General features: G+C 51.5%; 7 protein-coding genes across 10 annotated transcripts; 4 read left to right on the plus strand and 3 right to left on the minus strand.

Annotated features, from left to right (window-relative positions):
• The first annotated feature begins 1,981 nt into the window (after window positions 1-1,981).
• Window positions 1,982-15,481, plus strand: XYLT2 (xylosyltransferase 2). The gene is made up of 11 exons (XM_025440059.3): window positions 1,982-2,179; window positions 8,605-9,097; window positions 9,368-9,543; window positions 9,826-10,028; window positions 10,450-10,530; window positions 10,701-10,917; window positions 10,998-11,174; window positions 11,412-11,674; window positions 11,961-12,156; window positions 12,775-13,108; window positions 14,246-15,481. Exons 1-11 carry the CDS (start codon window positions 2,045-2,047, stop codon window positions 14,566-14,568), a joined length of 2,598 nt encoding a protein of 865 aa, XP_025295844.3. The 5' UTR covers window positions 1,982-2,044; the 3' UTR covers window positions 14,569-15,481.
• Window positions 15,482-21,831: 6,350 nt separating this feature from the next.
• MRPL27 (mitochondrial ribosomal protein L27) lies at window positions 21,832-27,761 on the minus strand. The gene is made up of 4 exons (XM_025439648.3): window positions 27,636-27,761; window positions 25,426-25,551; window positions 24,966-25,033; window positions 21,832-22,234 (listed from the first exon to the last, which is right to left on the minus strand). The coding sequence occupies exons 1-4, from the start codon at window positions 27,706-27,708 to the stop codon at window positions 22,028-22,030; spliced, it is 474 nt and encodes a 157-aa protein (XP_025295433.1). The 5' UTR covers window positions 27,709-27,761; the 3' UTR covers window positions 21,832-22,027.
• EME1 (essential meiotic structure-specific endonuclease 1) lies at window positions 27,666-35,799 on the plus strand. 4 transcript variants are annotated; one of them, XM_025439643.3, is made up of 9 exons: window positions 27,666-27,801; window positions 29,653-30,464; window positions 30,553-30,683; window positions 32,910-32,999; window positions 33,088-33,209; window positions 33,388-33,517; window positions 33,760-33,875; window positions 34,642-34,831; window positions 35,059-35,799. In XM_025439643.3, exons 2-9 carry the CDS (start codon window positions 29,678-29,680, stop codon window positions 35,233-35,235), a joined length of 1,743 nt encoding a protein of 580 aa, XP_025295428.1. In that variant the 5' UTR covers window positions 27,666-27,801; window positions 29,653-29,677; the 3' UTR covers window positions 35,236-35,799. The 4 variants fall into 4 exon arrangements, with proteins under 4 accessions (XP_025295428.1, XP_025295430.1, XP_025295429.1 ...); XM_025439645.3 differs by lacking the exon at window positions 27,666-27,801 and adding an exon at window positions 27,859-28,181; XM_025439644.3 differs by lacking the exon at window positions 27,666-27,801 and adding an exon at window positions 27,859-28,098.
• Window positions 35,538-49,329, minus strand: LRRC59 (leucine rich repeat containing 59). Its single transcript, XM_025439647.3, has 7 exons — window positions 48,993-49,329; window positions 47,647-47,706; window positions 45,952-46,110; window positions 45,646-45,750; window positions 41,432-41,504; window positions 39,136-39,309; window positions 35,538-37,512 (listed from the first exon to the last, which is right to left on the minus strand). Exons 1-7 carry the CDS (start codon window positions 49,095-49,097, stop codon window positions 37,268-37,270), a joined length of 921 nt encoding a protein of 306 aa, XP_025295432.1. The 5' UTR covers window positions 49,098-49,329; the 3' UTR covers window positions 35,538-37,267.
• Window positions 49,330-62,982: 13,653 nt separating this feature from the next.
• Window positions 62,983-92,391, plus strand: ACSF2 (acyl-CoA synthetase family member 2). Its single transcript, XM_025440828.3, has 17 exons — window positions 62,983-63,045; window positions 63,260-63,483; window positions 79,302-79,497; window positions 79,850-79,978; window positions 80,248-80,301; window positions 80,627-80,745; window positions 80,870-81,035; window positions 81,605-81,700; window positions 81,816-81,973; window positions 82,243-82,334; window positions 82,617-82,693; window positions 89,014-89,121; window positions 90,387-90,538; window positions 91,392-91,533; window positions 91,630-91,740; window positions 91,886-91,954; window positions 92,243-92,391. Exons 1-17 carry the CDS (start codon window positions 62,983-62,985, stop codon window positions 92,291-92,293), a joined length of 2,007 nt encoding a protein of 668 aa, XP_025296613.1. The 3' UTR covers window positions 92,294-92,391.
• Window positions 82,914-87,024, minus strand: CHAD (chondroadherin). The gene is made up of 4 exons (XM_025440051.3): window positions 86,079-87,024; window positions 84,100-84,263; window positions 83,695-83,840; window positions 82,914-83,449 (listed from the first exon to the last, which is right to left on the minus strand). The coding sequence occupies exons 1-3, from the start codon at window positions 86,850-86,852 to the stop codon at window positions 83,699-83,701; spliced, it is 1,080 nt and encodes a 359-aa protein (XP_025295836.3). The 5' UTR covers window positions 86,853-87,024; the 3' UTR covers window positions 82,914-83,449; window positions 83,695-83,698.
• A 1,319-nt stretch (window positions 92,392-93,710) lies between the features above and the next one.
• Window positions 93,711-102,513, plus strand: RSAD1 (radical S-adenosyl methionine domain containing 1). The gene is made up of 12 exons (XM_049113785.1): window positions 93,711-93,757; window positions 94,008-94,125; window positions 94,372-94,713; window positions 95,095-95,228; window positions 95,344-95,548; window positions 98,315-98,680; window positions 98,869-98,932; window positions 99,359-99,506; window positions 99,729-99,783; window positions 100,111-100,214; window positions 100,396-100,545; window positions 101,850-102,513. The coding sequence occupies exons 1-11, from the start codon at window positions 93,711-93,713 to the stop codon at window positions 100,511-100,513; spliced, it is 1,701 nt and encodes a 566-aa protein (XP_048969742.1). The 3' UTR covers window positions 100,514-100,545; window positions 101,850-102,513.
• Window positions 102,514-103,778: the final 1,265 nt, after the last annotated feature.

Raw genomic sequence — 103,778 nt, forward strand, 5'->3', positions numbered from 1 at the left:
ATTAATGATGATTATCTTGAGGGATGGGATTATAGGTGACTTTTAGTTTATTCCTTATTTTTTCTGTTTTAAATGTTATATAATGAATATAATATAAATAATCAGTGGAAAATAGAGCTATGGTTTTCATTGTGTGTGTGATGGGGGGGGCAGTATTGGCAGGTAGAAGTCCCTAGGGAACCTGATTTAATGAGCACACAAGATCAATATTTAATTAACATATCAATTGCTGGCATGTCAACTGATGTTTTCCAAAATCCTTGAGGTATAGGGTCTCTTAAGTAGCCAAACTGTCATCTGAAACATTGTTTACAATTCTCCCATTTAACTAACGCTTAAGGATGGAATGATTACAAATACCAAAGGGGCTGGAGATGATTAAAAGAGGTTTTATTTAAGTGCCACCAAATAACTGGATCTCCTGTTCGCATCACAGCTTAGAATTCCCTCACCAAGTTTATGGCCTGGCAACTTCCAAACCCCTTTAACATTGCCTTCCAAAACAAAAAACAAAACAAAACAAAACAAAACAAAAAAAACAAAAAACTTTTTAAAACTATTTCTTCTTCCAGACCGCTCTGTAGTGGATCTTACAGTCTTTATTTTAAATCCTCAATCTTGGGTTTGCTCTTTTTATTGCTTCGTTCTCATGCTGCTTGGCTTCATCAGTTGGGCATGCACCTTGCTTTGATGGGCACTGCTTTCTGGCTTCTCTTCCCTCTCTCCGTGGGTATGCCAGGTTCAGGGGAGGGCTGCTGGCACCCAGACCTTGTCTACACGGTGCTTGAACATGCCAGACCCTCAAAAACTGTTAGGGTCAGCTGTTTAAACAGCAAGTTGGGCTTCACCTCCTCTTTCTTTTGCAACATTTACTGAGCACTGCTGGGTGTCCAATGTCAGCTCAAGGATTCAAAGGTGAATAACGCATGATCCCAGAGAAATCACACCTGTCTATATAGTTAGTGCTCCACCGCGCAGTGCTGGGGAAACACTTGGTGGGAGGGATGCCATGGACAGAGAAGAGGACGGAGGCAGGGAACAGCTGCTAGCACTTGGCACAGAAAACAGATATGCAAAGGTCTAATGGTTTTCCAAGTGTAGTCCCAGACTAGCAGCATCGGCATCACCTGGGAACTTGTTGAAAATTCTAATTCTCGGGGCTCCACTCCCGACCTACTAAAACAGAAACTTTGGGGATGGGGAGCAGCAATCTGTTTTATCGAGTCCTCCAGGTGCTTCCGATGCACCCTAGAATTTGGGAACCAGGGCTCTAGGAGAGGTCTTAAGACCCTTAGGATGAGGGCAGCCCCGGTGGCGGCGCAGCGGTTTAGCGCCGCCTGCAGCCTGGGGTGTGATCCAGGAGATCCGGATCGAGTCCCACGTCGGGCTTCCTGCATGGAGCCTGCTTCTCCCTCTGCCTGTGTCTCTGCCAATCTCTCTCTCTCTGAATAAATAAAAAATAAAATCTTAAAAAAAAAAAAAGTTGTTGTGGATAACTTAAAAAAAACAAAAGACCCTTAGGGTGAAAAGAGGCGAGACGAAACAAGGCTTTGTGCAAGGCCTCGCGTGCAATCAAGGCGGGGGTTAGACTTTGCCCAGCTAGCGAGGCCTCCAGGGCTTTCAGCAGGGCCCTGTCGCGCTTACACAACCCCTCCCATCTCGGTTCCTGGGAGCTCTAGTATCCTCTGCGCGCCCGGGGCGGAGCGCTAATCGGCACGGAGCCGAGTTGCCCCACCCCCACCCCCACCCTCAGCCCGCGACCCCAGGCGGCGAGGCAGGTCGGGCGGCCGGTTTTCTGCCCACCAGCAGGTGAGCGCGTGCAGGAGCCGCCGCGGGCGAAGACCGGAAGGCACCGCGGGGGAGGCGGCCCCGCGGCCCCAGGCCCCGCCCCCGGCCCGCCCCGGCCCCGCCCCCGGCCCGCCCCTCCCTGGCGCGCGCCCGGCCCGCCTCCTGGGGCGGGGGGAGCCGGCTCGGTCCGCGCCCAGGCGCGCGCCCGCGGCCGGGTTGCAGGGCTGGGCGCGCGCCCCGCGTCCCGGGCAGGAAGATGGTGGCGAGCGCGCGGGTGCAGAAGCTGGTGCGGCGCTACAAGCTGGCGATCGCCACGGCGCTGGCCATCCTGCTGCTGCAGGGCCTGGTGGTGTGGAGCTTCAGCGGCCTGGAGGAGGACGAGCCGGGCGAGGTGCTCCGACGGCCGGGCGGGCGGGCGGGCGGGCAGGCCGGCGCGGGGGCGCGCGGGGTCCTGGGGGGGCTGCGGGCGGCCCCGGCCGGGAAGTGGGGCACCGGCCGCGTGCGTGCCGGCGCGGGCGGCCGCCGGGAGCGGGCATCGGCCCCCTGGCGCCCCTTTCCCAGGAGGCCCCCGGGGACTGCGCGCGGGGGCGGTGCGTGACCCGGAGGCCCGGGCCGCGGCGGACGGGGGCCCGCGCGGGCGGAGCGGGGCTTGGTGCGGTGGTCTCCGGACCGGGGAGCTCTGAAGGTCAGGCGCCGGGAGCAGGACCGGGAGGCGGGGCCGGGCCCGAGCCTGCTCGGAGGTGGGGAGCCCCAGGCCAAACTTTCTGAAGTTGGGAGGGGGCGGGGGTGTGCGCGTCGTGGGCGGAGGAGCGGGGCCGGGGGACCCCGGGCGTCCGCGCCCAGCAGCGCCTGAGCGGCAGCCACTGCTGGAGAAGTGGAGCCCGGGGCTGGAAGTCAGTACGGCAACTGAGGGAGCAGGGAGTGACCCCAAGGGAGAGAACTGGAGTGTCCCCCGGGCATGGCTTTCTTAGCCTGGGGTCTGAAGAAAGGTGGGGGTCTTCAGGAGGAGATGACTGGGGGAAGTGAGCTGGTGAGTAGCCCCAGGACATTAGGGAAGGGAGGGTGGGTGGGCTCTAGCTCTTAGGGAATGGGGATAGCATCAGCTGGGTTAGCAGAGCCTCAGGCCCCAGAGAAGGGACAAACCTGTCCAGCTCAGTACCCAGGTCCCTGCTCTGAGAGTGTCACTCACTCTTGGCTGCTTTCAGCTGGAGGCCCAGACACGTCCCCTACCAGGGTGGTCCAGAAGGGTCCAGTGGGGTATGTGCCATCCTGGAAGGTCCAGGAGTTAGGCCAAACCCTGGCCCTAAGCTGTGGGCCAGAGGGCAGGGCTTCTGTGCCCATACCCCCACCCCCTTGTTTCTGGTGCCTCTAGGGCGGAGAGTCAGACGTTCTGCTTGCCATGTCCTCTTGGGCCTCTCCACCTGGCAGTGTGAAGGCCAGGGAGCCTCCATGTCCACTTACCCTTCCTACAGCTGGGCAGTCTGGAAGGCCTGTTGCGGAGACTGGGAGAAGGACTGCCCTTGTGTTTTGGGAGAGAACCAAGAGGCTGGGATGGTGCAGGAGCTGTAACAGAGTCATGTGAGACCATAACTCCAAAAGGAGCTGAATGGGGTCAGGAAAAGGCTGATTTTGTGACACCCGAGCGGAGTGAGCTTGTTCTGTGTGGACCAGTAAGGAGGAGGAGGACGAGAAGTGTTTTGGGGGTCAGTGTAAGAAGACTGTCTGAGCAGCTGAGACATTCTCCGAAGGCAGTTAGTGCTCGGACCCCAGAGTATGTGAGCAGAGGCCGGTGACCACTCTGGCGAGGGCCATGACACAACATCTGAGGCTTCACAGAAACCAATGGCCCTGAGTCTGTGAGTCTCTGAATGGGCCAAGAGATTGTCCAGGCCTGGAATCCCTGCTGCCCTGCCCACAGCCTGGGGTGGAGAACTGGGGCAGTAGAGTAGTTGGGATCCCACCTCCCCACCTCCTCGTCCAGGTTCCTGGCAGAAGCTGCTAGGGCTGGACTGGACTGGAACAGAAAAGATCCTCAGTGACCTAAAGGTTGTGCAGTCCAGGCAGCCATCAGTGCTTGGACCCATTCAGCAGCCACATCGTCCAAGCTCGGGGTAGCCAGGCATTGTGGAAGGGTGCCTAGGCAAGTGGGCGCCAGCATGCGACCGACCGCCCCGCCTCCCCATCCCAGGTCCTCTTCCCACACTGCTGCTAAGTGGCAGTAAGACCACAGGCATGTCTCCTAACCTCCTTCTGTGTCCTCGGCAGTGTCCCTCCTCAAGAGGGGAGACTGGTAGCACCTCTCTCACTGGGTGATCATGAAGATCAAGAGAAAATGATGCTCGTGAAGTATTTACAGGAGTTCCTGGTGCTCACTGAGCCACCAGTAAATAATATTATCTTGGCTGTGCACACTGGGAATAGGGATTCATCCATCTAGTTGGTCAGTCAGTCAACAAATGTTTGTTAACTCACACTTCCTAGCAGGCACTGGGCTAAGACTGGGGATACAGAAATATATATATATATTTTTTATGATAGTCACAGAGAGAGAGAGAGAGGCACAGACACAGGCAGAGGGAGAAGCAGGCTCCATGCACCGGGAGCCCGACATGGGACTCGATCCCGGGTTTCCAGGATCGCGCCCTGGGCCAAAGGCAAGCGCCAAACCGCTGCGCCACCCAGGGATCCCGATACAGAAATAAACAACGTAGACAAGGAGGCCCAGGCGCTGAGGGCAATTGGTACACAGGGAGAGCCTGAAAGTGGAAAGGAAACTCGGTATCAAGGGGGTTGGTGGAGCTGGGTGATGGGGGGAGGCTTTGCTGGGAAGCAGCACATGTGCTGAAGAAGCCAGTCATCCTGGGGACAAGGGGGACAGAGTCTGGGTAGAGGCCCTGCAGAGAATGGGCGTGGCTGGCTGGTGTCTTCAAGGAAGGGGAAGGAGGGTGTGGCATGTTCTCGGGAAGAAGGTTCAAGAGCTAGTCTGGGGCACATCCTAGAGACCCCGAGGGAGGGGTTGTAAGTGAAGCAGGAGGGTGGTGGGGCCAGATGTGCATTTCAGATGCACATTCTGCCCATCTGTGCAGGGGCTAGAGTGGAGACTAGGGCTGACCATTAACATCCAAAGAGCCACTTTAGGGTTTTAAAAGCTTTCACAAACATGGTCTCACCACTTACTTTAAACACAGGCTGAGAAGTCTGAAGGTGGTGGGATGTGGGGTAAGTGATTCTGTGTTCTCTGTCTCTGGGGCTCAGAGAAGGGTACCAAGGAGGACTGCAGAGCTGCAAAGTGGCCAGGACTTTGAATGCCTCCTCAGAGGGCAGAGGAATCCTCGAAGGCCTGAAGGCACCCAGGCCAGAGGTCAGAGGGCCAGTAATCAAAGGGCACCCTGACCTCAGGGCTACTGGGGAAAGTCCCTTTGGAAGCACAAGTATGGGGCTCTGCTAATGCCCATATGATCATTGGTGGGAGGAGGGGGAGGTGGGGGCTGGCCATCCAACAGGGACCACTGCCCCATTGTCACTGCTATCCTCAGGTCCCCCAGCTTTCTTTGGGATTGACCTTCTCAGGATCAGCCGGTGCCCTGCTGCAGTGCAGGACACCAAGCGGTCCATCTCCTCCCACATCCTGTCCCCCACCGCAGCCAGCCTGGCCGTGTGCCCCATGCCCTGCCCTCTTGACCAGCTTCCTGTCTTGCTGGTACCAGCTTCCACCCAAGAGCCCACAGCTTCTCTGCCATCTCTAGCCACCTAAGCTCGGGAATGTCTTTCTGTGCCCACCATGTAGCCAGGTCAGATGTCACCTGGTTGACATACACTCAGCCCCATGGAGCTGCAGTCACCCTTCCTGGCTGCCCTCCCCAGCGTGCGTGGGGAGATCTTCCTCCTCCCACCCTGCCTTCCCTCTTGTAGTGTCTCCTCAGATGGGGGTGGACGCCCCTAGCTCTCATCGGGCTCCTCTCGAGAGATCAGAGGGCTGGCTGGGTGCCGTACACAGAAAGCATAGGTGCTTGGGTGGAGTAGGGAGTCTGGCCCTAAGGTAGCTGTCAGCCTGACACTCGAGGTGCCTCCTGTGCTCTGACAGGAGCAGGGGGAGAAACAGGGAAAACTCAACCCAATGGAGTCCAAAATGTCTGAGGGCCTTGGCGCCTCTCCTGACCTCCCATTTGACTATGTCCTAATCCTTTTCCAGTGATGGTAATAGTAATAGTAATAGTAATAATAATAATAATAATAATAATAATGGTGTCAGCATCTATGGAATGCTGAGCCTGTACCAAGAGCTTTACTCTCATTCATTCATTCAGCCAATATTTATGGAGTGTCTCCCATTCCCAGACACTCTTCTGGGCTCTTGGAATGCATTAGTGAACAAAACAACACAAGCCCGGTCCTCATGGACATTACGTTCTCGTGAGTGGAGAGACACAGAATAACACAGAAGCAATAAATACCTTCTAGCATGAGAGAAGGAAGTAAGTGCTGTGGGAAAAATGAAGCAGAGGATGAAGGAGAGCTGGAGTTTGCACCCAGGGGATCAGGGTGGGCCTTGGTGGGAAGATGCCATCTGAGCAGAGAATTGAAGGGGGCAAGGCCTGGGTGGTGGGGACCTCTAGGGGAGGGCATTCCAGGCACAGGGGACAGTGCATGGCAGGTAGTGTGGAGGGACACTGAGAAGGCCGCTGTGGCTGGAGGAGAGTGAGTGTGAGGAGAGGTTAGTAGGAGATGAGATCAGAAAGGGAGGGGTGGCCAGACACAGCTCCCGGAGCCTCTGTAGGCTCTTGGAGGGCCTTTGGGGTTTGCCCTTGGAGGGAAGGCCATGGGTGGTTTGGTGCAGAGGGGCGGTGAGGTGGGGCTTGTTTTAACAGGAACACGGGCTGCTGTGATGGGAATAGACCATCAGGAAGCCAGAGGAGGAGCAGGGGGACCAGGGACGCTGGGCAGGGGTGGTGGTGATGGAGGTCGGGAGAGGTGGTGAGACTCTGGATGTATCATGAAGGTGGCCCCACCAGGGCTTACTGGTGAGGGATCGATGTGAGGTCTGAGGGAAACTAGAGTCAAGATGACTCCCCCCAATGAACTGAAAGAGAGGGTCGCCATTAACAGGTCGGGGAGGAAGTGGAGGAGCTCACTTTTGGACTCGTGGGTTCGAAAGGTCTATCAAGTTCCCAAGGGAGATATTGAAGGGGCAGGCAGGCATTTAAACACCTGAAGGTTCAAGGGAGAAGTCCAGGCCAGAGGGAGAAACCCGAGAGTGGCTGGACTCAGGTCCCCCCGGGAAGCGAGGGTCAGGAAGGGCCCCAGAGTGGCCTTGGGGAGACCAAGGAGAGTGGGCCAAGGCAGCCGGGGAGGCAGCAGAAGCCCCAGGAGGGCAGCTGGGGGTCTAGTGAGGAGGCTGCTATGGACCAGCAGGTCATGCTGTCTGTCCAGAGGCCAGGCCAGAGAAGGCGAGGCCTGTGGTGCGTGGGTGGGGAGGCCCACGGAGGGGTCCCAGGGGATGGTGAGGGCGCGGCAGATGGCCCTCACAGCTCCTTCCAGCACACTAGCTCACTCTCTGTCCCGTTCACGCTCCCACCTCCTTCCCTACCTGCTCAGAGAAGGTCGGCAGCCTGGGGGAGTCATCTCAGCCAGCAGACAGGAGCCACATGTCGTCTGGGTGCCAGCTACTCCGCTGGACAGGGGGAGATGGGGCTGGGGTGACGGTCCCTCACCTGGGAGCCCAGCCTGCTGGAGGAATGTTCCCCTCCCGGGCAAACGGGATGGTTCACACTGGGGACTTGGAGCTGGATCTTGGAGGATGGGTGGGATTTGGTCCAAAAAGAAGGGGTGCCGAGAAGGGGGACAGGGAGAGGGGGAGTCAGGTGTGCTGGGCCATCTAGGGGAGTACCTGGTTGGAGGAGAGACAGAGGAGCCAGGAGGCGGGTGTGGCAGCCGGGATTTCCCTTCTAGGACGAAGCACCTCGAGGAGGAGCAGTTAGGTAGCAGCCTCCGGCCGCGGGTGCCCTGCGGCCCTGCCTCAGCCTTCCGGCCAGTGCCTGCGTGCGGCAGTGGTTCCCGGCCGTCTGCACGGTTCCCACCAGCTGGCCAAGGCTGTCCCGGGCTGCGCTGTTGTCTGAAGCTCTCCCTTCTGTCCCTTCTAACACCAGGGGCAGGCTGGCTTGACATCTCAGGTTCGGCCTGCCGACTCCTGCCCCCCCCCCCCCCCCCACACACACACATCATCCGTAGGTGTGAACCCGGTGAGAGTCACGCACTCCAACTCCACCTTGGTCTCTGGCTCCCAGAGAAGCCAACCAACATCAGGGTCTCAGGCTTCCCCTCCGTGCTCCCCAGCAGGCGAGGCCCCTTGGCTCTCATGGCCTCCGCACTGCCACGTGGAAACGCTGCAGTTGGTAGAATGCTTTCCTCCTGTCTCCTCCTGTTTCCTCCCTGTCCCCACCCGGGGCCTGGCCGGGACTCCTGCGTCCTCTGCAGGGTCTCCATGCCTTTCTTTTGTGACATATGCAGACCTTCACTTTCATATTTGTTGAAAAAAAGAGCAGTGTCTGAATCAAAAGTACAAGGTGGACACAGTGCCCTGTGGCCTGAGCATGTGGGGATGTGGGGCAGTGGGGCCACGGGGCAGATGGCACCTCCTCCCTGGTGAGTCAGGAAGGCCTCCCAGGGGAGGCATTCCTTGTGCAGAGTCCTCCAATGAATGGCACCCCTCGGGGCAGAGGGTGAGGCTGGGTCTTGTAGGCCTGAGGCCAGCAGAGGAGCTACAGGGCAGGAGGACAGTGACTGTCCCTGTGACCTGGGTCTGCCTGTCTTCTACAGAAAGGAAGGCAGAGGAAGCCACGGCCCCTGGACCCCGGCGAGGGCTCCAAGGACACGGACAGCTCAGCCGGGCGGCGCGGCAGCGCAGGCAGAAGGCATGGGCGCTGGCGGGGCCGTGCTGAGAGCCCGGGCATGCCCGTGGCCAAGGTGGTCCGTGCTGTCACCAGCCGGCACAGGGCCAGCCGCCGGGTCCCACCGGCCCCGCCCCCGGAGGCCCCCGGCCGCCAGAACCTGAGCGGGGCGGCAGCCGGGGAGGCGCTGGTCGGGGCGGCTGGCTTTCCACCACATGGAGACACGGGGAGTGTGGAGGGCGCCCCTCAGCCCACGGACAATGGCTTCACCCCCAAGTGCGAGATCGTGGGCAAGGACGCGCTGTCCGCACTGGCCCGGGCCAGCTCCAAGCAGTGCCAGCAGGAGATCGCCAACGTGGTGTGCCTGCACCAGGCCGGGAACCTCATGCCCAAGGCTGTGCCCCGGCACTGCCAGCTGGCTGGTAAGAATAAGAGACAGGCATTGGGCGGAGGGGTGGTAACCCCCGGGGGGTGGCACAGCAGGGATCCTCACTTTCGTTCCTCAGAGGAGGGAAGCTCAGAGGGGCCCACCTCCCTAGCTGAGCTGGTGACAGGGGCAGAGCTAGGACCAGGGAGTGTCAGGCTCCAAGTCCAGGGTCCTTCCTTGGAAGGCAGGCAGTCCCTCTTCCCGCCTCCCTGCCACCCTGTGGCCTGGGGAGGGGCCTCACTGATGCCCTGTTCTCTCCTCTCAGGGAAGATGAACCCCGGCATCCAGTGGGACGAGGTCCGGGCCCAGCAGCCCGTGGACGGCCCCCCAGTACGAATCGCCTACATGCTGGTGGTTCATGGCCGTGCCATCCGCCAGCTAAAGCGTCTCCTCAAGGCTGTCTACCATGAGCAGCATTTCTTTTATATCCATGTAGACAAGGTACTGTTGGGGGGACAACACAGGAATCTGAGCGAGTAGCATCGAGACCCAGAAGGTCACAGATAGCCAGGCTCTCTGATCTGCTCAGATGACCCACAGATAGGAGAGGAGACCTAGAATGTGGAGAACAGCCAGCACAGGTGACATAGCCCCTTAGGAGCTGGAGCCCTGCCCTGCAGTCTCTCCATTACATGTCACTTGTCCTGGAGATGGGGTGGGGAGGTTGTCATGCTAGTGGGGGGGCCCCCTGCGACTGCTGAGTACCCCCACCTACCCCCGCAGCGCTCCAACTACCTGCACCGCGAGGTGGTGGAGCTGGCCCGGCAATATGATAATGTGCGGGTGACACCCTGGCGCATGGTCACCATCTGGGGCGGGGCCAGCCTGCTGCGGATGTATCTGCGGAGCATGCAGGACCTGCTGGAGGTGCCTGGCTGGGCCTGGGACTTCTTCATCAATCTTAGTGCCACCGACTACCCAACCAGGTAGGGGGCAGTGCCCTGAATCCTCCAGAGCAGAAGGTGGCCTGTGGGGGTCCTGGGCATGGGAGGGGCCTGATTGACTCCTTCCCTTCCCCCAGGCCTCATTCTGCTCCCCGGACCACAGCCTCGTTTTAAGGGGAGGGGCTGGTGAAGGTGATGTCAGGATTGAGAGTGACAAGAGACTAGGAAGTAAGCAGAGGCCTGGACAGACATGGGGCACATGGTCAAAGGGCAAGGGGCGGAGGAGCGCTGTAGGTGCCCACCACCGCAGAGCATCATCTGGGGGCAGGGCATGTGGTCAGGACAGCTGTCCGTGAGGCAGGGAGGGGCAGAGGGCGAAGACAGAGGGGTGCCAGTGGGGAGTGTGCCCTGGGCCTGAGCCAGTCCCCTTAGACACACTGCCCATGCCCCATCCTCTCCCCAGAACCAACGAGGAGCTGGTGGCTTTCCTGTCTAAGAACCGAGACAAGAACTTCCTCAAGTCACATGGCCGGGACAACTCCAGGTGAGGGGTCGGGGAGGCCCCCCCCTTGCCCTGCTTGCAGCCAGGTTGTAGAGCCTACAAACCAAGCCCACCCAGATTGAGGCCTGCTGGTTCCTAGGCACACAAGAGAGCCTCCCCCAACCCCCTCCCCCCCCCCATGACTCTCATCATGGCCTATCTGCCATCTGCAGGTTCATCAAGAAACAGGGTCTGGACCGGCTCTTCCATGAGTGTGACTCACACATGTGGCGCCTGGGTGAGCGGCAGATCCCAGCAGGCATCGTGGTGGACGGCGGCTCCGACTGGTTCGTGCTGACACGCAGCTTTGTGGAGTATGTGGTATACACAGACGACCCGCTCGTGGCTCAGCTGCGCCAGTTCTACACATACACGCTGCTCCCTGCCGAGGTGGGTAACCCACATCCCCAGCCGGGCCAGGGAGGCCGTGGGACGGGGTGCCCGTGGCTCACCCTCCACCCCGCCCGCAGTCCTTCTTCCACACGGTGCTGGAGAACAGCCCGGCCTGCGAGAGCCTGGTGGACAACAACCTGCGCGTCACCAACTGGAACCGCAGGCTAGGCTGCAAGTGCCAGTACAAGCACATTGTGGACTGGTGTGGCTGTTCGCCCAACGACTTCAAGCCGCAGGACTTCCTCCGGCTGCAGGTGCTTTCCTAGGACCCCCTGTCCCAGCCCCCGGCCCCATCCTGGCCCCAGCCTCTGTCTGTGAGAAAGGAATCAGGGTGAGCACCTCGGGGAACCTGGGGTGCTGGGGCTCCAGTGGCAGGAGGAAAGGTCCCGGGACCCTGATTGCTAGGTGCCAGGAGGGCCCCCCCCCCCAACCCTAGCTACACCGCCTGGGACCTCCAGACCCCTTCATCCCCATTGCCTCTCCTGCTCCAGCAAGTCTCCAGACCCACCTTCTTCGCCCGGAAGTTTGAGTCGACTGTGAACCAGGAGGTACTGGAAATCCTGGACTTCCACCTGTATGGCAGCTACCCGCCGGGCACGCCAGCCCTCAAGGCCTACTGGGAGAACACCTATGATGCAGCCGATGGCCCTGGTGGGCTCAGTGACGTCATGCTCACCGCTTACACCGCCTTCGCCCGCCTCAGCCTGCGCCATGCTGCCACCGCTATACCCCCACTGGCCACCCCACTCTGCAGGTGAGACCTCCCTTCGACATATCGCAGGCCCTCAGGGTGTGGCACTCCATGGGGAGGCCAGTCAGAAAGAGCCAGGGAGCCCCAGGGAGCCCCCAGTCGGAAGCAGGGGAAAATGCAAATAGAACAAAACAAGTGAGAGCCAGGCACATAGGTGCCGTGGGTGCGAGATCTGGGGCAAAAGAAGTGCCTAGGGATGGGGGACTCCCCAGAGCCCCCTCCCTGGGACTCCAGGCCAACTCGAGTGTGCTGATGGCATCTCCCTTTCTCCCTGCTGGAACCTTCTTAGGTTTGAGCCCAGGGGCTTGCCGTCCAGCGTGCACCTGTATTTCTATGACGACCATTTCCAGGGCTACCTGGTGACGCAGGCGGTGCAGCCCTCAGCCCAGGGGCCGGCAGAGACGCTTGAGATGTGGCTGATGCCCCAGGGGTCGCTGAAGCTGTTGGGGCGCAGTGACCAGGCCAGCCGGCTCCAGAGTTTGGAGGTGGGACAGGCCCTCCCCTTGCTTTCTCTTGACCCCCAGCAAGACCCAGGGTAGTGGGGAGAGGGGGACAGACACCAAGGGAGGGATAAGGACTGGGTGCACGGGCTCTTCTTTCCCAGCAATGGAGCCAGTGTCTCCCTGGCAGGTGCACGCTGAGGAGGGCCTCCCACCCCGGGGTGCACAGAGGGCATGCAGTGAGCAGGGTAGAGACTGTAGTTGCCCTACAGTGCAAGCCCAGTCTTCTAAAGCACAGTGGCTTTCTTCTAGAGGGACTTGGAGATTCCATTAGGCTTTGGAGTGTCCTTCCTCTGGCTCTTTCTCAGAGGCCGTGGCTTCATGTGGGGATGGTCTCTGGGCAAAGCCTCCAACCTCATCTCTGCCTTACTGCCCCTACCACTATGGAACAAGCCAGAATAGGAGTCCAGAACAAATTTCAGAGCGGAGAAAGATATTAGAAAAATCCTAGTCGAAGCTCTTCCTTTTGCAAATGGGGAAACTGAGGCCTAGAAAGATACAGTGACTGGCCCAAGTTCATGCAGAGTTAGAGGCAGCAGCAGAGTAGAGAGGACTTGCCCTCCCCTCCACCCGGCTCCTGCCCAGCTGCCTCCCTCCCTACAGGTTGGCACTGAGTGGGACCCCAAAGAGCGTCTCTTCCGGAACTTTGGGGGTTTGCTGGGGCCACTGGATGAGCCTGTAGCCATGCAGCGCTGGGCCCGGGGCCCCAACCTCACAGCTACTGTGGTGTGGATCGACCCCACCTACGTGGTAGCCACGTCTTACGACATTGCGGTAGACGCGGACACTGAGGTCACGCAGTACAAGCCCCCACTGAGCCGGCCCCTGCGGCCCGGGGCCTGGACTGTCCGACTGCTTCAATTCTGGGAACCCCTGGGTGAGACCCGCTTCCTCGTGCTGCCGTTGACCTTCAACCGCAAACTACCTCTCAGGAAAGGTAAGGATCTAGGCCCAGAAGCCAGACAGGATACAGTTTGTGCTGGTGACCCCAAGAGGCAGACCATCAGAGCTGACCCTCGAGTAGGGGAAGAGGCAAGGTTGGGGCCTGGATGGTCTGTCCCTTAGGATCCCCACACCGTGCTAGGGTAGCGAGGCAAGCTTGGTGGCCAGGTGGACTTGGTTTTGGAATATCGCTTTGACACTTTAATTGTGCCTTTATCCTCAGCAGATTACTTGGCCTTCTGATCCGATTGGCCACCCAGTCCATCATGTGGCTGGGTGGGCAGGGTCCCATGGCCCTCCCCACAGGCATAGGCTTCAGGTTCCCTCAAGGAGGGCCTAATACAACTGCCTCCTGGGAGATATTAGGGATGAGTATATGGGTAAAAGTGGCTTGTATACAGTAGGTGCTCAATAGGGAGGTAGATGTTTTCTTGCTCTGGCTATGTCCTATCACAGAGAAGGTGAGTCAGAGCAAGGGTAACCCAGACAAAGATGGGGTACTGGGGGTGCTGTGGCAGATCCAGAGCAGACGAGCCACACCCCTGTTCTCCCGGGACTCCCAGCCTGATGCAGGAGGTGGGGACAAATGGAGGCCAGCGTTCCACCAGGCCGGTATTGGAGCTGAGCCCTGATGAGCTGGAATTTTATAGACAGAAAAGGCTATTCTAAGCTGAGGAGACAAACCCCACAGGCATCTGGTGCATGAGGGAAACTGGGCCGAGGGGGTAGGAGATAAGGGCTGGTGGGAAGGAAGGCCAGCAAAGCTAGGAGGGCCTGAGTGTGGGGCCCCTGATGGCTCTGGGAACCACTGGAAGTAGCTGAGAAGGGGCATAGGGGACAGAGACCAGACCATTATGGGAAAGTTACCTTATCTTCCAAAGTGCCTTGAATCCACTCTTCCAAATCGTCAAGTTGGGAATTCAGAGATTATGGTCTTGATTTTATAAAACTAACAGTTTTACAGGTATAAAAAGTTCTGTGGATTAGCACAAGGTCACAAGTCACTCAGCAAGTTGTGACTCTGTGTTCGAGTTGGGACAGAAGCTGGGGTGCCCAGACCTGAATGCCAGGGTCTGGCCTTCATGGAATCAGTTAGGCGGGGCTCACTTACTGCCTCTTCTGCACCCCCCAGATGATGCCAGCTGGCTGCACGCCGGGCCACCCCACAACGAGTACATGGAGCAGAGTTTCCAGGGCCTTAGTGGCATCCTGAACCTGCCTCAGCCAGAGCCCGCAGAGGAGGCCGCCCGCCGGCACGCAGAGCTCACAGGCCCGGCACTTGAGGCCTGGACAGATGGGGAGCTGAGTGGCTTCTGGTCTGTGGCCGGACTGTGTGCCATGGGCCCCTCCGCCTGCCCCTCCCTGGAGCTCTGCAGACTGACCAGCTGGAGCTCTGTGTTCCCCGACCCCAAATCAGAGCTGGGGCCTGTCAAAGCAGACGGGCGACTCAGGTAGCAGGGCCCCAGCCAACACCTCCGGATGACCCGGGGAATTGCACCTTACAGACAATGGAGGGGTGTTCCCCTCGCAGCAGGCAAGAACCAGAGGCCCAGGCAGTACGTCCCTGCCAGCCATTAAGAACCCGAGCAGACGGCAGGGAAGGTGGGCGTGGTACTTATTGCTGATGGTTCTGCTGGGGACCAGAGGGTTGGCAGGAATGTGGGGAGAAGGGCTCCAGCCTTCATGCCCCGCTCCTCCTCACTTTCCTTCTAGGTTTCTTGGTTTTTTGGTTTTTTGGTTTTTGTTTTTTGGTTGTTGTTTTTAATGGGTGATAGGGGGAGGAACTGGAAATGAAAACTGTGCAATAGGACTCAGAGCAGCCCCAGGAAGTGGGCCATGGCTCTGGGGAGCAGGGGCCTGAGGAGCCCATCTGCTGTTGCTCTGGAGGAGGCTGAGCTGGCCTCAATCTCCAGGGCCTCGTCTCTCCCCCCCCACCCCCCGCCTGGGCCTGTGGTGCTCATGGCTGAAGCTCTCCAGGGGTACAAGTGCCATGCCAGGCTCTGAGGCCCGGAGAACAGGTGATTTGGGGGAGCGCTGCAGAGCTGGACTCTAGCGAGACAGCCTCTCCTCTTATAGCCAGGGGACTGTAAAAGAAGGGGTGGGGCTGGCTCAAGGGCTTTCCGGCATGTCCTGCCCCTTGGTAGGCAAGGCAGGGCATCAGGGCCTGCTGAGACCAACACAGAGTCTCCCAGGTACCCAGAACTGCAAGCAGGGCCTGGGCTCCCGCCCTGGAGGGGCGAGCCCTCATGAGCAGTGTGGGAAGAGGACTCTGTCGGGGCTCTCAGAAGAACCTAGAGCAGCATTGTGCCTGAAGCTCAGTGTGAAGTCTGAAATATGCAACAGAAGAAATATATCTCTATCTCTCTAAGTCAAGCCTCTGTGTCTTTTCCTCCTGAGTGTTGGGAAGCTGTCACTGTCTGGCCTTCTGAACGTCTTCACTGGTATGTGTTGGTAGCCATGAGAAGGTGGAGGTTTCACTCCCCTAGAGTGGGAACGGTTTAGAATCCAAGAACTAAGAGGGATGCAAGAACCCATCTAAAACAGCTCTCTCTTTTTTCTGAGGGCTAAACAGGCCCAGAGAGGCTTGGACACTCGCTCATTGCCACCCAGTAGACCAGTGCAAAAGCCAATTCAGTTCTCAAGGGTCTTGACCCAGCAGCTCCACAGGAGGTCAGCATGTTTGCCTTTGGCATCACCAGGGGCCCATCCCATGAGCCCTCCTCACTGTCCTGCCCAGCTCTGACTTATGGTGCATCCTCCAGGATGGAGACAGCCCCAGCCATGGGCTGATCGTTACTGTTGGAGCTTTAGGGACAAGAGTGGTCCCTGGCCACCATCCTAAGCCCTGGGAGGGCCATGCTGGAAAGGTTTGTCTAGCCTCCCTCCTCTGCCAAGCCCTTTCTCCCTCCAGGTCTCCTGCCATTGTCAGCAGGGGCTCTGCATCAGCCCTTCACACTACTGAATGTGGAAGTGAAGGTTTCTCGGATCTTTAAAATCCTCCCATCAGGAGTGCCAGTGGGTTAAGCAGCTGCTTAGGTCATGGCATCAGGTCATGATCTCAGGGTCCTGAGATTGAGCCCTGCATGGGGCTCCTGCTCAGCAGGGAGTCTCCTTCTCTCTCTCTCTCTCTCTCTCTCAAATAAATAAAATCTTTAAAAAAAAAAAAAATCCATCAGCGGGTCATGCCTCTTGCTCAGCTCTGTTTGGGGGAACAAAGAGTTTCATTCCGGCCTAGACTGCCACATGTCTCGTTTTCCTAGTGGCCAGGAGAGGGCGCCCCTGACCGCCAGGAAGGGCGGTGGGGTTGTCTGCTCAGCCAGTGCCGACCCTGCACGCAGGATCTCGTTGAATCCTCACAACCCTGTGAGGCTAGCACTTTTATTATCTGCATCTGGCACATCAGGAAACTGAAATGATGAGCCCGAAGTCACAGCTCTCAGGCGGTGGCAGCAGGCTCCCGACGGAGGCAGGAGGCCTGTGTACCACTCACATCACCCCTTGCCCTCCTTAGGGCAGGTCGCCAGGAAAGAGCTGACAGAAAGACCTCCTAGGAAACAGTGCTTGGTTAGGCACTAGGATGACATTTTTCTGGCTGCTATTTTTGTGAACTTCTGAAACTCCCTTCTGAGTCTCTAGAATTTTTTTTTTAACATCAACTCTTAGGTCGATAAAAAGATATTAACCAGGTAATGTTATGCCCAGGTAGTAATGGTCAGATCATTGGCTGGCTGAGGACTCCCCACCCAGTTGGCAGTGTTCACCTGGGCTGTTTGTTGGGTTAGCACAAGTTTCCAGAGGCTTTGTTTTTGACCTCGATGGGGCATGCGCTCTCTGTTTCAGCCCCTGCCACGTTCACCCCATCACAGCAGGCCCTGGTTACTTATTACTCATGACTGTCCTTTGCCGTGAATGTCCTGAGTTTGCACATTTAGCCCAGTGGTGGGGCATCCTGACTGAGGGTTCTGAGTTCATTGGTGTGGGGTGGGAACGCAGTGAAGGTATGGTTTCAAAGCTCCCCCAGGAGATTCTAATTTGCAGGGCAGCTTCACCTGCACGGCTCTAGCCTCCTGAGTTGGAACCCAGACCAGGCTCCAGGCTCTAGAACCCCTGGTTGGTTCAGAAGGCAGGTTTGGCTGTGGAGGCCCTCCTCTCTCAGCCTCTCCCTTGTGCAAGCCACTGAGGCAAGAGCAAGTGCAGCTTCTCTGTTGCTGTGTTCCCCACCCCCATCTTTCTAGAAGGTTAGCTCAGCCTGGAGGCTTGGGCTCTTTGAGCCTTCTCTGAAATCCTTCCCTGGCTGGGCCAATGGGGTCAAGATCAGGGTTCAGGGCAGGTGGGATTTGGGATGGGGGTGGGGGTGGCTGGGGCAGGCTGGACCCCCTGGGCTGCAGAATTCCTTTGTAGGAAGGAGGAGAGCCTGGGCAGACGCTTTTGTTATTTTGTGTCCCCCTTTCCCCCACTGCCCCTGTGCCTGAATTCCAGGGCAACCTTGGACCCCTCAGTTCCCTTAGAGAGGGGAGCCAAGAGCAGAAGAGAGCCAATTGGCATCCTGAGCCCAGTTATCTGGGCCACTGGGAAGTGTCGAGGCAGAGTCGCTGGGAGGTTATCTGGAACGGAGAAGTACAGAGGGTCGGTGTGAGTTGGAGCTCCCCTGGCTGGTATACCAGAAGCTGAGTCTATTCCTGCCAGCCTCTAATGAAAGTTGTAGAGGGATCTTCATGGCTGCCAGGCCCGCAGAGGGGAATGCCCTCTGTGGGACATGAGATCATGGCACCACATTGGCAGGATGAGCAGAGGCAGAGGCTGACAACCTGGAGACCTGCTCAAAGATGCTCTGGTCTGAATGCACTTGCTTCTCTGGGCCAGAGTTCCTGGTTGGGGAGTGGCCCTGCTGGCTGTCTTCAAGGTGGCTCCAGGCTGATGCCCCTTCTTGCCACCCCTTTGCCACTGCTGTTCTGCGTGCACAGATCACCATGCACAATAGCCTTCTAGCCATAGTTGTGGCCACCGAGGAGTACCTACTGCTGTCCTGAGTCCTAGGGTTGGATCAGAAGTACCCTTGACCTCTCACCATGGACCGGAAGCCCAGCCTCTTCATCTATAGGGCCACCTAGAGCAAGCTACTTGGGAAGAATGCTGTTTGGCTGGGCCCTTACCTGCCGAGTTCTGGGACACCGTGGTCCATGATAGTGGAGAAGGGGTTGGGAACCAGAGTCTGAGTTCAGGCCCTAGAGTCCTCCTTGGCCCCCTCAGACCCACTTCTAAGGCTGTCTAGCCCTGCCAGCAGTTCCTTCCCCGCCCCCCAAGTTTGTCCCTCTCTAAACTATTTTTTTCTTCCCTCTCTAAACTTCTTACACGTATCACTTCCCCAGCTAAAGAGACAGGATAAAGCTACACTGCTCTCCTAAATAAGCCTGCTGCAGGGGTTTGGTGCAGCAGCAGAAAGGGAGCTGCCTGCACCTCAGTTTCCCCTGCATGGCAAACTGATGCTAGACCAGCCAGGTCAATACTACCTAATTTCTGGAGTGGGATTCTGATGTAAGGAGGTGAGATGGGCCCATGCATGCCACGTGCAGACTGGACCCTTGACTGTGCCTCTGGGGGGAGGACAGTTTTGTCCTGGTGTTCATTGTGGCCATCCTGCTGCTGCTGCTGTACCTTCATGGGCCCCAGTGCTGCTAGGGTCTCTGCTCCTGCCACTTGCTCCAGAGCTCCAGCCAGTACGTAAGTAACCCTACCCATCCACCCTTCCCTTCGTGCCCTCCTACCCCAATCCCTGCTCTCTGGCCAGGGAAGAGGCCTTTCAAATCTACTCTATGGATTCTGTACCTTCCGGCCTGGGTTCCCTTGGGGCCAAGGCAGCAGTGTGGGAAGGGTTATTAAAGGTCCTTGCCAGGGCAGCCCGGGTGGTTCTGCGGCTTGGCATGCCTTTGGCTCAGGGTGTGAAGGGCTCCCTGCATGGAGCCTGCTTCCTCTCTGCCTGTGTCTCTGCCTCTCTCTCCCTCTCTGTGGGTCTCTCATGAATAAATAAGTAAAATCTAAAAAAATTGCAGATACAAAAAATAAAGTCCTTGCTAGCATCCTGGCTGGTTATTGTTATTGTTAAAGGGGACCTGGTGCTGGGAGCTGCTGGTGAGGACAAAGGTCTTAAGACATTCCAGCTCTCCAAGCAACTGGAAACACCCTCTCCTGAGCAACCAGGGGAAAGTCTAGAGCACTGACTTCATGAGAGAGGGAGGTGGTGGCTACAATACTGTCAGGCCTTTCCCCAGGGACGGGGCACCATATGGGAGTCTGGATATGGAAAGCAGGAATTGTCTGACCTGCAACCTCCACATGCTCTGATGTATCCCGCACCCCCACCCCCACAAGCGCAATTCTAGGGGCCAGAGAGGTTGGAGAGGTGGGCACAGGAGGAGGAGGCTTTCTCTGACTCTCCCTGAAGGGCATCAGAAGTGGCTGCCAGACCACAGGAAAATGAGCTGGTGGCCAGAAAGGAGTGGTATCTCTACACTGAGCGCATCTCAGAAATGCTGAGTGAGCTCTGTTCCTTGGTCTCACTGGAGAGAACTAAAGGGGATGGGGAGAGTGACATAGGGACAGAAGGGCTGGGCTCTGTTCTCTTACTTACTGACCCTGAATCTGGAGCTTCACTGAGTCCTCCCTCACGCTCCCCAGGACTTCCCCCTTCCCTGCTTCTACACCATGGGACTCCCCAGCAAGGTCCAGGCAGTGGAAAGCTGCTGAGCTTCCTGAGGGATGCTGGTGAGGGAGGATTCTTGGGGCTGCCACTCAGGAGTCAGCAGAGAGGTGTGTGCTAGGGGCCTGAAGCCAGGCCAGGGGCTTAGAGTGGCTAAGGGAAGGATGGGATGATGCCTAGATTTCTGGGAGAGGAGGGCATGTGGTACCCTAATCTGAGGCTCACCCTGGGGAAGGTCCAGATGGAAGCTGCATGCCTGCCTGGTTCCCTCAGCTTTTCTTGATTATAGGGCTATTCCCAGAGGGGCAGGGTATTCTGGGTGGTGCTGCCCCTGTGGCAGCTGGCTCACCTGCCCAGCTACAAAAGTATTTGAAAAAAGGACCAGCAGAAGCTGATTCACCAGTCGATTGCACAGCGCTTTCGGATCTGGGCCTGCAGAGGTGAATGTTCAACATTCCTAGCCACAGGTGCCTTGAAGAGAGCTTTTTTTTCATATTACTCTTACACATAATGCCCAATTAGAGCCCTTCAGACTAGGAGGAAAGTGCCACTGATGGAGAGCTCCAGGGTTTGAAAAGAGGCCCCATTTCACCTCTTTGGGAGGAGGGAAGGACAGCAGACCCCAGCCCAGGAGGGGCCTGCCCTGGGATTCAGAGCAGGCTCCTGTGGAAGGGTTTCCATGGTGGCAACAGCAACAGGGCTTGACTTGTTTCCAGGAAAGAACATCAGTGGGGGAGAGGAGACACAGAAGCCAAAGCCTGAAGAAAGTATGTGCATGTATGGGCAGGTGGAGAGAGGCTGGTGGGTCAGGAAATGGTTAATGCCTTTACTCCTCAGTTGCTACCAAGCCATGAGGAGGCCCTACCGTCACTGCCTGCACCACCACCCAACTGTGGCTCTGCTGGCCCACCCCATGAAGCAGCCACCTCCTCTTCTTGGGGCAACAACGCTTTGTAGGAGGGAACAGCCTCTTGCATCTGCCCCTTCCTGCTTCTCCAGGGGACCGGCCGGGACAGTGCTGAGCTGACAAACATGCCCCCAGCAATCTTCCCAGCTGGGCCTTGGTACATGAGACCCCACAAGAAGGGAGCCAAGGTGAACCCAAAAAAACTCTGGGTCACCCCTGCAAAAATCTGCAGGTGGAGAATATGGGGTCATACCCTGAGAGAACGAAGTGGCAAGTTCATGCAGACATCCTAAATTGTGGGGCTTGTGTCCCCAAACCCCGAAGCTCCTGCCTGCAGAGCTGAGGGTCCTTGGACGGGAGCCACAGGACTCTACAAGCCCCACTGCAGCTGCAGCCAAAACTGCCTACCTCCAAAGGCCAGGATGACCCTCTGCTCCAGGTGAGACTTTCTTCCGGACCCTTCCACTTGAAGCTAAGCCTCTATGGTCTTGGGTTGTACTGACAATGAAGGTTGGCCCCCACCCACTCTAGGCCCAGACTGAGTATTCCTAAAGCTAGATCCTTGGCTGCTGTTTATGGTTTGAGAGAAACCAAGAACCAGAAAAGGATGTGAGGAGGGTGTGCCTCTCTCCAGGTGCATGGAAAGAAGCCCATTTGTCACTCATTCTGCCTCACCATTAAAAGGACCTCAGTCCATCTGGCCTCTCCACGCTGGATCCAGAGAGTCAGGGAGCAGTCTGCCAAGTGGCCATTCTGGGGGCTGTAGCCCAGGCTTCCCCCAAAAATGGTTCCAGCAGAGGACATGACCATGTTGCTTCCCCTGAAGTTCCTCCTACCCACTCCTCCCAGGACCAGGCCTGGGATGGGATCAGGTGGGAAGTGGGCTGGTTTGCTGTGATACCCTCAGGCACAATCTCTCCTCTTCCTTCTCCCCAGGGAGGTGGTACTAAAGTAATCCCCTCCTCAAGCATACTCCCCCTTCTCATTTCCTCACTCTGATAGGCCTCTTTTCTGCTTTGAGGTTGTTCCTTGGTGAGCACAATAGACCATGGCTAAGGACCAACCAAAGAGTAAGCAGCTCCACCCAGGTTTATCCCCAAACAGCACAGGCACATGACTCCAGCAAACTTTATTTTTGGCCCCAGGTCAGGGCTCCCAAAAGGCTTCCTAGCCAGTCATTTCAGAGTCTTCTACAGTCATTACCAAGTGGGCTTCCTCAGGAGGCCTTGCCATCCCCAACTCTTGACTTCTCCTGGTGCCACCCTCTCCTGTCACCTGGGCTCCAGTCTCCATCCAATGGCCCCAGGAATTCAAAGCATAGCTACCAGTTTGAAGGTGCCCTCAGGCTTCACAGGAACCACGTGGACAAAGGTCTTATAGAGCACAGCACCCTTGGGCAGCCTGGTAACCAGCTCCACAGCCTCCGTGTTGCTGGGACTGGGCACATAGACCTCCTTAGTGTAGTGGACCACTCCCTCCTCCAGGGCATACAGGTGCTTCTTCTTCCCAAGGCCCACCTGCAACACAGAGACCTGGTCAGCTGAACTGATGGCCAGGTGGGCCATCCCAGGGCTTCAAGACAAATTTCTCATAAGGCTCTGGGACCAAATGGGAGATCAGAAAGCTCTATCTCGAGGCCCCTGGGTGGCTCAGTTCATTAAGTGTCTGCCTTTGGCTCAGGTCATGATCCCAGGGTACTGGGATCCAGCCTAGCATCAGGCTGTCTGCTCAGCAGGGAGTCTGCTTCTCCCTCTCCTTCTGCTCCTCCCCCTTCTTGTACTCTCTCTGTCAAATAAATAAATAAAATGTAAAAAAGGGAAGAAAGAAAGAAAAAGAAAGAAAGAAAGAAAGAAAGAGAGAGAGAGGGAGGGAGGGAGGGAGGGAGGGAGGGAGGGAGGGAGGGAGGGAGGGAGGAAGGAAGGAAGGAAGGAAGGAAGGAAGGAAGGAAGGAAGGAAGGAAGGAAGGAAGGAAGGAGAAAAGAAAAAAAAAGAAAAGGGATCCCTGGATGGCGCAGCGGTTTGGCGCCTGCCTTTGGCCCGGGGCGCGATCCTGGAGACCCGGGATCGGATCCCACGTCGGGCTCCCAGTGCATGGAGCCTGCTTCTCCCTCTGCCTGTGTCTCTGCCTCTCTCTCTCTCTGTGACTATCATAAATAAATAAATACCTTAAAAAATTAAAAAAAAAAAAAAAAAGAAAGAGAAAGCAAGCAAGCTCTATTTGGGTTCCTTTTCCCAATGCTTGGCATTTCCTTGCCTTCTACTTCTTTGCTGACTCTGTGACAGAAGAGAGAAAAGAAAACTCCAAAAAGGCAATCCTCATGGGTACTCAGTCCCTGAAAGCTGGTCTCTGGACCCACATCTGTGCAGGGGCCAGAAGCCACACTACACAAATCCCCAAACCAGGCCCAGGAAAACGCCTCTAATCATTACCCCTTGGGAGCTTGCTTCACTTAAAATTAAAAAACACTGGAGTTGTCACAGTAAACATGAGCTTGATATGCTTTCGTCCTATATAGCGATCTCTAAAGTTTTTGCTCTATAACCCATAACCCCTTTAGTCCTCACCTTATGAAGCAGCTACCTTTTCTATTCTCCAGACAAAAATTATGAGTGGAGAATAAACTCCATGTTGCATATACACTTTATACGCTGTATACATCTTAGCATTTTTCTTTTAGACCTTGAAATTAGACGTGTGGCAATTTTTATCTAGGCAACAAAGCATTATTCAATATTTCTCTGATTAAAGGAATGGGCTCAGGAGCCAGGATGCTTGGTTCAAATCCCAGCACCACTACCTACTGTTGTGTGGCTTGCACAAGTTGTGTTACTTCACTGTGTCTCAGTTTTCCCATTTGCAAAATGGGAATAATATTAACTACTTTTATGCGGTCCCCTCAAGGATTAAATGAGTTAATCATAAAGAGCTTAGAATACTGCTTAGTTTAAAACACGTTAGCGTTTATTATTGTTGGTTGTTTTTTTTTTTTTTGGTTGTTGTTATTTTAGTGAGTTCCAAGAGTTAACACAACCATACAGCCAGTGTCTCAAGTTTTAATAGACAAAGCTACTATAAATACAACCAATTCACATACATTTAGCATTTATGACATAATTATAAGCTACCATCAGTCTTTCTGTGCCTATTAAAATTGCCCCAAAAAGGGGCGGTGGGGGGATTGATTACAAAGGAAACTAACATTTAAGGGATGCCTGGGTGGCTCAGCAGTTGAGCATTTGCCTTTGGCTCAGGGCGTGATCCTGGAGTTCCAGGATTGAGTCCCACATCGGGCTCCCCGCATGGAGCCTGTTTCTCCCTCTATGTCTCTGCCTCTCTCTCTCCGTGTCTCTCATGAATAAATGAATGGAAGCTTTTAAAATAAATAGATAAATAAACTAACATTTAAGAAGATAATGTGAAGAGTATAGTACAGGGGTGCCTGGGTGGCTTAGTGGGTTAAGCGTCCAACTCTTGATTTTGGTTCAGGTCGTGGTCTCAGGGTTGTGAGACTGATTCCAGAAAGAGGCAGGCTCCAAGCTCAGCAGGGAGTCTGCTTCTCTTCCTCTCTCTCTGCTCCCCCCATCACCCCACGTGCGCACAAGCTCACTCTCTCTGTTAAATAAATAAATCTTAAAAAAAAAAAGTATAGTACATATCTGTGTTAACAAAGAACCTTCCTACCTCAGAAAGTAATCCCAATTTGCCAAAAAAACGGAAATCCCTGCCTATATGGACCTAATTTCTGGTACATACACTGAATCTATTTTATTAAACTCAAACTATCTTACAGCCATCTAATAACAACTTTATACAAAAGAGAATTAGCAAGAAGGAAAAAAGAATACACTGAAATTAGTTTCCCAAGATTCAAAAAGTATCTCAAATCACGAGGCATCTCCTTATCTAACAAGAAGGGGGTTAGAAAGGAGACCCAAGAGAACCAGACTGATGTTTCACAAGGCAAAGCACAGTGACTGGGAGTCAGGCAGCCCCAGCACGGACCCTAGCTCTGCTGTGTGGGCCTCTCCACTCCCTAAGTCTCTGGCATCTTACCTGGAAAATGGAAGTGATACCCAGGGATGGGCTAAGGATGAAACGAGACAATGCAGGCCCAGGAAGCAAAAAGATGCTTGGCATTTGATAAGTACCCAATAAACGCAACTGTTTTGTTATCACTACCATGCTTAGGAGCATAGAAAGGTGGTCCTGGGAAAGAAAAAAGGGGAAAGGGCTACAGAGCAACTCACATGGGCGCCTGGATGCCAACGGAAGTGGCGCTGAGTTGCAAGGATGTTGCCAGCATGAACGTAGTGACCTAGAAAAAAAGTCCACAAACACACTGTCTCTGGACCCCAGCAATAGGACAGCACAGCAAACTAAGAAAACATACTGGCCCTCGATTTCCTGGCCCAAAAGCTGCACACCAACCTCTAAGCCTGACCCTGGACAAAACCAATCCTACACGGTCGGATACAGGAGCCCCCTGTCTCCTTCTGCCAATCCCTCCCTACCCTCTACCTCTGGCAGTCTTCTCTCTCCAGTCACATGGCCCAGGTTCACACCTATCTGCTCTTCCTCAGGACCCTCACCCTGCCTCAGGTCTTCTCTGCATCTGTAATCTGGAGCCAAGTGCTCTGGCGAGCTAAGCGGAGAGTATAGGATCAGGAGGGTTGCAGCTGGGAAATGGAAACAAAGGCACGCCCTTACCCTCCATTTTCCTGAGGCCAAAGCGTTTGCCTGGTGACTTTCCACCCAGGTTTTTGGAGCTGCCACCTGTCTTCTTGGATGCATATCTGACGGCAAGAGACGCAGCCTGAGGGGGGCTCAGCAGGGCTGTAATTGCAGACAGAACAGAAATGTTGTTCAGAAAGGCTCCCCCAATTATTGCTTCTCCACCTCAATGGGCCATTTGCTAAACTGAAAGGTGGCAGGGGAGGTGAGGAAGATATGTGAGCAGAAGTGCCACTCGACTGTGTTGGTTTTCAGGGAGTGTCTGGAAGTCCTTGGCCTTCTCCCATGGCAGGGGACAAGTCATTCCTTGTATTGTCCTAGGTGTATGCACTGTATAAGAAGTGTGTGTGTGGCCGGGGGAGGCAGTGGGCAGTGAAATATTCACAGGAAAAAAAAATAAACACCATGTGCCTTGGGTTCTGACACATTCAATACTGTTGAGGAGAAACAAACACCACTGAAATATAAACCAGCAAGAGGACACCACAGAGCTGCTGGTTTCAGCCTCACCCACCACATGTCCTCAAGGCTCCAGACACTGTGGAGGGGCTGGACCACAGTGCCCAGCAACAGGACACCCAGAGAGAGGGTCCTGCTTTGGTCACCCACCACTTTCTCCACCATCCACCCATCCACTGCACACCAGATACTTGTAAACAAAAAGGGCAGCTTCTCTGAGGGTGGCTCCCACAGGCTCTTAGCCATTTCAGGAGGCTGGATTCTTTCATCAGCAAGCCCACCCAGTACAGGTCCTAACCAAAAAGACTGACACCCTGCCCTTGACAATCTGACCTCTCCATACTCATTCCAAAATGCTCAATGGCATTTATTTTTAAAAGGAAAGCGAACTGAAATTCATACTAACCAAGATGGAAGCCCCTTGCTATGTGACAAGCACAGGGCTGGCAGTCCTTGCTTTCAGGCCTGCAGGCACAGCCAGTTAATCAGGGATACGCCAGAGTCTTCAGAGAAGCCTTGTGAGACTCTGGAGTCTACAAGTTGAGTTCCTGAAATCAGGTTTCTCAAGTTTTAATGAGCAAAGGGAGTAGCTGGGGCAAAGGACCAGAAATAAATACTTGGAAAAACATGTTAAGTGCCCAGCACCAGTATCTACCTACCATTAAACCCATTCATTCATTCATCCTCTAACTTATGAAGATGAGGAATGGGACTTTTTACTATCTCTTTCACAAATATTTGCCCTTCAGCCTACTCCCCACCTCAAAGTAAATGATGCTGCCACCTATGCGGTTGCTCCCACAGAAATCTTCCGTGGCAGATTGCTTCCCTTTGCTCATCTCACATACCCAGTTCACCAGCAAACTCTGGGTTCTATCAAACCTCCAAAACAGATCTTAAAACCACTCATTTGCCCCCAAGTTTACTAACACTAGTATCTTTGCTAAATCACCGCTCATCAGGGCTACCATTAGAGATTTCCATCTGGTTTCCTCATTTCCACTCCTACTCTCTTTAAATTCACGAAAGAGCAATGGTTTGCTTCTCAACATGGAAAACTGGCTTAAGTCACTCTGTTGCCCCTCATTCTCTTACAGGGCTATGCCTCCTGTCTTTCTTTGGGTCTTAACTTTGAGGTTATCTCCCCAAAGGGCTTCCCTAACCACCAACCCCCCAAAAGACACCACACACACATACACACACACGTTTTTGCCTTCCTTAACAGCACTTGTCACAATTTACAACCATTTTGTTCATGTGCTTATTTACTGGCTTAACCACTAGAAAGAACCGGTCCGGGAGACTGTCTTCATCTCTCCTGAGATGCCCAACACCTAACCGCACTCTCCGGCACGGAGCCCTCACTCTGCTGAACGAGCGGGCTAACTTTCTGAGCTCCAGTGGGCCCGTATTTAGGGAGGAAGGGCCCCCAGGGGGTGGAAGCGGCGTGCCTACGTCACCAGCCGCTTAGGAAACCTATATCTACCCGCGGGGCAAAAGAAAGACACGTGTTCCTCGAACCGCCACCCCCAGCCGGACGCCCGGGACGGGTCACGTGATCAGAGACGGCCGCCCTTCAAAGCTCGTGCGCCCACCCTCCGCCCCGAGCCCCCTCCAGCTCAGCGCCCAGGAGCCTCCGCAGGGAACAGCTTCCATCCCCAGGCTCCCTGCAGGGCTCCCGCTCCGCCTAAACCCCTCCCCCAGCAACAGCCACGGCGTCCCGTTACCAGCCGCCCGCGTCCTCAGCGCCAGCGCCGCCGACGCCATGTTTGCCGTACACTCGCTTCCGGTCTCGAACATCTGCTTCCGCTACCAGGGGAACTGCTTCCGCTACCAGGCGATCTGCTTCCGGGGTCTGCGCGGCAGTTGAAAGAGTGGCGCGAGGAGTGGCAGGTGAGCCCTGGGCGCGGGCCTGTCGGGCGGCGGGCGGCGGGCGGCGGGTGGCAGATCAGGGCCGGCCTCCTGGGTGCCGCCCCGCAGGGCCTCGGCGACCGGGGCTTCCGGGGCTCCGCCGCGCGGTGCGGACATGCCGGCCGGCCTGGCAGGCAGCCTCGATTTGCCGGACTGCGGCGGGGCTCTGGGAGCGGACCGGGAGGAGGTCCCTCCAGAGACGTGGAGCGTTTACTGGCTGCCTCGTGCTGTGCTAAGGCTGGAGATGCACCATTTCAGTTATTCGCACAGTGTTATGGAGTAGGTGTTATCATCCCTGTCTTACAAAATCGGAAAGCGAGGCTCCGGGAGGTTACATGGCCCATCTGGGTCACACCTACAACGTTAGTGAATGTTTATTCGAGGACTGACTCTCGTACACACGACCCAGCAATTGCACTTCCAGGTGTACATACAGAATTGAAGACCTGTCCCCATAGGGCAGCCCCGGTGGCTTAGCAGTTTAGCGCCGCCTTCGGCCCAGGGTGTGATCCTGGAGTCCAGGATCGAGTCCCACGTCGGGCTCCCTGCATGGAGCCTGCTTCTCCCTCTGCCTGTGTCTCTGCCTCTCTCTGCCTCTGTGTGTCTCTCGTGAATAAATAAAATTTTAAAATCTTAAAAAAAACCTGTCCCCATAAAAACTTGGACATGGGGGCACCTGGGTGCCTCAGGGTTGAGCATCTATCTGCCTTTGGCTCAGGGCTGATCCCCAGGTCTGGGATCCAGTCCTGCATCGGGCTCCTATGGAGCCTGCTTCTCCCTTTGCCAATGTCTCTGCCCCTCTCTCTGCGTTTCTCATGAATATTTTTAAAAAACAACTGGGACATGAATGTTCATGGCAGCATTATTCATAATGGGCAAAGCCCAGAAGCCAAATATCCCGCCGTGCTGAACAGAGAAACAAATTGTGGCATATCTATGCAGTGGAATATTATTCAACTGTAAAAAGCTATGAAGTACTGACATTTGGCACAACATAATTGAACCTTGAGAAACATGCTGAGTGAAAGGAGGCCGTCTCCAAGGACCGCACGCTGTACAATTCTGTTTGTATTAAATATCCAGAATAGGCAAATTTGTATAAACAGTAGATTTGTTCTTGCTAGGAGCTGGGAGGAGGGGGAAGTGAACAGTGACTGTTTAATGGCTATGGGATTTCTTTTTGGGGTGGTGAGAATATTCTGGAATTAGTGATGCAGAGTTTAGTGAATATACTAAAAACTACTAAACTGTACACTTGAAAAAGAAGTCTATGGTATATGAATTGTATCTCAATTTTTAAAGAAAGAATGCCTTGAGGCTTCTGGGTGACTCAGTCTGCTAAGCCTCTGCCTTCGGCTCCGGTCATGATCCAGGAGTTGGGATGGAGCCCTGCATCAGGCTCCTTGCTCAGCAGGGAGTCTGCTTCTCTCTCTGTTCTTACCCCGCTCAGTGTTCTCTCTCTTGCTTTCTCGCTCTCTCAGACTCTTTCAAAGTCCTAAAAAAAAAAAAAAAGAAAGAAAGAATGATTTGACACCTCCATTTCAAATTCAGAGATCAACAAGGGGGTGGTGTTGAGTCTTATTCCTACTGCATTAAAACGTCCAGTAGTAATCTCCACTTTGTTTCTGGGTCACCTTGACCTAGAAGGGATCTGAGAAGTCAGTCCTGTCAGACTATAGACCACTGAGTTCCAGATTGAATGTGCTGGGACCATGTTCTGCTTTTCTGTTTCTCTGTATTTTGTATGTATTTCCCTAACGTTTGACCACCTAACATGTCTGATGGACTGAATTCAGAGCTACGATCTGTGTTTCATCTCTCTTTTTCTTTTAGGGAATTAATTTGATAGCACGTATTGATGGCTCTAAAGAGGTCCTCACTCTCACAGGATTCTAGTGAGAGTGACTCTGAAGAGTTGCCAACATTTGCCTTCCTGAGGAAGGAACCATCTTCAACAAAGAGGAGACAGCCACAGAGGGAGGAGAAGATTGTTGTGGTTGACACCTCAGATTCTGAGGCCTCCTGTCCTCCATCACCACGGTTGAAAGATGCACCACCCACTCCAGACACAGCTGAACCTGTCACACAGACAGAGCCTGTCAGGGTGCTAAGCAGTGGAAGTGAGGATGAAGAAGAAATCCTTCCCCTGGCTCAGAGGCTTATGTGTAAGTTTCTGGCCTGCAAGCAGCTGAGCCCTGAGGATTCTAGTTCTCCGGTTAAAAGGATATGGGATCATCAAAATAATGAAGGAGCATCGTGTGACTGGAAAAAACAACCCTTTCCAAAGGTCCCTGATGTTCCCCTCCATGACACCTCAGAGAGACATGCATCAAATAACAAGGACCCTGCAGGAGATAATCCATGCCATCAGCTTCCAGCCTTTAAAGCTTCCTGTCCTATCCAGAACAGCAGCTTGACTATAACTGAAACAAATGCTGAGGTCCTCCCACTTCAGAAGAGAACCAAGCGTAGCCAGAAGGTCCGGAGGAGAGGCTCGCAGGGATGCCAGCCACGGGGACCAGCGAGCCAGAAGGAAAACACTGTGAGACAACAGGAGAAGAAGAAGGCAGCAGCACGGGTTAACAGGGTGAAAGCTCAGAGGCCTGAGGAATGCTTAAAGCACATCGTCGTTGGCCTGGATCCAGGTCCTCCTGGCACCCATCTTTATCCTATACTGGGGTACCCACTTTCCAGGCTACCCCCTGACTGCCCTTCTCCCGTCATCTGTTGCAGTGCTTTTGCAGATGGAAGGTGGAGGCCAGCTGCTCGAGGCACTGCAGGCCATGGAGTGCCGCTGTGTGATCGAGGCGCAGGCCATGCCCCGGAGCATCACCTGGAGGAGAAGGGCCGAGCCAGCTGAGGTAGTGGTTTTCTGTTTGATGTTTTTCCTCCTACTTAGAGCTCCCGAGAAACATGCTTTCATTCTGAAGAATATTAGTCTGGGTCCCATTGGGAAAACAGATGGCACACTTAGGGTAATTTAAGGAAGATGTAAGAAGGAATGGTTTTCTTTTTTTTTTTTTAAGATTTTTATTTATTCATGAGAGAGACACAGAGAGAAGCAGAGACACAGGCAGAGGGAGAAGCAGGCTCCATGCAGAGAGCCCAATGTGGGACTCGATCCCGGGTTCCCAGGATCACGCCTTGGGCCAAAGGCGGCCGTGCCAAACCTCTGAGCCACCCGGGCTGCCCAAGGAATGGTTTTCTTAAGTGTGTTTAGGTACAGGGCAACTGCAAAGATAGGACAGCCCCACAGGGTCGTAATACCATTAACTCAAGGTTTCTTCACCTCAGGTACAATCAGCATTTCTGATTGAATAATTCTCTGTTGTGGGTGCTGTCCTGTGTGCTGGCCTCCGCCCACTCACTCCTGTAGCACCCTTTCAGTCGGGACCATCACAAATGTCTAGATGTTGCCAAACGTCCCTTGGGAAAAATCGGCCCTGGCTAAGAACCACTGGCATATCTGTTGGCATGCATAGGCCTGAATGGATGAGGGGAGGAAGTGGTTACCAGCATCTGGAAGGAGAGAGAAATCTAGAGAGGACTCATCTTGAGAGAACCTTCACCTCCCATAGAGGAACAGAGCAAACCCTAAGTGACTCATTTCCAGGGACCCAGGGAAATAGCTCACCTTCAATCCTCCCTCCCTCCCTGCCTCCAGCCTCTTGCTGGGTTTCTCACAGGCCATTCTCATTTGGCCATGTGCACCAGAGGGCCTGGTGATATGGCCTCCTGCAGAGAACGAGTAGGAAGGGGGAGAGTGGATCTGTGGGGGCAGAGGGAAGATAATCTGCATAGGATTCCTAATTCTAACTGGGCTTTGGGAATGGGTGGGCTTGTGCTTGAAACCCAGGCCCCAAGGCTTTATTGCTCTGACCCTGGGAAAATTATTTCATTGTTTTGTGGCCTTGTGTATAAAATGAGGACACTGTTGCATTCCTCTGGAGTCCCATGTCATGGGGACTAAGTCAGATAACCAAGCCCCAAGCATATAGTAGGCACATGGCAAATGTTCCTTCCTTTGGCCTGAGCTCCCGAGGTTACTAGCTCCTGTGCCTTCCACTCCTCATTTTTAAGAGTGTCCAGATGAAACACAGGTTTTTTTGCTCTCTCTCAAAGCACCTGGTGGGCTCAGTAGGTAGAGCATGAGACTCTTGATATCAGGGTCATTCAAGCCCCAGGTTGGGGCATAGAGCCTGCTTAAAAAAATTTTTTTTTGCCCCCTCATTTGGATCTCATCAGTAATGTAGGGCCATTGCACACTTTTTAATTTGGGGTATCAGCAAATCTTTATATTCACATCACAGGGTTACTTTTAAGGGTGCTCCCACCTTATCTCTCATGTGGCAGTGGCAGTTCTCCTACACGGAGGGAATCCTTTTCCCTGCATCATGTGACCATGATGGACACAAGTGGGAGAAGTTGAAAGCTTTGTGAAGGGTCATGGCTGATTGGTGGCCAAGTGGGAACTAGAACCCGGCACTCCTCCCACTGCACTATGCTATATTGTGGGTCTTGGCTTTTGTTTCTAGGGACCCAGTGACGAACCCCCTCCCCCCCAAGCCCTGCTCCCTTTGCTGGGCCACACTACTGCTGCAGGAGTGTGGCACATGAAGCCACCATGTGGCAATGGTGAAGAGCAGGGACTTTCATGGGCGGCAGTTCCCCTGGAGGTTCTTTTCTTTGTCACACACAAGCCTGTGTATTTGTCTGAGCCTCTTGGCTCCTAGTCAACATCTGCCCTCAAAGGCCAAGTACTCATTTGTATAAAACTCACTGGAAATTTGCTTCCCTCCATTCCCCTATCCAAAGTGCACAGAAACATTGCAGTTCTCAGCCCATTTCAACTCCTCTTTACCACCTCTGAGAGGCAGTACCCCAAGGTTGGAGAGTCAACTGGGGAGGGACAGGATCATGAGTTATTGTTTCTTGCCACCAGAGCTTCATTCCAGAAGAGAAAGAATAATGCAAAAATGGGCTCGGCTGATGCGGGTGCATTCATTCACCCAGAAGGCCTGGGTCTCTCTCACAGGTGCTGAGCACCTACTGACCCGTCTCCCTCTGCTGGGTTCCGGGTCCTTTGGCAGGATGGAGAGGAAGACTGGGTGGAGGAACCTGTGGTCCTGGCACTGCTCCCGGCAGAGGCATTCGTATCCATGGTCTACAACTTCAAGCAGGTGGGCAGAGAAGGGTGGGCGCTGAGGCTGGGGACAGAAGGCCGACTCTAGGGAACAGATATTAGCGCAGCGTCTGCCCTTCACGCAGGGAAGTCTGGGTGACGCTGAGAAGGGGAAGGAAACTCTGCGGAGCTTTGTCACTGACGCCACAGCAAGGACAGCTGGGAAAGCTCTGTCACTGGTGATTGTGGATCAGGAGAAGTGCTTCAGGTTTGAATTGGTCCTCGAGATGAAGCATGAAAAGGGGCAGCTCTCGGGGCTACCAGGAGTGAACTTACTCATCCCAGATCTGGGTCCCCCTAACAAGTCCTGGGCTCTGGTCGGGTCTTTTCACCCCTGCTCTGCCCGAGCCTGGCCTGGAGCAGCCGTGCTCTGATTTCCTCCCCAGTTCCAGTGTTCCAAATCCTCCCAGAAGAAGGAAGCAGGGAGCGGCAAATAGAGAACAGGCCAAGGAGAAGCAGCAGAGACAGCCAGAGGCCAATGCAGGGCGCACCGTGTCCAGAGTAGATGTGGAAGAGGTAAGAACTTCACATTACCTGAGTCAGGCTGGGCTCCCTACTCTCATCTAACCTGATTTGCTCTAGATGAGCAAGGTGCCAGCCAGTCATGCCTTTCTGCTTCAGCACCGGGTAGGAGAGAAAAGGCTAAGCAGGGAGCCAAGGGGCTGGGCTCTCTCTGGGTTTGGCTGGCAGGTGGGTGGGAGGAACCACAGACCAGTGTCCCTGCACCCCTCCAGCCCGTCCTGCTTTGGGGTCTCTAGGCATTGGTGGATCTACAGCTGTACACACAAGCCCAGGCCCGAATCGTGCAGAGCTGGAAAGAGCTGGCCAACTTCGCATGCGCGTTTACAAAGGCGGTGGCCGAAGCGCCTTTCAAGTGAGTGTGTCCCCAGCAAGTCTGGGCTCCGCTGCTGGGCCTTGGGCCATATAGCAGTTCTGGACCCACCTACGGTCTCTTTCCCCTGAACTTTGCCACCAGCCCGTTGTCTGCCAGGCTGGTGGCAGGAGTCAGCCCAGGCTGGGGATGCCTGTGAAGAGCCCTCAAGCCCAGTCCTTTTAAAATGTTCTGCGGTAGCTCATCTGTAAGTTCGTGTTCTGCAGGCTGGTGCTGGGTCACCAGTGAGCCAGGTTACTGGCTATCCCAGGTCAGGTAACGATGTAATAAGCCCTCATAAAACAAGCTTTTAGCCTACTCAGCTGTAGGAGTGTTTGTGGTCAAAATTTAAAATGAGTAGCGGACTTAAAGACAGTCCAGTCTGAGTCCATTTCATGCTTGGGGAATGGAGGCCTGAAGACTGCTTTGTCTGAGGTCCTAGCAAGTTAGAGGAACTGGAACCAGACTCTCAGATTGCCTGACACCTAGCCCCTAGTGGTTGTCCCTGTGCACACTGCCTCTCTAGTCAATACAGCGCAGTTTCAACATGTGAAACTACCTGGTTCTTTTCTGGCACATTGTGTCTTTATGAAAAGGACTTGATATCATTCTTAAGGGACACTGCTTGGGAACAAAATAAGCACTCACATAGACCAGATATGACACTGTGCCTGCCTCTCATGAGGTTGGTGGAGGGGTTTCTAAGTTCCCAGTGAAGGGGACAAGTGGAGTGACAAGTGACTCACAACTCTTCAACTGCTCTTTACAGGAAGTTCCGAGATCAAACTAGTTTTTCCTTCTGCCTGGAGAGTGACTGGGCTGGAGGGGCAAAGGTAGACCGTGCCGGCAGGGGGCTTGCACTGGTCTGGAGGAGGCAGATTCAGCAGCTGAACCGAGTCAGCCTGGAAATGGCCAGTGCCATTGTGGACACCTATCCATCCCCCCAGCTTCTAGTCCAGGTAGGCTGCTCCAGTGGTCACCTCCAACACCCTGTGGCATTAGTGGACTCCCAGGCAGTTTCCGTGGAGGGCACTCGTAGTCAGCACCACGGGCCTGCTGAGATCAGTGAACACAGACCCAGGGAGAGGACAGGTTCTCGTCCCCCCACCCAAGCTTACTGCCCCCTCGTTGATGGACAGGGTGACCCTGGATGATACAGTATTGAGAGGTCATTCACCACTTCCAGGCTTATAGACGGTGTCTTTTGGAGCAAGAACGCCAGAATCTGCTTGCAGACATACAGGTGCGCCGTGGGGAAGGTGTGACATCCACCTGCCGCCGCATTGGACCAGAGCTATCCAGGCGGATCTACCTTCAGATGACCACCCTGCAGCCAGATCTCTCTTTAGACACTGCAGACTGATGCCAGTCCTTGGGGACAGGGATGAAAAGCTGGAGATTTCTACCTCGCCCAGCTCAGAAGAGGACCACAGGAAGAGACTGGAAGCACTTCCTAAAGCACAAGCCTGGTCAGGCTCAAACATACTTCCTGGGTGTCCCATGTCTGCAGCAGTCCCCACCCCACCCCCAACACCTTGAGACAGACAGCTGAGATACTGGTGTTCCCCTTCCCAAGCCCCTAATGTCCCTCTCCCAGTGGAACTTGGCTGCCGTACACAAATCACCCTGCCCTAGCAGCCATCAAGACACAAATGAACAAAGACCGACCACTCAGACACGTATTTAATGATTGTAGAAATCCAGAAGAACCTCAGCTTCAAATCTTGAGATCACAAGTGAACTTCCCTCAGCAGGCTAGCTGGATGGGGCTGAGCATGCCCTGCCTTCCTCTCACCCACTGAGGCCACCTCAGCTGGCCCCTGTGCAGGGGTCTCCTCCCTATGCTAACTTCCCTGCCCTCTTTCATTTTACACACTATGTAGTTTCAATAAAGCATTTGTACCACTGGCTCTGGAGCTTGAAGGAAGACTGAGGAATGTGTAGTGATTCTGAGTAAGGTGTGGGCCATTGCAGCAGAGCTGCCAGGGGAGGGGGTTGGGGTGGGGGGGGAGAGAAATAAGTCACTCCCGGGATGGGGACAGTCACTAGGGGCTGTCCTCTCCAGATGAGCCACTAAGGCTCAGTCAAACCCCGCTCCCTGGCGATTTATGACAAGCTTTTGCTCTCCTGAGGGAGGGACAAGAAGCTTGCAGTTGGGAGTTTTCAGTGATTAAGCACCATGACGACCATTTCTCATTCCTTCATCTGGCTTTTGTGAAAAAAAGGCCAAGGAGGCCACAGAGCAAGAAAAGGCTTAGTCTGGCAGACAAGAGGATGGAGAGTCCTGCCCGTCTGTGCTAGTCGTTCGTAAACGCACCACTTTTAAGCTCCATGGTGCTATTTCCCTTCATTGTGGAGGTGGTTATAGGTCTAGACCTAAACAATTCTAAACCTCCAGCTCTGTGAAAGTTGAGTTTTCAGGTTGCCTCTGTCACACCAGCTACCCACAGCTGTCACAATATGGCTTTGACGGTCCACCTCCTTGTTTACTGGCAAGCGGGGAGTTAATGCTCTAAAAGTGAGGCAAGGAGCCCGGACCATTTTGTGAGAGCCACATGAGCCAAGGCAGGACTCTACAGGAGCTGCCCAAGACCCTCACAGCTGGGAGAATTCTATTTGTGGGACACAAAGCTGCCTACCATCAGAGTCTACACTCCAGCTGAGAGACACTCCATTCCGGTGTGAGTTCTGTTCTCTCCAGACATTAAGAAAGCAAAATGATGGGAAGAGAGGCTACTGGAGTGGGAGTTCCAGTTTTACTTCAAACTAGCTGAGAGATCGTAGGCAAGTCATGGGAGGCCTCCGTCTCCTTGTCTGCACATGTTCTATTGGACTGGATGGACCTGAAGTCCCTTTCACGGCCTGAGATTTTATATGGTCATTAAAATGTCTGAGGTCCTTAAGAAAATAGGTATACCCCCCAACCCCCCAATTTAGGCTAGATTTGCTGAGTATGGTGTTTGTTCCCTTAGTCCCCAATATCACACTGCCTCCTGATCTGCCCTGGCTATGCAGGGAGGAATGAAAGAAAGGGTTTGTGACATACAAAAGTATAAATGTAGTGACAGCTGACCTGACCGTTTAGTAGAAACAAGCCTTGCCTTTACACAGCTTTGTATAACTAGAAAAGGCTGTTTTTTTTCCTCTGCCTACCCCAAGCCTGTTCCTTTAGGCATGCAGGTGACTGTCCCCACCTCCCCCTTCTCCTTATTCCACCAGGGAACCCTGACTACGGAACAGAGAAGTCCTACAAAGAGGAGATCTCAAGTACCAATCGGCAGCCATTTGATGATGGCAGGTAGGTCTGACGCTAAAAAGAGGTTGTGTCCAGCAGAACCCAATTCCATAGGAATCCAAGCTCCAAGGCTGGGAGGCAGCAGGTGTGGAGGACGAGCTCACTGCTGGGAATCGGTCTGCAGTACCCACTGCAGGATGTCGTGGCCGCGCAGTGCCCGGACTGCATTGTCGTAGACGGCATTCACGCTGGTGCAGAGAGGCTGCCGCCGCAGCTCCGTCACCCGACAGGCCACCAGCCCGCCAGCCACACACAGCAGCAGCAACAGCAGCAGCTTCAGCACAGCCCAGGACCTGGTGTGTCTCCGGGGTGGTGGCTTGCGGGGGCGAGAGCCAGACTTGGATTCTGGAGGGACACAGGCATGATAGAGGGCTTCGGTCAGTTTGAGGAGATGCACGTTCTACCCACTGATGCCTGTCCTCCTGTGCAGATCTGCTCACACCCCCTTCTCAAACGAAGACTCCCAAGCCCCCAAAACTTTTAAGAACATCTGAGTTCTTAAACACTCTTATGCAGAGACTGAGACAGAAATCCTCCTCCAGGGCATCTCTGGCTCCCTTATGCAGCTCACGATCTGCAGGGTCCCTCTGTATCAAGAGCCGGGCTCTTCAGAGGGCATCAACCATGGGTAGAGTACTGCCCACTTGGGGAAACAGGTTGGAGATGCTGGCATTATTATTCATATCCTTATTATTATAAAATATGCACATACAAAGCAAGCCTGGGGAGCCTGTGTGGTGCAATCTGTTAAGTGTCCAAGTCTTGGTTTTTGCTCAGTTCCTGATCTTGGGGTCATGAGATAGAGCCTCACATCAGGGTCCACCCTCAGCATGGAGTCTGCTTGAGATTCTCTCTCCCTCTGCCCCTCCCGCTTGTGCGCACTCACTTGTTCTACTCAATAAATAAATCTTAAAAAGAGAAAAGAAAAAAAAGCTGGGAAGGTCAGAGTCAGATACTGTACTGTCAACAGTGACTGCTGCTGGGAGCAGGGATTACAGGTGACTGTCATTTTCTGATATATATCCAGAACTTTTTTTAGTTCTCTGGAATGAATACCTATATTACATTTCTAATTTTTTTTTAAATTGGTTTTGAGATTTTTAGATAAACTTTAAAAAACTTGCCTGAGCATCCACATGTCAAGAACTGCATGATCCTGTCACAAGTGAGATTTTTCTCAATGCTATCACTACTCTGTAAGGAGGTCCGATCTTCGTTTTACACAAGGAAACCAAAAAGTGGCTGGGCAACTTGCTCAAGGCCAGCGAGGACAAGCAGCAGGGCTGCAGGCCTCCAGCCTTCCGATGGAGCTCCTTCCCCTACAGCTGCCTCCCCCTTGGGAGCCCCTTCAGACCAGAGGGTATGCAATCCTCCCCTGTACATGGAGCCACACTGCTACACAAATTCAACTGGATATCTTCAGGCAAAACACTAGTGTGTTCTTTATACAGCACAGTTCCCTGAATGCAGTAAAAGGATTCCTCTGGTGTTCAAGCAAAAAGAGAGCACTCCATTCTGATCTGGAGAGAGAACCAACCAGAGGCAGTGCCAGCTTTCCTGAGACAGAGGGGAGCTGGGACCATGCACTCAAAATGCCTAAGTGCGCTTCACAGATGATGAGAGGGACTTTTAAGGGTAATGTGACCATATGCAGTCTTCGCCTTATTGTGATTTTTGCATCTAACCCCTACAAGAAGGGCAGCTCCCTGTTCTGGGAACGCTCTCAGCCACATTTGATGGAACACCTGCACGCCAGCTGCAGCTCTGGGGAAACAAAGCAGCAAAGCACTCACACCCCAGGACAGCCCCCCGCTCCCTGTGGGCAAACCCTCCCACGTTGCTCCCAGGCCACAGAGCAGGATACTGTGTCTGACCATGGTTTGCAGCCTCACTCACTCATCTGTGCCTGAAAACAAATGGGTGCCCCCACGGCAGCCCAGCTGGAACCCTGCAAGTGTGGAAACGTACTCGGGGCCTGATTGGTCTCCTTCTTGGGCTTCTTTTCCTGCTCCCGCTTGGCTGCTTTGAGGGCGTCGTACTCCTTTCTTCGGCGCTCCTTCTCCTCTGCCTTCTCCCGCTTCCGCAGCTCTCGCTCCTGGGCCTCCTTAGCTCGCTGCTTGGCCTCCCGCTTCTTCTCCGCCTCTACAGGAAAATGCACAGCAAAATGACTTCGCACCCCCAAACCTGCGAGAGTACCTTCCAGAGTAACTAAAAGCTTAGGTTCGCCCCCCTCTCCCTTATGCCACAGGTCACGTAAACTGTAGTAAGAGGAAACAATGGTCTCTCCGCTCTTGGGGAAGTAGGCCCTCCCTCGGGTGCAATAAGCTACTCTGAGGGTTTACTGAGTAGATTAAAGGGTCCCTAGCCCTGTGCAGCAGATGTTAGGGCAATGTAACAAGGGGCACATGAGAAAGACATGGGTGACAAGTCAGGGGATTGAGAAAGCACAGCGAGCGACAACCTCATACAACTTGACTGTGAAGAGGAGACACCGGGGGTGTGGATTCTATGGCATTCCTATCTTCCCAAGCTTCAGAAAGGAACATAGCATGGCAAGGGCAAAGAAGAAGAGAAAGTGAGCACTCAAGTTCATGGTGAGAGGGAATGAAGTGTTTTCCTGAGGAAGCAAGACAACTTTGTCAGAGGGTACCTCTACACTTCCAACCCAGGAGTCTGTGACACGTTCTGACTTACTTCATGGTTCCAGTACATTTACATCCAGTACCCAGCTTACAAATCACTGGCTTCTAAAAATGCACTTTCAAATTGGTTATTTGGAAGCCTGAAGTACATTTTTCCAAAGCTGGGATGCCACAAATTAGGGGAGTCAAATGTCCTTTTAGGGCTTAAAAGCCTATGTGACCAATGTAGCTGAACAGTAGTACGCCAAGTACTGGAGCTTTCCACTGCTTTTCTATGTACAAACTAGATCCAAGTTCCAGCCCGGGCACTGAGAACTCCCAGGGCACGCTACACCCAGCCTGGAGAGAGCATGTGGCAGCAGGAGGACAAGCAGCAGTGGTCCGAGGAAACATGGCATCACAGCAGCCACACATATAAAAGGACCCAGTGTCACTTGGGGACCATGCCCGTCCCTCCCCAACCACAGGAATCCTCCAGTCAGGGAGCCAGAAGCCAGCCAGTCCATGGAGTACCCACTGTGCACCAAGCCTTGTTCTAAGTGCTCAAGATAGGGCACCTGGGTGGCTCAGTGATTGGGCATCTACCTGTGTCTCTGCCTTTCCCTCTGTGTCTCTCATGAATAAAGAAATAAAATCTTAAAAAAAAAAAAAAAAAGCGCTTGAGATGGAACAGTGAACACAAGTCAGGTTCTAGTGCCTAGTCTACAGCCATACCACCCTGAACGCACCCGATCTCGTCTGATCCAGTGTCTAAAGCTTTCTAGAGATGGAGACAAAAAAGTGAACAAACAGTAAAAAAAAACAACGATGTATGCCAGAGAGAGAGTAAGAGACTATGATGGAGCAAGAGGCAGGACAGCGACCCAAGTCCCGGTGCTTCTGATGCCACATTTGAAGACACGAGGAAGCACATGAACCCAGCCATGTGAAGACCTGAGGGGAAAGAAACCAGGCACAGCCCCTGAAGTCAGAGCTGACTTGGTGTGCTCGAGTACCCACAGGGGCTCGTGCAGCTGGAGTTACCAGCATTCTCTCTCCCCTGGCTGTGGGACAGAGCTGGAAGCAAGCAGGCTGGGGCCACTGTGGGTCTTGTTGGCAACAGAAGCCATTACAGTGTTTTAAGCCAACAGCAGTATAATTGACTTCTGTTTTAAAAAGATCTCCCTGGCTGCCATGAGGAGGAGGCCCAAGTGTGGAGACAGGACACGGAGCTGGGAAGCACTGGGCCGTGTAGACCATGGTGGCTGAGCTGCAGGTGGCCTGGATGGGGAGGAAGCATCACACACAGGACTCAGCTAGACCAGATACCAGAGTAACTGAAGAAAGGCATCCTGGACATCTTTGCAATTTCAGGCTTGAATAAGTGCAGGAATGGTGACTGCCTGTCTTGGCCATGCTTAAGTTTTAAAATGTGTCTTAACCCTCCTAGCAGGCAGTGGGACTCTGGAGCTTGGTGGAGAAGCCAGGACTAGAGACAGACCCATTGGACAAAGCTGATATCCTACACCACCACACTGCTCCCTGCTGCTCTTCATAACGCTTCCATGGACCCCAGCTCCTGGCACATGTGAGTCAGAGGCTGGGTGAGGACAGGAAGCTGGCAGAGGAGGGATGGCACGTACCTCGTTCTACTTCCAGCCGCCGCTGCCTCTCTCGCTCCTGGTCTGCCTGCACAGCCTTCATGTGCTGTAACACCTGCAGAGGAAAAACAGTGCTGAAATGCCCCGTACAGGGGGCCCCACGGCACATGTTTGCTCAGGAGGCTCACAAGTGACACTGTTTAGGGCATCTAGATGGTTCAGGTGATTAAGCGTCTGCTGTTGGCTCAGTCATGATCTCCAAGTCCTGGGAACGAGCCCCACATCAGGCTCCTTTCTCAGCAGGGGAGTCCGCTTCTGCTTCTCCCTCTCTCTCTGCCCCTCCCCCTGCTCATGTGCATGCCTACTCTTTCTCTCTCTCGGTGTCAAATGAATAAATAAAAATGTTTAAAAGTGACACTGCTCTCTTCAGTCCAGCAGAGCCCTGCGGTAACGCAGAGCTAAGGGAGGCAATCCTGTCTGTCTCCTAACGCATGGTGCCAGCCTTAGTTGGAGAAGGGTCATTCATGCCCAGGTCACTAAAGCTGTGAGCAAACACATCTGTGAAACCCAGTGCCGACTGGAGTGTGTAGAGAGTCCTGTTCTTTACAGTTATTGTCACATGCATGATCCCATGTAATCCTTCAGCAACTGTGGTGATGAGCAGAGACAGCACTTCCCCTGAGACTTCCCAATGTCACTCCCTTGGCTACCTTATGGAACTTCCCCTCCTCCCTGTCCTGGGAGCCTTCTTACCTCTCTCGGTCCTAACACTAGGTTCCCTAAGGTGGAGACTGCTATCCCATCTGCAAGCTAAATACTCAATACATGTCCGATGAACAACTGACTGGATCCCCATTTCAAGAGGAAAAAAGCCAAGGCTGAGGTTGGCGGGTCTGTGTGTGTGTGTGTGTGTGTGTGTGTGTGTGTGTGTGTCTATGTCCTGTGCATGCCTGTGTGTGACCTGTCTACTTCACATAGCTACAAAGTAGCACAGCTAAGAGTACAGGTCTTCGGAGCTCTTGGGCCAGAGTCCGTCCCACTCACATCAGCATACAGAGCAAGGAAGCCTCTAGGAAGAAGGGAAGAGCCATTCAGCCCATATAGCAGACAAAGCCCTGGCACCCAGAGCCCCTCAAATCCTCGTCCACTCAAGTCACAATGGCCTCTGACTGAAACGGCCCCAGAGATTCTCACTATGGTTAGGGGAGGAGGTAGAAGACTTTATTTTTTAGGTTTGTTTGTATCTTTAGAAGCTGGTATCCCTTGGATGTAGAGCACAGAGTGAAAGCTTAGAGCCCAGCACAATCCTGACTCTACTGCTCCTGTGTGACCTTAGCAAGTGACTTAACCTCCTGGGCTCCCTGCAAGAGCCTGCTTTGAAGCCACGAGGAACCCTGTCATGGGCCATCCAGGCCTTGAACCTGCTGCAACTTCTCGGAAGGGAGTCACCCTCACTAAACAATGGCCACTCAATAAAGGAGTGCAGGATCTGTTGGAAGGTCAAGCCTGATGGTGGGAGGTGGCCCCAGTTCAAAGTCCCTGTCTCACTCTGAACTCCAAATATTAAGCACCAACCATTCTGGTGGTTTTAAGGGGTGTACAGGTGGCTAAATAAAGAGCCCAGAGGCTTAAGAGACATCCCATTTCCTGTGCTCCAATGCATCAAGAGTTATCTGACAACACAGCAAGCTCAAAAATGGGAGCAATTCCTCTGCTCTGGACTGGGAGCCCCTGAAGGCCAATTCTTTCTGCCTATCCCAGTTCACAACACACAGTAAGCACTTGTTAAATACTGTCCAGCTAACAAGTTATTTCTTTTTTAAAATATTTTATGTTTTTTTTTAAGATTTTTATTTATTCATGAGAGACAGAAAGAAAGAAAGAGGCAGAGACACGGGCAGAGGGAGAAGCAGGGTCCATGCAAGGAGCTCGACATGGGACTCGATCCTGGGACTCCAGGATCACACCCTGGGCCGAAGGTGGCGCTAAACCGCTGAGCCACCTCGGCTGCCTGCCCATTATTTTTATTTTTTAAGATTTTATTTATTTACTTATTTGACAAAGAGAGTGAGAGAGCACAAGCAGAGGGAGAGGGGGAAGCAGGCTCCCCACCGACAAGGAAGCCCAATGTGGGGCTTGATCCCAATACCCTGGGATCAATCATGACCTGAGCCGAAGGCAAACGCTTAACCCATTGAACCTCCCAGGTGACCCTAACAAGTTATTTTTAAAAGGTGCTGTACTGTGCACGAAGCTTATCAGTTACTGCAAATGACCCATGCACCAATACAAGGTCAGAGCTGTTGAGGGTTAAACTAACCCCAGGGGACAAGTGACCTCATTCTAGCCAGCCCAAGCCACTCCACTATGCCTCCTCAGTGTGCTACGGGAGGCCACACTAGGCTGAGGAACCAGGGAGCATGGCTTCAGTTACCATACCCACAATGCAGTGTCCTACCTAGTGCTCTGTCTGGAAGCTATATGCTATTGCTATCAATATATATAGCTATCAATATGCTATTGATCTTTGTGCTCAATAAAAATGATCTTTGTGGAGCATCAGCAATTTCATACAGTTTAGCATATTAGTTGAATGAATAAACGGATAAATGAAATCTGTGTGCACAGTGAGCGTTTATATCAGAGAAATGGAAGTGAGCTCTACTTCACAGGGTTATGAGGATCATGAGGTGAAGCATAAAGCATGCAGGACAAAGGAAGAGTGGTGGGTGACAGCTCCTGCTATTCTTCAGAACAGACATCACTCCTAAAGCACCAGGACTTCACTTATCACTTGTACTGTTCTCAGCTATAGGCCAGCTGTTGCCGTGGCTACCTGGCTGCCCAGACCTTGTACCTGGTCTCCTGTGACAATGGGTGAGATACATGATGAGACTTTCTAAGACGCCCTGAACTAATGAAAAGAAAGGCCATTATTCCTGAGATTCATCTAGAGACCCACCATGCCCACATTTCACTTCCAATAATTCTATCATTTAAAGTGAAAGGATTTCAAGTCCTTTCTGTTCATCGTGCCTCCTAAATATGGCCAAGTAAGCCATCTGGTGCTCAGCTGTTCCAAAGCTGGAGGGAAAAAGTGACCGTAGCTGGCATCTGAGAGATGCTTAAGAATCAGTGCAAGGGAAAAAAAAAAAAAAGGAATCAGTGCAAGGCATGGGGCACCTGAGGGGCTTAATTGGTCAAGTGTCCAACTCTTGATTTCAGCTCAGGTCATGATCTCAGGGTTGTATAACTGAGCCTCGGCATGGCGCCTGCTTAGGGTTCTCTCCCTCTGCCTCTGTCCCTCGCTGCTCGTGCATGTTCTCTCTCTCAAAATAAAATATTTAGAGAGAGAGAGAGAGAGAGAGCAGCAGTGTGAGGCACCTTTAGGGCTGCCGATAATTTCTGCCTTCCATACTGCCTTTATTCCTCGCTCCTGCATCAGACGACTCGACTGAAATCACATGTCCCATCTGCCTAGGATATGTCTGCTTACAGGTATAAGCTTACAAATATTAACAAAACTTCTTTGTCATAATAACCATGACTCAGAAAGGCCACAGTCTCTAATCTTCTCGTCCCATTTAAAGAACTGTCAAGGGACGACTGGGTGGCTCAGCGGTTAAGTGTCTGTCTTCCGCTCAGGGCATGATCCTGGAGTCCTAGGATCGAGTCCCACATCAGGCTCCCTGCATGGAGCCTGATTCACCCTCTGCCTATGTCTCTGTGCCTCTCTCTCAATCTGTCTCTCATGAATAAATAAATAATCCTTTTTTTTAAAGATTTTATTCATTTATTCATGAAAGACACAGAAAGAGAAAGGCAGAGATGTAGGCAGAGGGAGAAGCAGGCTCCAGGCAGGGAGCCTGATGTGGGACTCAATCCTAAGACTGCAGGATCACACCCTGAGCCAGGGGCAGGTGCTTAACCGCTGAACCATTCAGGCGTCCCATAAACAATCTTTAAAAAAAGAAAGAACTGTCAATGGTGTAATGTTGGATTGATTAGGTAAGGTCCTGGTTTCTAGAAAATAAAAATTTTACAGTAGAGAAGCCAGTACCGTTCTGCTTCTTGTAAAGTAAACCCAGAGACAAAGGTCCCTCTGCCTGACAGGCTCAGAGTAGACATATTTCACTGAGACCTTAGTGCTGGAAACCTCTCCCAGCTCCAGGTGCCCTGGGAGGGAAAAGCAAGAGGAGGCAGACATGAGTCCCAGGGGACCATGCAGAGGGGATGCTGGGGAGCTCCGTGCATACCTTGTTAGCACACTGCTTACACTGCTTCTCATCCAGGCAATCCCCAGCCACTTTGGCCAGGGCAGGGTCCAGGGGGTTATCCTTTAGGTCCAGCCACTTCAGGCTCTGAAGAGAGAAGACAGAGAGGCCGCTCAAGCCCAAGTTCACACACAGAGTCCCTCAAGGTAGACAAAATGAGCAGGAAGAAAGCCCCTGCATGTGCCAGCTGCAGGGAAAGCCATCCCTCTGAGGTGGCACCAACGAGAGGTCTTCCTGCCAGCCGCTCTCACAACCAGGCTCCACCCCCCTAGGACGAAACACTGTTACCTTGAGCTGAGCGAAGCTGACAGGCAGGGTCACCAGCCTGTTGTTGAGGAGATCCAGGTGCTGGAGGTTGACCAGACGGCCAAAGTCTGCCGGCAGTTGCTGCAGTTTATTCTTACTCAGGTCCAGCTTCACCAGGTGTGTGAGGCCACAAAATTCCGCCTAGGACCCAGAGGGACAACATTCAAGCCATGGGCTCACATCTCGGTATGATGATGCAGAAGCCTTCAAGGCAGAGGCAACTGCCTGTAAACCCTGACCCTACCTGCCATCCGCTCTTCCACCTTGATGGAGATGCAGCCAACACCCAGCACTTCTGCTGGTAAGTAGTGAGATGTGTACATACAAGGACTTAGCACAAAGTAGGCACAAGAATAAGTGTGTTCCCTCATGCTCTGTGCACGCCCCCAGGGAATCCTCCACATTGTTACAGGAGGCCCTGCCCGTCCCCCCACAGCACCCTATGTTCTCCTTTCACAGGAGTCGTCAAAGCACAGCATGACCATCCATTTCCCCAAAAAGATCAAGTGCCTCTCAAGTACTCTGTGGTATTCTCTGTTTTTTGCAGCACCTAGCACAGTACCGCTCTGCAGTGACGTTCCAACCTGGGTGCAGAGGCATGACTCCTGCTCTCTGGGGGCCTATAATCACCAGCGGATCTGTGCTGAGAAGGCACAAACAACTGAACACACTCAGACTGAACAGACTGAAGAGCACACTGGCGGGGGGGGGGGGTACGCGGCACTGGGGGGCACTGTGTGACTACTGACGACACAGGCAGTGGCCAGCTGCTAGGACTTGCCACCATACTTTTATTAGACACGACATGCTTTCTAGAAGCAGTGGGATCTCAGATGCTTTTTCAGTGTGAGAAATGGTTCTTGCTGAGCTTCAGAAAGATCCTAGAGATAATGAGTGAGGCTCAGGGGAATACTGACAGGGAAACAGACTAATGATCCAATGAAGCAATTGCCAACTTCTGAGACCTGATCCCCAAGCAGAGCCCAGTGGAGCCAGGCAGGGAGTGACACAGCCAGGGTGATCACTGCAAAAAGACGACAACAGCAACAGACCTGCCACCATCGCCCTGGAGAGGCTTGAAGGGCGGAACCACTTGGGGCCTACCCAGGTAAAGGACTGTGAATTGGAGACATCACAAAGAATACAATGGAGAACTGGGAGGAGTTGTGCAAGAAAAATCAAAAGGACCTGACCACAGGCTGGCTGTGTCGAAAAAAGTGTCTCAAGTAATTCAAGGGTGGGGAGAATAATGATACGGTAGTCCCTGAAAGCCACATTATTTTTCCTGTTCCCCATCGAAAGATATAGGTTGTTGTTCATAAACAGCTTTCTCTCTGGAATGCAGACAAACTTACAGAATGGCCTCTCCTCTCCACAAAAGGGAGGCAAACTACTTTTCAAAGGAATAAAATAAGGCAGAAAAAAAGATGACCCCAATAAGTGATTCAGCCTGTAAATCTGTTGACTTTAGTTTTTCATTGGCCTGACTTCCCCACTGTTCTAAAAAATGAAGCTTCTACCGTGCTTCCCTTCTTGCTGAGACAAACCATCCCAGCATGTACCATTCAGTTATAGCCTGTCTGCAGGCCTGTCCTGAAATTACGCCTTACGACATAACACCCTCAAACAAGAAGCATCAGTACTCTAGAAGGAATTGTGCTTGCCTGCCGATCTTACCGGTAGACTTGTCAGTTTATTGCAGGACAGATCCAGAATGGTGGCCTTTGGGAGGGCAGCCTAGGAAAAGGAACGAGAACAAAATGTCAAACCAACATGTGGAATGGTTCAGTGACATGAAGCATTTTCCAGAGAAAATTCCCACAATTAGGGAGGCCTTTAGAAATCAGCACTGAGGGGATCCCTGGGTGGCTCAGTGGTTTGGTGCCTGCCTTTGGCCCAGGGCGCGATCCTGGAGTCCCAGGATCGAGTCCTGCGTCAGGTTCCCGGCATGGAGCCTGCTTCTCCCTCTGCCTGTGTCTCTGCCTCTCTCTCTCTCTCTATGTCTATCATGAATAAATAAGTAAAATATTAAAAAAAAAATCAGTACAGAAATATAACGTAGTAGTAGTAATAATAGCTGCATGCATCAGCATTCACTACCTACCAAGCACTTCTGAATGCAATCAATCTTCCCTGTAAGATGGGAACTATTATCACCATTTTATTAATGAGGAAATCTATGGGCATAAAGGTTAACTAGCTTGCCAAGGGCACGCAGCTATTAAGCAACGGACCTGGAATACGAACTGGAAATCCGTTCCAACCTCCATACTACAGAACCAAGTGCCAAAAGCAAATGTAATTCGTTAAAGGCAGGGAGGAAAGCGTAGGTTACCGGTACGGGTGTGCCTGTAGGAAACCTGGTGGGAAAAGCAGGGACCTATGACCTAACATCACTCTGGCAGCAGCCTAGTTGTGTCATCTTCTGGGACTTCAGGCCTCAGTTTCCTGGCGGAGAGAGTGGGAGTAGAGGGGCCGTGGAGTGGGCAGAAGCAACTGGATTCCAGCCAGTTTAAGCTGAGTTGGGAAGAGCCCTTGCCAGCCAAGCAGCGATACTTCAGGGCTGGGGCAGGCAGCTGGGATTGCCGGCTTCCCAGAAATGCACAGTTCCGGGCCACACCCAGGTCTCAACGGAGGCCTACTTCTCGGACGAGTCATTCATTCATTTGTTCATTCATTCCCCCAACAGCCAGCAACCACTCCGTGGGCGCCTCCTTGGAGTCAAACACGGAGCCCAGCGCTGTGGAAGCCCCCCCAGAACGAGGAGGTTGACTCCCGACCCGTAAAAAAAACCCAGGGCCGAGCAAGCAGCGCCTTCTTGTCTTCTGGAACCACGCCAAAGTGACACGTGTACATCCCAGGAAGGAAACCGGGGGGGGCGGGGGGGCTCCCCGGGGACTCGGTCCCACTCCCCCCACCCAGTTTTAAGATCTGGAGACTGAGGCACGGGAAGGAGGCGGCCGGGGCCAGCGGGCCAGCGCCAGGCTCGGGCGGGCACCTGGGCCTCGCGGGGCGGTACTGACCAGTTCCTTGACCGGGACCTCGTTCAGGTCGCTGAGGCTCAGGTCGAGCTCGTTGCCGTCCAGCTTGTCGCGGAGGTTCCCGCCCTTGCTCCCGGCCTTGGTCATGGTGACGCCGGCACAGCGGTCCCGGCTCGGGGGCTCCGACGGACCAAAGAGAGGCTGAGAAGCCGCGGGCCGGCTCGGCGGACTCGCAGCCAACCGACAACGCGCGCTGCTCCGCCGCCGCAGGCGCGAGACGCCGCCGTCCGCCCGCCCGCCCGCTGCACTCGGAGCCCCGCGCCCCGCTCCCACCGGTGCCGCCGCGACGACGACCACTTCCGTGTCCACGTCACCTTCCGCGGCCACTGAGACCCGCGGGGCCAGAGCGGCCCGAGCGTGTGCGAGCGCGCCCTCTGGAGCCTAGGAGGGCGCACTGCAGGGGCCGCCGCCGCCGGAAGGGATCCAGAGCCGCGAGCGCGGCTGCCCAGCCCAGCGGCAGCAATTCCCCCGGGGCCCCCGACCGGGCCACTGTCGCTGGCGGCGCCAGGAGGCGAAAGGGCACGGGGAAAGGGAGCCAGACGACCTGGATTGCATCCCAAACTGACTTTATCAAATCACCCCCATTCCCCTGGATTAGGAGCCAAAACTGCAAGTCTTTGAAAATTGCTCCCGGTCCTCTTTACTTAATCCCCAAATGATCATCACCCGGAAAATTCAGCCTCTGAATCTCTCTTATACCCTCTTCCCTGCCAGAGTCCTTGTCCAGACCACCATCAGCTCGAGTCTAGATTACTGAGTCAGAGAGATCTCTCCCTGTCATCTACTGCTACCCAGCTGCCCAGATGATCTTCCTAAAAATCCTTTTTTTTTTTTTAAGATTTTATTTATTTATTCATGAGAGACACACAGAGAGAGGCAGAGACATAGGCAGAGGGAGAAGCAGGCTTTTCGTGGGGAGCCCCATGCGGGACTCGACTCCAGGAACCCCAGGATCACACTGTGAGCCAAAGACAGATGCTCAACCACTGAGCCACCCAGGCATCGTGATCTTTCTAAAAATCTAACCAAATCTTTCCTCTTTAAAACCCTTCATACCTCTGGCGACCTCTAGAATATGGACCACTCTCCTTTCTAGACTGTCCCTTCCTGCTTCTACAGTCTCCTCACAAACCCAGTCCCTGCCTGCCTGGGATGCTGTGTAGACTTCCATTAGGTAGCCTCTGATGTGGGAAACAAAGGTAAGAGAATTATTAAATTTACTTACTACTTACACCCCATTGATAAGTCCTTAAAACAGGCGAGTGACATTCCTCTAGGAACTCAGCTGCCTCCATGGTAATACTTTGTTAAGAGCAAAAGGCAATCTTAGCCTGACCCTCCAAGATCCTGTGAGTCTACTTTAACATATAAAAATTCCTTTGGAGAGGTGCTTGGTGGCTCAGTCGGTTAGGCATCTGCCTTCTGCTCAGGTCATGATCTCCCAGACTTGGGATCAAGCCTCGTATCGAGCTCCCTGCTCAGCTGGGAGCCTGCTTCTCCCTCTCCCTCTGCCTGCCTCTCCACCCTGCTTGTGTATGTTCTCTCTCTCTCTCTCTCAAATAAATAAATAAAATCTTTTTTAAAAATTGCTTTGGAAACTTCCTTTATCTCTCTCCCATCACAAGATACATGTTAGCAATCGTCCCCCAAGCATATGATCCACCAATACACATCTGAAGGGCCTCATGACTAAGGTTTTATTAGACAGTAATAAATGACCTTTTCCCAACAATGCCTAGCCCCCACAAGGTCTTGGAAACCTTGCTTCCAAAATTCCTTAGTGACTTATGCTAGCCTTAACCCTTTCCCTAACTTGAAAGCATATAATGGGCACCTTCTCAGGACACTAAGGCAGCTCTTTCTGCCCAAGGGTCTGGCCCTTGTGCTTTGAAAAACCCACCTTTTTGCAACAAAGCTGCCTCAAGAATTCTTTCTTGGCTGTAGGCTTCAAGCCCTAACATCTTTCCTACATCAGCCTATATACCCTTCCCTCTCCTGGGGTAGCCTAGCTTCCAATGCACCTCTGCTTAGCTAATTTCTAGTCATTCAGGAAACCTCTCCTGACCATCATGAACCCCAGACTGAGTTAGGGGTCCCTCCTTGGGACTCTGACAATGTCTGTGTGTTACCTTACTATCAGAGGTGATAGAGTTTGGTGGTTAAGGTGGGGCCTCTGCCTCTGCCAGTTGCTATTTATGAAAGCTAAAGTAATCACAATGCCTTATTTATGGATAGCTCAGAAATGTCCATAATAATGGTACTTAGCTAGTAGAGTCTGGGGAAGATTGAATGAGTGAAACACTGAGAGCTTGCGGTAGTGACTGGCATTTAGTACGTACTTGATAAATATTAGCCATAATTCATGACCTGCCTTGTGTTATACTTATCTTTGTGTGCCTGTCCTCCACTATGGACTGTGAGGGAGGGATTTTGTCTTTGTATCCCCAATGTCTGAGTATCTGATGCATGATGGTTCTCATACAAAGGTTTGCTGAATGAATCAATGAACAAGTGAAGCACTCTACCCCCTTCACACCTCAGTTTGCTGGTTTTTGAAATGGGGACATCAAAGCTTATCTCATAGGGCAACTGTGAGGATCAAATGAAGTCAGTGCTATGGCCTTCTTATTTCAAAAATCCTTGTGCACACCCCTCCTACCCCCACCAAGGCACTGTGCTGGGCTTCTGGGAAACAGACAGGGCAATTGAATAATTATGCATTAACACTTGGCAATCTCTAAAGCCCTTGAGCATCCATTAGCTCATTGTGATAGAGTACATGGAGAGACTATACAGCACATTTTGTTGTTCTCTCACTCTCTCTAAAAAAGAGAGTGGGAGTCGGGAGAGAACCCACTGGGGTGAGGGAGGCCTTCATCTCATGACCCTGAGATCATGACCTGGGCTAAAATTAAGAGTCCGATGCTTAACTCCTTAACTAACTCAGCACCCAAGCACCCCCGTTGTCTCTTTTTTATTAAGAAAGAAACTCAGGAAGAAGTAACTTGTCCTCACCCACATAGGGGCAGACCCAAATCTTTTGATTCCAAATCCTGTTTCTTTTCACTACACCCTCTCATCCCTACCCCCAAGACCATTGGCCTACTGTCAATACAAGTAATCATTATATAAAGTAGAAAGGATAAGGGCCCTAACAAATACAGACAAAATCTGTGTAAATGTATGGGACTGTGTGGGCATGTGTCAGAATCATAACATCAGACTTACATATTTAAGACTTACATATTTAAGAGCCCCAAGCAGAGCTATGATTTATATATGTTATTTCTTTTAACTCACAACAGCCTTATAAGGCAGTCATTATTTTCATTTTTCAAAGAAAATAATTGAGGCTCAGAGAGATCAACTACTTAGCTATTTCAAGACATTCATGGCAAGTGAATATATTCCAAGGAAGGTGGGTCATACCTAGCACAATGGGGACAAAAGAGCCCGGAGGAAGGAAGATGGCACCAGGATGGCACCATAGAGGAGGTGCCATTTAAGTTGGGCTTGGAAGATTGGGTCAGATTCAGACAGGCAAAGTCACAGCCCAGGGAAGCAGGACAGAAGAGTGAGCAGCTGACAGCAGCTGCTCACTCTGAGAAGGGTTTTTGTTGTTTTATTTTTAAATCCCTAAGGCAGCTTCATGAGAGAGTGGAACCTGTCCTGTCATCTGTTGGTAGCTTTTTTCATTGGGAACAATAGACTGGCCCAGGGTTGCAGCTCCCTCACCAAGTGCCACCTTGTGCCTGGATGTCGAGGTTGTTTGAGGAGCTGCCAAAGAGAACAGAAGCACCATGGCCCTTGAGAAGGCAAAGATTAGGACCAAGACAGAATATAGCAGCTTCCTGGAAGAAACTTGGGCATCAGGCCAGCGCTGTGAATGCTAGCTCTAGTGCCATCCTGGCACATCGCTCCACCTCTCTGAGCTCCTATTTCTCCTTCTGTAGAATGGGGATTAGAAAATCGGGATGTGTGCCAAGGACCCACAGAGAGACACATAGGAGTAAAAGCCAAATAACATGATGCAAGAAGTCAAGTTTTCTTTCTTTTTTTTAAAAGATTTTATTTATTTATTCATGAAAGACTGAGAGATAGAGAGAGCCAGAGACAAAGGCAGAGGGAGAAGCAGGCTCCATGCACCGGGAGCCCAATGTGGGATTCGATCCCACGTCTCCAGGATCGGGCCTTGGGCCAAAGGCAGGCGCTAAACCGCTGCGCCACCCAGGGATCCCAAATTTTCTTTTTTTTTTTTTTAAAGGTTTTATTTATTTATTCATGAGAGACACACAGAGAGAGGCAGAGACACAGGCAGAGGGAGAAGCAGGCTCCGTGCAGGGAGCCTGATGCGGGACTCGAACCCAGCACTCCAGGATCACGCCCTGGGCTGAAGGCAGGCGCTAAACCGCTGAGCCACCCAGGGATCCCCAGAAGTCAAATTTTCTAAGGGCAACTGAGTCTGTTCAACCAGTGGTGGGTTGAAATAAAGAGACTCACTTAGCCCTTGAGGATTGGAGCTCCCAAAGCACTTTTTAAGGCAAATGATCCCTCTCTATGGTTTATTTATTTACATGGAGTTGCTTTAAATACTTACACAAATAGAGAGATATGTCATGTTGTTTACTCAATATCAGTCCATCCCAAAGTAAATTTTAAATTTAAGACAATCACAATTAGAAATCCCAACAAGATTTTTGTTTTTAAAGCTGCGTAGCAAAAAAAAAAAAGATAAAAAAATAAACATATAAAAAAAATAATAAAGCTGGGTAAAAATGATCTGAAAATGCATATAACAGGGAAAAATATCAAATTCATATGGAAGGATAAACGTCCAGGCATTGCCAAGAACCCGTCATGAGATTAAAAAAAAAAAAAAAATAGCCACAGAGGTCTTGTCCAACCAGATATTCAACCCTATAATAAAGCTCAAAACAGTAGAGCATTGTCATAGGCAGGTATCAGTGGCACAAAATAGAGAGTCTGGAAACAAATACAAATGTATATGAGTCTTTTTTTTTTAAGATTCTATTTATTTATTCATGAGAGGCACACACACAGAGAGAGAGAGAGAGAGAGAGAGGCAGAGACATGAGCAGGCCCCATGCAGGGAGTCTGATGTGGGACTCGATCCCAGGATTCCAGGATCATGCCCTAGGCCGAAGGCAGGCACTAAACCACTGAGCCACCCGGGGATCCCCTTATATGAGTCTTTAATATATAACCAACATGGCATTTAACATCAAGTCCATCAGGGGCACCTGGGTGGCTCAGTTGGTTAAACATCCACCTTTTGGTTTCAGTTCAGGTCATGATCTCAGAGTCATGATATTGGGGTTTGAGATCAAGCCCCTAGTCAGGCTCCCTGCTCAGCAGGGGATCTGGTGGAGATTCTCTTTCCCTCTCTCTCTCTCTCTCTCCCCCTCCAACTGCTGGGACACTCTCTCTCTCAAATAAATAAATCTTTTTTAAAAAAATAAAAATAAAGTCAAATCCATCAAAAGGGGAGTGGTTGAACTAAACGAGAGTGTATTTATGCAATGGAAACACTACTCCAGAACATTTTGCAGCATTAAAAAGAATGAGTAAAACTATATATATTGACCTGGAAAAAATGTTATATATGGTCAAGTAAAAAATGCAAGTTGCTGAGTAAGATAGATGCAGGAAACAATCTCATTAATTTTTTTTTTACTTTGACATTATTTCAGACTTAAAGAAAAGTTGCAAGGATAGAAGAAATAATTCTTGGATACCATTTACCCAGATTTCCCAACTCTTAACATGTTACTACAGAAATATAAACATATTTCTCAACTATTTGAGAATATGCTACAGACACGATGCCTTTTTATTTATAAATACATCAGCATGTACCTCCCACGTATGAGGAAATCTGTTACATAACTGTAAGACAATCATAATCTGGGAAAATCTTTAGAAAAAAACAATTATATCCATGTATAATCCGTAGACTTACTCAGATTTCATTAATTGTCCAACATGATCTCATATTTTGGAAAAGAAAATAGAGAGAGGGAGGTGATAAACACATACATATGTTTACATGTTTGGTTTTTTAAAATTTTTGTTTGTTTTAATTTTTTTAAAGATTTTATTTATTTACTCATGAGACACAGAGAGAGAGGCAGAAACACAGGCAGAGGGAGAAGCAGGCTCCATGCAGGGAGCCTGACGTGGGACTCAATCCCAGGTCTCCAGGATCACGCCCTGGGCTGAAGGCGGCGCTAAACCGCTGAGCCACCGGGCTGCCCGTGTACTTTGAATATTTGTATTCAAAGGTTCCCTTATTACCTTTGTAATACATTACAATGTAGAAAAATTTTAATATAAATAAACAACAGATGAATGAATAAAATTACCATATGTTGGAGAGAAACTTGAGATCAAATTCTTATTCTGCCAACTTTGGACTCATGACCTAATCTCTCCATCTCCAAGACTAGATGTCCTCAATCATAAATTTCAATCTATTGGGAAGCTATATATATTTTAAAGATTTTATTTATTTATTTGAGAGATAGCAACAGAGATAGTGAAAGAGAGCATGATTGGGGAGGAGAGGGAAAAGCAGACTCCCCGCCAAGCAAGGAGGTAGACTCAGAGCTTGATCCCAGGATCCCAGGATATTCAATAAATGTCTGCAGAACCAATAAGTGAGTAAAGGAAGATAAATTTGATTTGGTCTGATAACACTACATCTTTATCCAAGACTTCACAGTTGATCTCAGTTCTTGACTTTGACCCAATAAGTTAAAAATTACATCATCCAAAAAAGACTTTTGCCCTCCGTTTCTTATGAAAGCAAGGCTTTCACAACCTTTGGCAGCTGCTAGGATTGTAGCTTGTTTAGTTTTTTTTTTTTTTTCAATTTTGTGTTGCCAGTAGGAAAATTGTGATTGTTTTAAGGTTATATCTTCCTGTGTCTGCCATCAGTGATCACTTGTGATCAAAACAATATTACTTTACGTGGCAGTTCAGAACAAGTTCCCAATTTCTGCTTTCAGAAGCAGCAATTTATATCAGCCTTGTTCTTTGTTTTCTTGTTTTTGGTACTGGCTACCAGTTCTGACAAGGCAGAGTGTGAGCATTATGTTGTCCGAGGGCACTGCCATCCCTTCTTTCAAAATGAGAATCCAGGGGATCCCTGGGTGGCGCAGCGGTTTGGCGCCTGCCTTTGGCCCAGGGCGCGATCCTGGAGACCCGGGATCGAATCCCACGTCGGGCTCCCGGTGCATGGAGCCTGCTTCTCCCTCTGCCTGTGTCTCTGCCTCTCCGTCTCTCTCTGTGTGACTATCATGAATAAATAAATAAAATCTTTAAAAAAAAACAAAAACAAAAACAAAAAACAAAATGAGAATCCAGAGGCACCTGGTAGAGGCATGATCTTGATCTCAGAGTCATTCAAGCCCCACAGTGGGCTTGATCTCAGAGTCATTCAAGCCCCACAGTGGGCTTGGAGCCTACTTTAAAACACACACACACTCATACACACATACACAAACGTGTGCACACACACACAAAATGAGAACACTTCCTCATCCTTCTCTTCCTTTTTCTTTGCCTGGGCTGCTAGCAGTCTCTACTTCCCTCCTCTCCTTCTTAAGCACTGCATTTCTACCCAGACAGCTCCCACCTCAGACAAACAGTGAAGAAGATTCTTTAAAAGCGACATTTTTCATATACTATTTGGAAACAATCGATTACAACAGAGATGTATGAAAAATTACACCAGGGAAGAGAAATTTGCCCAAGGTCATTGAAAGAAAAGACGGCAGAACTGGATTTCTTCCCCAATCTGACTCCAGGGCTAACTGCACTGATTGCTTTGCTGTAACAAACAAACAAACAACAACAACAAAAAAAAAACAACCAAACATATTAGTTCCTGTATATGATCTATGGCGCTCATCAAGAAGCCTGCTAGTAAAAATTTTTATTAAGGGGCGCCTGGGTAGTTCAGTTGATTTAGCATCCCACGCTTGATTGCAGCTCAGGTCATGATCTCAGAATCAATCACAAGATCCAGGGATCCCCGGGTGGCGCAGCGGTTTGGCGCCTGCCTTTGGCCCGGGGTGTGATCCTGGAGACCCTGGATCGAGTCCCACGTCGGGCTCCCGGTGCATGGAGCCTGCTTCTCCCTCTGCCTGTGTCTCTGCCTCTCTCTCTCTCTCTGTGTGTGACTATCATAAATAAATAAAAATTAAAAAAAAAATCACAAGATCCAGCCCTGAATGGGTCTCTGGGCTGGGCATGGAGCCTGATTAAGGTTCACTCTCTCCCTCTCCCTCTGACCCTCCCAACCCATGTACATGCACTCTCTCTCTCTCAAAAAATATTTTAAAAAAATTGAGTTAAAACATACAGAAGGCACCTGGCTGGATCAGTTGGTAGAGCATGTGACTCTTGATTTCAGAGTTGTAGGTTCAAGCCCCACATTGGGTGCAGAGATTACTTAAAAATAAATAAAATCTAAAAGAACCAACCCAACATGTACCCTGTCTTAGGAAAATAAAACAAGAAAAAGGCTTTTCTTTTTTTTTAAACATTGATTCTCTACTCTGCTCTTCTCAGTCCCATGCTCCAAAAAGAACTTTTTTTTATTATAACAAAATAGACATAAAATTTACCATTTTATTTTAGCCATTTTTAAAAGATATTTATTTATTTATTTATTTATTTATTTATTTATTTATTTATTTGAGAGAGCACACACCTGCACATGCACAGCACGAGGGAGTGGAGAGGTGCAGAGAGGGCGGGAGAGACACAAGCAGACACCCCGCTGAGCACAGAGCCCTACATGGGCTCAATTCCAGGACCCTGAGATCATGACCTGAGCAGAAGCCAAGATCGGACACTTAACGGATGAAGCCACCCAGGTGCCTCCTCATTTCAACCATATTTAAGTGTACAGTTCATGGCATTAAGTTCACTCATTGTTATGCAACCATCACCACCATCCATCTCCAGGACCTTTTCATCTTCCCAAATGAAACCTCTATACCCATTAAACACTAATTCCTCACTCCCACCCCTGCCCCCCACCACCCACCCCTGGCAACCACTATTCTACTTGCAATAGATTGTGACTACTTTAGGTACCTCACATGTCTGTTCTTTTGTGTCTGGCTTATTTTACTCAGCATAATGTTCTCAAGATTCATTCCACTTACAGTACATGTGAGAGTTTCCTTCTTTTATAAGACTGAATAATATTCCATTGTATGGATATACCACATTTTTTTATCTACTCAATCATCAGCCAATGGACCTTTGGGTTGTTTCTGCCTTTTGGCTCTTGTGAATAATGCTGCTATGAACGTCCATGTACAAATCTCTACTCAAGTTCCTACTTGCAATTTTTTTGGGTACAAAGAGTAAATAGATCATGGAGTAATTGTTTTTAACTTTTTGAGGAACTGCCATGCTCTTTTCCACAGCGGCTGCTCCAGTTTACATTCCCACCACAATGAACAAGGCTTTCAGTTTTTCCACCTCGTTGTCAACACTACTGTTTTCTGTTTTGTTTTATTTTAATTTTTTTTATAATAGCTGTCCTGGGGGGTGTGAGGTTGTATCTCATTGCGGTTTTTTTTTTTTTTTTAAGATTTATTTATTGGGCAGCCCTGGTGGTGCAGTGGTTTAGCGTTGCCTGCAGCCCGGGGTGTGGTTCTGGAGACCAGGGATTGAGTCCCATGTCGGGCTCCCTGCTTCTCCCTCTGCCTGTGTCTCTGCCTGTCTCTCTCTGTGTGGGTCTCTCATGAATAAATAAATAAAATCTTTTAAGAAGATTTATTTATTTATTCATGAGAGACCCAGACTGAGAGAGACAGGTAGAGACACAGGCAGAGGGAGAAGCAGGCTCCTTGCAGGGATCCCGATGCGAGACTCAATCCCAGATCCCAGGATCACAACCTGAGCCAAAGGCAGACACCCAACGGCTGAGCCACCTAGGTGTCCCCTCATTGAGGTTTTGATTTGCATTTTCCTGATGACTACTTTCATTAAATGCCTTTTCATTTGCATTTTTGTGTTGAGCATCTTTCTATGTGCTTATTGGCCATTGTATATCTTCTTTGGAGAAATGTCTATTCAAGTCCAAAGGGAACCATTTTGAATGATTTTAACCATTTATGCTTTGCCTTCTGTTATTTGCCTCTAAATGCTATATGTATTTGGCCATTTCTTGATTTTGTTTGATAGGGGAGGATTTGCATTGCCATATCTCTTCCCCAAGACCTCCTAATACTACTTTATTGTTATTTTCATACATAGACTGGTTGCCTGTGCAACTTTAAATAACATATTCCTTTATTTCATGTTCCATCACTGATAGACAGGATCTCTTAATGACTCAAATTAAGGTACGGGTATCTTCCTGCCCCCTCCATCTCCTACTTTTCCTTCTCAGCTTCTACCACATGTGACTTCCCAGGTATGTAGCATTTACCTTCTGTTCCCTATCTGCGATGAACTCTTCTGAACTTTACTTATAGGTTGATACTAAGAATTTTTTTAAAGATCAATAAATGGGGAGTGCCTTGGTGGCTCAGTTAGTTAAGTGACTCAGTTGACCAATTTTGGTTTCAGCTCAGGTCATGATCTCACGTTCATGAGATCAAGCCCCAGTTGGGCTCTGTGCTCAGCACAGAGTCTTCTTGAGATTCTTGCTCCCTCTCCCTGCCCCTCCTGCTTGTGCTCGCTCTCTCTCTCTCAAATAAATAAATAAATCTTTAAAAAAAAAAACAATAAATGGCATTTACATTTTGAGTGCATTTTTGAAGCACGGAGGGGGAGGATATGGCAAAGGGGAGGGACTAAGGATTTTCTTGGAGTTGCCAGTGGCCTGAGCAGAATCAGAGGCACCATAAACCATGCAAATCAGGTGCTGGGTTTGGGCAGAAAGCCCCTTGGGCAGCTGTGGAGAACTGAGTTGGCTGAAGGTAAAGGGAGGAAAGTTATAGGGACCAGTTGGCAATATGCCCTGCCCACCACTCCCTCAAAGTGACCCAAGAATTCAGGTCAATAGACTCAGGAAACCCCACATTACATATTGTCACTTTGTTTCCTCCCAGATGTTCTCCCCTTTCACAGAAGGGTTTCATCTCTCAGGATTTGTAGAGATGAAAAATAATTCTTCCTCCTAAAAAAGATTTGCAACACTGAACACAGAGGAAAGTCTCAGAGTGTAGACACAAGAGGAAGAAGATGGAGAGAGAAGCTAACAATCACCGAAAAAGGGTCGAGTACTAGTTTTGTGTCACCATACCCATCCTTACCCTACCCCTCTGCATGAGGCTGGTATATAGTCCCCATTTTATTTTATTTATTTATTTTTAAAGATTTTATTTATTTATTTGAGAGAGAAAGAGAGAGCATGCATGAGCAGGGGCAGACGAGAGAGAGAAGCAGATTACCTACTGAACAGGGTGCCTGATGTGGGGCTTGACGTAGGGCTCGATCCCAGGACTCTGAGATCATTACCTGAGCTGAAGGCAGATGATGCTTAACCGACTGAGCCACCCAGACATCCCCTATTGTTCCTATTTTAAAGATGATGATGGAGGCTGGAGAGGCCCCATGATTTGCCCAAAGCTACCAAGTGAGTATGGCTTGAGGTCTTGGCCTGTGCTCATTGTGTTCACCTTGACCTTGGGCAAGTAGCTAAACCTCCCTGGGCCTCAGTTTCCTTTTTCTTTCTTTCTTCCTTTCTTTCTTTCTTTCTTTCTTTCTTTCTTTCTTTCTTTCTTTCTTTCTTTCTTTCTTTCTTTCTTTCTTTCTTTCTTTCTTTCTTTCTTTCTTTCTTTCCTTCTTCTTTTTAAAAAAATTTTAAGTCATCTCTATACCCAATTTGGGGCTTGAACTCACAACCCTAAGATCAAAAGTTGCATGTTCCACCATGGACTGAGCCAGCTGGCGCCCCTCAATTTCTTCATCTATAAGAACAGTGACACATTCCAAAACATGCCTGTTCCTTGCAAGGTGATGGTGAAAGCCAGAGATAATGGCTTTGAAGAGTCTGCCTTGTGGAAGATACCCTGAAACTGGCAGCTGTTATTCTCTGGCTCTTCCATCTGAGAATTCAGGGAAACCTAAGTATGGAGAGCTGAGGCTGGAGCCAAGTTCAAAGAGGAATTCATCCTTCTCTTCTCCCACCCCACCCCCACCCCGGACTGACCCTCAAACTAGCAAGGAAACTAGAAGTGCCTGGGAGAGCCATATCCACCCACTACTTCACAAGCCCAGGGCCACCCAGCAATGTACTGGCAGAGCTGATCCCCTGGACCAGGGATGTGTCCCAGGGCATTCCATTCCTAGGCCAGGCTCTCAGAGTCAGCGAGTGAATCTCATTAGGAAGGTGTGCCCTTGCAAGCTCAGCTCCTCATAATTTCTCTGCTCCCCTATCTTCCTTCCTCCCCCACACAACCTGAAGTGTGAATACCATCCCCAGGAAGCTAGGGTTCAGGGATATCTGAGGTCACTCTCAGGATCTAAGGAGGAGCAGCATAGTTCCTTCTCAGGACCTCAGTTGAGAGAAAGCCAGACATTAGGACAGATCTTTTAGGGCCAGGCTCTGCCCCTAACCAACCTTTCTGCTTGGCCCAGATTTTCATTGCTGCCCCTGGGACAGGAAAGGGGAAATCTCTTTTTTTTTTATTGGTGTTCAATTTGCCAACATACAGAACAACACCCAGTGCTCATCCCGTCAAGTGCCCCCCCTCAGTGCCCGTCACCCATTCACCCCCACCCCCCGCCCTCCTCCCCTTCCACCACCCCTAGTTCATTTCCCAGAGTTAGGAGTCTTTATGTTCTGTCTCCCTTTCTGATATTTCCTACTCATTTCTTCTCCCTTCCCTTCTATTCCCTTTCACTATTATTTATATTCCTCAAGTGAATGAGACCATATAATGTTTGTCCTTCTCTGATTGACTCATTTCACTCAGCATAATACCCTCCAGTTCCATCCACGTTGAAGCAAATGGTGGGTATTTGTCATTTCTAATAGCTGAGTAATATTCCATTGTATACATACACCACATCTTCTTTATCCATTCATCTTTCGATGGACACTGAGGCTCCTTCCACAGTTTGGCTATTGTGGACATTGCTGCTATAAACATTGGGGTGCAGGTGTCCCGGCGTTTCATTGCATCTGTATCTTTGGGGTAAATCCCCAACAGTGCAATTGCTGGGTTGTAGGGCAGGTCTATTTGAGGAACCTCCACACAGTTTTCCAGGGTGGCTGCACCAGTTCACATTCCCACCAACAGTGTAAGAGGGTTCCCTTTTTTCCGCATGCTCTCCAACATTTGTGGTTTCCTGCCTTGTTAATTTTCCCCATTCTCACTGGTGTGAGGTGGTATCTCACTGTGGTTTTGATTTGTATTTGGAAAGGGGAAATCTCTTGGCCAAGGCCTTCCTCCCATTGCTCTCCTCCTTCTCCTTTGGAGGAAATGGCAAGAGCGTGTGAAACTGACAGGTGTGCCACTTTCTGGTGCCCAGTGCCACCTTTCCTAGTCAGGACCAGAGCTGGAACAGGCACGGTGGATTGAGCCTCTGTACAGCTGCTTTGTATTCATGCCTCCGGCGGGCATAGAATTGTGTCCTAGGCTGGAAATAGCTCTGGCAGGTGGGGGATGAGAAGCACAGGTTCCAGTACCTGATGCCACCTTACACGATGCACTGCAATGGTCAAGGCAGAGGCCCAGGGTGGGAGGCTGCCCGTGGGAGACGGGGGTACGGACTAGCATCCCTTTAGCTGACTCCTGGCCCCGAGGGGGCTCGCCCACGGCACTCTTGTCCTGGCCACCTCCCCACCCACCGCGGGTCCTCTGCTCCATCTGGCACGCCTCGAGGACACTTTGTGCCGGCTCCCTTGGCTCCGGCTCGCAACCTGGGGAGGTCGGGAAAGCAGTCCATGACCCGCGCGCTAAACTGGCCTTGGGGGATGGACGCGTCCAAGCTTGGCCTCCGGCCTTCAACCCCCCTCTACGAAATCAACAAACTCTTGGCGCCCTCAAACCTAGGCCCCTAGTGGTCGGGACGCGAGCCTGTCCTTGGACTGTGGCCGGGGCCTTCAGATCCGGAGGGAAACCCCCTGCACGTCTTGTGGGTGGGAGGGGAGGGCCGCGGGGACGAAGGGAAGGTGGCCCCGCGCGCGTAGCCGCTTCCTCCACGCCTCGCCCCGCCCCGCTCTGCCGGACAGAGTCCTCCGCACCCCATAGGCAGAGGCAACCCTCCCCGCCTCCCCGCCTGCTCGGCTCGCCCCGCCTCGGCTCACTTTAAAAGTTTCCTCGGGGCCGGGACGCGCGCAGAGAGCCCTGGCCATCTACGTCGGGATGCTGCGCCTCGGGAGGCTGTGTGCCGGGACCCCAGGGGCGCTGGGGGCCCGCACCGTCCTGGCCCGGGGTTGGCAGGAAGCGAGATTGCAGGGCGTCCGCCCCTTCAGGTAGGCTGCCCGGGGAAGAGGCGAACGACCCAGACCTACCCACCCCTCCAGGGGAGTTTGGGGGAGGGAGGGGTCCTGCAGAGCTTGCTTAGGGGCCGATCCTACTCTGGCTGGCAGGCCCGAGGCTGCCGCACCTCTGGATGGCACGCGCTGGGGAGCAGATACTCCGCACCCAGCGCCTAGGCAACAGGAAATACTGGCCTGGCTCCTGCAGACTGAGGCTGCAGCTGGTGGCTGGCAGTGACCCTGCACTGACTCTGCGTTCAGATCCAGGACTCCTAGTCCTTGCCATTCATGAGCACACAGAGGACCAGGAATGTAGGCCTTTGGCGGTCTAGCCCAAGAAAGAGGGGCAGGGGTAAGGCTCTAGCTTCAGAACACTGTCTCTGAGCTGGACTCCCTTCAGGGATGCACTCACGCATCTTCGGCCTGTCTTGCAAGGAAGGCCGCTAAGCTTAGCGGTCTCCCCTCTCCTCATTACATGCTGACGAACTCTGCTTTCGAACCTTAGTACCTGCTGGGCCTATTTTCTTCTGTCCTCAGTGCAAAAAGTGGGATGGGGCCTGGCAGGTGCCCTTTCCCAGTAACTTTGCTGGCTCCTAGCAGTGCTGCTATCTCCCTATAAGATTGCAAATGTGAACATGTGCTGGTTGCTTAAACAGCTGGGCTCCCACTGATGTTATCTGTGATGGTTATCTTCAGCAGTCAGAGAGGATAAGTCTGGGCACCACTGAACGTGCCCTGCCACCCAGATGGGCCAGGAATTAAGTGGGGAGGAGAACAAAGGGGCTTCTCCTCTGGAGAGAACTGTTTAGTTAACAAAAATAGGATGGGGTGGGGGGTGGAATTGGAGGAAACTGCAAATTCCTCTTTTGGCTAAACTCCAAGATCACAACGTTTTGCAGTGTTTTGAACTTGCTAGTTCCCAAAAACTAGAATGCATGCAATGCTTTAAGATGGCTATGCCTGGTTTTCTGAGAAAACCTGGTGGCTCAAGGCTGATCAGTAGATGGGACTGTGCCTCCCTAGGCACGTTCTGCAGTGGCTAACCTGGGCCTCCAAGCCCCACCTCTAGACTCTTCAATGAGGGCCCTATTACAATGTGAGGACCCTTAGGAAAGTTACTCCTTTTTTTTTTTTTTAGATTTTATTTATTTACTTGACACAGGGAGATTGAGAGAGCACAGGCAGAGGGAACAGCACAGAGAGGGGGAGAAGCAGATTCCCCACTGAGCAAGGAGCCCAAAGACACGGGGCTCAATCCCAGGACCCGGGAATCATGACCTGAGCCGAAGGCTGTTGCTTAACCAACTGTGCCACCCAGGCGCCCCAGCGAAGTTACTCCTAAAAGCATCCATGTTTCATGATGCTAAATCAGGCCACTTCTGATCACATAGTAACATTCCTGACCTTTGACATCTTTGTGTGTAAACAGCATGACCCAGGTACAGGCCTACATACAATCTCAGGTTATGGGCACCAGGTCTCAGAGAAATTCTGCCTCTGTAACCAGGAGGAGATCTATCTATCCAGAGAGAAGGTTTCCTGAGCATTTGGCCTAATTCCTTCCCCATCCTTTCATTCCCTTGCGCTTGAACCCTTTTCTATTTGGCCTGATTTCACTCCTTCTTTCCCCTTCAGAAACCCTCAAGAGTCTTAAGCATTCAACAGACATTCCTGAGTACCTATGTCATGTCAATTACCTGGTGGGTGCTATGGATATAGAAGCTGAAGAACCCAGTCTTCCAGAGACTTGAAGTCCCAGTGGGGGAAAAGAGAAGTCACATGATCACTACTCGTGTTCCAAGCATAATGATATGGAAAGCTCTTGGACTTCTGTTTTCTGCTTCTTCTGATCTAGTTACACATAAAGCCTGCTTCTCTGCCCTGTAGCGCCCCCCCACCCACCCCCCTGCAGGCCTATTACATATTAGATCCTTAGTTTTGCCTGTTAGGAAAGAATAAGAACTTTGAAGCCAGACTGCTTTGGGGTAATTTATAGCCTTGGATTCTCCACCTACTGACCGTGTGACCTGGAGGGCATTACCTAACCCCTGAGCCTGGTGAGTTTGTCATTAATGCTACCTACTTGCTGGATTGACAGTCTTGGCTCTGTTCAGCCTTTCCTTTGGGGCTGGTCTGGTCCCTGAGACCTTCAAATGGTGTGTGGGTAGGAATTCCAACTGATTTAAAAGTAGAAAAGGAGTGCCTGGGTGGCTCGGTCAGTTAAGCATATGACTCTTTATTTCAGTTCAGGTCATGATCTCTGGGTCCTGGGAGGGAGCCCCATACCATAAGCCTCCACTTTGGGCTCCATGCTAAGCAAGGAGTCTGCTTGAGGATTCTCTGCCTGTCTCCCTGCTCAGGTATATGTGTGCATGTGCAGGCGTGTGAGCTCTCTATCTCTCAAATAAGTAAACAAACAAACAACAAAAGAAAGAAGAGACTCCTTGTCAGTGGTTTCCTTCTTGTTCCCGGTTCTTCCTTTTATCCAGTTGCCAAGATGGTAGCCTCTGCCCAGCCACAAGTCCAGATCTGGGATCTGCCAGACATTTCCCTCTCCATCAAAGTTGGGGTTATTTAAAACCTTTTTCCCCAGAAAGAAAGAAGAGGCTCTCTTATTGTTCACCAGATCTCCTGAACCACCAGCTCCTTCCCCTTGTCAACACATCCCTTTCCCCAAGGAAGATGGATGGGCTAGTATAGGGCTTCAGGGAGCCTTGGACGGAAGATTCCTTGATGAACCTGAAGTGAGCCAGATTCCTCCAGCCCACTGAAGCTGGCCTGGGGCTGCCTCACAGTTGTATCTTGGGTGTTGGGACCACTCAGAGCAGAGGACAGAACATTGGCTTAAGCCTTCAGAATTAGGAATGATATTCAGAACTGGAGCTCCAGTGACTCCATGCTGATAGTAGGGCAAAGGGGTAATTGAACTTCATGGGCAACCCTCTAGATGAATGGCTATAATTAGGTGGGACGAGTATCAGAAACTATAAAATGTTGTCCCTATATGAGGGGATTGCATTAAGCCAAGAAGTGTTTTTGTTGGAAACCATAGTAATTAGAAAAAATAGACTCTTCCAATAATTCCCCAAAGATGATTAACAAGCCATCTGGTAATAATATCCCTACGCATTACACTGGGGATCCTCCAGTCTAAATGTAACAATGGAAAATAAACTACAAACTTGGATATTGTAACCAGTGAATGGTAAGCATCAGTTTTGGTTACCCTTCTTGCTGACTTCATGCAATAGATGTGCGATCTCCTTTGGAGGCTAGAGAGGGAGTATAAAAATGAATGGCCTTGTTTTTACTGAGTTCTTTGCCTAAAACGGATCCACAGAGGAAGATTATAGACTCTCTCATACAAGGCAGAAAAGGTGCTGCAATCCCTTGGAGGATGGCAATCAAAGCAGGGAAGAATCTAATTAGTGGGAATGGGACTGGGAAAGACTTTCTGATGAGGCTGGAGTTTGAAACTGAATCTATGAAGCCCATATCCTTGCATAAAACTGCCTGTACTTGAACTCTTTTGAATCCTGCATATCAAGCCCTCCCAGCCTCCCCCACATTTAATTTATTCGATCTATAGGCCGAAACTTTGAAGCCAAGCAGATTGGGTTCAAGTGAATCATTTTAGCTGGTAGCTTTGGGGCTAAATTGAACCTGACCTTAATCCTATTTTTGAGAGTTTAATAAGGTGATGTTAAGAAAATTTTTAACTCGGGCAGTCCCAGTGGCTTAGCGGTTTAGCGCTGCCTTCAGCCCAGGGCCTGATCCTGGAGGCCTAGGATCAAGTCCCGTGTAGGGCTCCCTACATGGAGCCTGCTTCTCCCTCTGCCTGTGTCTCTGCCTCTCTCTCTCTCTGTGCCTCTCATGAATAAATAAATAAAAAACTTAAAAAAAAAGAAAATTTTTAACTCAACAGCCTGATACTAAAGAGATCTTCAACTCATTGCAGTGATGAGCTATTATTATACAGGTAGTGCTTGGTAACAATGGGTTTGTGCATTCCTGCAATGACTTTAAGGCCCACAGTTTAGTAACTTTGTATGGAGAGTAGGTGGGAGACAGTTCTGGCAGGGCAATTGCCTATACCTAGCTGGGCTGCTCTAGGTATGTAACATGCCTGTGCTCACAATTTTTGTTTGTTTGTTTGTTTGTTTGTTTATCATATGTTGAGCAAACCAAGGTACAGGGCATGATTTCATATCTTGAATAGGCCTTGCTAGGGGAGTGTCCTTATACATGACAGGTACCCCATAATTCTGCCCAATAAGATTTCTTGCTTCAGACATAAGCAAGCTGTGTTTCTAGCTTACAAATCCTGTCTTGTGAAACCTTGCTGGTGTGTTTGTGTTTCTCACTGTGGGAATCAGATGACAAGAGAGTGAATCCCAGCCCTACCACTTCCCTTTCAGTAAGGCTTCAGGCAAGTCACTCAATGTCTCTGCCCCTTGGCTTGTTTGTAAAATAGGCCACTCGGACAAGAAGCACTCTACATTTCTGCAGACATTCTGTGATTCCTAAGGAGGCTGGGCTTTGAGCCTGATCTCCTAATTCAAGAGTGCTGTGATTGAAGTATGAAGCCTTCAGACTCACAGGAAGTCTCTCTTGTGCTAGAACCATTACAAACTCCTCCTAACTGCCTGACACCTTGTAATTCTCTCTCATCCTCCAAGTGAACAGAAACATTGAGGGTTTTGTCTCTAGAAAGCTAAGGTCGTAAGCTAACCTCATAGGTAACTTTGTGATCCCGTCAAGGAGCAAATGTTCTGAATCAGCTCATACAAGCTATTTTCTTGAACAATAGCTGTATGTTGTCACTGGCATAAATGTGCACTGGCACATTTCACTACAACTGTGTCTCCTACAAGAGGGAATGTGTTCACTGTGGAAGGAGGCTTGCTTGTGAGTAGAGCACGTGAACTTCAGAGAGAGACCAGGGCTCTTTCTCATTGCATAAATGTTGGTCGTGACCCAGCCTTTCACGTGATAGAACCATGGAGTCTCCCTCTCTCTATGGTGCATCATTTGAATGTTTGCATTCAAATGTTTCATCATATGAACTCCCAAGAAGGGCACCAAGAAGGAGTTCATCAACCCTCTTGTATTTTCCTTCTTTTTTTAAAGATTTTATTTATTTATTCATGAAAGACACAGAGAAAGAGAGAGAGAAAGAGAGAGAGAGAGAGAGGCAGAGACACAGGCAGAGGGAGAAGCAGGCTCCCTGTGGGGAACCCAATGTGGCACTCGATCCTGGGACTCTGGGATCATACCCTGAGCTGAAGGCAGATGCTCAACCGCTGAGCCACCCAGGCATCCCTTATATTTTCCTTCTTAAATATTTCATATGGAAAAAAAATTAACCACAACCACAGGATAAAATAATGAACCCCAAGTATCTACCACTCCAAATTAACATATAGCCATACTTGTTACAGAAAATTATAAGTAAGAGAAATAAAACAATAGGGATCAAGTTCAAGTCCCTTTTATAGCCATCCTACAGTCCGACTGTCACTGAGAGCCAATGTCATAAATTGAATGCATGTCGTGTCTAAGTGGGTTTTTTGCTTTTAAGCTGAAGGCAGATGCTCAATCGCTGAGCCACCCAGGTGTCCCTCAATAGTACATTTTAAAGATCTATTTACACTGACACTATAGATCTATATTCTTTTTCCACCATATAACTATGTCTCTAGCAATGCAATTGCTGTGTTAAAGGGTTGCCATTTCCAGGTTTTTTTGAAATTATCCTGGAGAGAATGTGGCACGGTGACCACCAGTAGTCACCGAAAGTCCTGTGTCCCCACATCCTCGCAAATGCTCAGTGTTGCAGAGTGAACATTAAAACATTTGCTCCTCTGATAGAGGCCAAAGCATACCTCACTGTGGGCTGAATGAACATTTCCCTGATTAACAGTGAGACTGGGCTCTTTTGCAATGTCTTCTGTGAATTTTCTGTTCATACTTCTTGGCCCATTTATTATGTTAGATCACTTGTCCTTATGGATTTGTGAGTTTGTTTGCTTTAAATCTGAGCTAAATATGAATCCTTGGTCTCTAACATACAAAATGAAAGTTGTAAACCCAGGCAGCTGCTTGTCATTCAGCTTTGTTGATGATTTATGTCTTTCTTAGGGCCCGGGGACCAGCCTGGCATCAAATGCCTGTGTGTGGGGGGGGGTGGTAGGGGGGAAGGGCAGAGGCCAGTCCATGACTTGGAACAAAAACAGGCTATTGCTTTCAATTTCATTTCTAAAGCTTTCTTGCTGGCATTTCTTGCTGCCATGGCACCTTGCCCAGGAGAGCAGGGGTCTGCCTCAGCTTGGGGGGTGTCCCTGCAGTTCCCTGGAGCCCTCATATCTTGTTATACTCCCTGGTTGGTGGCTTCTGAAAGGATTAAGAGTTTTGCCCAGGGTAACCTGGCTAATTCCTGCCTCCAGCAAGGACAGGATCCAGCTTCAAGCCTCTTGTTCACCTCCTCCCAGAAGGTAATGAGTAATAGGAGGCAAAAGGGTTTCTTCCCCAAGTGGACTCTGCAGACCTGTTTACTCACATGCCCCAATTGTACCTGCCTCCACAGACTCCTCTAGGACCCAGCTCTGACCCTGTCAGGACTGTGTGATCCTGGGTGCCCATGGTAGCCTGTAGCCCTGACTGTAGTCACCAGCCCTGGAATGTCTAGAATGCCATGGGAATTCCCCAAACCAGGCAGCAGGGCCAACACTGGGGCAGAAGGCTTTCCAGCTTGGTATCATCAAGAAACTGCCTCTACAGTTATGGGGCAAAGCCACTGTGGTTGGCGCCAGGAAGAGGGAGCTGGAACATGAGAACAGGTTGGTAAGATCAGAAGCAGTGAAGGTGAATCAGTTGCCACAAATAAATCACAGAAAAGGATCAGTGTGTGCTGGAGGTCTGGGAGGTGGGGGCCAAGTGGGGATACTTCTCCATGTACCTGTGGCACTCAGAGGGCCACAGGTTTGCTGCTTCTGACTCCATAGGTCCCTCAGGGAAGGCTGTTTAAAAATACACACAGATAGGGGTCCAGGGTTTTCCACCCACCAGATTTGGAACCATGAGAAAATAAACCTCTTGCTTCCTCATTCATAAAAAAAGAATAATCCTTGTAAAGGTGCTCCAAGACTGATAGTCATCTAACACACATGTGGAAGCCATCTTTGAGCCATAGGGCTCTACAGAGATTCACTTTGTATTGTATGGAGGCCTTGGAAGTCCTGGATTTGAATACCAGCTTGGCCATTTATTGGTATTTCTTTGAGTTTCATTCCCATGTGAAAGTGAGTATGTACTTTGGTCAGGGAGTGCCTCTGAAGATCACAAGAGATCATACGTGTGGAGAGTGTAGAAGAGAACCTGCATGAGGATACATCAGTAAATGTCAGTTCACATTGTCCTGAAATGTGCTTTTTACCTAAAATGTATCAGACATTTTCCATAGAGGTAAATATAGAGAGTATCTTCATTTTTAAAAATGTTTAATGGCATAGGGTTCCTTTGTGCAGATGCCCTGTACTTTATCTAATCCCTTGCTTCTAGAAATAAAGTATTTTTCTCAATTCTTTGCTAAGCAGCAATTAATGTCTTTATTCATACCTTTAGACATTCGTTCGTTTTTTTGTTGCTTGTTTTTGAGGATGGAATGGCTGGCCAAAGGATATGCACATTCAAATGTTAATAGATATTACTAAGTCAGAAGGGATCCAGACTTGGGGGTTCTGAAGCTTGTATAATTTGGGGTGCCATCTTTATTTTAAAAAACCCACAAAAGCCAAATTTAATGCAAATTAGATATTAATGTGCAAAAAGAATTTGCATGTACGAATTGCTGGGTCCTTGAAGATTCAGATCTTTTTCTTTCTTTCTTTTTTTTTTTTTTTTAGATCTTTTTCTTATGAGATTTCTTTAGGCAGTTTGCCAGAAATGCTGACACAGAAATGCCTCTTGATTTGCAATCAGCTTCCCTCTTTAACTCCCAGGAAGTCCCAGCTCTAGGGAGCGGCGAGGGATCCTGTAATATAAGCAGTATTATGGGTTTTATCCTTACTACCCTTTAAAAACTTTGTGCCAGGGATCCCTGGGTGGCTCAGCGGTTTGGCGCCTGCCTTTGGCCCGGGGCGCGATCCTGGAGACCCGGGATCGAGTCCCACGTCGGGCTCCCGGTACATGGAGCCTGCTTCTCCCTCTGCCTGTGTCTCTGCCTCTCTCTCTCTCTCTCTCTCTCTCTCTCTCTCTCTCTGTGTGACTATCATAAATAAATAAAAATTAAAAAAAAAAAAAAACCTTGTGCCAATTTACACTCGGGCCCATTTCTTCACATCCTTGCCAACATTCTGTATTATCAATCATTCTTGCTTTCATGTTGAGATTAATAATCGTGTTATTAATCTTCTCTAGTTAGGGAGCTTTATTTAGGCCATATTGAGGGTAGCGTTATAATCCATGGGCTCTCTGCTGAGTAACCCCTGGTCTTTATCCTGGGATAAGCTCCCATACTGGCTGCACAGAGCTGAGGATTCCACAAATTGGCTCCTGTAGCAGGGATGAACTGCTTTCCAGAATTGCCTTGGAGTATTCTTTGAAAACAATACCTGTCATGGAATTTTGAAATTAGACTTAGACTCCTCTAGAAAGACAGCAATCTTTGGTTTGGGCAGATAACTGATTTGTTATATTTTGTCCTGTAATGACTTCGTTTATTACAGAATCAGACAGACTGAATATATATATATATATATATATATATGTGATTTTTGAAATAACAGCTCTTGGGCCCGGTGGTATAATAATCCAGATGAATGACCAAAATGATTGAATTTGGAATACCAGCTGCTTACTTTTCAGAGGTCCTTCTTTTACTAGGTCCTTCTTCCATATCCACCCTTTCTCTTTCTGTAAATACACACACATGCCACACACACACCACACACACCATGCCACACCCACACCCACACACCGCACAATGCAACACATACACATACACTACACCACACATATACCACATACACAAACACCAACATGCACATGCCAACCACACCACACATACCATACCACTTATACCCCCACCCCCACCCCATACACATATACCACATGCATATATCACACATACCACACACCAGACACACACACCAGCACATATGCACCACACACACACCACACACACATACATGCCACATCGCACCATACATACCACACCACTCACACCACACAACGCGCCACACACCACATGCCACATACACACACCATACACCACACACACCACATATCAGTCACATACACATCCCAAACACCAGACACATACATCCAGACACATTCCAGGTACACACATACACCATACACCACACACTAGACACACACACACACACACACACACACGCACCCTCCATAGTTTTTTGCCACCACTTGCAGACATTATAATATCAGTGTTTTCCAGCTCTGCTGATCTCTTGGAAAACAAATGCCTCATGGTTGTTTTGCTCTGATTTGTGACGCGAACATCTTTTCCTAGATCGTCCTTTGTCCTTGAGTTTGTGGCAGATTTGTGTTTCATGCATCAATGCCACTTGGTTTATTTCTGTGGAAATGCTCTTTGTGATTGAATGATGAGGCATTTTAATCAACTTGTATTGCAGCATCTTGGATAATTTGCTTAACCTCTCCCTCCTCCTATAAAACAGGGACAGAACAACTCAAGACAATTTCCTTGAGAAAACCAGCAAGACAGCCTTGCAAGGCGAGGTACTTGGTGTTCTCCTTCTACCTTCAGGTAGCATACCCTGCAGGAGATATACCGTTACTGCCCTTTGCCACTTATAGTGCTCATCTTTTTCATAAATCAGAATCACCCCCACTCCTAACTCATCATTAAAGACATTCCTGAAAATGACATTGTAAGGCAGATGGTTATCCGGTGGCTCTGGTTTCCTGCTAGAGCATTAGTATTCCAGTTGGGGGCTGCCTACTGGATCACAGCCTTGCACCCAGGAAGCCATGTGTGTCATGCAATGTGTCATGAGCTGCTCTGTGCTCCTGAACCTGGGGAACATGCATCCATGTATGAAACAGATTGGTTGGGCCAATAGTCACAGTGGGACCATGAATTGTACAGAGGACACATACACTGCTTTATCATCTGCTGGAGTTCTCAGGAAGAAAAACCCTGCTACATTCAAAAAGGAGATTCTTTCTTTGAATAATTTCCGGGACAGGGATCTCAAACAGATGTTGTCTGGTTGACTTACCCAGCATTAGTTATTAACGTATGGATGGATTTTGCACAGAAATGGCACATGCTGCTTTTATTTTTGTGACAAAATGGTAAATAGATGCCACAATCTGTCACTAAATTTAGTTTATGAATTATGAGTAGAGCAACACTAGTTTAATCCCTAGGAGAGTTTTCTTTTAAATTTTGCATTGAAGCATACCATAGGTTCAGAAAAGGACACATAGTTTAAGTGCTTTGTTGAATTTTTGATGAACTGTCCACACCCATATAACTAGCACCCATTTGGCTACTCTCCTGATTTCCAACAGCATAGATTAGTTTTGCCTGTTTTGTACATAGAAATGAAACCAGACAGTATATACCTTTTCCTTTTTGGCTTCTTTAATTTTTTTATGAGTTTCACTCATATTGTTGGGTATAATCATGATTTATTTGCTGTCATTACTATATAACATTGAAAATAACGTATCACCATGTATTTATCCATTCTACTGTTGAGGGGTTGAGTAGTTTCCATATTGAAGACAACACAAAAATCCTCATACCTGTCTTTTGGTGAGCACATGCATGAATTCTGTTGGATATAAACTTAGGAGTGAAATTATTCATTTTTTAACTGTACAATTAAATAGTTTTTAGTACAGTCATGGATATGTGCAACCATCACCATGGTCAATTTTAGAACATTTTCCTCACCTCAAAGAGAAACCCCACCCCCCTTAGTTATCACCTCTGTATCTTTCCCTCCCCGCAGCCCTAAGCAACCATGTAATCTACTTTCTAAATCTATAGATTTGCTTATTCTCAATATTTTATATGCATGGAATTATACCATATGTGTCTTTCTGTGTCTAGTTTCTTTAGCTTATAATATTTTCTTTTTTTAAAGATTTTATTTATTTATTCATGAGAGATACAGAGAAAGACAGAGAGGCAGAGACACAGGTAGAGGGAGAAGCAGGCTCCATGCAGGGAGCCTGACGTGGGACTCGATCCCAGGTCTCTAGGATCAGGCCCTGGGCTGAAGGCGGCACTAAACCACTGAACCACCGGGCTGCCCATTATTTTCAAGGTTCATCCATGTTATAGTGGATGTCAATACTTCATTTCCTTTTTATGGCCAAATAATATTCCATTGTATGGATATTCCACATTTTGTTTACCCATTCATTAATTGCTGGAACTTATAGGTTGTTTTCATCTTTGGCTATTGTAAATAGTACTGCTATGAACATTTATGTACAAGTCTGCATTGGAGCACCTGTTTTCAATTCTTTGGGGTAGCTACCTAGGAGCAGAATTGCTGGGTCATTGGTAACCTCTATGTTTAACTTTTTGGGGAAGCACCAAACTGGTTTCTAGATTGGCTGCACCATTTTACATTCCCACCAGCAATGCACAAGGGTTCCAGTTTCTCCACACGCTCACCAGCACTTGTTATTTTGGGTTTTTTTATTTGAGCCTTCCGAGTGAGTATGTATAATGTAGTAGCTCACTGTGGCTTTCATTTGCATTTCATGTGCTTGTTGACCACATATCTTCTTTCGAAAAAAGTCTATTCAAGTGCTTCACTCATTTTTTAATTGGATTGTTATGTGCAATATTTATAATTCACTCATCTGGTTATTCCACTGAGCACCTCTTATGTTCCAGGCTCCGTGAAGCACTGGAGATAAAACCATGAACACATTAGTTGCCAACAATAAAAGGTCAAGAGAATTCTTTTTTTTTTTTTTTTTTTTTTTTAAGGTCAAGAGAATTCCTTTAAAAAAAAAAAGGGAGGGGCGAGGATGACTGGGTGGCTCAGCCAGTTAAGTGTCTGCCTTCAGCTCAAGTCATAATCTCAGGGATGGAACCCTGTGTTGTCTGGCTCCCTGCTCAGCAGGGAGTCTACTTTTCCCTCTCCCACTGCTCCTCCTCCCTCGTACATGTGCTCTCTCTCTCTCTCAAATAAATAAAATCTTAAAAAAAAAAAATCTTGTTTCCTACAACAGATGTGGGCCTGAATTCTCAAATGCCAACTCTCTGAGAGCACCTTGAGGTGGGGCTTTGTCTCCATTTCATCATGGCTCCCACCTGGCTGACTTAAGCACTTTAGAATGCCCAACCCATGTAGCTGAAGGCATTACTAAATGTTTACAATAGTCTCTCCTTATTCACAGGGGATACGTTCCAAGACCGCCAGTGGAGGCCTAAGACCACAACCAGTACCGAAGCCTATATATGCAAAGCTTTTTCCTATCCATAGCTATGATAAAGTTTAATTTATAAAGTAGGCACATAAAAGATTAATGACAACAGTAATAAAATAGGACAACTATAATAATATACTATAATAAAAATTACATGAATGTGGTCTCTCTCTCTTAAAATATTGTATGCTCCTATACTCACCCTTCTTGTAATGACATGAGAAAATAAAATGCCTTCATGATGAGAGGAAGTGAGGTAAATGACATAAGCATGTGACACTGTGTTAGGCTACTAGTGACTTTTTTTAAAAAATATTTTATTTATTTATTTGACAGAGGGAGAGAGAGAGAGAGCATAAGCAGGGACAGGGGGAGTGGGAGAGGGAGAAATGGGCTTCCCACTGATGTGGGGCTGGATCCCAAGACCCTGAGATCATGACCTGAGCTGAAGGCAGACATTCAACTGACTGAGCCACCCAGGCACCCCATGACCTTCTGACTATATGTCAGAAGGAGGATCCTCTGCTTAGCCACAGGTAACTGCATATGAGGGGGGTACTTTTGGACTTTACTTCTTTGAGTTAGGAGCCATAGGGACTGCTGGTTCTCCTCCTCCTGCTCCTTAAGCTTCCCACTCAAATTAAAAAATAATAATAAGGGGCGCCTGAGTGGCTCAGTGGTTGAGCATATGCCTTTGGCTCAGGGTGTGATCCCAGTCCGGGGATGGAGTCCCACGGCGGGCTCCCCACAAGGAGCCTGCTTCTCTCTCTGCCTGTGTCTCTGCCTCTCTCTGTGTCTCTCATGAATAAATAATTAAAATTTAAAAATAAAAATAAAAATAAAAAAATAATAATAACAAAGCCAGAACTTTTCCTCAAAGCAAATCTCTGTTGTCTTTTTCAGGATTAGGTGAAATGTATGCCACTTGGTTTAGTTACAGAAAAAGAAATGGCTGCCTCTTTCTGCCCAAGGCCTTTGGGGTGTGTTCGAGGAAGGAGGAAAGTAGAATCAATTGTTTGCCCTTGTGGTTTGGAACCAATGGGTGGTTCTTTCGTTTATGGACAAAGTGCATTCATCCACATTTCTAGGTCCCTTAAAGTCCTTTGGAGGAGCCGCCTCTTTCTATCTCAGTCCAGCCCTGCCCCAATCCTGATTAAGGTCAACCAGCAAACAGTTGTGGAAGAAATAAAATGGAGATTAGATAGTCTGGAGGATACATCCAAAGCCTAAAGAACAGAATTGGCTACCCACTTCTCCCTGATTTGTGGGGGTTGGGGGATGGGGGATGGTCATAGCTCTCCTTTGGGGCAGTTGTGTTGAGGCCTTCACTTCAGGTCCAACTACTACCAGCCGAGTGGGCCACTTGGCCTCTTTGTATTCTTGTTTCTTTACCCAGAGCATGGAAGTTCATGCTTCCTACCTGGACTTTTTAGGATTAACTTAGTGTATGTCACAGAAACCCATTCTCACCAAGGCTTCAAGTGGTGGCGGCATGGTATGGTATGCCCCACTGTCAAGCTCCAGCCCAAGATGAGAGCTACAGTCTCTTCCTATATCAGATGACATTCCACCCAGTGGAAAGGACAAAGAGATGATGCCCCTTCCTTTAAGGGAAGTGCACATAGTACCTCTCCCTGGCCAGACCACCTGCAAGGGAAGCTTGGGAATGTGGTCTGGATTCCATGTGTTCATGGTCAGCTAAACACCCCGAGTGAGGGTGGTTTATTAAGGACAAGGGCCTCCTGGGGACCTCTGTCGCAGCACCTATCAGAGCTGCCGTGAAGATAAGGGATGTAAATGTAACACATGTGACAACTGAAATGGATTTCGTTTGTCTTTTGTTTTGTTTTGTTTTGGTATCTGTTTGCTGCACATAAATCAACCTGTTGATTTTCCAACTAGAATTTCCAGGAGGTGACCATCTGGTCTGAAATCCATGGCGAATGAGTAGAAGCATGGGTTTCAAACTAAATAGGACTCCTGGTCACTGTGAGAGTAAGAAGAAGTGTGTTGTCAGGCTCTGTTGACCACAAAACCATGAAAGTGGCTGAGATTTGCCCTTTGCTCCCTCCTGATTCTGCCCTGGGCTCCACGCTGATCGTGGAGCCTATTTTTTTAAAAAAAGAAAAGAAGAAAAGGTTAACCAGGCCAGTTACGTAATATCCCTTTCACTTGAGAATAACCATTGATCCAGTCCTAAAACTATTCATATATGGGTGGGAAAGCTGAGGTCTAGAAAGGCGAAATCCTATGTCTTTACTTGGATTCCCCCGAGAATGAGGACTACAGGTGGTTTGTAATGCTAGGAAGCAGGAGCGAGGAGAAAGAGCCTGGAAGAGAAGCTGGTATAGCGTGTGATATTGAAGTCACAGCCAAGGCAACCCCCAGGACCTCTGAGAAGGTCCAGATGCCTCCCAGATCTGTCCAGCTGCAGAAGGGGAGAATTGAAGCCCCCATGCAGATAGAATCTCCAGGGAACTGTCCCAGTAGCGGAAACCAGAGGTGCTCCATGGAGGTGACCTGGGACACCAGAGGTGTCTGCAGCAGTTGCCCACCCAGCCAGCAGCATACCTAGGATGAGATCTCAGACACCTCCTCCTCAGACCCTGTCCCTGATCCCAGCCTGGTGCTCACCTGCTCCCTACAGAGCTGTAGCGGGTGATTTCATGTGTGACTCCACATCCTCTCCCTGGTCCAAAGCAGCCACCAGTCCTGGCGGCCTCCCCATCCGCCTGCCTTGTGACCAGCCCTCCTGCAAGATGGCAGCAGGCTCCTTTCCCATTTATGGGGCCACCCAGTTTTGCTCCCCTCTGCCCTGCATACCTTGTTCTTCCCAGAAATTTTTCCCCCACAAGACCTAAGCAGTCAGTCAACAGAAGATACACATGGTCTTTCTAGCATAGTAGCTGCAGCAGTGAATGGTCAGAATTGGCTTTCAGGCCCCACACTACACCCTGTCTGATGAGAACAGGGTCTCAGACCTGTTGCACTGAACCTTGTGCCCTGCCACCGCCCCCGTGAGGCCTCAGCGGAAGCCCAGCCCCTGTCACCCAGAGGAACAAGAGAGTGCATGCAGGCCTAAGCCCACCATGTGATACTTCTGGAGGCCTATTTGTTTTTGTTTTTAAAATAATAGATTTTTGTTTGTTTGTTTGTTTGTTTGTTTGTTTGTTTTAGTACAGTTTTAGAGTGACATAAGAGCTGAACCTTTCTGTTGGGTCCTGATTCCTGCAGATGGGGCAGGGTCAGGCAGTTTCTGAGGTAGTCCATCCCATGTTGTGAGCAACCTGCCTCCCAGCCAGGTGTGCCAACACTTGGTGCCAGAGAGGCCTGGCCTGGCCTAATGGAGTCCATTGCCTGTCTCCCCACAGTTCTGGAGAAGCGGATCACACTGTCCTCCTGCCTACTGGAGGCCTCAGCTACATCCAGGGCCCCACCAGACATAGCCTTATCCACAAGACTGTAGGACAGTGCCTGGAAGCCACAGCGCAGAGGATGCCTGACATAGAGGCCTTGGTCATCCCCCAGGAAAACATCAGGGTGACCTTTGCCCAGCTCCAAGAGGAGGTGAGCCCTGCTCTTAAACCTTCAAAGTGGGCAAGTGCTACCCCCCAGCCTGTGCAGGCTTGGGGGAGCTGCAGGAGCCGTACCTGCTGTGGGACAGGGGGATGGGACTGCCTGAGGACCCCAAGGGATGGCAGGAGAATGGGACAGGGCAGAGACAGAAGGGGCCTGATGTCACCTGCATGGATCCCACCTGGGATACTTAGCCCCCGGCCCACTGAGGCCTGGGAATTGACCTGTTCCATGTTCCCAGGGTGTTCTGATATGAACCCCTGGGCGAAGAGCTGAGGTGGGAGTCACAGGCCCCTTCCTGCTTACCCGCATCTCACCCCTGTGCTCTGTCTGTTTACACCAGGTGGACAAGGCTGCTTCTGGGCTCCTGAGTATCGGTCTCTGCAAGGGCGACCGGCTGGGCATGTGGGGACCCAACTCCTATGCATGGGTGCTCCTACAGCTGGCCACCGCTCGGGCGGGCATCATTCTGGTGAGCAGGGGCTTGCCCGACACAGCTGGGTAGGTAGGGAGTCCACAATTCAGCGGGGAGTCCCCAGCTCCTTGGCCTCCAAACCATCAGTACCCAGCTGGTTTCACACAGGATGGTGCTTTCTCGTGAAGCCTACCAAGGAGGCCCAGAAGTATAGGACACTGCCTCTGATGACATGGCGTTTCTGTGCCTCCTAAGAATGGAGAGGCAGCGAGAGGGAAGGGGTCTAGCCGAGACACTGACCAACACACCCTCACTGTCTCCACTAGGTGTCTGTGAACCCAGCCTATCAGGCTATGGAGCTAGAGTATGCTCTCAAGAAGGTAGGACCCCCTCCTAGGGAAGGGCCCTGGCCAGCACAGCCAGACAGTTGATGGGAGGGAGGTTGGGGAGGGCATGCACAAGTGGGTGACACCCAGTGTCTGTCCTTCCTTGGGTCTGTATGGGTGGGAGGGGAGGGTGATTGGTCAGACACAAGGCTGGTGTGTGTGTTGAGGTGGTACACGTGTCTTTGAGGGTGGTAGTGCATGTGTGAGGTGGTGTGTATGTGTGAGAGAGCAACTGTTAGTAATGACTACCCTGGAGCTGCTGCCTGGGCTTCCTGCTAACTGTTTTGGTTGTTGGGGGGGGGGGGCTCCACCTCCACAGGTAGGTTGCAAAGCTCTCGCTTTCCCCAAGCAATTCAAGACTCAGCAATACTATAACATCTTGAAGCAGATCTGTCCAGAGTTGGAGAAGGCCCAGCCAGGGTCCTTGAAGAGTCAGAGGTGAGGGTGTCCCATATCGGAAAGGGTGCCTTGTGTGGCCCCCTGGTATCCCCCTGCCTCCAAGCCCAGGGATGAGGCTCCTATCAGCCTGGGCCCTGACTCTCACGACCTTCCCTAAACCCAGGCTCCCAGAACTGACCACAGTCATCTCGGTGGACGACCCTTTGCCGGGGACCCTGCTCCTGGATGAGGTGGTAGAAACTGGAAGCAAAGAGCAGCATCTGGCCCAGCTCCGGTACACCCAGCAGTTCCTGTCCTGCCATGATCCCATCAACATCCAGTTTACCTCGGTAGGGCAGAGGTCTCCAGGCTCCACACGCAGGCTAGCATGCTAGCCCCTCCTCACCCCTGTGACCCTTCCACAAGAACAAGGAGATGACCGAGGAAGTCTGGAGTGCAGAGACTCTTCTCCTGGGGCCAGCCCTAGCTATCCTCTCTGCCCTGGAAAACATTGGCCACTGGTGTCCTTGTCCCACACACACCACCCTCTTCCCTGGGTCCTGTAATCCTCAGCACAGGGGCAGATGCGCTGGGCCACCAAAGACCAGAGCTGATAGATCCACCTCCTTATTTAGCGGATGAGGAAACTGAGGCCCAGAGTGGGAATCTGCTGGTGGGCCACAGTGTTCTCTGAGCCATATTTATGAGGGGCATAAGGACAGAGACCTTTTCTGCCACCTTTCTGGATCCTAATACCTGGCACGTGGTAAATGTTTGTGAGCACAGACTCGGAATGAAGGGACCTGAGGCAGTAGTCTTAGTCTCCTGCTGCCCAGTTCCAGGGCTCTCCCATACAGTGTCCCAGAGTGGGAAGGAGATGGGGAACAGGAGGCCAAGCATCACCTGCTTGTCTTCTCAGGGGACGACAGGCAATCCTAAGGGGGCCACCCTCTCCCACTACAACATTGTCAACAACTCCAACCTGATAGGGGATCGTCTGAAGATGCACCTGAAGGTGAGGGTGGCTAGCCCAGGCCCTCCTGGGGATGGGGAAACCGTGCAGGCTAGGGGCACTGGCTCCTGGGGCTTCTGGCTCCGGGACAGAACCAGCTTCCTGCCTCCATCTCCAGCCGCCAGAGGAGAAACGGATGATCCTGCCCAGCCCCTTGTACCACTGCCTGGGTTCTGTAGGGGGCACAATGGTGAGCGTGATGTATGGTACCACCTTAATCCTCTCTTCTCCGACCTTTAATGGCAAGAAAGCACTGGAGGCCATCAGCAAAGAGAGGTGAGCATCAGTGGGCAGCCCCCTGGGGGCTGATGAGCCCCTGATACTTTTCAGAGCCTCCCCCACCTTTAGCCCAGAGAAATGGAGACCAGGGGTAGTGGGGGACGCCCAGGGGAAGACCAGTCCCTGCCTCCAAAAAGCTCATCCTTCTTGTTTCCCACATGAGGGGTCTTGGCCCTTACTGCAGGTTCAGGGTGGGACAGGTGAGAACAGGGAGTTCCCTTCCCCTTCCGAGCCTGATTTTGAGATTCCTCCCCCACCTTACACAGAGGCTCCTTCCTGTATGGCACCCCCACAATGTTCGTGGACATTCTGAACCAGCCAGACTTCTCCAGTTATGACATCTCGACCATTCGTGGAGGTGGGATAGGGCCAAGGGTGGCCAGGCCAGGAGTGGCCTGGTGAGCTGAACATGTGCCCAATCTTTTATTTAGGGGGCAGTAAGATCCATAGAGAAGTGGGTGGGAGGGAGGCAGATCCTCAGTGTCCCTGGGCACTAGCCCAAGGCTAGCTGCCAGCTATAGCAACAAGGCCAGGGTCAGGGGTGAGAGGAAAATGTTCTTCCCTAGAAGGAGCTATAGGTGAATGGGGATCCGCTGGGCCTGGGAAGCTGGGAGCTGTGTCAGTCCTCTCTCTGATTCAGGTGTGATTGCTGGGTCCCCTGCACCCCCAGAGCTGATCCGAACCATCATTGACAAGCTAAACATGAAGGATCTGGTGGTGAGTGGAAGGAAGCCGGGCTGGGGCCGTGGGCAGGGGGCAGGCCAGGCCGGGGTGAGAACAGACTGGTGGGTGTGCGATGAGCTCAGGCCGGAGATCTCCACAGAAGACCCTCTGGGCTGGCCCTCGTTCCAGAAAGCAGATGTGAGAAAATGCAGTCTGCCCCTCCCCCCATTAGCAGCTTGGCGAGCCATAGAAATAGGTGACAGGAGAGTAAATATTACACATACATACATACATTTATATTTATGAAAAATTGGGAAAGAAGTGCAGCACAGTAGGGTATGCGGCAAAGCACCAGTGTCCTGCTAGAGTGTCCTGGCAGGCGGCGGGAGGGGAGGAGGGTGTCAGACTTGGGGTATGGGCTCAAGACCCTTTCTGGAAGCAAGGGGTGGGGCAAGGATCTGATGTTTGTTTCCAAATGGCAAGGTCTGGGGAGCAGAGGAAAGGAGGATTATGGAAGGGTGGCCATCCTGATGGCCACCCTGTTCTGGTTCTGAAGGACTTGAGGTCTTGGCAACAGCTTCTCTGAGAGGAGCCGTGGCGGTGGGGCCAGGGGTGATGGAGCTCTCACCATCAGGTGGAGCTGGGTCTGTGCCAGAGTGCCTGTGTCCCCCTGCCAGGACATGTCTAGAAGTGGACAGCTCTGTGCGCCAGCAGAGGCTGTGAGGAGAAGGTGGGGGTCAGAGGTGGGAAGGTCAGTAGTTTCTCCGGCGGAAGGCAGAGGCCGGTCACCAGGACCAGCTGGGTCAGGACCTGTGGAGAGGCAAGGTTCGGTGTCAGGATTCCAACGACCCAGACGAGGCTTGCAGAGAAGTATGGGAGTCCCCAGCAGTGTCCATTACCACTTTAAAGGGGAGCCCTGGCCCTTCCTGGCCCTCCCTGGCCCTCCCTGTGCAGATGGAGGATCTGTACGCCCGTCTGTGGGGACACGGTATCCTGAGACACCCTCCTCCCTTGCCAGAATCTCCAGAGAGGGGAGTGGGGGACCCGCCCCCCACCTGTTTAGTGGCGGCCGGCTTTCTTGGACCTCTTGGTGGGGAACTTGCAGCTGCGAAAGGCATCTGTGTCCCGGATATGCTGGCCTTTGAACTTGGCGGGCGAGGCACAAGTGGCATCAGGGCGGGAAGTCTTGGCTTCCAGCCACCTAGAGAGAGAGAGTTGCTGGGCTTGGGGAAGAGGTGTGGGAGTGCTGGGGGAGGGGCAATCGAGCCAGGGGGGTCAGGACGGACTTAGCTCTAGGACAGCCTGGAACCGTCATCTTCACGTCACAACCCCCTAGAGTCCCACCCCTATTAGGTAGCAGATCTAGGACTTATGCCCCTGCTGTGTTAGTGCAGGGCCAGTGCATCTCCACTCCATCACATGAAAGCGGGTTCTGGGAGGAAGTGTGGGGGTGCTCTCACCTCCGAAGACCCCGGAGCTGGCAGGTGCACTTCCAGGGGTTGTTGGTGAGGGTAAGGGTTTCTAGGCTGTCAAAGGGGAAGTTGGAAGGCAGCTGGTTCAGGCGGTTGTTCTCCAGATGGACATGTTTCAGTGTGGTCACGCCCAGGAAGGCACCGTCTGAGAACTGGAGAGTGAGGGGGACAGGAGTGAGTGCCCAGCCTCTGCCAGCTCTGTGGCCCCGGAGGGCAGGGTCCTTCTCTGGATAGAAGCAGCGGCTCCTCAAGGAGACTGAGTTCTCTCTGGTGATCTGATCTGTACATCCACATATTGAGATAGGTGGTGTCATTTCCAAAATGCAGATGTGAGGGGCAGTCAAGTCTCTTGCCCAGGGTCACACTAGCAAGTAAACAGTAGCGGCAGGACCACACCCAGCTCCTCTTCCCCCTGGCAGTGCACTCCCTGCACAAACACTGGGACCAGGGAGGCAGCCAGAATTTGGTTCCAGCGGCCCAAGTTGGCACACCATGAAGCTGGTCAGTGTTTGGTGGGATGGGCAATGGGCCCAGGCTCCCCGAAGCCCCAGGGTCCTAGGACTTCCCCTAGCTCTGTCCTCACTGCTCCCTCCCTTACTGCTTGCCAGCAGCTATTTGTGGAGCCTCCTTAGTGGAACCTTTGGCCAGGCTGGATGGCTCCAGAGGAAACATTCTATTGGTGCCCACATCTTGGCCCAGTCATCACAGTGCTGCCTGGCCTCCCCGGCCCCAGATCAGTCCCTGCTGCCTCCTCTGCTCCCTACTAAAAGGCCACTCTGGCACTGGTGGGCCACAGGGGCCTCTGGCTTTATCTCTAGAGGGACCAGAGCTGAAGAAGGGTGGGCTCCATCCCCCCAGACAAAGGTTGGCTGCCATCCAGGCATGATTCTGCCCTCAACTCTGTGCCCATGGATCAAGGAGGGGTGTGAAGTTCCCTGGAACCAGACTGTTCTGATGATGATCTTCTACACCTTGCCCTGGTCCCCGCCCAAACCTCCTGGCCAAAGCCCCAGTACCAGAGTGATTTTCCAGTTCCGAGAAGGGATCCTGCCCCAACCCAAGGCAGCCCCACTGGGTATCCTATAGGGCAGAAAGGACTAAGCAGGGATGCGGCCAGGTGACGGGTCTGGTGGACCAAGGTGGGCAAAGGGCAGTAAGTGGTCTGGGGGACAGTGAGGCACAGCCAGTCTTCCCTGCAGGGAAGATACCTGGAGTCTTGTGCCAAATGTTGACGATGGTATGTGGCTCTCGTCTTTGGCCCTTCATAGAGCCCATGGGTGTCTTCCCTGCAACCCGGGGGATGCCCTGGTTCCCGAGCCCCACTCAGTTGAAATGGACCAGGGAATGCAGTGGGGTGTGTACGTGGGTGAACTAGGAGAGAGGGAGAACATTCACCAGGACCTCCGGGGGACATGGAGGAGGTCTTCTTCCTCATCTGTTTGCTTTCCCCTCACTCCCCAGTCCCCCACCTCAGCACACATGTACACCCCCCACCAAGAACAGGGTCTCTTTGTGGGCCTGATTTGCACAGCTCCTCAGGAAAGCTTCTCAATAAACAAACCTTCCTTTATGGGGTGGTAAGTTTACTGGAGACAGGAAAAAAACAGCAGAGGAGGGATGGAAGGTCCAACAGGAAGAGGTGGCTCCTGCCCACAGCAGGGGGTTTGGGAGCAGTGGACATGCCTCCTAGGGGCCATTGGTGGGGCCAGGGCAGCCCCAGCTCCGTCTATAAGTAGGAATCCGAGGATGGCAGTGGCTGAGACTAGGGACCGGGGCTGCAGGGCAGGATTTAGGGTGGGGATGAGGCAAGATGAGGGACAGAGCTGTCAGAGCTCTTTACCTTAGAGATAGCCAGAGAGACAGAAGCAATTTTAGAGGTGAAGGGATGGTGCCCAGCCTCGGCCCCGGATCCCCGGTCCTCTAGGCAGAAAAGGAGCCAGGACAGAGCTCTGCAGCCAGCAGCTCACCTTCTCCAGGTTGGTGTTGTCCAGCCAGAGGGTCTCCAGGTATCTGCCGAAAGACTGGAAGGCGTTGTCAGGAATGCTTTTCAGGGGGTTGTGGGACAACTTCAGCTCTTCCACCACCCGCAGCTTGCTTAGAGCAGCTGCGGGGTAGCTGGACAGCTGGTTCCTGTCCAGGTAGAACTTGGCCAGGTTCTCTACGTCGTCCAGAGCGCCGGGCTGCAGTGAAGTGAGCGCATTTTCTGACAGGTAGAGCCAGCGCAGGTCCTTGGCGCCCTGGAAGGCACCAGCGCGCAGTTCCCGAATCTTGTTGTTGTTGAGCTGCAGGATGAAGAGGTTGACGAGCGGGGAGAGCAGCCCCCGGGGCAGCTCAGTCACCTTGTTGTGGTCCAGGTAGAGGTAGGTGAGCTCCGTCAGGTCATCGAAGGCGCCGGCGCGCAGCACACGGATGTCGTTGTGGGACAGATACAGGTAGATGAGCTGCTTGAGGCCGCGGAAGGCGCCCGCAGCCACCTCGCGGATCTGGCAGTGCTGCAGATGCAGCGACACGAGGTTGGGCATGGCGCGAAACGAGTTGGCAGCCAGCACCGGGAAGTTGTTGCGCTGCAGGTTGAGCAGCTTGGTCTTCTCTGACACCTTGGGGATCTTCTGCAGCCCCACCTTGTCGCAGATGACGTGCTGCAGGTCGCCGTGGCAGTGGCAGTTCTGGGGGCACGCGGCCAGTGCCGGCAGCAGGCCGGCCAGGAGGCCGAGGACGAGCAAGAGCATCGGACGGGCCATGGCGGGGACGCCTGAGGCCGGGGCCGGGGTGGGGGGCGGCAGCGGCGGCGGGGCGCGGGCAGCGTCGAGTCCTGGGCACTCGGGTCTCCCGCCCTATTTATACGGCGGCCCTGACCGCAGCCGGCAGCCGGAGCCAGCTCCTACGTGGAGCATCCCGGCCACCGGGCTTAACTCCCTCCCGCCCGCAGATGCGCCCCCGCCCTCGACGGGGAGGGGCGGGCCCTGCCCCCAGCTGGCGGCCGTGCGGGGCTGGCGCCGCGACCCCCGAGCCCAGGCCCCCTCTCTCCCTGCGCTCCCATCCTGCCCCCCGCCCGCCCCCAGCCCCCCAAAACCTCCTCTCCGCATCCTTCGGGGACCGGGGGCACGGGTGCGTCCAGGGCCCCGAGTTCACACCGGAGAGAGGAGGCGTTCCCGAGCTTGTTTGTTTGCTCAGGTTCGCGCCCCCCTGCCCCCCTGCCCCCGCGCGCCCCCTCCCCCCCCCCCCCGCTCGGCGCGGCGCCCTGGCCCCGGGGAGGCAGGAAGCGGGGCCGGACAGCCGGACGCGAGTCTCGCCGCGGTCGGCCGGCCGGCGGCGCTTTAATGGCACTCTTGTGCGGCGCCGGCGGAGCGTGCGAGCCGCGCTGGCGGCGGGCTCCCCCTTCCGGCCGGACAGCCCGCCAACCCCAAGGCCGTGGGCGCCCCTGCCCCGCCACCCGGCTGGTCTCGGCCCTCGCTCCCAGCGCAGGGCTTGAGTTCCGTCCGTCCCCTGCACGCCTGTCCCGTTTTTCCACGGCTGAAAGCTAACCAGAAATGTGGGAACGGGGAGGGGGGTGGGACGACCCACAGAATTCGCAGACACACCTGAAGACCACAGGCATGGAGTGGGGACAACTGAACAGCAGTCTCACCGTTTCCCCCTTCCCACCTTCCCCCTCCTTAATCTCCCTAAAATATCTCCATCTCCTCACCCGCACCCCCAGTGGTCAGGACCTGCCCCTGAGGGGTCTCTCAGGGTGGTGGCCAGAGTGGCGCCAAGGTGTACTTGGCAGAGGCCACACCTGGGCAGTGGCCCCAGGACTCTGGGGGGGGGGGGGGGGGGCGGGGCGGGGTCAGGTTCTGGCTACCAGGGACGAGCCAAGGCAGGCTGGGGTCCTGTGGGCAAGCCCTGCCCCAGCCGACCAGGTCTCTGTGTGTCCACTTGCCAGCCACGGTGTCCGGATTCCTGTGGAAAGGGAAGGGGAGGCAGGCAGGGTCTGAGCTCTGGGCTGCCAGGTCCGGGTTGTTGTCTGTGTTTGAGAGGGGGAGGGGCCAGACCCGAGCAGTGCGCCAGCTAACACAGAGGAAATTGGGGGTGGGGGTGGTGGGGGGGGGTGGAGAATGGAAGATGGACAAAGGTCTGTTGTCTTTGCTGCTCAGGAGCCTAGAATACAGGGTAGCTAGCCCCTCTCCTAAGCCCCTTTCACCCATTGCCTCTAGAGGGGGGTCACAGTTGGCTCAGAACATTCCCTGGTGGTATTTAGGCTCCTCTAAGGCTGGCTTCTGGTTTTCTGTTGCTCAGAATGTTCCAACCACTAGAAGTGTTGGTGGTGAGGGTGCCACTGGCTTTTAAATCCTTGCTTTGGCTATATTTTAATTCTGATGGAAGTAAATTTACAGGAAAAAGCTTGGGGATCACCCACCCCAAGGCCAGGCACTGACCCCAGGTTTCGGGTGGGTGGATGGGCAGGTTCTATCTGTGCAGTTCCCAGTTGGGCCGAGGCGGGCTGGCTTTCTAATCAAGTTTATGGGACCTTCAGTTTGGAAGGAAGGGGCAGGGGATGTTGTAGTCTGAAATCAGGAAGGGGGTGGTCAGACAGCCTGGGGATGAAGGAGAGAAGGCTGGGGTATTGGTAATGCAGGGAACCACAGGCTCAGGCATGTGGCTGCTCCAGGAAGCAGGGAAAGAGCTCTGGCTAGAAAAGAATGGCTTCCTTGCTCTCAATTTTAATTTAGACCTGGGGCCCCTGCCAGTTGAGCTAGTCTGCTGGGCACGCAGTGCCTCTGACCCCTGACCCCTGGCCTCTGCTCACATGCCTCTTTTCCCACCATTCAGCTGCCTTCTACTTTCTCCCGGGTTCCTTCTCATTCCCCTTCCCCCTGCATCCTAGGGTTCCCTCCAAACAACCCTTCCCCAATCCTCCAGGTGGCTTATGGAACCACGGAGAACAGTCCCGTGACCTTCATGAACTTCGAGGAGGACACTGTGGAGCAGAAGGCAGAAACCGTGGGCAGAATTCTGCCTCACACAGAGGTGAGCCCCAGCCCTGGCCCTCTAGACCCCACCTCCTATCATCCTATCACTCAACTTTCCTGAGGATCTTATCCTGCCTTTCCTGAGGACGGTTATCACCTTCAATTAAAAGAGCCATACACTCGCTCAAGGTGTGCAGAGCTGCCACCCCCCTCCCCCGCACCGCCCCCCAGCTGCAAGGTCCTCCTCTGGCCTGGCCTGGGGCTTCTTCTGTGGGCCGAGGCCGGAGAGGGAAGAGCTGGAGCAGTGGCTGTGAGCAGTGCCAGCTGAACTCCGCACCCTCCCTTCCTGTCTGAGGTGTGTTTTTGCCAAGCCCCACTGTCTGTTTCAGGGCAGCCAGGACAGCCTCAAAGAGAAGCCAGAGCACAGAGATTTTTCCTACACAGCTCTTTCTCTCCCATATTTCTCCCCCTACTCCCCACCTTCTGCAGAGCTCCTCTGTTTGCTTGGCGTAAACACTTAATTTCCCAAGCAGCCTGTCCCTCCGAGGGCCCCTTACACCTTGAAGGCTGACCCAGAGCACCTCGCTCTGAAATTCCCAGCTGGGGTGTCTTTCCTGTGCCAACACTGGTGCTTCATGCCAGCCTGCACCACCACCACCCCCTGCCCTGTGGGGTCACTGCCAGTGTGTCCAAGCAGCCCTTCCCCAGAGGCTAACCACTATCCTCTGTGCAGACCTCTCCTGTCCTGCGCCAGGGAGTGAGTGTGCAGTGACATTAGCCCCTTCCCATGTGTCTGACAGTCTCACTGCTACTTGCTGGGATGCCCAGCTGCAAGGTAGACAGGGGCAAGCCAAGTTCTCCCCATTTCACAGATGCAGACACCGAGGCACACAGACTAAGTTTTTCTTGCACGTTGGCTGTGGCTCCTTTCTCTACCAGGGCTTTTAAACTCTGCCTCTCTGCCTCCTCCTGTTCACATGTCTCTATCACACCACCTCTTTGGCTTCTTTATTTACTGCTTAATGGGAAATAAGAGGAGACTCCCTTCTCTTCTGCACAGTTTATAATTCGTCAGCTGGCCTGCCCCTCTGCGGCAGCTGCTTCGCCCTCTGCTTCCCCAGCACCTCCTTGCCTAGGTTGTTCTTCCAGCCCAGCTCAGGTGTCTAGCCGGTGATGGATCCACTCCAGTCTTTGTCTCTCCCTTCCCTGGATTGGGATGGGCAGAGCCAGAGGGTAGAAAGGCAAAGCTCTCCCCATCCCTGAGGGCCCCCTCATCTGAGGTGAGAGGGCAGGAGGCCCCAGACTGAAGCTACTCGGTCCCAGGCCCAGATTGTGAACATGAAGACAGGAAACCTAGTAGAGCTGAACACACCCGGAGAGCTGTTCATCCGAGGGTACTGCGTCATGCTGGGCTACTGGGGTGAGCCCGAGAAGACCAAGGAAGCAATTGGACCAGACAAGTGGTATCGGACAGGGTGAGAAGGCAGCTTGGGCTGAGGAGAGGCCGGGGGGCGCGGTCTGAGGAGGGGAGGTCTGAGGCCAATCTGGAAATATTAAACTAAAACAGGGAGAACAAAGGGGCACCTGGGTGGCTCAGTCGGTTAAACATCTGCCTTTGACTCAGGTCATGATCTCGGGGTCCTGGGATCCAGTCCCACTAAGGGCTCCCGGCTTAGCGGGGAACCTGCTTCTCCCTCTCCCCGTCCCCTGCTTGTGTTCTCTTTTGATATCTCTTTCTTTCAAATAAATAAATAAAATCTCCCCAATGGGTAAAATGGGGATGCTCATGCCCTCTGCACAGGGCCCCTGAAAGGATCAAGCATAGTATGGATGAGAGTGCCCAGGACAGTGCTGTGGCCTACACAGGCATCTGTAAAATCTGAGCCAAGACTCACTCATCTGTCAATTGAACAAGTTCTTATGCACCTGCCATTTGCCAGCCCTGTTCTGGACGCCGGCCGTCTGAGGGAAGCCAAGATGAGGAGGGTCCTGCTCTTATTTTCCACATGTCTAAATGCCATGAAAACAGTAAAGTAGGGTCAAAGAAAGTGGCAGTGGTGGAGAGGGGAGCTTCTCTTAGACTGGGGGGGGAGTCAGAGAAAGCCTCTTAGAGGTGGACATGCCTGAACTGAGACCTGAATGATTAAAAAAAAAAAAAAAAAAAAGCCAGCCACGAAAAGCATATATATAGAATGTCTTGTTCATGCTATATCCCCCAGACTCTAGTGCGAGACACACAGTAGGTGATCAATAAATGTTTGATGAATAAGGGAGCAAGCCAGTTAGATGAAGCAGAGGTGAGAGGCCATTCCTGGGCTTTCCTTGCAGAGACATCGCCGCGATAGACAAACAGGGCTTCTGCAAGATCGTGGGCCGCTCCAAGGATATGATCATCCGGGGCGGGGAAAACATCTACCCCGCAGAGCTTGAGGACTTCTTTCACAAACACCCGCAGGTGCTGGAAGTGCAGGTGGGTCACCCAGCCCAGGTGAGCCAGGTGAGCCCCCAGGATCAGGAAATCGGGATGGGCATGGCCATATCTAAGATCTGTTTCTGGTGCTGGAAGGTGGTGGGAGTGAAGGACGCTCGGATGGGGGAGGAAATCTGTGCCTGCATTCGCCTGAAGAAGGGGGAGAAGACTACGGAGGAAGAGATCAAGGCTTTCTGCAAAGGGAAGGTGGGAACGAACCTCAACCCACCCCAAGCTGAAGTTGCTTCATTCTCCAACCCGCTCTCCCACCGTCCCTGTCCTCACCTGCACCCCGTCTCCCTAAACCTATGACCTCGCCCAGCCTCACACTTTATCTCCCTCTCGTCTGTAGATCTCCCACTTCAAGATTCCTCGATACATCGTGTTTGTCACAGACTACCCCCTCACCGTCTCAGGGAAGGTGTGTAACAGAGACCAGAGAGGGGCAGGGGAGTGGGGGGGGGGGCAGGGGGCTGGGGTCCTAGGTTCCCAGAAGGCCAATTGGCCCCACCTATGCTTCCCTCAGTGATGGGCAGAAGTGTCTCTCCAGGCCAGCAGTAGGGTGACCACACAGCTCATCCTGGTTTGCCCCAAACCTTCCTGGCTTTACCCTAAGAAACTCCCCAATCCCAGGCAAACCAAGCCAGTTGGTCACCATTGCTGGCAGAGGCCCCGAGCCTGGCTCTCACTCTGTTCTTTTTTCCCCTAGATCCAGAAATTCAAACTTCGAGAGCAGATGGAACAACATTTAAACCTGTGAATAAGGGATTGAGGGGTCCTCACAAGCCCTCCCTGCCCTTCCCCCACATCCCCATCTGTCTTTGTGACTTGACATAAAGAGCTTCTCTGTTTTCTTTGGTTGGTCTCTTGCTGGCGTGCTCTCTTGGCAGCTGCTGTGGGATGGAGAAGGGATGAAGCACTTTCAGACCTCCCATCCCTTGTCACGATGGTGCTAAGCACTTTGGCGTTCATTATCTACTTAATTTAATCCTCACTCACTGGATCCCTTTGAGATACCCACCCAATTTTTTTAAAGGTATACTCATTGCTTTTTCACATTGTCAGATTACTCCAGCAAGAAGTATTCCTTTTTTTTTTTTTTTAAGATTTTATTTATTTACTCATGAGAGACACAGAGAGAGAGGCAGAGACACAGGCAGAGGGAGAAGCAGGCTCCACGCAGGGAGCCCTGGTGGATCCTGGGTCTCCAGGATCACGCACTAGACTGAAGGTGGCGCTAAACCGCTGAGCCACCTGGGCTGCCCAAGAAGTATTCCTTTTAAAACAATAAAAGCTTTATTAAGATATAATTGCACATATCATCCAATTTACTCAAAGTATCCCATTTAATGGTTTTTAGTATATTCATAGATATGTGCAGTCATCCCCAAAGTCAATTTTTTCATTGAAGCATAGTTGACACACAATGTTACATTTGCTTCCCAAAGTCAATTTTAAACATCTTCAACACCTTAAAAAGAAACTCCAGGAGATCCCTGGGTGGCTCAGCGGTTTAGCACCTGCCTTTGGCCCAGGGTGTGATCCTGGAGTCCTGGGATTGAGTCCCACATCGGGCTCCCTGTGTGGAGCCTGCTTCTCCTTCTGCCTGTGTCTCTGTGTCTCTCATGAATAAATAAATAAAATCTTAAAAAAAAAACTCCATACCCTATAGCTATCATCCCATATCCTGTTATTCCCCTACCCACCCCCCACCCCCAATTTTTTTTAAAATAGATGAACCTGGGGCTTCCTTGATGGGCTGGGCCAGATCAAGCACACTGGAGCTTGGCCCAAGAAATAAAAACAGCTGGGTTCCGGGGATCCCTGGGTGGTGCAGCGGTTTGGCGCCTGCCTTTGGCCCAGGGTGCGATCCTGGAGACCTGGGATCGAGTCCCATGTCGGGCTCCCGGTGCATGGAGCCTGCTTCTGCCTGTGTCTCTGCCTATCTCTCTCTGTGTGTATTTCTCATGTATAAATAAATAAATAAATCTTTAAAAAAACAAAAACAAAAAAAACAGCTGGGTTCCAAAAGGCCTATCAGTTTCCAGTTCATAGAGGCCAAAACTTTCCGGCTGCTTTCAATACTTACCTCCCAGTGTGTCTGTCCCTTCCAGCAGCAGCCTCTTTACTTTTTAGAAAATCCAGGGCCCTTTAGGATGTTCCTAGTGCCTGGCACTATGCTAGGTGCTTTCATAGGCATTTTCTCTACCATAGTCCCTACCAAGTAAGCACTAGCCCCATTTCACAAATGGTGAGACTGGAAACTCAGAGAGGTTCAGAGTCTTATCCAAGGCCACACAGCTTGTTTGGCTCCAAAGCCCATGGTCTTTCCACTTTATCAGACAGTTCTTCAGATGCCTGCTTTCCTGGCCTTTCTTTCCTCTGCACCCCATCTCTCTCGGACATACACCATCTTTGAGTCTCCTCCCAGGTTGGCCTGACCCAGGAGATGACAGCTTACTCTCCTGGCCAAGCCGGCTGCCCCCGGGAATTTCTGCAACTTCGACACCCAGCCCAAGTGCCCTCTCCTTCTCCCCTGACTTCGCGGCCCTTGTAGCAGCCCGGCCACACAGCACAGAGCACATTGCCCTGGTATCCAGCAGATGCTGGCTATCTGTCGCCTGCTGTCTCTTCTCAGTTTGCCTCTCCTGTCTTAGGCACATGTACTGAGATCTGGTTTTATGGATCTACCTCCCCAGGGCTCAGCCCTGAGCCACGCACGTAAAATGTGAAGGAACGGATTGAACGGACTGAGAATTCCTAGACGGGCCGGGTAAGTCGCCCTCTGACAGGGTGCAAAAGGGGGCGGTTCCGCCCACAAGCCCGGTGCCCTGCAAGGGCGGACCGGCGGCTGCCGCGAGCGCGCCGGTGCCCAGCAGGTGGCGCCGCAGCGGCGAAGCCCCGGGCCCTGCCCGCCGGTCCGGGAGCCGCGGGGGGGCGCGCGCTCACGCAGCGCCCCTTCCTTCCTTCCGCCGCCGCGGCCCGGCCGGCCGGGCTCCGCGCGCTCCCGTGCGCCCCGGGCGCGTGTCCGCCGCGTCCCCGTCCCCCGGCGCCGTGGCGCTCCCCGGGGCCCGCGCCCGAGGCTGGGCGGCGGCGGCGGCGGCCAGAGCGGCCCAGAGGCGCCGCCGCGCGGAGGGCGCGCGAGGACCCCCGAGCCCGCGCGCGGCGCTTTACGTGCACGTGAGTGGGGCGGGGCGGGGCGGCGCCCACGTGGCGGCTGGCGGCGCCGTGAAGCCGCCCGCGTGGGTCCCAGCGCGCAGCCGAGGTCTGGGACCGACGCGGGGCCCTGGCAAGGAGGTGCCGTGGTCCGGGGACCTGAAGTCTCGGGCGCTCCCCAGCTCGGTGACCTTGACCCAGGGGCTTCCCTCCGAGTCTGTTTCTCCTAGTGAAGTGGGGGCACAGTATTCCGCGTCCCGCCTGCCGTGGGGAGCCGTGGGGAGCCGTGGGGCTGAGACGGCATAGCCACTCCTGAGGGCTTGGGGGTGGGGTGGTGCGACGGAGCCCGGCAAGTGGCCAGGGCCACTGGGTCACCCCTGGCCCGGCTCATCTACCCGTCCCCAGTGGCCCTACTGCGAGAAGCGCTGCAGTTACTGCAACTTCAACAAGTACATCCCCCGTGGCGTGGAGGAGGCCGCCGTGCGGAGCTGTCTGGTGACTGAGGCGCAGACTCTGCTGCGACTCAGCGGCGTGCGGAGGTCCGTGCTGGGCAGCAGGCTGAGGTCCTGGAAGTTGTTTCGGGGAGTAGCCAGGGCCGGTGCAGGCATCCGGAGGGCTCCTCCAGGTCTCCTCTTCTCCGTCCTCTTTCCCCAGGGTGGAATCTGTGTTCTTTGGTGGGGGCACCCCCAGTCTGGCCAGTCCCAGCACCGTAGCCGCTGTCCTGGAGGCGGTGGACCAGGCAGCTCACCTGCCTGCAGACTCGGAAGTCACATTGGAGGCCAACCCCACTTCGGCTCCAAGCTCCAGGCTGGCGGCCTTTGGGGCAGCAGGGGTCAACAGGTTGTCCATCGGCCTCCAGGTAACCCATCTCACACAGGGCACCCCAGAGCACCCAGGCCTTCAGTGCCATCTCTCCTCTGGGCACATTCATTAATTGGACAAACACGTATTGACTCCTCTGGGTGCCAGGGCCCAGTAGGCAAAGGAAGGTGTATGGTGACGCTGCTTAATTGGTGCTGTGCCAGACCACAAGCTCCATGAGCAGGAATCATGCGCGCCTTCTTTTTTTCTTTTTAAAAATCATCGTATTCCAAGTACCCACCATAGTGCATGGCACATAGTAGACACTCAGAAAAATTCTTATTATATGAATGGAGACACAGGAGGAAGCAGGCAGGTCATCAGATCCGTGCAGTATGGTAAAGGCTGCCAATAAAGGGGGTCTCAAAAGACTTTCAGAGTACAGCCTGAAGGGCATCTCAGTCTGATGAAATCCTGGAAACCGTCCTGGAGGAGGTGATCTTTGAAGAGGAGGACTTCCACAGGAGAGAGGGTGTGGGAGGAAAAGACATAGGATATTGAAGAGGCTTGCATATTCTGGGGAGGTATGTGTCATTCTGTCACTGGAGAGGCTGGAGGCAAGGCTGCACAGTAGAGCCCAAAAGCCTTGAGCATCATACTAGGGAGTTTGGGGTTTTGCCTAGTGGTAATAAGGGACCTGTTGAAGGTTTGTAAGTAGGGGAGAAACATATTCTTTTCAGTTTCACTCCTGGTATTTCCATATCCAGTATTGTCAACCCTTCTAATATATCTACCACTTACCATAGAGTTTGGAGTCAGGGCTTTGTCCTAATGGGATGTACTGAAAAGAGATATTCTGAGATATTCTGGCCTCAAATGCATATCTTAAATCTAATTGTGAGGAATCACCTGGAAAATCTAAATTAAAAGACTTTTTTGAGGGTGCCTGGCTGGCTCAGTCTGCGGTGTATGACTCTTGGTCTCAGGGTCGTGAGTTTGGGTCCCACAGTAGACATTACTTAAATAAACAAACTTTTTTAAGAAAGACCTTTGTTTTGTGGTAAGAACAAATAACGTGAGATCAGTCTACCCTCTTAACGAAATTTTTAGTGTACAATATATTATTAACTATAAGCACAGTGTTGTACAGTAAGTATCTAGAACTTTTTAAGAGACATTTTAAAAACTGGTCTGTATTCTTCAAAAATGTCATGTCATGAAAGACAAAGGCTGAGTATCTAGACTCAAAGAGACGAAAGAGGCAATGAGAGCTGAATGCAATGTGTGACCCAGATGGATCCTGGATTCGGGTGGGAAAGGGAAGTTACTACAATGAATATTATTGGGACAACTTTGAATATGATTGTGTATTAGATAATGGTGTCATGTCACTGCTACATTTCCTGAACTCTATAATTGGATTGTGGTTATGTAAGAGATTGTCCTTATTCTTAGGAAATGCACACTTTAGTATTTAGGGGTACAGGGGTACAGTGTTTAAGTTAACTACATTTAGGCAACCACATTGCAAGTGCTCACTAGTATGTGGTCAGTGGCTAGCATATTCTGCTAAAATGTTCTATATCTGAAGTGACCTGTACAGTAGTCACTGACCACATGTCAGTAAACACTTAGAATATGATTATTGAAATTTAACTAACTTAAAATTAAATAGCCACATGTGGTTAGTGTCTACTATATTGGACAGTGCGGATAGAGAACATCCCTGTCATCTCAGAAAATTCTTTTGGTCAGTGCTGGCCTATAACTTACTGTCAGATGGTTCAACATTGTAATCACATACATGTATAATTAGAGACCAAGCAAATGTGGCAAAATGTTACTTGGTGAATCTAAATGAAGGTGTTTATTGTACTCTTCTTTCGATTTTTGTAGAGGTTTGAAGTATTTCAAAAAAGCAAAATTTAAAAACACTCTTGGCTTTAGAATCAGTTTTAAATTCCAGGTCTGACTTTACCATTGTATGACCTTGGGCAAGTTGTTTAACATTTCTTTTTGTTTTAAGATTTTATATATTTATTTCAAAGAGAGCACAAGGGCAGTCCCGGTGGCTCAGCGGTTTGGTGCTGCCTTTGGCCTGGGGCATGATCCTGGAGACCCGGGATCGAGTCCCATGTTGGGCTCCCTGCATGGAGCCTGCTTCTCCCTCTGCCTGTGTCTCTGCCTCTCTCTCTCTCTATGTTTCTCATGAATAAGTAAATAAAATCTTAAAAGAAAGAGAGAGAGAGAGAGGGGGCAGCCCCAGTGGCGCAGCAGTTTAGCGCTGAGGGTGTGATACTGGGGACCCAGGATCAAGTCCCACATCAGGCTCCTTGCATGGAGCCTGCTTCTCTCTCTGACTGTGTCTCAGCCTCTCTGTGTCTCTCATGAATAAATAAATAAAATCTTTAAAGAGAGAGAAAGAGAGCATGAGAGAGCATGAGCTGCAGGCAGGGTGAGGGGCAGAAGGAGAGGGAGAAGCAGACTCCCTGCTGAGCAAGGTCACCCCCCACCCCCTTGCAGGGCTCCATCCCTGGACTCTGGGATTATGACCTGAGCTGCAGGCAGATGCTTAACTGACTGAGCCACCCAGGCATCCCTGTTTAACATTTCTAAACCTCATTTTTTAAATCTATAAAGTAGAGCTAATGTCAGAGGGTTATAAGGATACATTAGACATTGCTTAAAAATGCTTTGCAAGGCTTGACCATGGCCTCCCAGCTTTCTGGTGTGTCCTTTGTATCTGTCCTCAGTAAGGTGGGTCACATGTGCCTGTCTGCTTCTCAGCTGGCCTCCGTGCTTATACCTGGCCCTCTTTCCTCAGTCCCTGGATGACACTGAGCTCCAGCTGCTGGGGCGAACACACTCATCCAGGGATGCTCTCCAGACACTGGCAGAGGCACGGCGCCTCTTCCCTGGGCGTGTATCTGTGGACCTGATGCTGGGGTTGCCGGCGCAGCAGGTGGGGCCATGGCTCAGGCAGCTGCGGACACTGCTGGGCTGCTGTGATGATCACATCTCCCTCTACCAGCTGACTCTGGAGCGGGGCACTGAGCTCTTCACCCAGGTGCAACGGGGTACCCTTTCTGCCCCTGACCCTGAGCTCGCTGCTGAGATGTACCAGGAGGGACGGGCGCTGCTTCGAGACGCTGGCTTCCGCCAGTATGAGGTCTCCAACTTTGCCCGGAATGTATGTCCTGGGGCTGATGGTTGAAGCTGGGGAACAGGCGGGTGGGCTAATCCATGACTGGACAATTGTGGTCCTGTGGGGAGGGTGGCGGTTTCTGCTCCGTGCTCTTGAAGACTGAGCTAGGACATCCTAACCAGGTGCCCCTGACTTTCTTCACTCTGAACGGACTATTCCTTCCCTCCCCACAGGGGGCGCTTAGTACCCACAATTGGACTTACTGGCAGTGCGGTCAGTACCTTGGCGTGGGGCCTGGTGAGTCCCCTGTGAACCGTAAAAGGGATGACTCAGGAGCGCAATGTCAAGGCTGTGTGATCTCGGGCCACTTATTAACCTCTCAAGGCTTCCGTTTCCTTATGCATAATGTGCAGCAATATCTGCTTTGTAGAGCTGTTGAATATATATTTTGAGATGCTTGATGTAGTGCCTGGCACTGTAGTTCTCAATTGTTAGTGTGTATCAGAATTACCTGGAAGGCTTGTTCAAACTCCTGTCTCTGGGCCCCACATCCAGAATTTCTGATTGAACAGATTTTGTGGGAGGAGGACCCAAGGATTTATATTTCTAGCATATAAGATGCTGTTTGTCCAGGGACCACATTTTGAGAGCCACTGATGCAACATCAGGCAAGCACACAACATTTGGTGCTACTAAAGTGGGGGTGGTGGTTGATGTTGCCAGGGGCCCATGGGCGATTTGCACCCCAGGGGGCCGGGGACCACACCCGAGAGGCTCGGATTCAGACCCTGGAGCCGGACAACTGGATGAAAGAAGTGATGCTGTTTGGGCATGGCACCCGGAGACGCATCCCCCTGAGCAAGCTGGAGCTGTGAGCATCTGAAGGCGCAGGGCTCTTCACCTAGGGTTTGCGTGCACTCCTAGAGCCTTCCCCACATGCACGTCTTTGTTTTCCTGTCTTGCCCCGCCCCCTCCCTCACCATCCTGCTCTTCCTTGTATGTGTATCCCATATACATATCCCAGCATAGGGTTTTAAGAATTGGGGTAGGCCCAGGTCTCCTCTCCAATATGCCCTGATGCTTTTTCTCTCAGGCTGGAGGAAGTTTTGGCCATGGGGCTACGTACAGACGTGGGGATCACTCACCAGGTAAGGAATTGGGAGTTGTGGCACACTACTTCCTTCTCCTAAGTCTTGCAGAATCACTGTCCCCTTCTGTGTGCACACACAGATGCATACATCTTTCTCTGGGGCTGGCAGCTAGAGGTTGGCCTCGGCCCAGCTAAGGCCTGATGGGCAGAAACGGTGGGCAGTGTGGTGAGAACCCTGGACTAGGGCCACAACACCCCCCTGCCCCCGCCAGGGACCGGACCCTCCCTTGCCCTTCACCACACCCCCAGACCTCTGACCAGAGTAGCCTGGCCAGCTACCCTCCCCACCATGGTCTCTGCACCTCTCACCCTTCTGGTTTCCCAGCACTGGCAGCAGTTTGAGCCCCAGCTGAGCCTATGGGACGTGTTTGGAGCAAGCCAGGAGGTGAAGGCTTTGCTGGTGCAGGGCATCTTGCTGCTGGATCACAGGTGTGTTGCAGGGGTGGGTGTCAGGAGGCCCAGGGAGCCTTGACTACAGATCCACAGGCCCAGGAGAAGTGAAAAAGACTGATGAGGAGGGGCCAGTGGGTGCCGGGGCTTCGTACTGGTGGAGAATGAGGATTGGAATTGGTAAGATGAGGCAGTCATGTCAGGCCTCTTGGTTTTCCAGGGGTCTTCGGTGTTCCTGGGAAGGTCTGGCTGTGCTAGACTCTCTGTTGCTGACCCTCCTGCCTCGACTCCAAGACGCCTGGCAGCAGAGAGCCCCTTCTCTTGTGCAAGGAGAATGACCAAACGTTCCTGTGTCCCGGTGCCATGCCAGGTGGGCTTTGGGGGCTGGACTGATGCTCTCCACTGGCAGGTGCCATTTCAACTCCAGTCATTGCCCGGCCTTGGCATCCCCAGGGGCATGGCTAAAGTGAGGTGCCTGGGAGGACATTTCTAGTTTGGGAACTGGCATCAAGTCTGCCCACCACTGCCAGAGAAGGGAGTAATGGTTTCTGCAAGTGCCTCTCATTAGTGGGCTCTAAAGTGAATCCTGGCTGGCAAGAGATTCTGAGAACTCTAGCTCTCAGACTTCTAGCCCCTAAGGCACAGGGCAGGTCATGGAGGGCCTGGCATGTGCTGGTGGACCCGCGCCTCTATCCAGCACAGTGGCCTGCTAGACTCTGAGGACAGTGAGAAGGATCAGAGCAAGCCTTACCCTTTCTCTTTTGGCAACCAGGTTATGTCTGGGGTGCCAGAGCCTCACAGACCCTCCTGGGTGCCCCCTCCCCTCCCTGCTACAGTCCCTCTCTCAAGAGAGTAAAGGTGGGGCAAGCTTCACAGGGAAAGGGGAGGAGAGAGGAATTCAGGAAAGACTCAGAGTCTGGTAACTTTCCCCTGGCCTTTTACCTACAGAAGCGTTTGCCTGGTTTTATTTAAACAGCCTGGCAAATCCTGAGCCCGCCTTGACCTTGGTCTTCTCCTTTGTCCAGGCTCCTTCCCTGGAGCGTAGAATCCTGATTTGGGGGCCCGAGCCTTAGTCCAGGGCTGAGATTCCTTCCCCCACTGTACATTCCATTTTGAAAGATTTCAAGCCTACAGAAAAGTTAAAAGCATAGTTCAATGTAAAGCACATAGCCTTCGCTGCAGGGTGTTTGTACAGTCTGGAAAGAGGAAGTATTCATAATGTCACCAAGGACATCTTCGACCTGTAAAAAAAAGAAAAGAGCCATGTTTGCAGACTTTGTGCTCAGCCTGTCGAGTTACTGATTGCTAAATTTTGGCCACATTTACTTTACCTTTGAATAGCTAGCTCTTTCTTTCTTTTTCTTTGCTGCACCATTTGAAAGAAAGGTAGACATCAAACATTTTAGCTTGTATCTCCTAAGAAAAAGAACATTCTCCTCTATAGCACGGCACCATTATCAACCTAAGAAAGTGTATATTCATGCGCTAGTGTACAGTCCTTTTTCAAATTTCCCCAGGTGTCTCCAAAACACTATAAATTTCCTTGGGCTGGGTGGGAGAGAGGGGGAAAGGGGAGATACAGGCTCCAGTGAAGTTTTATGCTTTATTTTTGGCTGTTATGTCTGTTTGTTCTCTTTTATATTTATTTTATTTTTTGATGATTTTATTTGACAGAGCGCGAGAGCACACGCACCAGCAGGAGGAGCAGCAGAGGGAGAGGGAGAAGCAGACTCCCCACTGAGCAAGGAGTCCGATGCGGTGCTCAATCCCAGGACCCTGAAATCATGACCTGAGCTGAAGGCAGATGCCTAACAGACTGAGCCACCCAGGCGCCCTTGTTCTTTTTTTAAAAAGCTTCCTTCCTTTGTGTTCATTTTTATGACACTAGATTTTTGAGAGTCAAGGCCATTGTCTTATAGAATGTCCCACGTTCTGGGTGTATCTGTTTCCTAATGACTGGGTTTAGGTAAAATATTTTTGGCAAGCATACATATAGATATTGTGTAGCTCAAGGTACATCCTGTCAGCTCAGCCCACTATCAATAATACTAATTTTGATTACTTGATTAAAGTGGTGGATGCCCAATCTGTCCGTCATGCAAGTACATTTTTCACTTTGAAATTGATAGATTATCAGTAGAGTGATACCTGGAAACCAAACAAATGCCCTGTTCCCTGACAAACATTGCTTCAGTAAGTTTAGTGTTTACTGATGATCCTTGCCTAAATCAGTGACTAGACTGGGAGGTACAAAATGTTCAGTTGTGACTCTAATATACTGTCTACGTTTGTAACTGATACACTTCCATTAAAAAAAGGAGCTTTCCATTTTTTGAAAGGGCTGAAACCCTTAACCTAGAAATTGTATGCAGGGTGTGTGTGTATGTGAGACAGACAGACAGGTGGGCGATGGGAGAGAGAAAGGGCATTTTCCTGTGAAGAGGCTCTCCGACTTTCTTACCTTATATCAAAGGGTCTTGTGATGTCAAAAGTAATTTAGTACTGGTGCTGATCCGGGCATGGTAAGCTCAGCCTCTAGCTGGGTGACTAAGGATGGGGTTCCTTCCGCCCCTCAGATGTATGAGCATGTGCATTCCCTGGGAGCCTAGTGGGTGTGAATATCAGCCCTTCTTTGACCCTGTGGTAACATGGGTAGTGTTACTACCTCTCCTTTATTCATGAAATATTCAGCAAGCACTAATGGTGTCCTCGGCATTGCTCAGGGCATGTAAGACCTGTCCCAGCCCTCGAGGAACTCACTGCCGTGTTGATAGATGTGTCGAGCGATAAATTCCAGGGTTATCAGTAAAGATGTGCAGGCGGGCTATAGAACCCTGCAGTGCATTTGGTTCTGAAGGGCTAGGAGCAGGAAAAGGGGAATATGTTTTTTAATATCTCCTCTGGCACTGGGGCAGCTTGCAGGGTGAGCTGTGCTGCTGAGGGGCAGGGGGGGAGCCTTTCTTCCCGAGCCTTCCCCTGTTCTTGATATTCAAGAAGTGAGCACAGGACCAGGGCAGGTGCACCATCAGATAGCCTAGGTGCACTCAGGTTTCTCCCAGCTGCCAGGGCTCGTGCCACCCGAGATGTGTGGGCCCTCCCTGTTGGGGCACCTCATGAGGCCAGTGCAGGGCTTGGACAGGAGCCAGAGCCAGGTGGGGGTGGCATGGATCACCTGTGACTCGGCCTGGCCCCACCCTCACCAGCTGAATCAGAATCTCTGGGAGGCGGAGCCTGGGAAGCTAGTTTTTAAATGCTTCCTACATAGCTCTAAGGAGCAGGCCAGTTTGGGAAGCCCTGACATCTCCTTTCTATCCTAAGAGGCTGAGGTCTGGAGGAACAAGGGGGGACATGGCTACTTCTCAATATGATACAGTGGAGTGGAGCCCATCCCTCTGCATCCCGGGTCTTCCATGGCTCACCCATCAGAGAGGTTTCCCTCCCTATTGAGGCTTTGGTTGTCATCTTTTCACCCACCCTAGTGAAAGCGCAGGAACACAAATAAAAGGGGAGATAAGCCACTTTGGGGACAAAGTGATGAGAGGAGCTGGGGAAATGTAATATGTGTGAGTATGTGGTTACAACATGAAGAACCAAACGTTCCAT

The sequence above is a fragment of the Canis lupus genome, chromosome 9, assembly GCF_003254725.2.
Source record: "Canis lupus dingo isolate Sandy chromosome 9, ASM325472v2, whole genome shotgun sequence".
Classification (NCBI taxonomy): Eukaryota; Metazoa; Chordata; class Mammalia; order Carnivora; family Canidae; genus Canis; species Canis lupus.

What these genes read in the sequence shown, in the direction of transcription:
- XYLT2 (XM_025440059.3), top strand. Translation starts at nt 2,045, where the DNA reads ATGGTGGCGAGCGCGCGGGTGCAGAAGCTGGTGCGGCGCTACAAGCTG. An exon ending in TTTATATCCATGTAGACAAG is followed by an intron (nt 9,544 to 9,825) that starts GTACTGTTGGGG and finishes CTACCCCCGCAG; the next exon opens with CGCTCCAACTACCTGCACCG. An exon ending in AGGACTTCCTCCGGCTGCAG is followed by an intron (nt 11,175 to 11,411) that starts GTGCTTTCCTAG and finishes CTCCTGCTCCAG; the next exon opens with CAAGTCTCCAGACCCACCTT.
- MRPL27 (XM_025439648.3), bottom strand. Translation starts at nt 27,708, where the DNA reads ATGTTCGAGACCGGAAGCGAGTGTACGGCAAACATGGCGTCGGCGGCG. An exon ending in TGGCCTCAGGAAAATGGAGG is followed by an intron (nt 25,034 to 25,425) that starts GTAAGGGCGTGC and finishes CTTTTTTTCTAG; the next exon opens with GTCACTACGTTCATGCTGGC. An exon ending in GTTGGCATCCAGGCGCCCAT is followed by an intron (nt 22,235 to 24,965) that starts GTGAGTTGCTCT and finishes TCTGTGTTGCAG; the next exon opens with GTGGGCCTTGGGAAGAAGAA.
- EME1 (XM_025439643.3), top strand. Translation starts at nt 29,678, where the DNA reads ATGGCTCTAAAGAGGTCCTCACTCTCACAGGATTCTAGTGAGAGTGAC. An exon ending in GATCAGGAGAAGTGCTTCAG is followed by an intron (nt 33,210 to 33,387) that starts GTTTGAATTGGT and finishes TTTCCTCCCCAG; the next exon opens with TTCCAGTGTTCCAAATCCTC. An exon ending in CCAGAGTAGATGTGGAAGAG is followed by an intron (nt 33,518 to 33,759) that starts GTAAGAACTTCA and finishes TGGGGTCTCTAG; the next exon opens with GCATTGGTGGATCTACAGCT.
- LRRC59 (XM_025439647.3), bottom strand. Translation starts at nt 49,097, where the DNA reads ATGACCAAGGCCGGGAGCAAGGGCGGGAACCTCCGCGACAAGCTGGAC. An exon ending in AGGTCCCGGTCAAGGAACTG is followed by an intron (nt 47,707 to 48,992) that starts GTCAGTACCGCC and finishes TCCTTTTCCTAG; the next exon opens with GCTGCCCTCCCAAAGGCCAC. An exon ending in GTAAGCAGTGTGCTAACAAG is followed by an intron (nt 41,505 to 45,645) that starts GTATGCACGGAG and finishes TTTCCTCTGCAG; the next exon opens with GTGTTACAGCACATGAAGGC.
- ACSF2 (XM_025440828.3), top strand. Translation starts at nt 62,983, where the DNA reads ATGGACGCGTCCAAGCTTGGCCTCCGGCCTTCAACCCCCCTCTACGAA. An exon ending in TAGAGTATGCTCTCAAGAAG is followed by an intron (nt 80,302 to 80,626) that starts GTAGGACCCCCT and finishes CCACCTCCACAG; the next exon opens with GTAGGTTGCAAAGCTCTCGC. An exon ending in GTCTGAAGATGCACCTGAAG is followed by an intron (nt 81,701 to 81,815) that starts GTGAGGGTGGCT and finishes CTCCATCTCCAG; the next exon opens with CCGCCAGAGGAGAAACGGAT.
- CHAD (XM_025440051.3), bottom strand. Translation starts at nt 86,852, where the DNA reads ATGGCCCGTCCGATGCTCTTGCTCGTCCTCGGCCTCCTGGCCGGCCTG. An exon ending in ACAACACCAACCTGGAGAAG is followed by an intron (nt 84,264 to 86,078) that starts GTGAGCTGCTGG and finishes CTCACTCTCCAG; the next exon opens with TTCTCAGACGGTGCCTTCCT. An exon ending in CAGCTCCGGGGTCTTCGGAG is followed by an intron (nt 83,841 to 84,099) that starts GTGAGAGCACCC and finishes CTCTCTCTCTAG; the next exon opens with GTGGCTGGAAGCCAAGACTT.
- RSAD1 (XM_049113785.1), top strand. Translation starts at nt 93,711, where the DNA reads ATGCTAGGTGCTTTCATAGGCATTTTCTCTACCATAGTCCCTACCAA. An exon ending in TCTACCATAGTCCCTACCAA is followed by an intron (nt 93,758 to 94,007) that starts GTAAGCACTAGC and finishes CTCCTGGCCAAG; the next exon opens with CCGGCTGCCCCCGGGAATTT. An exon ending in GCACAGAGCACATTGCCCTG is followed by an intron (nt 94,126 to 94,371) that starts GTATCCAGCAGA and finishes GTGCCCTGCAAG; the next exon opens with GGCGGACCGGCGGCTGCCGC.